Source organism: Cynocephalus volans, chromosome 13 (genome assembly GCF_027409185.1).
Source record: "Cynocephalus volans isolate mCynVol1 chromosome 13, mCynVol1.pri, whole genome shotgun sequence".
Classification (NCBI taxonomy): domain Eukaryota; kingdom Metazoa; phylum Chordata; class Mammalia; order Dermoptera; family Cynocephalidae; genus Cynocephalus; species Cynocephalus volans.
Genome location: NC_084472.1, coordinates 73,526,136 through 73,647,595, shown reverse-complemented (window position 1 = coordinate 73,647,595; position 121,460 = coordinate 73,526,136). Strand labels below are relative to the sequence as shown.

Here is a 121,460-nt window from a genome sequence, read left to right as displayed (position 1 = left end):
AACCAAACCCCGACGAGACCGCGCCTCACACCCGCGGGACGGCCAGAATCAGAGACAAAAATAAGGGCTGGAGGGGTGCGGGGACTGCAGCCGTCACACACTGCCAGGGAGATGACACTGCACGGCCACTTAGGAACACGGCCTGCTGGGTCCTCAAAAAGTTGAACTAAAATTGCCAGATGGCCCAGACATTCCTCTCCTAGGTGTGCACCCAAGAGAAACGGCAGCAGAGGTCCACACAGACACATGCACACGACGTGAGGACAGCAACGCTGACAATAGTCAAAACGTGGAGACACCCCAAATATCCACCAGCAGATGAGCGGGTAGACCCAGTGTGGTCTCCGTGTGGTGGGATATTACTCAACTGTAAAAAAGAATGAAATACTGGTGCACTGGTGCCTGCTACGACTTGGAGGGACACCGAAGACGAGCTGAGAGAATGGAGCCAGTCGCAGAAGGCCACAAACCCTGATTCCAGTTCTGTGAAACGTCCACGACGGCAGGTCCTTGGAGACAAAGTAGGTTGGTTGTTGCGGTGGCTGCAGGGACCAGGGAGAGTGGGGAGAGACAGCTTAATACGAAAGGTGTTTGTTTTGGGAGGACAACGATGTTCTTTTTGACCTTTTAGCAACTTCCTCATTCTTTCTTTCTCCAAACGGGGCTGAGGTGGGAACACTGAGTCCTGGAGGGTGGACTGTGTGGCGACTCGTGAACAGTTCAGGCTCAGCTGCTGAGCGCCTGGCCCCAGGTGATGTCTCAGGTGTGACGAGTCCCGTCCCAGGCTCTGGCTTCTCCGAAGGGACTGTACGGCCACCTGCTGAGAAGGACGGGGAGTTGCGCTGGGGAGAAGAGGCCGCCCAGCTCCCAGAAGACAGCTGGTCAGGAGGGCACCCTGAGGACATGAGGGGATGAGTCCCAGCTGGTGTTGTGTCCTTCAGAAACGCACCCTGTTTCAAGGACCAGACTCAATTACGCTAACTTAAGGAAAAAATGTGAAATTATTCAGTAGAGAGACAAGACAGCTGATCTAGCCTGGCTTCAGCCCTGCCAGGCTCTTTGGAGAATATTCTAGTCTCTGGAGAGGGGAGGTGCTGGGCATTGGAGCCCCACAGCCAGAAAACGGGAGGGGTGGTGGGACCTTCGTCAGCCCACAGGCACGAAACCAGTCAGACGGCCTGCCTGCCTTCCAGAAAGTTCTGGAACTCCACCCTTCCAGGCACAGCCCAACAGTATGCATAGGGCAGGACCCATCCTCTCTCTGCTGATGTCTGGACAGGTTCCCTCATGGCATGGGCGTGAGGATGCAGCTGGTGTCTTGCCCTTATTCACACAGGGCGGGGGCAGGGGCACAGTTTTTGATACACTCAGCTTCCAGCACTAAAGCCATTCCAACACCTCATGCTAGCAAAGGCAGACGTGAGCCAGGACTTTGGAGAACATGTGAGCACCCTGTTGGGTTATGGACCCTGTTAACTTAGAAGTTAATGAAGTTTACGAAGCTGCCCTAGGGTGTAGGTTCAAGCTAATGAATACACTTATACTCCACATGGGTTATGCTCTTTTAATTACAGACAACAGAATGGCCCCCAGGAGCCTGGGACCAGAGTGCAGGAGACCAGGAAGAACTTGTCTCTGACCTGCGTGTGCCTCTCTATTCTGCAACAGGCTGCTCACCAGGACCCACACTGGGCCAACCATCCAGCCGTAGGTTGCCTTTCAGGTCAACCTTCTAGGACAGCCAAAGCAGGCCCTGCTGGCCTCTAATGTACACGGCAGGCCCCATGGGAGAGCAGCTTGGCAGGTCTGGGTAGATGACAGGGCCTGCCTTTTGCACAAAGCCCCCCAGGTAGATCTGATGGAGATGACCCCAGGACCACCCTTCAGGAAGGAGAGCTTCAGGATGCCTGGCAGTCTCCCTAAGAAGAGAGTAGGGGTCCTGCAGAGGGTGCAGAGCAGGCTCAGGATCCCTTATTGAGCTGGGAACAGAGAAAACAGCAGGATGGGGCTGTAGGTGGCTGTCAGTTGGGGGTTCATGGGAGTAACCCAGGGAGGGAATCAGCAGGAATCTGAAGAAGGTATATGAGTGGCCCCACATGAAAAGATGCTCAGCATCATTAGTGATTAGAGAAATGCAAATCAAAACCACAGTGAGACCCCACTTGCTGTGGTTGAAATTTGTCCCCCATGGGGCCGGCCCGTGGCTCACTCGGGAGAGTGCGGTGCTGGTAACACCAAGGCCACGGGTTCGGATCCCATATAGGGATGGCCGGTTCGCTCACTGGCTGAGCGTGGTGCTGACAACACCAAGTCAAGGGTTAAGATCCCCTTACCGGTCATCTTTCAAAAAAAAAAAAAAAAGGAATTTGTCCCCCAAAGTTCATGTGCTGGAAACTTAATCTGCAAGTGTTGAGAGGTGTGACCTTTAAGAGATGACCTCATGAATAGATAGATTAGTGTCATTATAGTGGGAGTAGTTCCTGACCAAAGGACAAGTTCAGCCCCTGCTGTAGGTCAGATGTGTCCCCCAAAGGTTTATATATTGGAAACTTAACCCTCCTGTCACAGTGTTAAAAGAGTGGGAAATCTCATTATGGTCATTGAAATGTGGGGCCTTTGAGAGGTGATTAGGTTGTGAGGAATGTGCCCTCCTGAGTTGATTAATCCACTGATGGTATAATGTAGTCGTGGCATGGTTCTGAGGGCTTTGAAAGGAGAGCAAGTGAGCAGCTTAGTGCTCTCTAGCTCAGCCCATTCGCCATGTGACACCCTGCATCACTGCAGAAAATGGCACTCCCCAGATGTGTTCCCTGGACTTTGGACTTCCCAGTCTCTGAAACTGAAAGCAATAAATTTTATTTCTTTATAAATTACCCAGTCTCAGGTGTTCTGTTACAGCAACACGAAATGGACTAAGACACCACTTCACACCTGCTGGGATGCCTGGAATCTGAGACAGACATAACACGTGTTGCCCAGGATGTGAAGACACCAGAACTCACACACTGCTGGCGAGGTTGTGAAGTGGTGCAGCCACAATGCAAAAATTCTATGGTAATTCCTCAAAAAATGAAGTGTAGAATCAACATATGATCCAGCAATTCCACTTCTGGGTATATACCCCAAAGAACTGAAAGCAGATATTTGTACACCAATGTTCATAGCCACATTATTCACAGTAGGCATAAGGCATACACAATGCAAGTGTCCATCAGCAGATGAATGGACAGACGATGTGTGGCCTGAACACACAGTGGATGTTACTGAGCTTTAAAAAGGAAGGACATTCTTACACACGCCACAACATGAATAAATTTTGAAGACATTATGCTAGTGAAATAAGCCAGTCACAAAAGGGCAAACACTGTATGATTCCACCTATATGCGACACCTAGAGTAGTCAGAGTCATAGAGACAGTAGAATGGTGGGTGCCAGGGGCTGGGTTAGAGGGGTATGGGGAGTTATTGTTTAATGGGGACAGAATTTCAGTTTGGAGAAAAAAAATTTCTGGAGGTGGATGATGGTGATGTTGCACAGCAATGTGACCATCCTCAGTGACACAGAACTGCTGACTTAAAGACGGTTAACATGGTAAAATTTACATTACGGCATCTACTTTACGACACTAGTTTTTTGTTTTTTGTTTTTTGAAGTACATCTTCCTAGCTTCAAACCCTAAGCTAAGAATTCCAGGACCTATGATTCTCTTTCCCTCCCCCATTGTATTTTGGAATACACATTTTATCTTTCTCAACTATACCCTCTCTAGCCCAATGGGAACCTACTTAGAAATACAGGAGAAATAGGACCTATCAGTGCATACTTAGCACCTGGATGGTTTTTCACCTATGCTGCCTAATTAGGGATCAAATTCTTAGTCGTGCCCACATGGGAGACAAATCAGTTGATGTGGAAGTGAAAATCAAGAAACTTAGTGTGTTGGAATATTAAGTTTCGAGACCTAGGTTCAGGGGAAAATCCTCTAATACAATAGATTGAGTTTGTTGAATGACGGTCTTTATTTTCATTGTATAGAATACAAGTTAAATAAAAACTAAAGTAAAACCCATCTATAAGGTATTGTCAATCAATATTTAGACAGCTGTCTTATGTTTAATTTTAAGGAAAATTTCTATCTAAAAAGACCTTTTTGGAGAGTCTTCCTTCCACCCCTCTGATGACAATTAGTGGATAACAAGAATACAACTATATATATTACCAGATTTATTTCATAACTGTCTCCATTTCTCTAAATCCACTATTCTATAGTTGGAATAGTGTCAATTCTCACGTTTAAAGATTTCTAATCAATCTTGTCTATACCTTACTTGGAAGCTGGAGTCCAGCCCTAACGATGAGGTGGCTGGGCCAGTGAGATGGCTGCCTGTCAGCAGGCAGGGGAGCTGAGGCCCAGAGGGCAGAGGGTGTGGGGCTGTCCAGTGGCGGGGCCATCCCCCACTCTGCTCAAACTACAGTGACCATAGGGCTGCTAAGGGCTCTCCAAAGTGGTCTCCTCTGCTTTAGGAACACAGCAAGGAGACAATGATACACATTCTTGTGGCATCAGCCTCAGGGCCACCGAGCTTGCCACTGGCAGCATCTACATAACTGGTGTTGGAACCGGCCACCACCACACTGTACACTGTGACACCCAGGTGTGGCAGTGAGCTGCTGCGGATCTGAGATGTACAATGTAATGTCAAGTTGTAAAAATATAAACTGTACCTATGTAAAATGTGCATCTCAGAGTCTATGAGCTGTAGCATAGAAGATAATGAAAGTAGCATTTTAAACAAGTGAGGAAAAGATGAGTTTTGTTTTTTAGTAAATGAAATTGAGAGAAGGAGCTTTCTGTTTGGGAAAAAGTAAACAGGATTGCTATCCTGTTCTTTGGAGCAAAACACATTCCAGGTGGATCGAACATTTAAATGTAAAAACACAGAATCATAAAAATACAAGAAAACATAGGTGACTATATCTACAACTTCAGGATTTTATTAACAATTTTACAACATTACATTGCAACCTCTCAGATCCGCAGCACGGATCTAACTGCCCACACCCGGGGCTCAGAGTGTGCAGCAGGGCTGTGAGCCACAGGGCACTGTCTCAGCAAGACCACAGTCCACAACGGGGTGCTGTCAATGGAGGACAGATCAGTGTGACTTTTCTGAATGGAGTTTGCCACCCCGTGCTTGTCCTCTCACCCAGCGAGTCCGTATCCAGAGAGCTAATTGACTAGAGGGTTAAGACCAATGGCAAGGGGATATTGTTTATTATTCTGTGTGTATACTGCTTATAACAACAACAAAGTAAGAAGCAACCTATTTCCAAATAAGGTCCCATTTACATTCTAGGGCTTCAGATGCACATTAACTTCGGAGACACTATTCATCCCACTACAAGGCTTGCTGTGGGCTTGCTCCTGCAACTCCCGTCCCCAGCGTACCTGGGATTTACTGAGCTCTTCATGGTCCTGAACCAGGTGCTCACAGCCCCTTAGCGATGGAATCAGGTCCCCTGAGTGTCCAGGCTAGTCCCCCTACCTACCAGGAAAAACGCCCGAGTTTCTAAAGCCCCTCGTTGGCATTTATGAAATTCCAGCTTTATAGAATTGGTTTAGTGGAAAGATCAAGGAACCGCAGGCCTGAGTCTGGGGACTTCCCAGAGACCACAGGCAGCCACCAAGAATCTCCTCCTCTGCAGACGGCCTCCTTCTGTTGGCTTAATCCTCCCCATAGGGTCTTACACAGGACAAAACTTTAAAATTTTGATGAGGTGTGATTTATCAGTTTTACCTTTTATGCACTGCGTTTGGGATGTCAAGTCTAGGAACTCTTTGCCTATTCCTGGACCCTGAAGATTTTGTCCTTATCTTTTCTCTAGAAGTTTTATAATTGTGAATTTTACATTTAGGTCTGTGGTGCATTTTGAGTAGAAGGTGCAAGATTTAAGCTAATGTTACTTTTCTTGCCCATGAAGCTCCAGCATCATTTGTTGACGATGCCATTCTTCCTTCATTGAATTGCTTTTGCACCTTTGTAAGAAACCAGCTGGGCATTGTGAAGGTTAATTCTAGGTGTCAGCTTGATTAGATTAAGGAATTTAATTTACCGAGAAACCTGGTAAAGCTTTTTGGGTGTGTCCACAAGGGTGTTTCCAGAAGAGATTAGCACAAGGGCCTGAGCGACCAGGTGGGAAAGATCCACCCTCAATGTGGGTGGGAACCATCCAATCCCCTGGGGGCCAAGAAAGAACAAAAATGGAGAAAAAAGGCAAATTGCTCTCTCTATCTGCTGGAGCTGGGATACACTCTTCTGTCCTGTCCGTGGACATCAGAGCTCAAGACTCTTCAGTTTTTGGGTTCCAGGACTTACACCAAGGACACCATCGGCTTCCCTGGTTCTGACGCTTCAGACTTGGACTGAGCCAAGGCATCCAGTCTGCAAATGGCTTATTGTGGGACTTCTCTTTACAATCATGAGCTAATTCCCCTAGTAAAGCCCTCTCATGTATTTATAACACATCCTATTGATTCTGTCTCTCTGGAGAACCCTGACTAAGGCATATTTGTGTGGGTCTGCTAGTGAATTCTGAATTCTATCCCATGGATCCGAAGTCTGAGGAAAAAGCAAAGTTGCTTCTTTTCCAAGTGAATGATTTATTGTCTTGATCCTCTCAGGGAAAACCGAGGGAACATTGTGCAGGCCTTGGGGAGCCAAGGACCGAGGCACTGCAGAGATGGCATTAGGGGCTGAAAGTGCTCAGCCCTCTGGGAGGCAGAGGCTCTTGCTCTGGTGACAGCAAGTGTCACGTCAACCAAAGCAGGTAGGAGGGGGGCGGGAGGGAAAGAGAGAGGAAACATGCTGAAATGAAGAAAGAAGAGTCTTGGTGACTTGGTAGCGAATGCTTGTACACTCTCTATATTAGAATTCTCTTTAGTACAATTTATTTTCCTTTCACTGTGTGGTTTTTCAAATGTAAAAATTGTGTTACTTTTTGCCACTGTTTTGGCCACAGTTGTAAGATTTAAAATACTTGAAGAAGTATGAATAAAAACACAAAACTCTACGTCGCCTGAATTGTGTCTGGAACACATTAATTATAAAGCAGCCCCACCCCAGGGAAGGCCGAGGCAGAAGACAGAGGCCTGAGCTCGCTGCAACTACTGTGCAGGCAGAAATGAATGCCCTGTATGCACCTCTGCTTCCTAAGGCTTCAGTGTTAAGCTCAAGACCCCAACCAGCATGGGAGCTGCCTGGTGATGGGGCAGAAGAGCTCGGCGTCTCTGCCAGAAGAGAAGTCACAAGGGCTCTCCTTGGCAGCCCTGTCCTGACCCCTTACCATGCTGAGTGTCCCATCACCTTCCACACACCATCCCATTATTCTTAGTTCAGTCCCCTTCTCATCTGTTTGGTCAAGAGTGTACTCCAAACACCTTAAGCAGTGTCATAGCAGGTGGTCATTAAGGAAGAACAGAATGAAAGGGGATCCCTACAGCTGAGGATGTGGTAGATTGATCAGGCAGTGGGCGTCCTCCTGTCTAGAGAATCACGACAGATATTGCTGAGTGGAGCAGTGGCCTTTGGCATTAACCACAGCACCATGACTCATCAGTAAAGTGGTGTCAGGCCCCCGTTGGAGGTGAGGATTGCCCTGCCTGGAGCACCAGGAGAGGCCCCAAAGGGAAAAGGAAAGACTGAACGCTCTCCGTGCATTCAGGAACAAGACCAGGGTGCTGCCCACAGCGCTTCTGCCCAGCATAGTACTGGAAGTTTTAGCCAGGCAAGGCAAGAGAAAGAAATGAAAGGCATCCAAATAGGGAAGGAAGAAGTAATTCACAGGAGACATGATCCTATATATATAGAAAACCCCAAAGAATCCACCAGATAATGACTAGAATTAGTAAACAAATTCAGTGAAGCTGAACAACACACAAACATCAGTTGTGCCTCTACACACCAGCAGTGAACAATTCAAAAAGGAAAGTAAGAAAATAATTCCATTCAAAGAGCATCCAAAAGAATAAAATACCTAGAAATAAATGTAATCAAGAAGGTAAAAGACTTCTACAATGAAAGCTACAACATGTTGCTGAAAGAAATTGAAGATCTAAATAAATGGAGAGGGCCGGCCCGTGGCTCACTTGGGAGAGTGTGGTGCTGATAACACCAAGTCAAAGGTTAAGATCCCCTTACCGGTCATCTTCAAAAAAATAAAAAAAATAAAAAATAAATAAATAAATGGAGAGATGTCCTGTGCTTGTGGATGGGAAGACTGAATATTGTTAAGATAGCAACACTACCCAAAGCAAACTAAAGATGCAATGCAATCCTTATCAAATCTCCAATGGCATTTTTTTACTAAAATGGAAAACCTGATCCTCAAGTTTATATGGAATTTAAAGGAGCTCCAGATAGCCAAATGATCCTGATAAAAATGAACAAAGTTGGAGGGCTCACACTTCCCCATTTCAAAACTTCACACAAAGCTACAGTAATCAAAACAACATGGTACTGACATAAAGGTAGACATATTGACCAATGGAATAGAACTGAGAGTACAGAAATAAACCCTTGTATATATGACCAAATGATTTTTGATGAGGGTGCAAAGACCACTCAGTGGGGAAAAACAAATCTCTTCAACAAATACAACAACTGAATTTTCATATGCAAAGGAATGAATTTGGACCTCTACTTCAACCCATTTGCAAAAATTAACTCAAAATGGATGAAAGACCTAAATACAAGAGCTAAAACCATAAAACTATTAGAAGAAACATAGAAGCAAATCTTTATGACCTTGGACTCGGCAATGAATTTTTAGATTTTACACCAAAAGCAGGAGCATCAAAAGTAAAGATACATCAATTGGACCTCATCAAAAGTAAACACTTTTGTGCATCAAAGAACATTGTCAGGAAAGTGAATGACAGTCTACAGAATGGGAGAAAATATTTGAAAATCATATATTTGATAAGGGTCTAGTACACAGAAAAATAAGGAACATTCACAAATCAACAATGGAATGACAAACCACCACGAATACAAATTTCTCCAAAGACCATGTACAAATGGTCAATAAGCACATGAAAATGTGCTCAACACCATCTGTCATCAGGGAAAAGCAAATGAAAGAAAGCCACAGGAGGTACCACTTCACACCCGCTAGGATGGCTATGACTAAAAACCAACAAAAATCCCAAGTGTAGGTGAGGACGTGGAGGAATCGGAATACTTGTACGTTGCTGGTAGAATGTGAAATGGTGCGTCCACGGTGGAAAACAGTCTGGCAGTTCTCAAAAAAGTTGAACATGTTTGATTTATCATATAACCCAGCAGTTCCACTCCTAAAGAATTGAAAACCCAAGAGAATTGAAAATAGGTCTATTGCTATGCTAGTGCTTCTGACAAGTACTTCTGCCTTATTGTTTATAGGAGCACTATTCACAACCAAAATGTGGTGAATGCACAATGGGATAAAAAGGAAGTACTGGTACATGCTGCAACATGGATGAATCTCAGAAGCATTATTCTAATGAAAGAAGCTGGGCACAAAAGGTAACATGCTGTATGATTCCACTTATGTAAAATTTCCAGAATAGGTGAATCCATGGAGACAAAAAACAGATTAGTGGCAGTCCAAGGCTTGGGGAGTGGGGCCTGGGGAAAAACTGCTTAATAGGAATGGGGTTTTTATTTTGGGTGATGAAAATGTTCCAGAACTAGACAGGAATTGTGCTTGCACAACATCGTGAATGTACTAAATGCCACTGAGTTCACTTAAGAATAGTCAATTTTGTCTTACATGAATTTTACTTCAATTTAAAAAGAAGAAAAGGGGAAATGTCGTGGACAAAACTGCATGCTGCTGGAGGTGCAGAGCCCTGCGCGCATTGATGGGCTGCCTGGCTTGCAGTCCCTCCTGGGACCTGGGCTTAGGGACGTGGCCTTCCTCTGGTTCACTTGCACTGTTACACCCCAGCTGGCAGCTTCTCTGCAGTGAGAGTTCTTTTTGCTGAGTGAGCCATGTAGCAGTTGCCTGTCACGAGCCTTCTCGTGAACAGCAGCCTGGAGCTGACATAGATCACTCTGTTTCTGCAATTCATCCTCTGTGTCTCAAACACTCTGCTTTTACCTTCTCATGTCTTTTGTCACTGGTGGCTGCGGCTCATCCTCTTTGCCTCCTACTCTTCCCTGAGCTCACTGTTGCCTACATCCGGATGCTGCTTCCTGTAGTAATTGCTCATTCTGGAATCTTCTTAAATTTGATCAAACTCAGCCTTCGTCTTCTCATTTTGTTTATTTTTATTAGGGACTATTTTTCTCTTTGAAAGTTTTACAAAGTAATTCCTTGAAAAAATTTGTAATAGTTGCATAGATTTCTAGCTTTTCTTTAGTCCCTAAAATAATCAGATCTTCCACTAGCGTTTGTTTGGTTTCCTCAAGCTGTCACATACCCTTACCACCAGCAACTTTTGCAGAGAGAACCTTGTTTTGTACATTAGTTTCTTCAGAGCAGGTCTTTGCTACTTTGATCTTCTATTCATCATCTGCCAACTTAAAAAAAAAAACTTTACCATTTGAAATAGTTTAAAAATCACAAGAAGTTGTGAAAATAGTGGTGTTTCTGTGTATCGTTCACTCAGCTCCCCCAATGACGTCTTACTTAACCACAGCACTTTATCAAAACCAGGGACTGACAGACTGACACTGGTACACTACTATTAACTGAACTACAGACTTTGTTCAGATTTCACCAGTTTTTGCGTACACTCTTTATTGATGTATGTATGTATGTATTTTTGGTGAATGATACTATCCCTCTGACAAATTTTAAGAATTGCATTTATGTCTCTGAACACATTTTTAAACTTATGCACACTCTGCTGTCCAGTCACTGATATCTTTCACTATTTCTAGAGAGCTGAGTTCCTCGGGGATTTGTGCAGTAAAATTTGAATGCCATTAACAGTGTTAAGGTTGTGGACATTTCAGAATTTGACTGTGTGTTACGGTAAGTAATGCTCATTTGTAATAAATAATCCCAAATTTCAGTGGTGGAACCCAGTGAGATTCTCATTGATGTCACAGTCAGATGCTGGCAGGTGTGTGGGGGGGGCCCAGGTGAAATCCTCAGCCCAGGTGAAGCACAGTGTCCTCATGCCAGCTCAGCATGAGCCCTTGGTGGGTCTAGTGACTCTGATGGGAGTTTAGCTTTCTTGGTGCCATATCCATCTTCTCAACCAGTTGCACAAATAACACCTGTGAGCTGACAAAAAGGTAAAATGTCACACCTGGAGCCCATCTGTGCCCAGCGGGAGTCCGGCAGCTTTGTGCCACAGTATCCACAGAGAGATGTGTGCTGGGCTGCAAGATGGGGGAGGACACACATCTGGATGCTACTGACCTGAGCATGCAATGTGGCCTTTCATTTTGGGGAAGAAGTAGCAAAACAGAAACTCACCTTTCGTTTGTTAAAATGGAGCTCTGCATTTTTTTCAATGAAAGAAGTAATACATGCTCACTATAATAAGTTCAGACTGTACAGAAGGGCATAAAATATAAAGAGAGAGTTTCCCAGAATCACATCAGAGACTTCTCTCCAGACTTCTATGCACATATATATATTTATATTATCATATATCCAAATACATTAAAACCCACACAAAGGAAGGACAGCCTTTGTCCAGGGCTCCCTGTCCTTTTGGAGGCATGGAAGCAGCTCCTGGATCAGGAAGGGCCAGCATGGTTACCTGGGACAGTAACCTGAGACAGCCGCCCCCTGTTGCCACCTGCTAATTGGGGTCAATGGTCCCTGTGTCCCTTCTGTGCCAGACACCAAATACCCCAAGTACGGGCACTTTATCCAATCTTACAAGCTCTTTCTTTTAGATGGTGTGTTTAGACCATTTACATTTAAAGCGATTATCAGTGTAGTTAGATTAAAATTTACCACTTAAATAGTTCTTTATTCATTGCTTTTATTTTCTTTTCCTCTGTTTTCTGCCTTCTCTGATTTTAATTGTTTACTTTTTATGATTCCATTCTTTTCTCTCAGTGTGTCATTTATATTTTTTTCTAACAAAAACTTTTTTAGTGGTTTGTGCTATGGTTTACAAAATACATTTTAAAATTATCTGTCACCCTCAGCTAACACTCTACTGGTTCACGTGTGGTGTGGGTACCTTACACGGGCATGTTTTTATGACACAGTAGTATTCCATTGAATATATATACCACATTTTCCTTACCCAGTCATCTGTCAATGGACATTTAGGTTGATTCCTACTCTTGCTATTGTAAATAGAGCTGCAATGAACACGGGAGTGTAGGTACCCCTTTGACATGATGATTTCCATTCCTTTGGGTGTATGCCAAGCAGCAGGATTGCTGGATAGCATGGAAGTTCTATTTGTAGTTGTTTGAGGAACCTCCATACTGTTTTCCATAATGGCTGAACCAATTTATAGTCCCACCAACAGTGAAGGAAGTTTCCCCTTTCTCTGCATCCTTGTCAGCATTTGCTATTCTGTCTTTTTGATTATAGCCGGTCTAACTGGTGTGAGATGTTATCTCAATGTGGTTTTGATTTGCATTTCCCTGATGCTGAGTGATGCTGAGCATTTTTTCATGTCTCTGTTGGCCATTTATTGTGGGGTACTGAATAAGCAAGCTGACAAAGTCCTTGCTATTCTGGGGAAGCCAGCAAGGCTGGCATCCCTTTTGCCTACTTCCCCCTTCTTCCTCCCTTTGAGGGTCTGACCTTTGATTGAACCCAGGACCCTGGAAGCTTTGTAAATGAGAAACTTATGTTATTTTGTTGATAAGTAGTTAGCTATGAATCTTCAAGTGCTGTGACAGCTGAAAATGTTCTATAAATAGTTTGGTACCAGACATAACTGATTTAACCAGCAGGATTTGTTATCTTCACTGACTTATAAAAGGAACTAAAAATAAACTGAGATGCCTTACAGGTCAGCAGCCTGCAAGGTACTCCTGATACCATAAAATAAATTGTGTCTTTCTTCATTTCCCACCATCTCCCCTTGGGGCACTGGTCGACAACAATTTATATCTTCATATGAGAAATTTCAATTTAGCTACTTTGCCCATTTTTTAATTGGGTTAATTGTTTTCTTACTGTTGAGTTTTCAGTTCTTTGTATATTCTGGATATTAATCCATTGTCAGATGCATAGTTTGCAAATATTTTCTCCCATTCTATAGGTTGTCTTTTTGCTCTGTTGTTTCTTTTGCTGTGCAGAAGCTTTTTAGTTTGATATAATCCCATTTGCTTATTTTTTTGTTGTTGCCTGTGCTTTTGGGGTCATATTCATCCTGAAGTGTTTTCCCTGTTTTCTTTTATGAGTTTTATAGTTTCAGGTCCTATATTTGTCTTTAATCCATTTTGAGTTGATTTGCGTTTATGTTAGAATCACCCAATGCATTGTTATTTTACTGCTTTAAACAAACAATTGTCTTTAGAGCAGTTAGAGAAATAAGAGATTCTAACTCACCCTCAGCTGTTCCTTCTCTGCTGGGCTTCCTTTCCTCAAGCAGATCCGAGTTTCTGACCAATATCATTTTCCTTCTCTCTGAAGAAATTCTTTTAACATTTCATAAAGGGCAGGTCTGCTGGCAATAAATTCCCTCAGTTTGTTTTTCTGAGAAAGTCTCAATTTCTTCTTCACTTTGAGGCACTTTTGTCAACACAGAATTCTAAGTTTTTTTCCCCCAGCATTTTAAAGATGTCACTCCACCCCTTTCTGGCCTGCATGGTTTCTGATGAGATGTCCAGTGCAATTGCCACCCTCAGTCCTCTGTAGGAAGCTGTTTCTTCCCTCTAGTTTCCTTCAAGATTTTCTCTTTGTCTTTGGTTTTATTCAGCTTGAATATGATGAGCCCAGGTGTGGTTTTTGTTGTGTTTTATTTGTTTTCTGTTATTTGCCCAGCTTGGAGTTCTCTATGTTGCCTGGATCTACGGTTTGGTGTCTGTCACTCATGCTGGAAAGTTCTGTTTCAGCATCTCTTCTGCCCCTCCCCCACTTCTCCATAGTGGCTGTCCTGCCCTCTGACACCGTTTCATGTTTCCTGGATGGCTTGTTCCATTGAGGTTTCCCCATCTGTTTTTCTCCTTGCATTTCATTAGGAGTTCTATTGGCCTGCCTTCACATTCACTGACTCTCTGCTTTGCTCTGTTGAGTTGACCAATGAACCTGTGAAAGCATTCTTCATTTCTGTTACTGTGCTGCTGACTTCCAGCATTTTCTTTTGATTCTTTCAAAACGTTTCTAGCTCTCTGCTGACATTCCCATCTGTTCTTGCATGTTGTCTACTTTTTCCAGTAAAGACACTTCATCTGACAGTTTCTGCTTTGTGTAAGCAAATCTCCGGAGCCATGTCTCTCTGGCTGTGCCTGTCTCTTAAGATCTCAGGGTGCTGGTTTGTCCTGCAGCACCAGTTCTTTGCTGGGCCCAAGAAAAGCCACTGGTTTAAAGTTTACCCAGCTCTTTGTTGTGAGGAAGGGAGTGATAACTGCCAAGCGCTCTTCATATTGGAGATGACACTAGAGTCCTCTATTGCTGAACTTTAGGAGACAAGTTCCTAAAGTCAGATTTCCAATCAGTCTTCTTCATAGATTTCCTTAAGAAACAGGGTAAGGCACAGAAGCTTGAAGTCTTCCTCTGATGTCCCAGCTCTCAGGACCAAGGTCACTTCTGTTTACTTTTTGTTGTAGAATGGCTCTCGGTGTCCGGCCTCTTATGTAATACTCTCCCTGTGTGGGCGGAACCCAGTGACTTGCTTTTAATGAACAGAGTGGGGCTAAAGTGGTTGGAGTGGCTCTGCTTCCTCTGTCACAACTCGCTAATAATCTCATCAGTTATTCACTTGGGGCTTCTGTATTGGTTTCCAGTGGTGCTGTAACAAATTACCACAAACTGAGTGGCTTCAAATAGCGGAAGTTTATTCTTTTACAGTTCTGGAGGCAGAAGTCTGGGTGTTGACAGGTCTGCACTTCCTCTGGAGGCTCCTGGGGAGAATCTGCTGCTGCTTCTTCCAGCCTCTGGTGGCTGCTGGCATGCCTTGGCTTGTGGCTGTGTCAGTGCAGTTCTCAAGGCCACATCTTCGGATCTCCTCTGCTACATCTTCATACGCCTTCTCTTCTGTGAGTCTTCAAATCTCTTCTGCCTCCCTCTTGTAAAAACACATGTGATTGCATTTAGGGTCCACCTGGATAATCCAGGATAATCTCCCTATCTCAAAACTCTTAACTTAATCACATCTGCAAAAAAATTTTTTTCCATATAAGGTAACATTCACAGGTTGCAAGGATTAGGATATGACATCTTTGGGGGCCATTCTTCAGCCTTACACAGCTTGGTTGGCTTTTGTTTGGGAATGTAGGAAGCCATGTAACAGGTGCAGCATCTGTGATGAGCTATACTCCCTTCTTCCTGAGGTACTGATGTTCTAGGCTAGGGGGCATGGATCCCAGACAGGTGGTGTTCAAAAAGGCACAAGCCAAATCTACAGTCATCAGCTTGCCTTACCGGGGACCTCTGTGGGGTGAGGTCCTGGGCCAAGAATGCAAGATTGTATCCACTTAGCTGTGCGACTGGAGGTGCCACCTGTGTATAGATGCGCCACCAGGCACACTTTGAACAGCAGCAGGCTACCAGCCCAGGTGCCTCTATTGCCTCTGACATATTCAGGACAAACGAGGCAAGCAGCTGTGACTCCCCAGATGCTCCAGTGAGTCAGGAGGGGAAGCCTGTAGCCTTACTCCAACCTCCAGGGAGGATGGAACATCCTAGAGGCTTTAGGACTTGGGAGAGGCTGTGGCTAAGTAGGAACACCTTTTTCTCCCCCACCCCTGCCACAGTTTCCTTCTCTGAGCATTATTTCCCTGTACATTCCCACAAAACCAACCAGGTAGGAAGCAGGAGGCCAGGCTAGCAGACTGGGGAGTGTGTGTGCCCAGCCGCCCCAGCCCGTCCACAGCGGCCTTCCTTTTTGGTGGATTTTGTGGTGGCTGTGGGTGAGACGGGAGCTTTCTGCAGACAGACCCTGAGGGCTTGCAGTTGGCTTCTCTGCCCTGAGCCTCCCCTGCGCTTCCCGCCTGGAGTCTAGTGCTGAAGCCTTTCCCCAGGCCCCTTGGTGAGGTGACAAACTCAGGGATTTCTGCTATTGGGCACCCTAATGACTCACCTCACTGAGTCGTGCGGTTGAGATAAGTTTTATGAAACAGTTAGCAAACGGCAACAATGTATCTAATGGGCTTCCACCAGAAAAAGGCCCCTCTTGGTTGCCGCTGCTCTTGGGGTACTGGCTTGGAACCCACACTCGTGTGGGGCGGTGTATAGAGCAGGTAAAATGCAAGCACTTCAGCTAAGAAACACGACAGAGGCAGTTATGCCGGACAGGGGTGCGGAAAGGAGCTGTGTAAAGGGCATAAAAACCCAACCTTTGCTCAGTTAGTTGGATGCGGATTGCCTGGCCGAGCGCCGCTTCGCTTCTCGCCGTCTCACGGTGGCATCCGCTGCCGGAGTCGCTGCCCGGGAGACCCTTGCACCAAGACTCCCTTGCAAGACGCCGACCCTCCGCCGAGACGGGCGTGGCCCAGGCCGACCGCCCCGTGCGCCTTGGCCGCGCGTCACCCGGCGCTTGCTCTCCGCCTCCTCCCCCGCTTAGCCGCAGGGCTATAGTGTCACCAGTAACTCGTGGCGCAGTGGCGCCACTGTCACCCCCGAGGGCCGGGCAGGAGCAGGGTCGCCCGGGGCTGACACTGTGGTCTCTGTTCACGGAAGCCCGACGTCGTGCAAAGACGCAGACGTGCTCAGCCCCGGCTCCTTGCGGCCTCCGTCCGCTCCCAGAGACGAGCTCCCCGGACACTCGGGCCGCTCGTCTCAGGGGTCGGGATCCGGCGGGACACGAACGCGTAGGAGGTCCCGAGGTCCCCGCGGGAGCTTATGGTCCCTGCGCTCAGGCCTGGGCCCCGCTCCCTCCCCGCTCCGGCCGCCCTAGCACGCGTCCTGCGCTCCCGGTGGCTGCGCGCCGCGTCTACACGGCCGCACGCGCACCAGGACAGAGGGAAACGGGTCCAGCGGGCGCCTGGGCTGCAGGCGCGGCCCGGCCAGGCAGAGAGTAACTTGTGCGGGGCGAAGGAGAAGCCAGCGCGTCGCCCCCGCCGTCCCGCGCCTCTGCCCGTCCCCACACCGGCACGCTCCCGGACCCCGCGGCGCCTCCCGCCGTGTGGGCGGAGCCCGTCCGTCGCGTCACCTCCATAGGCGGAGCCCGTCCGTCGCGTCGTCTCCATGGGCGGAGCCCGGCTGTCGCGTCATCGCCGTGGGCGGAGCCCGGCCGACGTGACGTCGCCGTGGGCGGGGCTGCCTGCGCGGGCCAACCGAGGAGCCGCGCGCGCGCGCGCGCGGGCGGAGCGGCGGGTGAGGGGCGCCGGTTACGGGGCGCGCGGGGGCGCGAGGGCAGCGCCGGCCCGTCCGCCCCTCCTCGGGGATCGGCGCGAAGCGGCCCCGGGGAGGCGGAGGACGCCGGTCGCCGGCCCCGTACTGGTGGTGGGTGCCCCCGGCCGTGCCGCCGAGCCCCGTCGTGCGCCCCGCCCCGCCGGAGCCACACCCCGGGCGGTGTCGCTCGGAGCGCAGCCCCGCCCCGGCCCGGCAGCCCCCGCCTCGCCCCGGCGCTGCTGGGCCCGGGTCAGGCTCAGGTGCGCCCGGGCCGAGCGTCCGCCAGGCCGGGCTCGAGTCTCGACCTCCTTCCTCCCGGCTAGGCCCCGGGGCGGAGGACGGCACCGGACAGCGCGGCGCGGGGGACCGGGATGGACGCGGCGGGCGCGGACTGGCTCCTGGTCCCGCTGCAGCGCCTGGTGTCCTGGGGCGCCGCCGGGGCCCTGGTCTTCGGAGGGGTGGTGCCGTACATCCCGCAGTACAGGGACATCCGGAGGGCGCAGAACGCCGACGGCTTCTCCACCTACGTGTGTCTGGTGCTTCTGGTGGCCAATATCTTACGGATACTCTTCTGGTAGGTTGGAGGCTTCCCACCTGGGGATGCCCCCGGGCTGGCGGCACGGACGATCCCTTGCTCTTGGGTGGGTCAGGCGCCCAGTCTGCCCCGGGCCAGCTGTGTGGCCTCAGGCTAGTCACAGACTTCTTAGGATGAGATTATTTCCCTGGAAAAATGTGGGGTTGGAGCAGAGACTCTCAGTATGATCTCCAGATCTGCCTCTTCCTTTAACGTCCGGGTCACATTCATCAGAACCTTCCCACGCCTGGGTCCCTGCCCTCAGGGAGTTTGCGTTTCCAGCGACAGGGGTGTGGTGGGGAAACCGTGAAATGAAGGCGACAGTAAGAGGGACGTGGTGGGCTCGCAGGGCTGTCTGTGGGGAGGGGTCGTCTCGGCCAGCCCTTCTCACTGTTGTGTGGTTTGTTTTTTTTATAGTCAAACTTTCTGGAAAATACGTAAGCAGGGACTATGTTTTCCTCTTCTCAGGCCCACTTCCTCTTACTATCATTTGCATTCTGCTAAGGAAGTTGAAGTTAAACAGTTGTTGAAGCCAGTTGTAATTGGGAGAGTGAATTTCAGAGGAAATGATAGGAGATCTCACAGCTGCATTCTGAGGCCAGAAGTTGACATTTTCCTTTCCTCGGGATAATCCCAAGGCCCCGCTGTCCATGCAGTTAAGGGGTCGCGGTTCTTCTCATGAGGATGTCCTGGTGGAACAGTGTCGGGTGAAGGACTCCAGGAGGCTGGCGGCCAGAGCTCTGCTTTTGACTTTTTGGTCACGTTCTGCTCTCTTACTAGTTAGTTTTTAAATCAGCCTTATTGAGGTGTGATTTACATTAAATAAAATGCGCCCATTTTAAGTGTACAGTTTGAGGAATTTTGACTAATGTTTCCACCCTGAGTTCACGAGCCCCGAGCACTCTCTTCTCCTTTGCACTCTCTCCCAGCCCTGGTCTCAGGCAGCTGTTGATTTTTGTGTGTTCGTTTTGCCCCGCCTGGGGTTTTTGGAAGGTGGGCTGTGAGTTGGCCTCCTGCTCCCAGAATTGGACTTTGGTATGGGGTGGTTTGCTCACTGCAGCAACTTTGGGAAACTTCTGGAGTCTCATTGCAAGGTTTGTCTGTGGGCCAGGCTACTTCTGACGGGAAGGGTCAGCGGACACGCATTTTTGTTTAACAAAAATAGAAAAACCTTGTTTTGAAGACTTTGTCCTTCCTCCTCCTTTCCCTTTGGCTGAGGGTAGCGGTTGTCTGCTGCTGTGGGACAGTGGCCAGGTGCACTACTGTGGCCTTAAGTCAGTCTAAGGTTCATCCAAATCAGGTCCCTAAATATAATTGTGTCCAGTACTGTTGTTTACTTTCCACAGGGGCATGCTCATAGGCAGGCCGCCTAGCATGGCCCAGGCTCATGTTTTTAGGTTGAGATATTGTACAAAAGTACTTTTAAAAGTTCATGGAAAAATAGGATTGAAGGATAATACGAATCTTTCCACAAACTTTTTGAAGCACCCTTTTACTTATCTTTAGGATTGTGGAATAAATTTTCTCCAAATGTGGAGGAGAACTGCTTAAGTTTGGATTTTTACCATATGGGAAAAAAGTTCCACCTGAAGGTTCCTCCCCCAGTGTACTTATTGTTCATAATTGCTAAAATAAATATCTAATGTGTCTGGTTTGGAGAAGTCAGGAATCAAGCCAGTTTCCCGGTGCCATCTCTTCGCTGCCTCTGGACTTAACTGGCATTTGACACAGGTGTTTGGAGAGGGTGTTTCCGTGACACTAGTGGGTGGAGGCTGTTGACACTCTTGAGCTCTTCCTGCTCCAGCACAGGTGCTTCCATGAGGTCCTCGACTTTGTCCATTGTGGTCTCTTCCATAGAATCCACATCTGGACCTGTCCAGTGTGTGAACACACAGGGCCCTAGCTCCCCAGCACATCCCAGAAGACTGTGGGATGGAGGGTGGGCAGGCAGAAGGCACTGGTCCCTTCTGGGGTCTCTCTGGCCCGGGGATGTGCCTTCCCTGCACTTCACACAGCGAAGCCCACCCAGCAGATAGTCTGGGGCACCCTCCAGGCCCTGTAGCTACTTCATCTTCTATGCCCACCCCATCCCAAGATCCTGCTGCTCGAGGATGATGCAGTGACCCCTTTTATTTCTGTCTGTGGAACCTCTTTGGGCCCCCACTCCTGGTGTCCCTCTCTGGGCTTCATAGGTTAGCAACCTCTTTAGCAGGTTTTTGAGGGTTTCCCATGTGTCAGACACTGGGCCAGAGGCTGTGGGATTTGTGCTTTAGCAGAAGTGAGACATGGAATGTACCGCCTCCACATGCATTTGTACCCCACTCATGCACAGATGTGCACATACATGCCCTCACATGCACGCACTCTCAGTGGGTGGGTTAGGGTGGTGGAGGAGGAAGAGTGCAGACATTGGGGTGTGGCAGGCTCCAGGTGAGACTGGAACTGGGTCCACCCTAGGCAGTGGGTGGAATTAGAATCTTCACCATGTTTCCAGAGCTGGCTCCATCCCCTGGGAAGTATCCTGCCCCCTGTTGGGGATTTGGGTGCCTGGCATGTAAGCGGCCCTGCAGCCCTGCAGGAAGGGGCTGGTTTAACCTTGTCATCCCAGGAATTCTGAGGCATGTGTAACTCTCATGCCTTTGCTTCTTGCCATTCTTATTATCATTTTGTAAACTAGCATTCAGCAGACTACACTCTATGAAATGCTGATGTACAGGATTTGGCGTTTGTGGTGTTAGAAGCCAGGATTAGGGCTAAGTGATGCTGCTTTGCTAACGTTTGCAGGTTGTGATTATGTAGAGGAGAAGAGGCGAGGGGCTGGAGGGCCCCGGGGTCCGGAGCCTTCCACTGTAGCCTCGTGGCTCTCAAACCCCACCACAACCTAGCCACAGGCCTGGCGGCACCGCCTCCCTGCCATTGCTGAGAGCCTCTTAGATGTGAGAATGGAAACACCGTATCTGGGAGATAGTAACATTTTGCTACTCAGGGCAATAGCTTCAGTGTTGCAGGGGGAGTAGATTCGCAACTTCGCTTCCACCTGAGTTTTTCTGTTCTGCTGGAACCACCCTCTACAGTGTGTCTCTCCTATGGGCAGGCATAGATGTGCTGTCACCACAGAGAAGGCATATTGGAAGGGGCATCTGAGTGCTTCTCTGAGCAGCAGGCTCCCACACTGGCACTTGCCATTAGAGGAGATTGTGTGAACCCAGATTCTCAGGGGCAGGAGGAAAGTGCTCCTGTGATGTCTTTGCCAGCACAGACTGTTATTGTTAGAGGAAGAAAAAGGTAAACTGATTTGATAAGTAAAAAAATGGCATCTTTCTATTTTAATTAGCTTTTAAAAATTACTAATGATGTTGAACTTTGTTTCGTATTTATTTTGTGCCTTGTATATCTTTTGTGGAAAGCTGTGCTTTTAAAAATTTGTGTCTTATTTAATCTGTCTGTATTCTAAAATCAGTTAAATTTTCACCTCTGCCCCACTCACTTTGTCTTTCTTTTTGGCAGCTGACGGGTACAAAGATCGAATCTCACTTTGTTTCAAATGGTCTCATTCTTTACTGCACTTACTGAGTTCATCTAGATTTAATTTTTGGTCTGTAGTATAAGGGGAGGCTCAAACCTTGATTTTTTTCCCCCCTGCATAGTTTTTCTGGTTACTTACTGTTTCTGATGAAGATTTAAAAATGGAGGTAGCCTTTCACACATAATGGCCAAAGTTGCTCACATTCAGCCTGATAACCAGAAATGAGCTTGGCGTGAAGATTAGCTGTTGAGCTCTTGACAGAGTAACTTACTATATTGCAATGCCTGCCTTGGGGCCTTTGCTCTCCCCTGACCTTCTGTCATGGATGAGTTGACCAGCACCAGAGGCCAGCAGGTAGCGTGGAGAACAGTTCCTGGAAGTGACTGTAAGCTTGGTTCTGTGTCCTCCAGCAGCCTCAGGCACGAGTTGGTGGGTGGTGGTGACCATAGCAGGGCTGAGGGTAGAGCATATGAGCCCACCACGTCCCTGGCCTGAGCTACTGGCCTAGAAAACCCTGTGTCACAGCTGCCTCTTTTTGGTCGCACATTCCCCGGACCCAGGGCTGGGTTCATTAATCTTTTCTTGCTCTGACCACTTCTTAGCCCCTCACCTGGTGTGTTTCCCAGAGGCTCCATGGGGAGGGGCTCTTAGGAGACAGCAGGATCCGGGGTGACTCAGGGTGATGTCTCCTGGGGACGCAGGAAGAATCTTGCGGCCGTTACTGAGGGTGTCTGCCTGTCTGTGCCCTGGCCCCTCCGTCCACCCTGGGCCTGGACTGCTCTTCTCTCTGCCTTCCTGTCCTTCCCTGCTCGTCGGCGTGCTCAGCTCCTGTGACCTCTGCTGGGTTCACAGCTCCCAGAAGACGTGGGCCTTGGCCTCAGGAGACGGTTCCATCTTGGCTCCCTGCCCCCCGAGGAGAACATCTGTGACTTTTTTTCTGGTTGCCTTGGGAGCCTCCACCTGCAACCTGCCCTGCTCCTTCTCACCTGTGGGCAGCTACCCCAGGTGGGCACTCCTGTCCAGGGCATGTCCCATCAGAGGGTGCAGTTCCTGCTGTCCAGCAAACATTCAGAGTTCCCTGAGAGGCAGTCGAGCTGATAGAATTCACCTTGCCAGGGAATTGTGCTCATGAACACTGGCTTGAGGAAGTTGGCTTGTGGCACTGGGTTGAACCTGAGGGTTAGTTCTCTACGTTTATGGGACATTTTTCCTTATCACATAGTCACACCTTTCAAAGACATGCTCTCTGTGAACTGGGAGACCAGGCTGTGTCCAATTTTGTCATTTATGAATTGCTGGTAACAAGCATCACCACTGAGTCCTGTGAAATGCTTTTTGTGTTTTAATTTCTTGAGTGATTTTGGCTCAGTTCCTTCTCACAGTAGCCAGCTTCAACAGTCTGGTGGGATGGTGTCTCACAGGCAGACTGTGCTAGCTTCCAATCAGTGAGACCTCGGGGTACGTTTGTCCCAGTGAGTTCTGATCCTGCTCTGTGTTGATGGGGGGCACACTCCTGCCCGGCAGCAGTTAGGAGCTTCAGGAACTGCTCTTAAGAGATCCTCACCCCTAAGGTGGCCTACAGAGGTGACTGTCATGGGAGCCTGGCCTCAAGAGAAAGGCAGTTGGAGACATAGGTCTCCTGGCTTTGATGGGTTGACCACCAATTCAAGTTTTGGAAATACCCTTCAGGTCACACAAACTCTGCAGGCCAATTCTAGCTGGGATTCCTCCTCTAGAACAGTTAGATTAGGATTAGGATTGGGGCTTTTGTGGAATTACGTGCCAGGCTTAGCCTTGGAGATGGTGACTCTGCAGGTCTGCATGCCACAGCACCACGGTGGTTCTGGTGGCTGAGGTTGAAGGCCCAGGTCGTGTCAGTCACTGGATGTGGTTCTGGGTTCTGCCCCGCCCCCCCCAAGGCTTATGGCTGAATTGATGAGATGCTCAATGCTGGTTAAAAAGAAAAAAAAAAAAATCATCAAGAAGGCCTGGGAGTTTGTGGCTGGGACAGAGTGGAGATTGGTAGGAAGAGAGGCCTGGGTGAGGGTTGGGGTAGGGGAGAGACCTGGGGTGGGGGTAATGGGGAGAGAGGCCTGGGTCAGAGGCCTTAGGTTGGGGATGGGGGGCCATTCCCTCACCTGCCTTCTCTTCTTCTGTGGTGGGGGATGGGTAGAAACTTGGTGCCAGGCCCCCTGCAGTCCTGCTGGCACTTTGGGCTGCTCTGGTCAGGAGACCCCGCCTTGCCCAGGCAGGAAGCAGGCTGCTGTGGGCTTGAAACTGGGCTGCTTTCCTGGTGGCGGTAGGGACCTCTGCAGGGAGGGCCTCTGCAGGGAGGGCCTCTGCAGGGAGGGCCTCTGCAGGGAGGGCCTCTGCAGGGAGGGCCTCAGACATCTGGCTGTGCTGTGGGATGGTACCTGGGCCCTGGGTGGAGGACAGTGATGCCCCGGGAGGGGAGGATGTGGCTTTTGGAAAAGCCCCACACGTGGTGCTGGGGTCCAGGGTTAGGCAGTGCTGCGGCAGGATGGATGTCACCTTCCAGAGGCAGCTTTCCCAGATGCTACTCAGGACCTGGGTGTGCAGGGAGGGGCTGGCATCCACACCCCTCCTGACGTGGTGGCTTCTTTTCCTCCCCAGGTTTGGGAGGCATTTTGAGTCTCCTCTCCTGTGGCAGAGCATAGTTATGATTCTGACCATGCTGCTGATGTTGAAGCTCTGCACTGAACTCCGCGTGGTGAATGAACTGCACGTGAGGCGCCGCTCCTTTGCAGGTTGGTGTTTGAGAGCTTTTGGAAATAAAGTCCTGCTAAGTCAACAAACAAGACTTGTCTTTTGTTCCTTTGGTGAAATAAAAGCCACTTTATGTTATCTAAGCAGCTTTCGTTTCACCAAATGGTGCTGAAGTCTGTAATTGACAGTATTTTCAGTATGTTAAATAACTTTAATTAACCATTTTGTAAGTGAAACACTTCAGGATAATAGTTTCTTCACTGGAATCTGGTCACGGTATTAACTGGTCTTCGTGTGTTCCTCCTGGCTGTGATCCTGCATCAGAACAGGAGATGTTTTTCTGTGTCCTGGCTCCACCAGGTCCCAGAAAGACAGAGCCCAAGAAGGCAGTTTTGTCTCTGACTCTGTGTGTGGCTTGTCCGTGACACTTACTCTTTCAGTTTTACCATTATCCACGGGTTGTGTTAATTGATCTCTTGCCTTGTTAAATGTCCATCCACGGTCATGCTTTGGGGCGTTGGGTGGTGGCGTTACCTGGAGTTCACACTCAGGGGCTGCATGCTCTGCATGGTTGTAACCTGGGAGGGATCAATTACATGCTTAGTGCACACTCAGCACACACTTAGCACACACCACTCCTGGCCTTTTGGCAGCTCAGAAAATAGAAAATATTTCTTCCTGTTTTTGCCTTCTCCTTTGCAAAAGTTCCTTCCGATTTGACATTCAGAGTTTCAAAATACAGGCTGGTGGCTTCTGCTGTGCAGGAGGATTAAAGACTCCCTTAGTTTTTTTACTCATTGCTAAATCTGAGATAGCTTTCACTTTGGTTTTGTCTGAGATTGTGTGTGTGTTTTTATCTCAGCTGTCGCTTAGAGAAGCATTTTCCCCAGAGTTTGTTTAGTTTTGGGTCTGCTCCAGACTTGAGATCTTGCCAGGGATTTGCTGCCCCTATATTTTTGTTCCTTCCTTCTTTCTTTCTGTGCACTTCTGTTTTGAGAGTGAGATGAACATGTGCTAATTTCAGTTTTTGTAGAAAGTAGGTCAACCTCTACCCCTGAAGAGTAGCCTGGACTGCTTAGTGTCCTTTTAACCATGAGGGTGACCTCAATGTCTGTTTTCCGGTATGTTTTGTTCTCTCTCTCCCCTGTTAATGCTGTTTCTCCTATTTGAGTGTCTGTTCTCTTCCTTCCTGTCATGATTTGGGTTTCAGATTACACTGCCAATGGTGCTGGTTACATCCTGATCTTGCCTAGAAAGCAGGGTTTTTTAAACCTGTCAGGAGGCGGTGCTGGGTAAGGAGCCAGGGCTTTACGTTTCTGCCTGGTTAATGTGGACTTGCTTCCTGCATGGCTCCTGCCTTCCTCTGTGCCTCCACAGGGCAGGAGCTTCACAGGGCAGGCCCCAGGCCCCTCTGAGCAGAGCCTGTAGCTTGGAACAGGGTGTCATAGTGGCTGCAGAATGGGGTTATCCCTCAGTAATGTTCTCACCGTGGGAAGGATGAAGGCTGAGATAGGAGAGTTTGTGCCTGAGACACGAAATGAACTGCTAGGTGTTTCTGTTGCCCTCAGGCTGTAAGCCTGAGACCAGGGTCTGTGACCTTGTTTGAATAGTGTGTGTGTGGGATCCGATGGTAGGAATGATGTGAGGTGCCAGACACAGCAGGTTTGTGAAAGTGAGCCGAGACACCGGGTACCGATCAAGCTTTATTAAAAGGAAAAGAATCTGCCAGGTTGCACCTAAAGTGGGTGGCCCGTGGCTGTCCTCAAAATGGAGGATAGCACCAGGTGTGAGGGTGGTAGAGCTTATATAGGGCACCAAGGGTTGGCTGATACCATCAAGGAGGGGCAGTATGCTAATATGGAAACTACATGACCAGGGTGGAGAACTCGACCCTTGCGGAAGCAAAAGGGTTTCTGTTTAAGTCAGGAGGCTCCTCATAAAGGGAAAGGGGGAGGGGTTTGGTGCTGGAGTGGAAGACAAGGTGGTGGCTATTTTGTGCTTATTGTGTGCACAATGGCCCCAGTCACATCCAAAATCCATCAGTTTGTGAGACTTTAGGCCCTGCAGCAGACTGAGAGTTTAACATTTATCCAACACCGCTGAAATACAGGAGGTGCAGGTGAGCATCTCATCCAAGGAGCATCCCAGATAAGGAAGTGAGTGGGGAAGTGGGTTCCTAATGTTGCAAAGGAGTATTTCTACTCTGGCAAACTAGGGTTGAGCTAAAGTAGTGAAACCCAATTTCCAGAGTTAGGGCTGGAATCTGGTTTTTTATTTTTTATTTTTTATAATGACAACCGGTAAGAGGATCAGCACCAGGCTCAGCCAGTGAGCTAACCGGCCATCCCTATATAGGATCTGAACCTGTGGCTTTGGTGTTGGCAGCACCACAGTCTCCTGAGTGAGCCATGGGTCGGCCCTTGGAATCTGAATTTTTAACAAGTGCACCCTCTGTGGTGGGCAGAATAATGGCCCTCAAGACGTCCATGTCCTGATCCTGGGAACCTGCAGTATGTCACTTCACATGGCCAAGGGGCTCTGCAGATGTGGCTAAGAGTAGTCTGCCTCTGAGATGGGGAGAATGTCCTGGATTATCTAATCACAAGGGTCCTTGACAGTGGACAAGGAAAGCAGAAGAGTCAGTCAGGGAGATTTGACGTGAGAAGGACTCAGCTCTTTTGCTGGCTTTGAGGATGGGGAAGGGTCCACAAGCCAGAAAGTACTGTGGCCTCTGGAAGCTGGGAATGCTAACGTCTTACAGCCAGTGAGGACTTGGGACCTCAGTCCTATAGCCACAAGGAACTGGGTTCTGTCAGCGACTCGAATGAGCAGGAAACAGCCTTGATCTTAGTCCGGTGATACCCATGTTGGACCTCTGGCCTCCAGAACTGTAAGGTGCAAAGTGTGTGTTGTGTAGACCACCTCCTTTGTGGTAACTTGTTTTGGCACCAGTAGAAAGCCGACACACCCCTCTTCCTTCAGGTCTGGAGTGGTTGGGAAGCCGGTGACCTGGAGGCTGCTGTTCCTTGGGCATGCAGGCGGGATTTGCTTCTAATAGTGCAAGAGGGGCTTCTGTGTGCTGTGGCTCCTGTGCTCTGGTCTCTCGGGTGCCCTTGCTGGAGCTGCAACTTCAGGGCAATGGCTGGAGTCCTGGTGGATCAGCCTGGGTGCCCCGTTCCTGCTCCCCTCCCAAACTCCGTTTAGTGGGGGCATAGTTGCGTGTGTCTGAGAATTCTTGAGATTCACATTTTCAGTGCTTTTAACATTTGAATTCAGTTCAAATCTGCATATTTACATATTTTATGTCCACTTTGTGCATGGGCCATAGGCCTCAGCACATTCCTAAGGGAGGCTTTGATGAAATGTTCATTTGCTCTCATCACGCACGCTGCAGCGTGGCCCCTGAGCCAGGACAGTGGTGGTTTTGTTTCCCTGTGAGTGGCTCCACTTCCCAAAGAAGGTTGTCAGCTCCAAACAGGCCCTCAAGCCTTACCCCCAAGGCAGCACCACGGGCCTCAGGAGGTACACTTCCTAGCAAACTGACTATTAATGTAAAATTAGTTTGTGAAGAAACTTGAATAGCTGTATTTTAGTGTTCTCAGAGGATAGTCAGACGGCCTAAAAAATTAGAAGCTTAAATGTTTTCCTGCTACCTTTTGTAGGGATTTTTAATTTTGAGGGTCACCAACTCAATTTGAAAGTTAAGATTAAAGACAATAAATAAATAGTATTAAAGAAGAAAGAGCGGGTTATTTAAAAAATCAAATATGTAATTTGTTTTAAAGATCTGTGCATGCCCATTGCAGACTTTTTGGGGAAGATAGAGGAATATGAAGGAAAATAGCTTTCTGTCCCCCCTCCAGAGGTGACTACTTTGAACATTTTTGTACACTTTCCAAGTGTTTTCTGTTTTACAGTCAGTCTCTGTCACAAAATTGGCATAAGTTAAAAAATTAGGATCAAACCTAAAAAGAAAAACAACTCATTCCACTGAAGCTGAGGTGTTTTCCCAGGCCCCTGCTCATGTGGAGGCAGGGCCGGGGGCTGGGGCCTCTCGTGCACCAGATCCCCGGGGAGAGGTGAGGCGCCCCACCAGCACTGCGGGCCCAGCCTCCGAGGAGCAGCTGGGTGGGTGCGGGTGGGATGGCTGCGGAGTGAGTGCATGTCTGTCTCATGTGTGCTGGGCTTTTTCTTTTTACCTTTCATTTTTCATCATGGAGAATTTCAAACATTTACAAAAGTAGGGAGAGCAGTATATTGCAGCCCGTGTAAACATGTCCACCTCCAACACTTGCCCGTGTGAAGGTACTTTGTAAAGTTCATGGAGAGATTTGTATTCTCTTTTATTTCCTTTTTTCCATGAACTTTTTGAAGTACCCATGTACACCATTCATGTCCTCTTCTTGCACTATTTGAAGCAAATCCTAGACATAATTCTATTTGTATATAGTTCAAAATGTATCTCTAAAAGATAAGGACTTAAAAACAAATAACCACAATACCATTGTCTCCCATAAAAAATTAAAAATTTCTTATTATCAAATACCTGATTTGTGTGTTAATTTCCAGTTGTCTCATACATTTTCTAATTTTTTGGCTACTTTGTTTCCTTGAATCAGGATCCAGGTACAGGCCACACACTATGACAATTGAAACGTCTTTAGTTAGTTAGTTATTTTTGGTTGATAGGTCTTTTAAGTTTTCTTCTTTTTTAAAAAAACTAAGTCTTATGTAGGCTCCTCCTCTGCTTCTCCTTGAGTTTACCTGCTGTTGAGCCGGTGGATATGCTGTGGTGCTTGCAGACTACTGCATGGGGTCTGTGACCAGCAGCTGCGGTAGTACCCAGGCATGCTGGAAACGCAGGCTCTCGGGCTGAGCAAGCTGCTGAGCCAGGGTTTGTGTTATGACAAGATCCTGAGTGATTCTCCTGCGGGTTGGGTTTGGGAAGTCCTGCTGCAGGGGTAGCCCAGTCAGGACTCATCCTGTCCTTCTGTCCTTGGCATATCCTGTAAAAGAACTTTTTAAAAAGGTGATTGGGTCCAGAGGCCTGATAGGTTCAGGTTTGGTTCTTTTTGGCTCTTGCCAGACTGTCTGTTCCTCCACAGGAGGCAGCTGTCAGGCCGTCTCTGGCTGTTGGCAGCTGTGGGAGCCTGGATCTGTTAACCCTTCAGGGGCTGCAGAGTATGTGTGCATCTGTTAGCCGAGTGCCTCTGCAAAGAGAAAACCCCCCTTATCCATTACTCAGCTGTCCAGTGATATAATTTATAAAGGAAAGGAAGGTAGCAGGTTTTTTCTTTGTTTACCAGTTTTCAAAATTGATTCCCTGGCATCTTGCAATGATGACCACATTCATTTTTTGCATTATTCTGAATGTATGGATTTAAACATATTTGGTGTGTTTTATTTGGTTGCTGTTATCATACTTGCTAAAGCTCCAGTTATTCCCTCTCTGGCTGCGGAAGCCCGTCTGACTCAGCCTGAGGGGTTTCTTGGATCCCTTCCCTGAGAGTGGCATAACCAGGTGCTGCCTTCACGTCCATGTTTCCTGCCTTAGACCCAGACTGGGTTACTTCTCCAAGGAGCTCTGGTATCTGGGACATGGTATTTGGAGACCACATTCTTGTGGTTGGAGTGGCGATTGTTTGTTTTTTGGCTTTTCAGCTCATGGCGTGAGGGAGATTTGTGGCGAAGTAAAACACTCCATGAGTGCCTAGCGGGGCTTCCAGCTGACCTTCAAGCTGTGGGGCCTGACTGAGCCTCTGCAGTTTCAGCTCCGATCACCTCCACCACATCCCAAGCCCGTTTCTTGAGCCTCCCGAGAGTGACAGGATATGACATTGTTGCACGTGGGCCTGGGCCACATGCTCACAGCAGTACCAGCAGCATAGTTACTGAACAAGGTTGTTGTTGGGATGGGGTTCATGTGCCAGATCGCACATCCTGAGGGCATGCCTCGCTGGGGATGAGGCCCAGGCCACTGTGTGTCCACTAGGATAGTTCTGCTTTGTGGGTTTCCCAAACACTGTTTTAATTTAAATTTATTTTTGCTTTTTAAAAATTTAACTGTTTTCTAATGTATTTTTTCCTTTTAAATTACTTTTAGGAGTTATTTGAGAAACAGAATTGCCTGTGGCCCAGAGTCAGGTGGTTGAATTTCTCAGCACTCAGAGTTCCAATTGGCTGAAGAGGCAGCAGGGGGGCAGGGGGCGACTGCTGATGGGTAGGAGTCTTCTTCTGGGGTGATGAAAATGTTCTAAGATTAGACAGTGATGGTGGTTGCACAACTCTGTGGATATACTAAAGCCATTCAATTGTACTCTTGAAAGGGGTGTTTTTATGGTATGTCATTACATCTCAGCAAAGCTCTAAAAACGTGTTGTGTGGGGAGGGTCATGTGCTATTTCGCATGTGTTTTCAAGAGATGCATCGCCGTCCTTGGACGTCCGCTGAGACTTTGTGCACCTGTCCTATGTGCTGCCTCAACTCTGGCATTGGCTTCTTGGGCTTTGCCACTGTGACTCACTCTTCCCTGGACCCCAGGCCAGTGTCCCCTAACCCTTACCGAGGTGGTCTTGCTGGTGCAAACCTCTCCACATGCCTGCAGCTCTGGAGCTCTCAGATCAGCATGTGTTTGTTGTTCACCTCACCATCCAGGGTGATGCTCCCTGCTGTCCCCGGCTCAGCCCGAATCTTTGCCAAACTCATTTTTTGTCCCAGTCTCTGGTCATTCCACAAGTTACCCCAACACTTAGAACTTGAAGGACAGCATTTATTTTGCTCACAAGTCTGTAGTTTGGGCAGAGCTGGGCAAGGACAGCTGGTCTGTGCTGTTCTTGGCATCATCTGGGAAGGCTCTGGCTGGCCTGGACCCTGCAGCTCACTCCTTGCTCACTCACGTGGCTGGTGCCGGCGTGGGCAGGGACCCCAGTGGGCTCTGCTGGACTGGGCTCTGCTGGACTGCTCGCACCTCCCCGTGTGGCCTGGGCTTCCTCACAACATGGCAGCTGGGTTCCCAGGACGAGCTTACCGAGAGCGAGGCCCAGGCAGAAGCTGTCTTTTTTATGACCATCTGGGAAATCACACAGCAGGCGAGAGCAGTCACAAGCCCACCCATAATGAAGGGAGGGGCACAGACCCCACCTCTTGATAGGGAGTGTGCGGTTCTGAGGAAAACAGAGGCTTGGAAACGTTGCTGGGCCATTGTTGGGCCTCAGTGCCTGGAGCAAGTGTTCAGCACAGATTTGTGGAAATCTCTTGTGACCATTTTTACCTGGTCTGTCACCTTCAGAACTCTGTCCCCTCCAGTCTGCCCTGTACAGACATGTTCTTCTAATGCGTAGATCTGAGTGTCTCACTTTCCAGGCAGGAAACCTCAGGCAGCTTGAAGTTGTGCCCAGTGCAAAGTCCAGAGGCACACCGCTCTGCCTAGTATAACCCCACAACCATGGCCTCACACTCCTGGCCTTCACCCCAGCCATGCCTGCACTGCATGCCTGCCTGCTGTGCTTGGAGGTGACGGGGAGACAGCATGTTTGTGGCTGGAGTTCTCAAGCAGATAAAGGAACTGTCCTGGGTGGGTGCCCCTCCCCCAACCCCATGGATGTTGTTCTTTAGAAGGGTTGCCAGTGAGTTGTAAAATTGGTCCAAATCAAAGAACAGAAGGGCAGGGCTGCGGAAATCCAGAATCCCCCAGAACTCAAGTGATCAGGAGGGGGCAGGGGAGGGAGGTGGGTGAGGGGTAGAGCCTATGATTTGTGTGGTGCTGCTGGTTGTAAAACCGTCACAGTTGGTGGAAATGTCACCTCTGCCCTTTGAGTAGAACAGCACCGAGTCCAGGTGCAGAGGCCATCTGGTGTTTGTTTTCAGCTGTTCCCGCAGTTTCCAGTTTAACATGGAGTCTGCATTGCCTGGGGCAGGCAACTCATGACGTTTCATCCCTGGACACGTTGAAGCCACTCATTGGAGTCTCTTTTCAACCACCTCCCACCCCCAAACCCACAAGGCTTCCACGAGCTGCCTGTGGTGCCCTGGCTGTTTTCCAGGGCCTCTGGGCTGCCATCCTGGGGCAGCACACAGTAGGGCAGTGGAGTCATAGCCTGCTACTTGAGTGCTGTGTGGGCCCTGGCAGCTGTGCTGGGTTGCAGAGGAGACACCCTCCAGGCCTGTATAAATGCCATGTCCTTGCATGCCGTATGCTTGTCAGGTCCACGTGTGGAGCTAACTGTGCTTTTACAGCAAACATTTGTGGAGGGTGCTCTGAAAACAGCCTTTGGAACAGTTTTGACCGTGGACGAGTGTATTGCAACCACAGCCTGCATGCAAATGAGTTTCTACAGAAAAGAGAAGTAGGATCTATGGTATCGCTTTCCATGAACATAGCAGACCTCAGATGTGGTGACTGACTTTTTTACTTTCCGGCCCCACAGTTCCTCCTCTTACCACCATTCGCTTTCTTACGGTATTGGACGAGGGTAGGTCTGGAGAAAAATAATTCAGAAAGTGAATCTTTTAATGCACAGAAACCAAAATCTTGTATTTCTGTTCCAATTTTTTTTTTTAAAGAAATGCAAAAAGGGATGGGAAACAGTTGTTCACCAGTGTTAAAACCAGTCTGTTTTTGTCTTTTCTTCCTTTCTGTTTCTTTCTCTCTTCTTTAAAATGTAGCTGCTGATAGGAAGGATGAAGAAGTCAAAGCCCCCCCCAGGCGGTCCTATCTGGGTATGTACCTCGCATGAGGCTGCCACTGAAACATTGTTTCATTTTATCCTTTGCAGCTTTGTTTCCTCTATCATTACTTTTATCTGTGCTTGCCTCTTGACCGTGCATGTAAGTCATTTTACCAAGCGTGGCCATGTCTGTAGCGGATTAACCAACCCATAGCTCTGCTAAAATGAAGCATGAAGTAATTCTCAGAACCCTGCCCATTTTCTGTGTGTGTGTGTGTGTGTGTGTGTGTGAGAGAGAGAGAGAGAGAGAGAGAGAGAGAGAGAGAGAGAGAGAGAGAGAGAGAGAGAGAGAGAGAGAGAGAGAGAGAGAGAGAGGGGAGAGAGACAGAGAGAGAGAGAGAGAGAGAACGCACACTCAAGCTGGAGGGAGGGAGGGAGGAAAGAGGAAAATTTCAGATTATGTGTTTTGGACTTTTTAAAATTCATTCCAAAGTCTTTTATTCTTTTTCATGTAAATGAATTTTTCTTAATTTCATCTTATATTGTTCATTCCTACTTTGTAGAAATAAAATTGATTTTTCATATTGATCTTCTATTGTGCAACTTTGCCTAACTTGTTTATTAGTTCTAATAGCTGTTTAGTAGATTCCTTAGGATTTTCAATATTTGATTATGTTATCTGCAAATAGAGATAGTTTTACTTCTTTCTTTCCAACCTGGTTGCTTTTTATTTCTTTTTCTTACCTAATTACCCTGGCTAGAAGTGGTGAGAGTAGATATGCTTGTCTTGTTCTTGATTTTAGTGAAAAAGCTTTTGGTCTTTCACCATTAAGTGTGATATTAGTTACGGGGTTTTCATAGTTTTCTATTCTGAGTTTCTTGGATGTTTTTAATCATGAAAGAGTGTTGGAGTTTGCCAAAAGCTTTTCTGTGTCTGTTGAGATGAACATGTAATTTTTGTCTTTTATTATTTTGGTATTATTAACACTGATTGATTTTTGTATGTTGAACCAACCTTGCATTCTTGGGATAAATCCCATTTGATTATGCTGTATATTTTTTATATGTTGCTGATTTCTGTTTGCTTGTTGAGGATTTTTGTGTCTATATTCATAAGAGTTATTGGTCTATGGTTTACTTTCTTCATGATGACTTTGTCTGGTTTTAGTAGTAAGATAATACTGGCCTTATAAGTTGGGAAGTGTTCCCTCCTTTTCTTTTCTTTTCTTTTTTTTTTTATGAGTTTGTGGAAGATTGGTATAAATTCCTCTTTAAGTATTTTGTAGAATTATCCAGTAAAGCCATCTGGGCCTGGACTTTTCTTTGTGGGAAGTTTTAAAATACTGATTCAGGCCTGGCTGGTTAGCTCGGTTGGTTAGAGTGTGGTGCTGATAACATCAAGGTCTAGGGTTCGATCCCTGTACTTGCCAGCGGCCAAAAAGCCCCAAACAAAACAAACAAACAAAGACTTAATTCAATCTCTCAGTATAAGTCCTTTCAAATTTTCTATTTTTGCCTAAGTCAGTTTTGGAAGTTTGTACTGGAATTTGTCCATTTTATCTAAGTTATTTAATTTGTTGGCTTACAGTTTTTGGTAGTATTCCCTTATAATCCTTTTCATTTCTGTAAGGTCATTAGTAATGGTCCCTCTTTCACTCCTGACTTTAGTAATTTGAGTTCCTCCCCTTTTGTTTTGTCTGGCTAAAGGTTTGTCAATTTTATCGGTCTTTTCAGAGAACCAAGTTTTGGTTTTGTTGATTTTCTTTATTGTTTTTCTGTTCTCTAGTTTATTTAATTCCACTCTAATATTTATTATTTCTTTCCTTCTGCTTGCTTTGCATTTAGTTTTCTCTTTTTCTAATTTCTTAAGGTGGAAGGTTAGATTATTGATTTAATATTTTTTTCTTTCTTTTTTAATATACGTGTTTACAGCCATAATTTCCCTCTAAGCTGTGCTTTAGTTGCATCCTGTAAGTTTTGGTATGTTACGTTTTCATTTTCATTCTTGTTAAAGTATTTTCTAATTTCCTTAAAGATTTCTTCTTTGGCCCATTTGTTATTTATGAATGTTGTTTAACTTCTGCGTATTTGTGAATTCCCCACATTTCTTTATGTTATTGATTTCTAATTTATTTCCATTGTAGTCATAGAACATACTTTGCATCATTCCAGTACTTTTAAATGGAGGTTTGTTTTATGGCTTAGCATATTGTCTATCCTGGAGAATATTCCATGTGCACTTGAGACAAATATGTATTCTGCTGCTGTTGGGTAGAAGTAGAGGGTTGTCTTAGGTCTGAGTGGTTTATAGTGTTGTTCATCTTCTTTTATTGTTCTGCCTAGTTGTTACATCCATTACTAAAAGTGGATATCAAAGTCTCCAACTGTCTTTTCTCTTTTCACTTCTGTCAGTTTTTGCTTCATGTATTTTGGAGCACTGTTATTAGATGTATATATGTTTATATTTGTTATATCTTCCTGATAGATTGATACTTTTATCATTATAAAATGTTCCCCTTTATATCTAGTAATATTTTTTGTTTGAAAGTCAAATGTTTTTGATATTAGTATAGCTGTTGCAGATGTCCTGCAGTTGCTATTTGAATGGTATATCTTTTTCTATTCTTTTACTTTTAACTTTTTTGTCTCTTTAAATTTAAAATGTATCTTCTATAGACAACATATAGTAGGTCTTTTAAAAAATCTTTCTGGCAGTTCTGCCCTTTGATCTGATTGTTTATTTCATTCACATTTAATGTTATGATATGTTTGGATTTATGACTGCCATTTTACTTTTTGTTTTTTATGTCTCTTGGCCTTTTTCCCCCAACTATTGCTCTTTTACAGTCTTCTTTTGCATTAAGTGAATATTTTCTAGTATAGCATTTTAATTACTTTAATAATTTTTTAACTATATTTTTTGTTATTAGTAGTTGCTTTAAGGCTTACAATATGCATCTTATTATAGTCTACTTCAAATTTATACTTGGTTCCAGTGGGATATAGAAACATTACTCCTATATAATTCTATTGTCTCCCTTTTTTGTGGTATGATTATTATACATATTATATATGTATGTCTATGTATGTTATACATTTAACCATATATTGCTTTAATTGTTACTTTATGTAAATTTTATGTCTTTCAATGAAGTACATAAATTTTATGTCTTTTCAGTGAGGAGGAGAACCAGTATGTATTTATAGAGCTATCTTTTTCCAAAAAATGTTTTGCTTTGTTTTTTTATTTTTTATCATTTTGAATTTTTTCCTATTTTTAATTTTAATTTTATTTTTTTATTGTACGTTTATGGGATACAGTTTGTTTCAATATGTATTAGATCATATATTGTATAATGATCTAATCAGAATAGTTAGCATATTTGTAACCTAAACTTTTATCATTTCTTTGTTTTATAACATTCAAGATCCTCTTTTCTGGCTATCTTGAAACATACAATACAGTGTGCCAGAGTTTTTACATTAACCTATGTATTAGTCCGTTTTGTGTTGCTATAACAAATATCTTAGACTGGGTAATTTATAAACAACAGAAGTTTTTTTGGCTTATGATTCTGGGACAGCTGCATCTGGCACGGGCCTCAGGCTGCTTCTACTCATGGTGGAAAGCAGCAGGCAGCCGGTGGGTACAAGCAGATCACATGGCAAGAGGAAGCAAGAGAGAGAGAGAGAGGAGGTGCCAGTATCTTTTAAACAACCAGCTCTCGTGGGAACTAAGAGCGAGATCTCATTCAGGACCCTCACCCCCCAGGAAGAGCATTAATCCATTCATGAGGGATCTGCCCCCATGACTCAAACAGCTTCCAGCACTGCCACATTGGGGATCAGATTTCTACGTGAGTTTTGGCGGAGATAACACATCCAAACTCTATCAACCTACTTATTTACCATTTCTGGTTCTCTTCTTTTCTTCCTGTGGATTGAGTTACCATCTGCAGTCATTCTCTTACTCCAATACAGCTTTGATCCCACCCAGCTCATTTGTACTGTTATTGTCAAATGTATTATATTTCTATATGTTAAAGGCTCCCAAATAATACAATTTATATTGTTTTATGCAGTTGCTTTTTAAGTCACTTAAGAGAGGAAAGGAGAAGAAACATGCACTTATATCTTATATAACAATATAACTTTTATAATAATGTACATAATTACCTCTACCTGCATTCTTTATTTTTTTCATGTGGATTTGAGTTATGTCTGCTGTCACTTTCTTTCAGCCTGAAGGACTTATTTTAGTGTTTCCTGTCAGGTGGATCTTCTAGCAACAAATTCTTCCAATTCTCGTTTATCTAGGAGTGTCTTTATTTTGCCCTTATCTTTTTTAAAAAAAAGTTTTGTTGGATATAAAAATCTTGGTTGATGGTTTTATTTCTTTTCAACACTTTGAATATGTTATTCCACTGCCTTCTGAACTCCATTGTTTCTGATGAGAAGTCAGCTGTTAGTCTTATGGGGTTTCTTTGTAAGTGATAAATCATTTTTCTCTTGCTGCTTTCAAGATTTTGTCTTTCTTTGGCATTCAACATTTAGACTGATGTGTCAGGATCTCTTTGTATTTATCGTACTTGGAATTTGTTGAGTTTCTTGGGTGTGTAGATTAATATTTTCATCATATTTGGGACATTTTCAGCCATAATTTCTTTGAGTATTTTTTTCTGCTCCTTTCTCTCTCTCCTCTCTTTCAGTACACCCGTTATGTATATGTTGGTGCACTTAATATTGTCCCACATTTCTCAGGCTCTGTTCATTTTTCTTAATTATATTTTCTCTTTGTTCTTCAGGTTGCATATTCTTTAGTGACGTATTCTTAAGTTCACCAATTCTTTTGCCAGCTCAGATCTATTTTTGAGCCCTTATAGTGAATTTTAAATTTCACTTGTTCTTTACAGCTCCAGAACTTCCACTTTTTTTTTTTCATAATTTCCATTTATTGATATTCTCTATTTGAGGAGATGTCATTATACTTTCTTTTAATTCTTTATGCATGGTTTCCTTTAGTAGTTTGTACATATTTATAGTAGCTGTTTTGAAGTCTTTTTTTCTGCTAAGTCCAACACCTGTGCCTCTTTGAAGCAGTTTGTGTCCTCCCTTTTTTCTTTCTCTCTGTGTGGGTTCACATTTTTCTTTCTTTTTATATTTCCAAATTTTTTGTTACAAATTGGACATTTTTGGTAAAATATTGTAGCAACTATGGATACTGATCTCCACCTGGGGAGAGGGGGGCTTGGTCTTTGCTTATCTGTTTTGTGATTCGGCTGGGCTGGTGCAGTTGCTGCACCTCTCCTCCCCCAGGTGTGATGGTGATTCTGGCTGGCTTCTACTTTCCCTGATCCCTGGTAGGCTTCTGGGTGGTCTGCCTCCATTGGTTTCACACACAGCGATTGGCCACTAGTTGCTAGCAGATCACTCTGTTGGTTTTGATAATGCTCTGGGGCACACACTGCTCCTCAGTGGGCAGGGGTGGTCACTGAGGTGGCCTCTGACAATTGCTCTGCCCCAGAAGGGCTCTTCTAAGCTGCCCCTCTTTCTGGTTCTGTCTGATAAACTTTGAGTTGGTCATGGAACTGCCTACTTCCTCTTAATTGCTCACACCAAGGTCTCTGTCATTTTTGTCAGCATCCTTGAGCTTGAACTTGCCTGTGCTCTGCTCTAAGTAGTCAGTCCCTTAGGGAGAGTGATGGAGTTCTCTGTTCTTATGACCCCCTATCCCTGGGGCAGAACCTCTGAACCCCTGCTCTGGAGCTGGTGGCTGAGGCAGCAGGCAGACTCTGGGGTGATGCCGCTGCTTCACCTGCAGGCTCTGGGGGGTTGCAGCCTCTGGACTTCTCAGCTTGCGCCTCCTGCTGTGGATCCTCCACCCTGTAAGCAAGCTGAGGCAGGGACGATGGATGCCCAGTATCCCCACCCATGCCTGGGGTGGAGGAAGGTATCCCAGAGGAGACAGGAGCTGAGCCAGCAGATGGGAAAGGCTGACGGATGAGAACAGTTGGCACCTGTTGCTCCTGGAGAAGCCATGGCCCTATGCTGGTGCTACAGGGGAGGGAGCCTCATCATCCTGGCTGCCCACCTAGAGTAGGGCTTTCATCATGTGGGGAGGACTGAGGGGTGGCACAGGTCGTGGATCAGGTGCCACAGACCTGCTGTTCCTGCTGCCATTTAGGAGATTTTTTGAGATAAGTGTTTCTCCATTTGCTGTATTCCCTTCAGACACTTTCCAGAGATTTTAAATAGTTGATTTTTTTTTTTTTTTTTAAGTTATTTTTTTAATTTTTTTGTTGTTGTTGTTGTTGGTTTTTCGTGACCGGCACTCAGCCAGTGAGTGCACCGGTCATTCCTATATAGGATCCGAACCCGCGGCGGGAGCGTCGCGGCGCTCCCAGCGCAGCACCCTACCGAGTGCGCCACGGGCTCGGCCCTAAATAGTTGATTTTTATAATGTTCGCTAGTTATGGTTATTTTGCTGGAGAGGGGGTTTGGTGATGATGTGGAAGTGTCTGCTCCTCTGTTGTTTTTAACCCAGCTACTTCCTTGTGGGCGGATTACAAGGGGTGTTTCAGCCAGGAGAGGAGGGCTCATTTGTTTTTGTATTTAACAGCTTCATTAATGAATAAACTTCATGGCCTTGAGCATTCTCTGTTGATTTAGCGTGGGGGGGGGGGGGTAAGCACATGGAGCTGCCCTTAAGTTCTACTTTAGAAGTGGAGAGCCTTAAAACTTTAATTTCAAAGTGAAGGTGCTGTTTTGATTTGGGGAAAGCTCATCTGGGCTGGGGCCTTTCTGCAGTGTAGATGTTGTGGTTTTGGAAGGAATTCCGAGCAGAGGTCTGTGGTTCTGACAGACCAGTTTGCTCTGCAGAATGATGCATGAGAAGGGCCCAGGGAAGTCCACTGCAGGGCACCCCTGAGGTCGATCAGGAAAAGGGGAAAGTGAGAGGATGCAGAGAAGCAGACTAATCACCTGCAGGGTAGAAGGCGCCCCTCTCTGTGGCTTCTGGGCCCTTGCAGAGGCAGCTGCAGTGTCCTGGAGCCCCAGTGGGCTGTTGGTGTGGGCAGGACCATGAGGAGGCGTGTGTGTTTGTGGGACCTTAGATTAGGCCTAGGATGTGGGTCTCAGTCATTGCTTGTTTTGTCCTTGACAAACTGGAGGGTGTTCTGAGTTTCCCTGGGAGTTCCTCTTTGGAAGCTGGCGTGGCATCTTGAATGAGGGGCGTGTTCCCCCCTTTGGGAAAATATAGGAAAATGGTTAGGGCCCCTCAGATGTTCAGAATCTTGCTGAGCATTTGCTGTGAATAGGTTGTGTGGGGGTGGAGTTAGTGCCCCTGCATGGCTCCATCACCTTGGCTGGTCTTTCACTGCCTGGGGCTGCCGCTGCCACACAAGCAGCCATGCCTTTCCAACCTACGGCTTCCAAGGATCTGTTTGCTCGTTACCTAGCTCATAGACCTGCTTGTGAGGGGTCTGGTGACCCAGCCTGGCATGTGAAGGGTTTATGACCCAGTCTGTGCATGGGCTTGAGGGGTCTGTGAGGTCCAGACCTAGCCGTAGCTCCACAATTGGCAACGTTGGCAGGATTCCAACATTAGCCCAAGTTAGACACCCCCTCACTGGGGAGACATGCTCAGGGGAGGGCCTGCCCTGCTCACCGGGGTGCGTTCTCTGACGTCTTTGGCTGCATCTCTCTGGATGTTCCTCTGGTCCTGGCTGTCTTGCTGTCCCTGTGCTCCCGCCTGCTGTGGCGAGGGTGGTGTTGGGGGTGGGTGGAATTAAAGGTGGGTCACGAAAGCAAACCCAGGCTTCAGAAGCCAGGAAGAGGTATTTATCCTCGTTCTGCAGCAGATCATGTTGCTGTCGTTGGTGTCTGTAGGACTGAGTAAAAGCTAGGGCTGGCGGCTGCTCACCCAGCTGCTGTCCTTGGCCCTTCAGCTTCCCTCCTGGTGAGCCCCTGCAGGCTGGTGTCTTTGTTGGGGTGTGGCTCTGGGCAGGGAGCACGGTTGGCATGGTCGGGGCTGTGTCCCAGGATGGAGCTCTGCCTCGGCTTAGTCGGAGTTAAATGGAGAAGCAGACGTGGCTGGTGGGGGTTTCAGACAGAAGAGAAGGCCAGGGTTAGGTTGAACCAGGGTTTTGAAGGAAGGGGGAGGTTTATATGTTTGCTTTTTCATGGAGAGTTGATTTTTATTTTTAAAAAGATTTAAACAATCACAAAATTTTTTTGTTTGTTTGTTTGTTTTAAGAGATGACCAGTGAGCGGATCTTAACCCTTGACTTGGTGTTGTCAGCACCACACTCAGCCAGTGAGCGAACCGGCCATCCATATATGGGATCCGAACCCGTGGCCTTGGTGTTATCAGCACCACACTCTCCCAAGTGAGCCACGGGCTGGCCCAACAATCACAGACTTAAAATGGGAATATAATACGGTTTTTTCCTTGAGCTATTTGAGGTTAAGTTGCTGATTTGATGAATGATGCCACCAGATATTTTAGTTTGTATTTAGTTTGTATTTACTCTACATCCACGCTACCAAGTCCACATTGGGAGATAGGCCTCGATGTCACCATCTGTGTCCAGGTCTGCTGTTGACTTCTGTAGTCCTGACAGGCACAGAGATTGATGACAGACCAGTTTTTGTGTGGGTCCCGGGAGGGGCTGTGTGTTGGGCTGCCCGGAGGGCTCCCGCTCAGCGGGAAGTTACTCTTTTCTTTTGTGATTGACGTGCGTTTCTGGGGAGGAACGTTGAAAGGTCAAGCTTTCTTCCCAGAGTAAACCGGTCCTTCCTGGTCTGCCTTCCTGTGCTCCTTCTGGCCCATCTGGTGCTGTCTGCCTAGCCTAGGGATTTGCCACTTCCACAGAGCCCGGGCCCTTCTGGTGGAGGAGGGAGGGTGTGGTGGGCTGAGCCCTTCCCGGCCTGTCCCGGGGTCTCTGTGGGATTGAGTCTTCCCCTGGGAGCGTGTGAGGTACACGGCTTCCATCCGCCTAGAACAGCACTGCCTGCAGGAGCCCAACCACGGTGTGGGGAAGACAACCAAATGGCCTCGGCCTTCCAGGGCTGCTGACAGCCGAAGCCCCCAGGGAGATAGTAGACTTTTTAAAGAAACGTAGCTGACGTTGGGCACTCTGTGCCAGACGGTTTTACGTCTTTATGTGAAACTGCTAATTTAATTCTAACGTTGGCCTGTGCAGGTTCTGTTATCTTTCCCATCCTATAGACGAGGAAACAGGCCCTGTGAACTTCCCCAAGCACATGTTCCTTCCACGATCCCCACACCCTCCTTTGTGGTGGGCTCTCACCGCAGGCGCAGGCTGTGTCCCCCTCTCTGCCTGGATGTTGCCCCCCTGCTCACACGGGGATCCAAGGCTCAGGTCTGGGCCCTTTGGGCCTTTGCTTGGCCCCCCGCTGGCAGCTTCAGCGCCGAGCCCCTTCGTGCTCTTCACAGCCAGTCCTCGGAGCCCAGGTGGTACACACACCCACCCAGAAAAGGCCCTGTCCCCACGCTGCGTCACTGCCTCTTGTCCTACTCCTAACACAGCAGCTCCCCTCTGTGTGTGTCCCTGCCTCTGGCCTGTGAGCCTGGGAAGCACCAGGCTCCGAATTTTCCTCTGAATCTGTCCTTGGCTCACGGCCCTCAGGGGATGTGTCTGGTGGCAGTGTGTGACTGTCTGTGAATCGCTGGACAGCACTGCCTGTGGAAGAGCAAGTGTAATGCAAGCCAAAATGTGGGCCGCGTGTGTATTTTTCTAGTAGTACATTAAAAAAGTGGAAAGAAATGGGCAACATTAATGTTCCATTTTTTGTACCGGAATATTGTCTCAGCACGTAATCAATATAAAAATGTTTAATAGGATATTCCTATTCTTTTGTACTACGTCTTTGAAATCCAGGTGCAGGTCCTACAACCAGAGCACAGGCCCTCCAGACCCCGGGGCCCTCAGCCAGCTGTGGGTGCAGCCGCTGTGGGGCAAGTGGGAGGGAAGGCTGCTCTTGTTGCAGCTGCATCTGGAAGGGTCTTGGGCTTTGGAAACACTCGCATTTTTATTTGACTCAATTTCTCAGCTCTCCCTCGCTGACCCTTTGGAAAGCGATTTTTGGGTTTGTAGGGTCCCTGCAGGGAAGAGGGCTGGGCTCGCTGCACACACTCCTGTGTCCCGCACTCCAGAGTGGTCTCGCTGCACTGCGGGTCACTTGTTACAGAGGTCTGCTGATGTGCCTCTTGCTTCTGCAGCCTCATTGCCTCACCAGGAAGTTTAGGAGTTTCATCACTGTCTCTCTGAGGTCGGTTTAAAAACACAGAGGACTCTGCTGCCGTGCTGTCTGCCCAGGACAGGTGTGAGTGACTTTGGGCCTATGGTCCCCGGCGTCTGTGAGTGGCACCTCTGTTGATGGCTGCGTGTGTCCCTAGTTGCCCGCCCCCCCCCCACCGGCCTTCCCACTCCCCCTTCCCTGGGTGTGCCCCCCTAGAGTGAACCTGTCCCTGCTGCCGTGGGTCCCACGCGTGTGGCTGAGGTCTGCGGACTCTCCTCCATGGGATGCCCAGGATAAGACTCTGCGGTCAGGTAGCTCTGTGTGTGAATTTCTCTCTCGATGCTCCGGGATTCTCAGGTTAAGAAGTGGGTTCGGGGTGGCTGGCTGGGCTCCTGTCTGGCCAAGGGTCCCTCCTGTCCTGGTGTCTTGAGTCTAGTGTCGCAGCCTGCCACGAGGCACATGGTCACCATGTTGGCTACAGGAGACTCTCTCCAACCTCGGGGGCCGAGCCTCAGGTCTGCTGCGGAGGTGAGGGTGACCCTGGTGTGGGGTGGGAACGTGCCTCCTCCTCCCCTGTGGGCCTGGCCCCTGCGTTGCGGGGGAGGGGAGGGTTGCAGGCTGCTTTGTGGCTGTCGTGGCCGCTGTCAATCGGGGGTCCTGTCCTAGTCCAGAGAAGCAGCCCCAGCCCCTCTGATGGCCCCTTGGCGGTCACCCGTGTCCGGGCCCCGTGGTCGTATGGCTGGTGAGGGGCCGGGCCCCGGCTGCAGTCTAGGTTCCCACACGACCTCCACGCGGACGAGATCCGGGCTGGGCTCGCGGGGAAAGCAATCTTTTCCCTGGCAGGCCAGGGAGCCCCCGGGCTGTTGCTGTGTGGGGTCCCGGGGTCCCGCACTCCCGCGTGGACACTGCGAGGCTGCCCTGGCAGGGGCGGGGGTGAGCCCGTCCTTGCCCGCACTGGGTCGCAGGACTCTGCAGTGGACGCCTCTGGCGCTTTTGGGGGGGACCACGCCCCTTTGACCTGCGCGGGGGCCTCCTGCCTTCCGCAGCGGGTCTGAGGGACTAGGAGCCGGGAACTGTGGGGTCGGGGACTCCCGCCGGAGCTTGCTTTTCCGACTCCTGGGTGGGGCGCTCTGTCGCCGCCCCTGGGGATGGTCGTAGGGCCGAGGGACGCTGGTGCTCAGTGTGCCGGAGCCCACTGTAGGCGTCCGAGGGGCGCGAGGTGTGCCGGCCCCGGCCCCTGCCACCCCCTGTGCTGGGCGCTGCAGAACGCGGGGGCGCCAGGGCCGGGCACAGAGACGAGGGATGAGCGGGGACCTGCCCCTGGGCCGCAGAGTCGGCGGGGTCTGCCCACTGTGGTTGCCAGGAAGCCCCTGTCCCTGGGAAGCGTGATCCTCACAGCTCGAGGGCACAGATGCATCACTGCACCGTGACCGCGACTGGGAGGGTCGTGGGTTGGTTTAAGTCGGCTCTGGGAGGTGCAATTGACACTCGTGGGGGGCTCTCTAAGGACGGTCGGGGTGTGTCTTGTGTTCCCATCGGACTCACTCGGGCGGGGGTCGCTCAGCCCGCGCTGGTGAGTACTGTCCCCGCCGTGCCCACGCTGTTGTGCCCGCCGTGCCCGTGCTGCTGTCCCCGCCACGCGAGTCAGAGAGCCCGAGGCTCAGCGCACGTGCGGGGCCTCGCGGTCACTTGTTCTGCGCCAGACCCCGAGTGCGTGAGGACGGGAGCCCACCCTGTGCCGGGGCTTTTTTCTCTTACAGAAACAGTCCAAAACAGGGTTCACAGTCTGCCCCTTCCTGAAACGATGTGTCCCCCCCTTCTCTGATGTTCTTCGCCCCTAATGTTATAGCTCCTGGGGCTGAGTTGGAGACACCAGGGTGCTTTCTCCTCTCCCTGGCCCACGTTGTTGAGCCCTTGCCGTCCTGCGGTGGTGCTGCCGCTCTGGTGTATGCCCACGGCCCGCATCCGGACACCTTGTGGCGTAGCCCTTCAGCCCGGTGGGGACACCGGGATGCTCAAGACTCACAGGTCTGGGGAGGGGCTTCAGTTGTGTTCCTGGTCCCGTGGCTCTTGGAACAGCAGCATTTACCACGTTGTATCCTGTTATTTTAAAAGTTTATTTTGCGGTAATTAAGATGTAAAGATGCATAGTGAAATGAAAAATATGTATGAAATGCTTGACACACACCGTGTCCCCACCACCCTGCTCAGAGCAGTGCCCCTGGCACCGACAGGCTCCTCCCCAGGCGGCGCCCGTGCCTGGTCCCCGCAGGAGGGGCAGGAGATGTGGGAATGAGCGGAGCCCTCGGGTGAGCTGGGGGCCGGGCCCACGGAGAGCTTTGGAAGAGAGTGCCCACCTGAGGCCGGAGCCATGCGGGGCTTGGGGGTGGGGGCTGTGCCGGGTCACACCCAGGAGCTCTCGCTCCACCCAGGATGTTCCAAGCAGAGCGGCTCAGGTGAAAGCTCCCCGGAGCTCCCGGCGGTGTGCAGACGTCACTCATGCACCGCTCACGTTTGCAGTATGCAGTTGGCCGTGTCCCCGTGGGCCCAGTCCTGTGTGCGGAATTCTTAAGGCATCCCACGGCACACGGCTCCTCTGTTCCATGTCTGCACCAAGCCGCATGACATCTTCCACCCGTCTCACTCCTGACGTGTGAGCTCCTAGAGTTCTCTGCTCCCTTTATTGGAGAGGCCAGAATCTTTTACGTATTTGTGTGGAGCATAAAATTACAAAAATACAGTCGACAAGGAGTTGGCTTTCCCATACTCCCGGCATGGGTTCCCCGAGGGGTAACATCACCTAGGTCCAGCCTGCTCTCCACGGGCTCCCCGTCTGGGGCTGGTGGCAAGGACAGGTGCCAAGCTGCGAATCCAGGGAAGCCACGGCATTTTCGACAAGTGATTGTGCGTAGGGGACTCGGGGAGTGGGAGGTCAGCTGTTCTCTGCAGACCATTCAGGAGAAGGATGGGCTGAGGGCTCCTTCCCCACGGGAGATGCTGTTAGGGTTAAATAAATATTAAATACCTCAAAGTCTCACCTTGGGGGCCCTGTGGAGATGCATGTCTTAGGGAAAATACAGCCGTACTGCCCTGTTGTCCTTGTCCTTCCTCCCAGAGCCCTATCCCTCCCGCTCTGGGCACAGTGGGGGGAGGGGGGGCGGCCAGGCTGCTCTGGAGCTCCGGATGGGTGACTCCTCGTGAGAAGTGGGGGAGCCCCCTGCCCCGTGCCTCGGGAAAGGGCTAGTTTCTCTGGGAGGAAAGCCAGACTTCTTTTTTTTTTTTTTTTTTAACTTATTTTTAAAATCATTAACGAAAATCTTCTGACATAGGAATCCCTCGGAAGTGCAGATGATGTTTGGTTCCATCCGACACAGGTCAGAAATCTGGACTTTTTATCAAGCATCTCCCATGTCCCCCTGCCTTTGACTAAACTTCAAAAGTCTCAGTTCACGCCTCCTGCATCCACCCAGGGTTATCCTCAGCAAGCGTTTTTCTCTATGTCGTGCCTCCGTCTTTCTCCCTTTTGCTTGATATAACTCAGCAGCATGTACAGGCTAGCAGCTGACCAGCAGACGGGTTGCTAGGTTCATTTTAAATTGTCCAGGATACGAATGACAGCACTTGATTCCTAAACTTGGAGCTAAAAGAACTATTTTTAGCTTCAGCATAAGAAAATGTAGTTACTAAAGTGGATATTTATCTGAATCTCTGTGTAAAACAACCCATGTTAAGTTTTTAGTTTTACCATACTTTAAAATTTACTTGTTGAGATGTAATTCATGCAACATGAAATTCACTGTTTTAACTATACTGTACAATTCAGTGGTATTTTGTACATTCAGAGTTGTGTAACCATCACTGTTAACTTAGAGAACATTTTCATCACCCGAGAAAGAAACCCCACACCTCCCAGTTTCCCCTTTACCCCCGCCCTTGTGATGATTGACCTGCTTTGTCCCTGTAGATTTGCCTCTTCTGGACATTCCATGTAAATGGAATTATACAGTGTGTGCTGCCGTGTGTCTAGCCTCTTCCACTTGGGATAATTTTTTTGAGGTGGATTACCATGTTATGTTTATTCATTCATCTGCTGATGAATATCAGGGTTGTTTTTACCTTCTGGCTATTGTGAACAGTGCTGCTGTGAACATTCCAGCATGAGTTTTTACATGGGCATACGTTTTCAGTTCTTTGGGGCATATCCTAGAAGCGGAGTTGCTGGGTCATAGGGAACTCCATGTTTGACATAGAGGAACTGTGGGACCTTTCCAGGGTGGCTCAACACCTGCATGCCCTTCCACCACGTCCTCGCCAGCACTTCCTGTGGGTGTGGAGTGGTGGCTCGCTGTGGTTCTGATCTGCGTTTCCCTGTGACTGTTGAGCTTCTTCTCTTGTCTCTTGTGCTCTGGGCAATTGTGTGTGATCTTTGGAGAAATGTCTATTCAGGTCCTTTGCCTGTTTTTTAATTGGGTTATTTGTGTTGTTGTAAATCACGTATGTTCAGAAGGAATACTTGTGTCTTCAACTCTCCTGGAGGTTTTGAGTGTTTACTTCCTCTAGAGTGTTAAACCTGTGAGCTCACAGTTTTTCTTGGCCTTTCCACCTTCAGGAGGTAAACCCAGGGGTGCTGGGGCTCTCTGCAGTGGCTCTTTCCTGCTTGCTCTGCTGGCCTCTAGGATGACTGACAGCTCGGGTGATTCAGCCCTAGAGGGGTCAGACCCATGGGGACCAGGTCCTCATGACCCCTGAGGGGCTGCCCCTGGGACCTTGGGCCCCGTCCATCACACTCAGGCTGTGCTGAGCATGCACTAGGCTGCTGACCTCTCTAGCCTGGTCCAGAGGCAGAAATTCACTCTGTGAGGAATTTACTTCAATTCTGAAGGTCAGCTCTTAGCACTCTTGCCTGAAGGGGCTCGTCCGGAAGGGAGAGGCCTGGAGAAGTGGGATCAGAGGCCCAAGACAGACTCCTGTGCCCTTCTTGGTGTCCTTGAGAATGCCCCTCTTGGCCTCAGGCTCCTCTTTCAGAGCCACCTTGCCTGCCACGCTCAGGCAGGTCTGGGTGGGGCCTAACATGGGGAAAGCCATGCACAGGTTTCCTCGAGCATGAGCACAGGCTGGAGCTGAGGGACTGTGCAGGATCTTGAGGCGGTTGCCACAGAGCGCCACATTCCCAGCCCCTTCTGCATGCTCCTAGCCCTGTGGTGGGCTGAGACCTTGTCACTTTCACTGTCAGGTTGGCAACACAGGCCCCAGAGGCTGCACCTCAGGCCTACGGCTGAGGCTCAGGTGGGGTGTAAGCATCAATCCCAGGACAGACAGCAGCTCCTCACTGGGGTTTCTGCATGAGTCAGGCCAGCCTTGGGACAGGGCAAGCTCCTTCACACCTCTCAGCTGGACAGCCGGTGGGGTAGGGGGCCTTTGGATTGGGCGAGTGTGACGTGCACAGATGCCATGCGTGGTGCATGCAGTGTGTCATCTCACAGTGTATGGTGTGTGCTGTTGCCGTGACCCTCCGAGTTTGTCTTTTTTTTTTTTTTAATGACATTGAAAAATCAAACTGTAGAAGAGATTTGTCATATATTCGTGGGTAACATCACTGGCTAGGTTTAGAAACCATCCTCTGTTGTGTTGAGTCTGAGTAATTGGGTGGATGTTAGACCCTTCCCTCCCCTGAAGTGGTGGATACCAGCAAGGTGATGATCCCCGCAAGGCAAAAGTGAAATATTCTTGTTTGGGGGACACAAGAATCATTGAATTTAAAGACACAGTTTAGATGCAGAGAAGGTAGACCGAGGGCAGGCTGAAGCTATGTGAAAACCTCCAGAGCTGCAGCTTATATTTGGGACTTCGTGGAAAATCCAGTTTTAATTTGCAAACGGGAGACTGCGAGGTCATTAATGTGTTGGGTATTTTTCTTGCTAAAAATATGTCTCGTCTCAGGAGAATCCCAGAAGAGTACATAATATTTGATGTTTGAGCTGAAGTATTTTTAAGGCGCTGTTTGCAGAGACTTGTTCCTGTGGCGTGGATTGTCCTGTAGGATTCCCCGGAGCCAGCATTCATTGTAGGGAGCAAGTGGTATGTTGAGGACAGTCACTCCTGCACAGTGTAAAGGATGTGGGAGCTGCCAGTGCAGGCTAGCTGGGTGGGTGGAAGAAAGGCGGGACTGTAGGTTTACTTTCTGCTATTCTCAGTACACTGCGGTCCTCTTTGTGTCCACCTTGAGGCCAAATCCAGCTGTTCTGAAGCATCCCTGTTGGGTGTGTTCCTCAGACAGGCTCTTCTGAGGTTTTATCTCTGAACCTTCATCATCGGGCAAGGACAGGGAAGCACACCTGCCCCCAGACTCCCTATGTTTCCAGGCTTTTCCTGCAGAGGTCCATGTCCCCTGGAGGGGTCCCACCTTGTTAGTAGGTGGAGATGGGGCTGGGGGTGGCCCTGCCTCCCCTGGATTCCAAAGGTCCAAGAGAACAGATGTGGGGCCTGCCAGATGTGGATGTTCTAAGTGCCCCTGGGGTGACGGGGGACAAACGACTGACCGTGGAGTGTGGGTGTGGAGGAGCGGAAGTCTGTGGGTGTGTTCAGATGCTAGTGCCTGCTGTGGGCTGTGTCTCAGAGTGGATCAGATGAGCTGGTGCACTTAAAGCTTAGGAGCAGGCCTGGCTCATTACAAGTGCCTTGACGCGGGCTCAGCGCCTGCCAGGCCTGATAGACACAGATGTTTACTGAAGGAGGGGAGGTGAATGAATCGCGGTCGCTATCTTGAACAAGACAGGGGTGATGCTGGCGTCTCGGTGGAGTGGAGTGTGGTTTATAGTTGGAGATGTTTCCTCTAGCAAGGGGGGGCCCAGTAGGGATGTTGGCATTTATGTGCTGGGCAGTGTGCAAAGGTGGATCTTGGACTTGGACCATGGGTGGGCACGTCCCACACGTGTCTAAGCAATGCTCACGTGGTGACAGGGAAGGTTGGTCTCTGGAAACTGGAAAGGAGCCCGGGTCTTGACTGGCAGCTGCCTTGCGGATGGAAAACTCCCTTTTTCTTTTGAGGGAAGCACCAGATGATTCCACCACCACTTTGAATCGATGCAGGGCAGCTCTGGAAGTAGGTTGAACGGCACAGGTGCAGTTACCCATGGCTGGAGGTGTTGTCCTCTCAGCTCCATGAGTCCCTCCTGCCCCCAAGCCTCAAGCGGCTCAGTTTTCTTCTCCCAGGTTTATCATGGTGTAATCGGCATGAGATAAACTGCACATAGAGTTTGCGATTTTGATAAGTGTTGGTGTATGTGTATAGCTGTGAATAACCTTCGCCCAAATTAAGACAGTGCAACACCCACCACCTCCAAAAGCTTCCTGTGCCTTTGGTAATCTCTAGCCCCCACCCCACAGGCAAGCACTCATTTGCCATCTGTCACGTGTGTTCATTTGTACTTTCTAGAGCTTTACATAAATGGAATCCTATGGTGTGTACTGTTTTGTTTGGCTTCTTTTGTTTGGCCTGGGTGGTAGTGTGTACCGTAGTCCATTCCATTCTGTCATGTGGGTGTACCACAGGGTTCTTGTTTGTTCACTGGCTGATGGACATTTGGGTTGTCTTTGGCTGTTGCAGATAGAGCTGTGATGAGACTGGCTGGATCATATGGTAAGAGGATGTTTAACTTTTTAAGAAACTGCCAAGCTGTGTTCCAGAGGGCTTCACCATTTTGCAGTGTGTGAGTTCTGTTGCTCTGTGTCCTCATTTGTGTGTCCTGTAGACTGTTTTTGTTTTTGGAAGCTGGCCAGTACAGGGACCTTGTGTTACCAGCACCATGCTCTAAACTACGGAGCTAGCTGGCCAGCCCTGCGGTTTTCATTTTCAGCCTTTGAATGGTGTCCGGGCATCTCATTGTGGTTTTGATTTGCATCTCACTCATGGTGTTGAGCATCTTTTCATGTGCTTATTTGTCATTTATGTATCTTGGATGGTGAAGTGTACAAATCTTCTGCCAACTTCTAAATTGATTGTTTTCTTATTGAGTTTTGAGAATTTTTTATATTTTTGATATAGGTCCTTTATCGGATATGTGATTTGTAACATTTTCTTCCAGACTGTGATTTGTCCTTTTAATCTCTTGATAGTTTCTTTTGACAAACAGAAGTTTAAATTTTTTATAAAATCTGGTTTATCAATTTGTTCTCTTATGGATTGCACTTTTGGTGTCATACCTAAGATATCTTTGTCTACGTTTAGGCCACATGGATTTTCTCCTGTTTTCTTCAAGTATTTTTTAAGTTTTAGGTTTTACATTTAGGTCTGTGACCAACTTTGAATCAATTTTTGTTTATGCTGTGAGACATGCCTCCAACTTCATTGTTTTTGTGTGTGGAGGTTCAAATATCCCGTCACTGCAGCACTTTTTGTTGAAGAGACTGTTTTCTCCACTAAATTGTCTTTGCATCCTTGTCGAAAGTTAGCTGTCCATGTGTGCGTGGATTTGTTTCTGGACCCTGCTCTGTTGCGTGGATTTATTTATCTGTCTTTGTGAGTCTGAGTCTCCAGTGAGCTTTCCTGGCATGTCACAGCTGGCAGACGCTGCTTCACACGTGTTGTTATGGCTGGTGGACCACACTTCATACTTGTTGTCATGGCTGATGGACGGCACTTCACGTGCGTTGTCGTGGCTGGTGGTAAGCACTTCACATGTGTTGTCTTGTCGCAGCTGGCAGACAGCAGTTCACGTGTGTTGTTGAGGCCCGTCCCTGGGAGAACAGCCGTGTCCTACGTGACTCCAAGAAGTCTCTAGAAAGCCTGTGCCTGGTTTCCTCTGGACTCTGTCCGATGAGACTTTTCTCTTTGTTGGTTTTCCTTTATATCCTTTTGCCGTAATAAATTATAGCTGTGAATGTGACTAACTGTGGGTGTCCTCCTAGAAAATCACCAAGCCTGGGATAGTCTTGGGGACCCAGACACAAACAACAGTGTTGACACTTTGAACACATGGACACTGTATGTCTCTCCATTTATTACTTAGGTCTTCTTTGATTTCTCTCACCAAAGTTTTGTAGTTTTCAGTGTATAGCTCTTGCACAGTGTCACATTTATCCCTAAGCATTTCATATTTTTTAATGCTATCATATATGGGTTATTTTTTAAATTTCAATTTCTCATTATTCATTGCTAGTAATCATAAATGCAGCTTATTTTTGTATAGTGATTTTATAGCCAGCAACCTTGCTGAACTCATTTATTAATTCCAGTGTTTTTTAGGGGATTCCTTAGATATTTTATAAATAAGATCATGTCATCTGCAGATAGAGACAGTTTTTTACTTACTTCTTTTCAACCTGGATGTTTTTATTTATTTTTCTTGCCTAATTGCCACGGCCTGAACTTCCAGCACAGTGCTGAACCACAGTGGTGAGAGTGGGCATCCTGGCTTGTTCCTGACCTTGGGGGAAAAGCAGTCAGTGTTTTGCCCCTGACTGGGTATGATGTCAGCTGTAGGTTTTCTGTGTTTTTAAAATCAGATGGGGGAGGTTCTCTTTTATTCGTCAGTTGTTAAGGATTTTTTTTTTTAATATCAGGAATGCATGTTTAATTTTATCAAATGCTTTTTCTGCATCTGTTGACATGATCATGTTTTTCTTTCTAGTTTATTAATATAATTGCATTGATTGAGTTACAAATATTAAAAACATCTTGCATTCCTGGGGCAAACCCTTTTTGGTCATGGTGCACTAAATTTTTTATAAATCATTGGATTTGATTTACTAAGCTTTTGTTGAGAATTTTTGCGTTTACGTTCATGAGGGATATTGGTCTATAGTTTTCCTGTTATGCCTTTATTTGGTTTCAGTATCACAGCAATATTGTATTATGGAATGAGTAGGCAATTATTCCGATTTCCAGTTTTCTAGAGGAGTTTCTGTAGAATTTCTAACTTAAACATTTGGTAGAATTTGCTAGTGAAGCCATCTGGACCTGGAGTGAACTTTTGTGGAAAGATTTTTAGCTATAGATGCAACTTTTTTAACAGATGTGGTGTTATTCTTGTTACCTATTTAACCTTGAGTGAGCTTTGGTAGTTTGTGTCTTTCATTTGTCTGTTTTATCGAAGTTGTTGAATTTATTAGCATAAAGTTGTCCATAGTATATACTGTCTCCTCATTGTTCGTTTGCTGTCTGTAGAGTCAGCAGTGACGTCGCGTGTTTCATTCTTGTTATTGGTAATTTACATCTTTTCTTTTTTTCCTGATCATTCTGCCTAGAGGTTGATCCATTTGTTGATCTTTTCAAAGAACCAGCTTTGTATTCATTAATTTTCTCTATTTTTCTGTTTTCTATTTTATTGATCCCGCTCTGATCCTAGTTATTTCCGCTTTGGACTTAATTTGCTTCCCAAATTAAACTGCTGGCATGTTGTTTTCGTTGTTTTTTTTTTTTTTTTTTTGTGCTTGGGATCCATTGTACCTCTTACATGTGTGATTTACAGTTTTCATAAAAGCAGGAAAAATTTTAGCCCCTTTTTTCCCTTCAAAATTTTATCTGTTCTCTCCTCCCCTAATTCAGAGACTCCAGTAACATGTATATTAGGCCTCTTGCCATCATCCCACAGCTCACTGATGCTCTGTTCATTTGAAAACATTCTCTCTTCTCTCCATTTTGCATTTTGGACAGTTTCTCCTGCTGTGTCTTCAAGTTCACTAATCTTTCCCTCTGTGTTGCCTATCTACTGTTAATCACATTCAGTGTTTTTATCACATGTTGTAATTTTTATCCCTAAGTATGTTTTCTCATCTTTAAAAGTGCATATGTGTTCCCCATGTGTCTACTTAACTTTTAGAATGTGCAGCATACAGGTATAATAACTATTTTGATATCCTTGTCTGCTGATTTGAATGTCTGCGTCAGTTCTGGGTTATTTTCAGTTGTCTAATTTGTCTCTTCACTGTGGGTCACATTTCCTTGCTAATTTTTGGTCAGATGCCAGGTTTGTGATCATTCCTTGTTGGGGGATGAGTATTTTGGGGTTCCTGTATGTGCCCTTCCACTTTGTTATGGGGCATAATGAAGCTCCTTGCTCCACTTCCATCTTTTCAGGTCTTGCTTTTAAGATCAGTTGGGTGGGACCAGAGCAGAGCTCAGGCCAGGCTAATTATGCCCCACTGTGAGGCAGGACCGTGCTGTGTGATGCACCCCGTGAATTTTGAGGCTTTCTGGTTGGCTGATGGAAGTGTGCACTACCCCTGGCCCCTCTGAATGCCAGGCTTTGTTATTGCTAACCCATCCGGGTAGTTCTCTCCTTGGCCTCAAGTAGTTTCCTGACAGGTGTGCATTGAGTGGTGCCCAGCCGAGGGCTTGTGGCGGCCTCTGCAGATCTTCCTGCTCTTCCTGTGTAGCTCACTCGTTCTGGTGCCCTGTCCAGCAAACACTAGCTGCCTTGTCTCCCGGGCTGTTAGTTCCATCTCCTCTTCAGAGGGGTTTTGCCGGGTTTGGCCTGGGTTCCCACATCCCACCCCATTCCACATCCTGGGAGTGCTCTCAAGGCAGTAACCTGGGACAATTTTGGGTTCACCTTACCTGTTTCCCATCTCTCAGAGATCACTGTCCTTCATTGCTTGATGTCTGGTGCCTTGAAAACACAGATTTTGTCCATTGCTTTATATATTTTGTCCATTTTTTGGTTGTTCGAAGTGAGAGTGTAAATCTTGTTACTGTTACTGCATCTTGGCTGGAAAGGGAAACGGCAGCTCAGTTTTGACTTTCCCAGCTTTTTTGTTCCTCTGTCCTGTGGCATCTCTTGGCTGCTTGGGTGTACACACCCGTCTAATACGGGGTCTTGTTCCTCTCCTGTAGCTGGAATTTGCAGAGTGGAAGCCTTCTGCTGGTCTAGCTGGGGTGTCTGCCCTTCTTCTCAAAAGGTGGCCTCAAGGAGTGGCTCTGCTTCCTTCACACAGGGCTGCCAGGCCACCCAGCTAGGGTTTCCTGGGCACCTGCCATCCCTCTGCTGCCCTCAAGAGCGCTCATCCACTTGTGGTAAGTGCGTGAGTTGGGGCTCTTCAGCGTATGTTACTAGGTCCACCGATGCTTGTTTTTGTGAGGCTCTATGCCTTGATTTTTGGTGATAGCAGATGAAATTGTAGCCCAGGTGAGTTGACTGGCTGAGATGGAGTTGGGTGTTCTGATTTGGTTGTTAGCAGCCTGGACAGGGACAAACGACTGCATTTACCAGGGACATTGAGCCAGACCGTCGAGACACGGCTGGGCATCACTGGGCTCCTCACTGCTCGAGCCCTCAGCACCCTCTGCCCTCTTCTTTCCTCTCAGAGTGCAGTAAGTGATGTTAAAATGCACATGGGGCTCTTTTTCTTTATTCAGTGCACTGATATATCCTCTTGGAAAGGGCCAGGCGGTGTCCCTGGTTCTGGCTTGTTTCTCTGGCGTTTCAGAAGCAGTGGTAAACCGGCAGGCAGGAGACAATTTCGGGAAGGGAAGCCTCCCTCCTGCAGACCCAGCTCCAATCCCACCTCCTCCAGGTCAGGCCTCGTTCTGCCTGTTCCCACCTCGTAGGGAGCATCGTCCTCATGTCTTACAGGGTGTGCCGCATGCGAGTGGATACTCTGTTCTCTGATGCGTGGAAAGGGCTGTTGCAGACGAGGGCATTTGCCTGATGAGAGTGCCGTCACCAAGACCTCCTGAGAAGAGACCTTACCTGATTTATTATTCACTCAAAACATATTTGATCCTCCTTTTCCTAACTGTGTAACTTTGCCAAAAGTCACCTAACGTTCTTGTTTCTAAGATTCCCTCCCCACGCAGATGTGGCATGGCCTGGCTGGATTAGTGCCGTGTGTCCCATGCGTCTGCGCCTCTGCTCCTGCAGTCTGCTTCACACCCCACTTTTCCCAGATCGCTGAGTCTCTGATGTGCATTATCTACATGCAGAGGGATGGCACTTCGGCTGCAGAAGGGGGATTTTCCCGTTAGGGTAGCCTTTCTATAAGAACGCAGGTGACAGCACGTTCAGGAAGGTGTGTTGGAAGGGGGACATCTGTTACTGTGGGCTGCATCCTGAGTGGTGCTGACATGAGTGGCGAGCATGATGCGCATTTTCATTGTCATCGCTGTGTTCAGATCTTCAGGTGGTTGGACCCCGTAGGATGATGATTTAAGAACTGATTCCTGAGCTCTGTTTAGAGTTTGGACTTGGTCTCAATGGTTGAAGTTTTATAAACCTGAGCAGTAGGAATTATTTTTAATATCTAAGGTCATCATAGTGAGTGATTAAAAAAGATCTGGGATGTCCTTAAAATGAATTATTTGGATACAACCCTTAGGAGGGGACAGTTTCTTGAACGTTGGATCCTGGGACGCCCACGCATGTTGTGACTCAGCCCTGTTCCATTTTCTTTCCACACTTGGCTCTGGTCTTTATGCACGAGGGTCCCTCCTTCATGCCAGGCTGGTAGAAGTGAGGGCCAGTGTGTTTACTGCGCTGCAGACGGTCAACGGGAGGGAGGGCCAGGATTTACCTGCATGTAACGCAGCCTCTTGCTTTCAGAAGGAATTCTTGGAAAATGAAACTGTGAGGTTTTGTTTCTGCCACAGATTAGCTTTGTTATGTGACGTTCACTTTCGCAGGTGTTTTTTTGAGGGGTGGGTTTGGTAGAGTCAGGGGACGCTTTATTTTGCAAAAGACAATTGAATTGGTTCTTAGTTGGAGAATGAGCAAGAGGGGGTACCCCAGGCAGTAGACTCCCCCCAAGGGTGGGCTGAGCCTCAGGTGGGTCTCCTGTTCCCCACACTCCCCAGTGCAGGTGCCTCCTCCACAGGCTCTGGGGCAGCCACAGGAGGAGGGAGGCTGGGAAGAGCTGCAGTGGCCGTTCTCTTGGGCAGGACATCGGAGGATGCGGACACCAGCTTCCCATCGCGGGACTTGATCTTCTTCACAACCACAGCCTCGTGGAGCTGGTGCGACTGAAGGGGCTGGAGCTCCTGCCAGAGCTGGTGGCAGACTGGCAGGAGGTCAGGCTGTAGCTTGGGCTTGCGAAGCTCAGCCCACCTGAGTAGCCGCTAGTGATCTTTGTATGGATACTCATGTTATTCATCCCAGACTCCCACTGGCTCTCCTCGCCCTCCAGCAGCTTGTGGTAGGTGGCGATCTCAATGTCCAGGCCCAGCTTGACGTTCAGAAGCTCCTGGTTCTCACGTATCTGCTGCGCCGCGTCCTGCTTGGCCTGCTGCAGGGCGGCCTCCAGCTCAGCCAGCTTGGTGTTGGTGTCCTCAAGGGCCAGCTCCCCACGCTGCTCGGCATCAGCAGTGGCAGCCTCCAGGGAAGTCCTCTGGCCTTTGAGGCCCTCAGTCTCAGCTTGGAGCCAGCTGATGTTCTTGTCCATCTCGGTGATCTCCGTCTTCGAGTGATGCAGGTCATCCCCGTGCTTCCCAGCCAGGGTCTGCAGCTCATACTTTATCTGGTCCATGCTCTCAGCCCCGTCGGCCCAGCTGCGTTTGGCGAGCTCCTTGTACTGGGCCTTGACCTCAGTGATGATGCTGTCCCTGACCAGGGAGCTGCAATTGTCCATGAACAGGACCACAGATGTGTTCGAGATCTGGGACTGCAGCTCATGGATCTCCTCTTCATACAGCTGCCTGAGGAAGTTGATCTCATCCGTCAGCCCTTCCAGATGAGACTCCAGCTCCACCCTGTTCACGTAAGCTTCATCCACATCCTTCTTGATGAGGACAAATTCATTCTCCATCTCTGTATGCTTGTTGATCTCATCCTTGTACTTATTCTTGACGTCCTCCACTAGCGCCTGCGTGTTGTTAAGATCTGCCTCTGGTGTCAGCTTCTCCTGGCCCAGTAAGTCCAGCTGCCACCGAAGGTTGTTGATGTAGCTCTCGAACATGTCCATGTTGCTCTGAGCCATCTTCTGCTGCTGCAGGAGGCTTCACTTGGTCTCCAGCATCTTGTTCTGCTGCTCCAGCAACCGCACCTTGTCGATGAAGGAGGCAAACTTGTTGTTGAGGGTCTTGATCTGTTCCTTCTCCTGGGTGCCACAGCATGGAGGGGGAGCCCACCTTCCATATTAAGGGGGTTCAGCAGGCTCTGGTTCACTGTGACGGTTGTGATGCTCCCCATACCACCTACCCCAGCATAGCCCCTACCCACATTCAGGCCACCCTGGATGCTGCTGCCCACACAGGAGAAACTCGAGGAGCTGATGTGGGCACTGGGCACACTCATGTATGAAGAACTGCTGAAGGCCTGGGGTCCAGAGGTGGACACCTTGTAGGACTTCTGGGTCACCCTGATGGATGTGGTGGAGGCTGGAGTGGAGGCAGGCAGGCCAAACCAGGTAGAAATTCAAGAAGGAGCTGAGAAGCTGCTCTAGGTAGGACCTCGCGAGTGTTTTTGGTGTGTTAACTCTGATTAATTTTGCTTGCATTTCTCACTGGTGATTCTTTCATGGACTTGATATAGCCAGGTTTTGTGGCAGTGACAGACACATGGCTGCCCACCTATGGGTCTCAGTAGCTGTGCTCTGGGAGGGTCTTGAGTGTCCACAGGGGCCCTGGCAGTGTCCCGGTCTTCCTGCCCCTTCACTCCTGTCCAGTGAGACTGCGGGGCTGTGTTTTGGGAGAGGCTGGCTTAGGTGCCAACTCTCTAGTGGCCTCTCCGTTTCTTCATCTCCCTGCTGAGTCCATGACAGCGAGCTCAGCTTCACTGTGCATGGAGGAGATTGATGAGAGTGTTGACCTCACCTCTCCAGCATAGGGCTGTTTTTAACTGTGGAGTATGCATAAAGCAAATGTACTTCACAGGGCCTGGTTTTCCAAAGCCTTGCAGTTTCAAATGTTGACCTTGCAAAGGACAGAAAAATTCCCCCAGGCTATAATCTCTGTTGTAAGATAAAGAATTGTAACATAGCAAGGTTGCTGGTTCAAAGATAGACAAGTTACTGATTGATATGTAAAGATACTGGGAATTTGTGTAGGGAGAAGGAATGTTTGCTAAGATCAGCTTTTTGGTGGATCACTTAAATTGCCTTATGAAATGTCACTTTGCTTGTTTCACTGAAAGTTACCAGCCTATATTGTTAAACTATAATCCCACCTATGTTCTCTTCGTGTAACTTCCTGGTCTGGAGAATAAATGCAGGAAGAGAACCCCAATTTGGGGTTAATTTCCCAAATGCGGGGTTAATTTCCCAAATGGAAGGAATGCCTCGCTCTTGAGGGTTCCAGGAGAGTAACCCCTTTCAGGGCTTCTCACTGCTCAGAAGAGATGGACTTTGAGTAATCTTTGTGGCTCCATCACCCAGGGGGAAAGGGGTGACAAAATCCATGGGAGGCAAAGCAACATTAACTTTCAGTGTGGACAGGTTCTGGCTGTCTGTGTGGATGATTTGTTTGGCTAGAACAGCTTCGGAAAACCTGCTCATGACACAGTGGGGGTGTGTGGACCAGCAGAGCAGGGCCTGAGACAGAAGGAAACAGGAGGCTGCCCACTGGCCAGCCAGTCAGAGGCAGCCTCGGGCTCCAGCTCCCCGCAACCCCCAGGGCCACGGTGAAGCCCCAGACCCGAGGTGAACTCAGCTGTCAGTGAGTTCAGCACTCGGCACCCTGGGGGTGGGTGGAGTGAGAGTCTGTGACCCCATGTTCCCTCCGTGGGCACTGTCCAGCACATGGAAGTCCTGCTGTTCCTGCAGCCTTGGGAGGCTCTGTGCTCTTGGTCACCTTGCTACAGGGAAGCCGTTAGCACCCGGTGTGACACACGCACATTCCTGCTGGCAGAAAACGGCTTTGCCATCTCATCTGTGGGCTCGGCACCTGTGTTGCAGTTACTGGCGGCTGCATGACAGTTGTTTCTACTGGGCAGTGAGCCAGCGGCTGTGGCTGCACCAGCGTTGCTCCCCCGGTGTCTAGCAGTGCGCCTGGTCCTGCCGCGAGGCTGCGCCAGCACCCACTGCCACCCTTGCCACTGATGCCACAGGCCCTCCCTTCACTGGCCTCCCCTAGGTTCTCATCAGCTCCTGGGACACCACCGGCTCTTCACCCCACGTCCCTTAGCTTCGTTTTCCAGGTGTGAGGTGTTTTTTAGGATTCAGCCGCTCCTTAAATCTGAACACACCCCAGCCACCAAAGCCTTGGCCCCACGCTCATCCTGTCCACTGCCTTCCTGCCATGGCCTCGTTCCTCTGTGTTGAGATTGTGTCAGGGCCTGTTCAGGCCCAACTGCGCCAGGATGGCGCCTGGGACACTCAGACCCCCCTCTGCTCACCTCCGTCTTGTTGGGGAGCCTCAGGCTCAGACCTGGTCTAGGGTGTGGGGTCTCCTCCTGTGACCTCATCTCCACCCTCATGCAGATGCAGCTTGAGGCAGGCGCCTGGTTCTCACTTGGTGGGACTCAGAGTGTGCAATACCAGCTGTGCCGTGAGTGTAGACCATGCCCCAAGTATCAAGGACTTAGCACAAAAAGTAGAATGTAAGGTGGCTTAGGTTTCTTTTACACTGACTTCTTGTTGAATGATCATATTTTATTTACACTGGGTAAAATGAAATACTTGTATATGATTAACAAGACTTTCACCTGTTTCTTTCACGTGTTGTCATGGCCACCAGGAAGTTCATAGAGCGCAGCTCTGTTGTGAGTCTCTGGGCAGCACTGGCCCAGGCCCCCTCTGGTCTGCTGTGGTCGTCAGTCCCCCCACCCCCTCCATCCTGATGTCTCCTGAGGACGTGCTCGCAGCCACCTCTTCTAGGGTCTGGAGGCCCATCTGTCCCGCTGACTCCACATTCTTTTTTTTTTTTTTTTTTTTTCATTTTACAAAATCAGAAATATTTATTTTGAAACACGATATGAAGACATGGTCTACCTGTCAGAAAACTACCACTCAGAAATATTTTTCATCCACAAAGCAGGAAAAACAGAAAAACATATAAATTTCACATTCGCACCAAAAAGGTTAACTGCCCTGCCTTCTTGGATTAGAAAAACTAAAGCTGAACGATAAGTAGTTTTGCAGGTGTTTGAACATGCCTAAGCCTTTAAATCAGTAAAATACTTTCTAAAACTTCTGATTACAAAAGTAATACACACTTATAAAAAATTCAAACACACACACACAAAAGAAAGTGAAAGGTCCCTGTAAACCCCCTCAGGGACCCATCCCCCCACCCCCCTCAAGAGACACCACACTTAACAGTTTAGTGCATCTTTCCAAATCTTCTGTTCTACAGATATACAAAATGCACACACCTCAATTTGGCTCACACTATAAACAGTGATTTGCCACTTGCATTTTATACTTATATATCTTTGACACCTTTTCATATTAGTAGAAGTTGGCTAGATGGTATTCTATCATTAAATGCCATTTAAAATCATTCACATAAGTATGTATTTATAACTTTCAAAGAAAGCAGACAGAATCCTAAAACACAAACATTAAAAAATAATCTCTATCTTTCCACCAGTGTGGAACAGTTCATTCCTTTTTCACACAAACAAATTATGTGATTGGGGAGATTAACTCTAATCTCCACATTTATACAGAATGCTCCATTTGTTAAGCCTATCTGAAAAGAATGAAAAATTCAAATGATTAATTCATTTACACTTAGAAACTAAGTAAGTATACTACAAATACACATTGTGATCAGTTATAATATGATGCTTCTCAGTCTAGGGTTTCAATTAAATAACAGTAAAAAATGGATAAATAATACAGCTAATAAAATCCAGAAATTCAAATTTTAGATTGCCAACTAAAACACTGCTGTTTACATTTTTTCTACTTGGTAGCAAATGCTAATGGAATTCAGTGCTGATTACTTAAAGTCGGTTCACATCACACATTCAATCAGGGTAATAAGAATATAACATGCCTACTGTGGAGTTAGATTAAGACATAAAAATTTTTTGCTTGAACGTAATGACTGTGTAGCACATGGGACATTTGTCAACTGCTTCAGCACATTGCTTACAAGTGACCAGATGTCCACAAGGAATAAAAACTATGGCAATATTTCTATCTATACAGATTTTGCAAAGCTTCTCTTCTTGCAGGCGCCTTAGCTGCTCTTCAGTACTAATCTCTTTCTGCAATGAAGTCTGACTTGATTCATCTTGTGTACTATCTTTCTGGGCACTCACTAGATCTGCAACCAGAACCTCAAGTGATTTATAGTTGCTCCCAGATGTCTGAATTTTTTCTTCCATTATTTTCTTAATGTCCCTGAAATTGAATCCCATTCGTATAGCTTCTTGTACCATAGGATTCTGGAAAACGGTATCATCAATTCTTTTAGTTGGTGATGGTGTTTTTTCAGCAGTTGTTGCCAGAGATTCTTCAAGTGAACGGGTTAAATGAATATTGTTTATATATTCTTGTCCCTTCTCTTCTAACAGATATTTACACCCTGGATACCACTTAGCATGTTGTTCCCAAGGGTCTTCACTGGGCTTCCAATCAGTTAGCCCTCCTCCACAGTGAAAGCACTTTACTTTATCCCCTTCGCCTAAAGCATAAAATCCAGCTCTTGCAAGCTGCTCCTTGTTAACTGAGTACATCCATGTCCCAAAAGTAATGATCCGTGCTTCATAATCTGCCATGGCTGGATTTCTTGGAAGATTTGTTGAATTTGGGAAACTCCTATCAGAACTCACATCAGATTCACTTCTAATATTAATGTTCCGGCCCCAAACAAAGAAGCAATTAGGAAAGTGTCTCTTGTGTTCTGACCAGGCACGATCACAAGGTTCCCAATTTTTCAGTTTTCCACCACAACAAAAGCACTGCACTTGATCATCAATACCTGTGTAGTAGAGTCCAGCACTAGCTAACTCTCTTGGGGTTAAGTGGGCATAGTCTGGCCAGTTTTGAAATGACTTTAATCTAGCTTCTTCATTACACATGGCAGGGTTCCTCGGGTATATGGTGTCTGATATATCTACAACCTGTCCAGTTCTCAAAAGATAGTCTGCATGAGTCTCAGATGGCCTGTCTAAAGCAAAACGATTTCTGTTTCCCAGACAGTTTTCAATTTTGAACTGACCATTTTGGACACCAGGATTTGTAGGTTGTGCGGCACTATTTTCAAAATAAAAGCCGTTGATAAATCTGCAATTTGGGGATACTTTCCTGTGTCTTCCAACTGCTGAGTCTCCATACTGCCGTCTATCAACTGCTGCATGACAACTAAAGCACCGCACAGTATCTCCTTCACCAGTATAAAGAAAACCCGCTCGTGCCAGTGTTGATGCTGAAACAGGGCTACTACTTGGAAAATTAGCAAATGTTTTTAATCTATTGAACTCTTCTACAAATTCTTCATCCTTATTGATGTCTGCAGGTACACAAGTTTTAGATCCTTCAAAACTGTTAAAAGTCATCTTCTCTTGAAAATAGGACTTGTCCACCTTTTCACGCCAGAAGAGCCGGCCGCGATCAGCTTGGTCCCGAACAGAGGGTCTCGGAGGAGGGGCAGCCCGAGCCCCAATCTGGAAATGCCAATTCCGCTCCGCAGCCGGGCCCCCTCGCTGACTCCACATTCTGCCCTCAGCCTTGAGCCCTCAGCCTTGAGGTGTTAGCTGTGTGTGTCCTTCTCCCATTAAATGCTAGCTCCCAACGCCCACCTTCCTGCCCGGCAGCCTCCACCCTCCTGCTGTCTCTGTGAAACTGGCTGCTCTGGTCTGTTCTTCTGCGCTTGGCTCATTCACTCAGCCTGATGTCCTCAAGGTGCGTCCATGTTGCAGCATGTCGCATACTTTCCTTCCTTTTTAAGGCTGAATAATAGGTCTGTACCACATGTCTGTCCATTCGTCAGTTGGTGGACATCTTTGACTGCTGTGAGTAATGCTGTTGTGAACATGGGTATATAAAGATCTTTCTTGTTCAGATCCCTGCTCTCAGTTCTGTTGGTTGTATACCCAGAAGTGGGATTGCTAGGTTATGTGGTAGTTTTATCTTTAATTTTTTTGAGGAGGTGTTTTGCACAGTGGCTGTACCATTTCACATTCCAAGCAGCAGTGTGTATGGTTCCGTTTCTGTACATGCTCATCAGCACTTGTTATTCTGGTTCTTTTGATAGTAGTCATTCCCATGGGTGTGAAGTGGTGTCTCATTGTGGTTTTAATTTGCATTTCCCTGATGACCAGTGATGTTGACCATCTTTTCATATGGTTGTTATTCATTAGTATATCTTCTGTGGAGAAATATCTAGTCAAGTCTTTGCCCATTTTTGAATCAGGTTGTTTGCTTTCTTGTTGTTGAGTTGTAGGAGCTCTTTATATGTTCAGGATCCAAGTTCCTTATCAGATACATGATTTGTAAATATTTTCTTTGGTTTCATGGGCCTTTTCACTTTGTTAATTTGTGTCCACAGAAGTTTTAAATTTTGGTGAAGTCCCATTAACCTGTTTTTTCTTTTGTTGCCTGTGTTTTTGGTGATGTCAATGTCAAGAAGTCAATGACAAACAAATCCAGTGTCATGAAGATTTTCCCAATGTTTTCTTCTAAGAGTTTTGTAGTTTTAGGAATTACATTTAGGTCTTTGATCCATTTTGAGTTAAATTTTGTATATGGTGTAAGGTGTAAGGGTCCAATTTCATCTTTTTCTTAGAAACTTTTTAATGAGAACTTTCCGTTAGTCATCTGCCATCAACTCCTTCCCAGAGAATGTAAAATAGAAAGACACCTGCCAGACTGACCTCAGAGCAGTTTCCCATGTCCCTTGGACCCTCACCTGGTGTCCTGTGTCCATCTGGCCACTTGTCCAGCCTGCCCTTGCTGTAGCTGGGGCTTCCTCAGGAGCTCACACAGGCTTGCACCCTGCTGTGTTCTGAGAGGCAACGCCCACCCTGCTGTGATCTCAGACTGCACGCTGTGTTCATCCCTCCTCTGGCCCTGCCTCCACCCTCCCCATTCCTAGCTCAGATGGCAGCAGTGTTCTCAGACCTGGTGAAGGACTAGAGTGGGAATTGGGGCTTGGATCTGAGAGCAGCTTGGACACCCACCCTCACTGTGCAGCCCAGCCCCACAGGATGGCCAGCCCCAATGCCTCTCAGCCTCATCCACCAGCAGCCTTGCCCTGGACCTGCTGACCTAAGGGTGCGGTCAGGCATGAGCGTGTCACCCCTCGCAGGCTCCCTGGCAGGTTTATCCCCGTTATCTGATGTTTTCCCACAGTCCCCTTGAAGCTTCCTCTGCTATGCCTCATCTAATTTGCTAATTTGTGTGAGTGCTTGTGAATGTGGTTTCTACAGTATATATCATCACCAAAAGATATTGTTCTAGCAAATAAGTGTGTAGTAATAATAATGGCGTGCCGTAATTGAGCCCTTATTATGGGTTAGGCACATTAGAAGACTCATAAAATGAACTCACATAACCATCAGAACAGTCCTGAGAGGAGGCACTGTCACTTCCTTCTCCTCACACCAACCTTGACCTGCTTAGGCCTCTCTTCACACTGACCTTGACCTGCACAGGCACTTGAGGTTGTTTTCTCTCTCTGTCTCCCTAGACTTCGATCCCCACCACTTCTGGCACTGGAGCAGCTTCTCAGACTACGTTCAGTGTGTCCTAGCCTTCACAGGTGTGGCGGGCTACATCACGTACCTGTGCATTGACTCGGCCCTGTTTGTGGAGACCCTGGGCTTCCTGGCCGTGCTGACTGAGGCCATGCTGGGCGTGCCACAGCTGTACCGCAACCACCGCCATCGCTCCACGGAGGGCATGAGGTAGGCAGTTGTGCTGCTGAGGATGTCCCCTCAGCACCAGGGGCACCGTGCCCACAGACTTGGTAAAAATGAAACGTGTGCAAATCTAGCTGCCTTATTTTCTATTGTGGTTTGTAAAGCTGCTGGTTAAGGAGCATATTGGATTTAGAGACGCTGGTCCTTTGACCTCTCATCTCAGCAGACATTTTCATGTGTGAAGGAGGGAGGGAGCCGAGCCCCTCTGGTGATGCAGGGAACATGTCCTAGGTGGGAGGGTGGTGCCGAGCCTGGGCAGGCCAGGAGAGTAGGGGGTGGCACCAGGAGTGGTGGTGGGTAGGGATTCTCTCGGAAAGGTCTGCTCGTCCACTGTGGGTGTTGCTGGTGTCTGGACCTGCCTTTGGCTTCTGTCCTCTGTGACTCTTTCCCCAGAGGCCCATCACAGAGGATGCCCCCAGTCCCTGCCTGTCACAGAGGATGCCCCCAGTCCCCGCCTGTCACGGAGGATGCCCCCAGTCCCCGCCTGTCACGGAGGATGCCCCCAGTCCCCGTCTGTCACGGAGGATGCCCCCAGTCCCCGCCTGTCATGGAGGATGCCCCTAGTCCCACGTGTCACGCAGGATGCCCCAGTCCCCACCTGTCATGGAGGATGCCCACCCATTGTTCACATTTTGCTGAGGCGAGGTCTCCTCTCCTGGTACATGCTGTCTTATTGAGATTTTAGGGATGATTATCAAATCTCTTGTACTGGTGGGAAAACAAAGTCTGTAAAATAAAGAAAAGTAGGTGGATTTTTTCCACCATTCAGGAGTTTGTATTCTCAGTTATGAGCTGTAGGGTCTCCTTCAGTTCTCTTGACAGACTTTGGGGCATTCACAGGTGTAAGATATGTAGACACAAGTGTTAGTACAGGTATAGGATGTAAGTACAGGTACAGGGTAGGTATAGGTGTGAGGCAGAGGTACAGGTGTGAGGTTTTGGTACTGGTAAAGTTGCATAGGTGTGAGGTATTGATACAGGTGTCAGATTAGGTGTGGGTGTAAAGTAGGTCTGTGTGTGAGGTGTAGGTACAGGCTTGAGGTTTAGGTATGGGTGTAAGGTAGTACAGGTGTGAGGCATGGGTACAGGTGTGATGTGTAGGTACAGGTGTAGGTTGTAGGTACAGGTGTAAGGTGTAGGTATAGGTGTGAGGTAGGTGTAGGTTGTAGGTACAGGTGTAGGGTGTAGGTATAGGTGTGAGGCAGGTACAGTGTAGGGTGTAGGTACAGGTGTGAAGTGTAGTTCAGCTGTGGGCATGACATGTGGGCAGGGAGCAGGGAGACACTCTGGCTGGTGGGGTCACAGTGAACAGAGGTGGCTGGGTTGCTGTGGTTTCCCAGGGGCGGGTGGGCAGAGGCCTAGGCTGGGCATTGGGAGGTTCCCTTAGAATTGGAGTTGGGACAGTGACAGTCCCCAGGCTTCTGGTTTGGGGTCACGGGGGAGGTGATGCCCCCCAGGAGCCAGGCAGGAGAGGCAGCAGTCTGCAGGCAGAAGCGCCTGCTTGTGGCATGCTGGTGGGGGCTATGGAGTTGGGTTTGGGATCAGCACAGGGGCAGGGCCTTGTCTGTGAGTTGGGGTCCCCAGGTTGCCCCATGCTTGGAGATTGGGCAGAAGGCCTCTGGATACCCTGCCTGGGATGATCACAGCTGCATGGTAAGGGTCCTGTCCTCTGCCCACCTATGTGGACTTCCCAGTGTGCTACCCCCAGGAAAATGCTGAGTGCATGTGCTGTCTCTACCCAGAGAAGCCCACTGGCTGCTTCTGGGGCCCCTTGGCTTGGCAGGTGCCAATGCTCCTGACTCCCAGGGAAGTCCAGTGTTCTTTGCACAATCAGTCTCAGTATGCGGACTGCCCTTGTCAGTTGAGGAGCGTGGGAATCCCCCACAAATCCAAGTTCCCAGTTGCCAGCCTGTCTCAGGGAAGCAGCATTGGGCCTTGAGGTCAACCCTTTCTGCTCATGTGAACGCTCCAGAAACACCCAGGGTGGGGCAACTGTCCGAGTATCTCCTCACTGCCCCACTTCTGTGGGGCAGTGTGGATGCTGCGAGGTGGCAGGCTCCCAGGCAGATGAAGGGTCAGGCGGGCTCAGAACTCAGAATGTGTCCTTGGGCCTAGAGAGCAGTTCTCCACACCAGAGCACCTGGCTTTCTTCTGCTTCTGGGAGCTCAGATGTGGAATGCAGCGGGATGGCACACTCACCTGCTTCCTCAGCACGCAGTGGGGGGCTTGGCCTCTGTCCCAGCTGGAAGGGGCCTCCGAATCGGTGTGTTGTGATAAGGACTGGGACAGTGTCCTGAGGCCACTGGAGACAAAGCCAGTCTCTGTAAGGAAGCGACTTGCTAATTCAGTCAGCTCCAAGTGCAGGACCCTGTCAGGACCCTGTTTGTCCTCCCTAGGAAAGACTAACCTAATAACCCTGGTGCTGTCCTAGAAAATCCAGCTCTGAATAATGATGTAATTAGGTTAGTTGCTTGTTCCATGTTGCTGAGGGCTGAAGTGCCCTGGAGCAGCCGCTGCTGCTTGTGAGCAGGGCTGGGCTGAGCCTGCACTCTCCTCCGTCACTGCAGGGCTGTGCTGTGGTGGGGGCTTTCCGAGGACCCTGTTGCAGCCCTGTGGTGCGCTGGGGTCTCCGCCTTCACCCTCTTTGCCCTGTTGTCTCTCACAATCTCCATGTGGGGTCCACAGTCCCGTCCCCCACCTCCAGCCTGCTGAGCCCCGTCCTGCCCGTTCTCTGGATGCGGCTCAGCATCCCCTCTGTGTGCCTCCTGCTGCTCCTGTGACACCTGCCTTAGGACCGGTGTCCCAGGGTGGCCTCTGGTGTTGTGGAGGTTCTCAGGTAGCCTCAGCAAGTTACTGGCACCCCAGACACTTGCTGGACAGCCTGTCAGGAAGCCGGCGAGAGGTGCCTCAGGTTCCCTTGTGCTCTGACCTTCTCCAGAAGGAGCAACAGGGCCCCCAGACCTGGTGGGATTCATGATTCTTGAAGCTGCTATGGGTGGTGGTTTCTGAATGTGAGTTTGACAGTGTGTATGTACTTCCTGGCTTATGATCTCCAGTGTTGTTTAAAATGACACGTTTAAAATGTGTTCGTGCATGCACACAGGCTCACAGGTGCGTGAGAAACAGTTTGATGGCAAATGGTGGATGAGCCTGGGAAGTGACAGTATAGGGTTTTGTCTCCTTTCCCTGAGATTGACCTGGGCCAGGAGGCGTGGATGCTGCCCAGGAGCTGCTGTGGGACCTGTGGCCTCAGCTCCACTTTAAACAGATGGTTGTTAGGGTGTTTGTGTGTAGGAGGGGACCCATGGGTTCCTATTTGAGTTGCTAACTGGAATAGACTCGTAGCAGACCTCCTTCTAGAAAGTCCTGCCTCACATATACAGAGGGGTGTGCACACGTGCCAATGCATGCACACACGTGTACAAAGGGGTGCACTCACAAATGCACACGTGTACAAATTGTGCACATGTGCACACATGTGCACATGCTCCCCCCATGTACATAGGCTTAGGTGTGCACATTTTTTTTTTTAACCTTGGATCAACTGACAGAGATATTTTTGAATAATAATTTCCTTTTTAAAAATATTAGGTGGTGTGGCTTCTGAAGCAGTGATGGCAATGATAAAGCTTTTGAAATGGGTTTACTAATTATAATGCAACAAGCTCTGAAAGACAAATTCTGTGGGAATATTTGCATTCTTCTTCTTCCAGGTTTTACCAGATTTGAAGACTGTTCCCCAACAAGTAATTATCAGAGAGCCAGAGGTGGGTGTAAAAGTTGAGAAGGACAGGCATATAAGAAATTCTGCAGCAGGATGATTGTTACTGAGCAGTGGGAAAGGCATGTGCTGGGGCAGCCGCTGGAAATGCAGAACACGAAGGCAGAGACGTCCAGAGGAGAGTGTGGGGCAGACACGCACTTGCAGGGCCCTGGCGGCCAGTGGCTGCCGTGGCTGCCGTGGCTGCAGAGGACAGACTGACGAGGAGGAAGCCTGGGTACACAAGCAGCTGTGGTGTTGAGGAGGAGGCTGGTGAGCAGAGGGTGAACCGTGTCTGTGTGCGCCTCTCAGGGCTACCCTGGCCACTGCCAGGTCAAGCCGTGACACTGGGCTTGTGTACCATCAACAGGCAGTCCTTGCCTTGAACTCCAGAGCAGGCCATGGCAATTCTTAGCCTCCTGGGGAGTGGAGCACGTGTCCCCATTTGATGCTTGATTGGCCCGTAGTCCTGTGGGTGCAGGGTGCCATGCATGATGTTTGTGAAGCTCCCGCGCACGTGGTCCAGCAGGCCAGCGCAGCCGAATGGAAGGCTGCAGTAGTTGGAGTTCAGCAGAAGCCTTGGAACATTAAAAATAACTCTCCTGAGATGTAAATCACATACCGCACAATCACCTGTTTGAAGTGTACCACTCAGTGGCCTTTAGTCACAGAGTTGTGCACCCGTCACCACAGTCTAATTGTAGAGCATTTTCATCACCCTAAAAAGAAACCCCGTGCTCATTAGCAGTCACTCCCACTGCCTGACCTCTTCCACCACCAGCCACGACAGAGGTGCTTTCAGCCTCCATGGCTTTGCTTTTTCGGGGCATTTCACATAAATGGAATTATATGATGTGTGGTCTTCTGGGACCGAGCATGGTATCTCCCAGGTTTGTTCATGCTGTAGCAGGTGCCAGTGCTTTGTTACATTGTTGCGTTACATAGATGCCCACTCTTCAGCTGATGGACACCTGGGTTGTTCAACAACTTTTTGGCTATGATGGATGATGCAGCTGTAAACATTCATGTAGAAGTTACTGTGTGGACGTGTATGTTCCTTTCTCTTGGGTAAGACGTACCTAGGAGTGGAACTGCTGGGTCTGATGGTCCCTCCATGTTTAATCGTTTGCGGACTGCAGAACTGTCTTCCACGGCGGCTGCACCACTCATGCCCGACCGCAGTGCCTGGAGATTCTGATTCTCCACGTCCCCACCAGCGCGGCTTGTCTGGCCATCCCAGTGGGTGTGAAGTGCCATCTCACTGTGGTTTTGATGTGCATTTCCCTGATGACTAATGACGCTGAACATCTTTTCGTGTTTATTGGCCATTTGTGCATCTTCTTTGGAGAAATATCCTATTCCTTTGGCCATTTTTAAATTGGGTTATTTGTGTTTTTATTATTGAGTTGTAAGAGTTTTTATACATTCCGGATACTAGAACCTATCAAATACATGATTTACAAATACTTTCTTCCATTCCATGGGTTATATTTTTACTTTCTTGATGGTGTTCTAAGCAGCACAAAAGATTTTAATTTTGATAAAATCCAGTGTATCTCTTTTTTCTTTTACTGTTTATGCTTTTGGTGTTAGAGCTTTGCCTAACCCAAAGTCACAAAGATCACCTGTGGGATATGTTTTAGGAGGATTTGAGTCATAGAAGAGCTTTTGACAGGTGGAAAGGGGGCAGTCTTGGGTGTGGCTGGGAGGAAGTTGAGGGTTGTGGGGGAGCAGGTGGGGGGTGGGTGCCTGTGTCTGGGCTCCTGGGGGGGGGGGTCTGGGCAGATTCCATGGGAGGGCAGGGTGGACAGACATGGAGTTTGGCTCTCCTGGGCATCTGTTGGGGAGACAGGCATTCTTGACCACTGCCCAGGGCAAGGGGTATTTTAGGAACAGTGATCTGGGAGCCCAGTTTGGAGGGTAAGTGCTGCAGCCAAGAATGAGGTAATGGGAGCCAGGATTAAAATAGTGGGAAGGGGAGGGCAGGTCAGGTGCAGGAGGCCTCCTGTGGGAGATGGCAGCTGGGCTGGGGTGTGCATGAGGAGGGCAGGGGTACAGTTGATCCAGGACCCTGGAAGTGACTTCTCCCTCCCCATCTGCAAGGCTGTCCGTGCTCTGGAGGGTGTATCTTCCTCGGATCATTGGGTTTCCTCCATCCACGAGAGAGGCACTTTCTGGGGCTGGACTCAACGGATACCAGGAGAGGCCAGACTCCCCGTAGTTGGGAAACTGCAGGCCCATTGAACAGAGCTCCTGGGGCATAGGGATCCTGGGGCACAAGGCTCCTGGGGCTTGCTTTTTCTTCATTTATTCCTTCATTCAGGTGGATGTTGGGGTAAAGGGTTATGTAAAACCCAGTGTGGGGAAGAACGGGAACTCACTGTCTCAGGGAAAATAGTGCGTGGAGTTAACCCACCGGGCTCCAGCAGACACCTGGTGCTTGCCCCGTGCGGGGCCCATGGGGACCTTGGTGATGGACAGAGGGCAGCAGGCAGGGGCTGGTTGCATGGCCAGGTATGGCCTTGTGGTTTCTTTGCGCTGTTCTTCTCCTGTGCGTCTGGGACTGGGAACCTGGACTGCTGGGGCCACTGGCACAGCTGAGCTTCGTGTTTGACCTGCTGCCTGTGCCCCTCCCCACTCGACCCTGGGGTTGTGAGGCCTCAGCAAGGCTGCCTGAGATTCCTGTCCCCTGCGGTCACTGCTGAGCCATCCCATCTGAAGGGCAGAGGCAAGATGAGGAGGCTGGTAGCTAAAAATGTCCCTGAGCATCAGGCTGAGCCCTGTGCCAGCCATGACTTCATGTCTGCACCTGCCATGGTGGGAGTGTACCCGTGCCCTCAGGGGCCCAGGGACACTGAGAGTGAGGGCCCCGGAAGGCGGCCCTGGGACAGGGACAGGTGGGCCTGAGATCAGGCTTCAGTGGCATGTCCTGCCAGCCTGGACCCCATTCCTTTCTGCTGTTCCTGCCACTGCCCCCCACCCCTTGCCAGGTTTTGGAGTCGGACAGACCAGCAGCGATCCCGACATATACTTGCTGTGTGATGTTGTGTGAGTTATGAGTTAATCTCTCTGTGCCTCCCTTTCCTCATCTGTAACACAGGAGTCATGCAGGCCACCTTGTTGGTGTTTTGAGGCTGGCCCCCAGCAAATGCTCAGCACGTGTGTGTGACTGTGATGGCCCTGGCAAGTTGCCATTACCACAGGGATGGTCATGTCCAGCTTGGATTGTGAGCTTTGCAGCAGAGCTGGAGCAAACCAAGGTCAAGCCACACCTGGCTTGAATCTCTAATCAGGGCCTTGGCACATCCCATTTATGGCCCCTGGCCATCCTTCCTGTAGACCCAGGCCCACTGCCTGACCAGGGTTGTGTCCTGGCCAGCTCTAGGGGCTGGTACCAAGTGCCTGCCTTCTGTTTTGTCTACATTTGCAGACAGTATTCCCAGGTGGAATTCTTGTCAGGCTGCCTGTCCCACGTGCTTCCTCTTGTCCAGCTCTCTGTAGTTTGTGTGTTGGAGGCATCGGTGGGGAAGGGGATCGAAGGGGATTGAAAGCAGACACAAAGGCTTCTGCTGCCCCATTGGGCTGACCAGCACCTTCCAGGGTGGGCTCTTGAGGGGCCTGGGCTCTGCTTGTAGCACCCCTGCCTCCCCTTTGGGCAGCAGCAGAGCAGTTCCAGGCTCTGCCCTTCCTCCTGGGGGCCATGGCTCTGTCCCCTTCCAGTTCATCTGCCACCTCCGAGGCCCTTGTGCGGGTGATGCAGCGAGGCTGGGGCTGCCTCCCCCTCCTCCCATCTCTGCACACTTTGGGGGACTCCGAGCACATGCCGTTCGGCCTTACCCGAGTTTAAAATGGGAACTAAAAGCCTTCTTTCTATGTTTGGGAAACTTGGTTTGGCTGTGTTTCACTGAAGGTATTTTGAAAGCTGTTTCCAGTTAGTCTGTGAGGAGCGGTGCTACCTGTCAGCAGCTGGACCTGGGCTCCTGCCCCCCTGGCCCGAGGTGGGTGTGTTCACAGATGCTCTGGCCTTTCCAGCCCCAACACCTGCTGCATCACAGGGAAACATCAGCAGAGTACAGCCATGGTCCAAACTCTCCCCATAGCCCCACTCTTCCATTTCATACCTGCCTTTAGTCCTTTGTATGGAATTTGTGTGTGGTTCATATGGGTTCTTTTCGTGATTTGGTTTTCTAGTAAAGTTTTAGAACATAAGGACATTAAAGTTAAATTACAGCTTAGTTCATATGTGACAAAAGGAAATCCCCTGACATTTGGAAGAGAGTGAACTGGAAAGTCTTGTTGGTGTTGGGCCGCATAGGACATGTGGTGTGGATTGGAAATGACTGAGTGGGAGACGCATGGAGGCCTGAAAGGAAATTACGGCGTGTCATGTGTATACAGTGTCCAGAGCACCAGACTTCTCCTTGGCAACTGAGAGCCTCTGATGAAACTCAGCAACCTTATTACCTACAAACTGCACTGTTTATCATAGGAGCAAATTGCTAAGTGGATTTTGCTGACCTTTCTGCATTGTGAAGAGAGGAGTGAGTTTTCTCAGAGAACACTCCTGTGATCTCTGTTTCCAGATGGGGTGTCATCCAGTAGCTTGGAGTTTTGCAGATGGAGGAGACTGGGGATGCTGGGATGCTGTCTTGATCTTTCCGGGGTGTCTGAAACCACGAGACAGGGTTATCCAGAAGAGACAGCCTTTCTAGCTTTTGTCCCTGGGCTCTGTGCAAAGAAGAAAGGAGCTGACCTGAGGGCCTCAGGACAAGAAGGTTGGGGATGCCATGTTGAGGTGGCAGGGGAAGGTTGAGGACATTGTAGTGAGCAAGATCTTACCAAGGGATGTGCACAGCAGAGCAGGGAGACCAAAGTCCTGGATCTCCAGCCAGAGGACCGGAGAGGGGAGGGCCCTAACTGCTGTGGCGTGTTGGGGAGATTCAAGAGAGGAAACATGTCGAGAAAGGGATTCCATAAAGTTGTATGTGAACTTCTGGGCTCATCCCCAAGCTATGCTGCATGAATCTGGCACTAAACTGCACCCCAAAGGCTTTGGGAACTGAACTTCAGAGTAGACCACTGCCTGAGTCCCAGACAGGCCTCTGGGTGGTACACATGCAGGACAGATTCAAATGGTTCTGCAGAAGTTTTGAAAACTGAACTGAATTGAACCAGAGTCCATGGAAAACAGGTCAGAACTTGCAGCCTGAACTTAATCATGTCACTTCCGTACTAGAATTCAAATTAGGATTTAAGCAAGAGCCAGAGTCTCACTGAATAACATTCAAAACGTCCAGGATACAAATGAAAATTATTCAACATATGAAGAATCAGAAAAATTTCAGTTCTTAAAGGGGAAAAACAATCAACAGACACCAGCCCAAGGTAGCATAGATGTTGGAATTATCCAAGGTTTTAAAGTCACTTATCACTATGCTTCAAAGAGTAAGAGAGATAGAGAGACAGAACATCTCAGCAGAGAAATAGAAGCTATAAAAAAGAATCAAGCAGAAAACTTTAAATGGAAAAATACAATATTCTAAATTTAAAATTTACTATAGTGGCTCAGTAGTAGAATGGAGACGATAGAGGAAACAGTGAACTTGAAGATAGATCAACAAAAAGTATTCATTCAGAATAGGAAGCAACTGACAAACAAAAACAAGAAAATGAATAGGGTCGGGCAAGTCAGAAGGTCTCCTCTGAGTCTGGAGGAGAAGAGAAAGAGTGTGGCACAGAAAAAAGGAGTTGAAGAAATAAGGGACGAAAATGTCCTCAATTTGGTGAAAGAGAAACTTATAAATTTAAGAAGGTCAGCAAATCCCAAAGATGTATCACATCACAATCAAACTGGTAAAAACCAAAGTTAAATAAAAAATATTGAAAGCAGTCAGAGAAAAAGGACATATTCTATATATGGGAACAAGGACTCAAATTAATGTGGATTTCTCATCAGAAACCATGGAAGTCAGAAGGAAATGGCACAACACTTCTCAGGTACTGAAAGAAAGGAACTGTCAACCGAGAATTCTGTGTTCAGCAAAAATATCCTTCAGGAATAAAGATGAAATAAAGATCTTCTCAAATGAAAGGAAACTAGGAAAATCCATTGCCAGTGTTCCTGCTCTGAAGGAAATGCTAGAGGAAGTTCCTCACCTGGAAGGAAAATGGTACCAGAGGGAAACCTGGAACTCCAGGGGTGAGGGAAGAGCAACAAAATGGTAAATATCTGGGTAAATATAAAAGATTAATTTTTCTCCTCTTAAGTTATTTAAATTACGTGTGAAGGCTAAAAGCAAAAAATATAACTCTGGTGGGGATTTCAATGTATATAGGTATAATATGAGGCTATTTCACAAAGTTCACGGAAAGATTTGTATTATCTTTTAATTCCATTTTTCCATGAACTTTTGACGTGTCCTTGTATATGACAACTACAACATAAAGGAGACTAAAACAACCTTTCTTGTGGTAAGGTTTCCACATTCCACTGGAAATAATAAAATATTTATTCTAAGCACACTCTGAAAAGTTGAGTATATTATAGTTCCTAGAACAGGGTGTTTTGACAACAGCACTATTGACATTGTGCATTGGGGAATTCTTTACGTGGAGGACGATCCTATCCCCACATCATAGGATGTTTAAAAGCATCCATGGCCTCTACCCACTATATGCCAGATGTGTTCCTCCAGTTGTGAAATCTAAAAATGTCTCCAGAAATTGCCAGAAGTTTCCTGGGTGAGGAATACAGTGGGGCAAAATCACCCCAGCTTGGGAACCACTGCCCTAGAGCAAGCACTAAAAAACTATACAGAGAGATACATTGAAAAATCCAATAGATAAGTTAAAATGGAATACTAAAAAAAATTCAGAATCTAAGAAGGCAGGAAAGGGGAAACAGAAAAAAAGAGGGATAACCTGAGAACCAAAAAATAAAATGATAGACCTAAATTCAAACATATCTGTAATAACATTAAATGTAAATTGTACTAATTATGCCAATTACAGGTCAGAGATTGTTAAATTAAAATAACAAGACCCAGCTACCTACTGTTTACCAAAAAAACCTCTTTAAATATAATGACATAGATAGATTAAAAATAAAAGGATGGGGAAAGATACATCATGCATACACTAATCAAAGACAGCTAGAGTATCTATTACTATCAAAGTAGACTTCCAGAGTGAGGAAAAATACCTTGGATAAAAAGGGAAATTATGTAATGATAAGTGGATCAGTTCACCAAAAATATATAACAATCCTAAATGTGTATATACCAAGCAACAGGGCCTCAAAATGTGCAAAGCCAAAACTGACAGAAATGCAAAGAGAAATAGACAAATTCAGTTATAGTCAGGGACTTTAACTCTCCTCAGTAATTGATAGAAAAAGTAGATGGAAAATCTGCAAAGGTACAGAAAGTCTGAACACCACCAGCAAGCAAGTGGATCTTATTGACATTTATAGAACACATCACCCAGAATATGCATTATTTTCAAATGTTCATTGAGTGTTCACCAAAACAGACCATATCCTGGGTCCTAAAGTTTTACTTAAAAGAACTGAAATCATCCAAAGTATATTCTGTGTTTATAATGTACTTAAGCTAGAAATTAATAACGGAAAGATATCTTGAAGATCGCCAAAGATTTAGAAGCTAAACAATACTTCTAATGATCTGTGGGTCAGAGAGATTGTCTCCAAGCAAATTAGAAAACATTTTGAGCTGAACAGAAATAAAACATCATATCAAGATTTGTGGGATGCAGTTAAATCAGTGTTTAGAGGTAAATTTATAGTATTAAGGGCTGGTATCAGAAGAGAAGAAAGATCTCAAATCATCATTCTAGACTTTAACCTTAAGCTACTAAAAAATGAAATACAAGGTAAATCCAAGGCAAGCAGAGGAATCAGATGGTGAGAACAGCACAAAGCAGTGAAATCGAAAACAGAAGAGCAGCAGAGAGGAAAAATTCAGCTGAACCCAAAGCTGGTCCTTTGAATAGATCACTAAAATTGATAAACCTGTAGCCAAATGGACAAAGAAGAGAGAAAACACAAGTTACCAGTGTCACCAGTGGGAGAAGGGATGTTCTGTAGGCTCTCCAGACACTATAAAGGGGTGCTGTGAGCAGCTCTGTGCCCATGAATTCGACAGCTCAGATGGAACCAACCAATTCCTCGAAAGACACAAACTACCAGAACTGACCCGAGAAGAAATAATGTAACTATTTATAAAATAGATAATCTATATCTATTAAAGAAATTGGATTGATAGTTTAAAATCTGAAAAAGATCTTTTTCAAGGGAAGCCAGAAATCTGGATTTTTGGTTGGCTTTTTTTTTTTTTTAAACAGATAATTAATGGTGAACTAATTCAAAACAATTGTTTGAAACACTGTGAGCCAAATAAAATGTAGCTTTCAGATGTGGAGAGCCTGTCCACAGTCTCCTCCACACCTCTTCGAGCCTTGATCTATTTTCCCAAATAACAACCTTGAAAAATCTCAAACAGTTGTGTGTCAGGATCGGGAGAGCCCCTGCTTCCAGTCCTGGGATTTCGAGTGGTCAGTTTGAAGCTTCAGTGGGCAGAGGTGGCTCCTGTTCTGTCTGTGGCTAATGATGGGAGGTGCAGGGATGCTTCGGCCACCCCCAGGCAGCCTGGACAGTGGGGAGGCCGTGAAGGGGCAGTGGTCCCGCCTCCAGCCCAGGGTCAGTGTGTGCAGCCCTCCTAGGTCCTAAAGGAGTGGAGTGGGATCTCCGTGGCCTGAGCTGTCCTGCTTGTATCAGACACTGTCGTTCACCATTGCTCCTTGCTGCTCCCAACTATGAGGCCTCATCTCTCCCCTGCGGATGCAGGACTGCCTAGTAGGTGCTGGTGGGCTCTTGGAGGATATGCCGTGGGCTCCCTGGGGGGCAGCCTCAGTACTTGGAGGAAGAGATGTATCACTGCATTGTTAAGGCAGCAGGTGGTTGCAGAGGTTTATTGAACATTCCTGGGGTGTTGCTCTGTGTGTTGTGGACATCGAGACTAGGTGTGGTCAAGCCAGCCTGAGGGCAGGGGATGCCCTGCGGCGCCCTCAGTCCAGGTGCTGAGGGGCCCCTGGCACTTAAAAGCAGGTGCAGGCTCCTCACCCTGATGTTAAAAAGCGGGGCTGAGGCTCTCTGGGCTCCTTGCGTGCAGGGCATGTCCTGGCCATGTATGCGCTGCAAGTCTTAGCTCTTGATGAGCCTCCATTCCTCCAAGTCATCACTCCTTTCTCAGCCACCAGGCCACTCTTCCTCCGTGAGCCTGTGCTGTCTAGTTTAATTAGCAGTAAAGTTTCCTTCTTTTGATGGAAATGGGTCTAGTTTAAATACATGTTATGCAGGAAGACACATTTGTGTGCATGTTCATTGCATGGCAAATCAGGACATTAAATGCAGCTGCAAGATGCAAGGACAAGGACCGTGGGTGGCCAGTGCTCCTTATTTACTCACTGAGGGCCTATGTGCTCCTAGGGACTCAGCGGAGACATTGGGAGGGAAAGTTTGCACCAATTATCAGCAACGGGAGTGCCTCAGTCACTGTGCAAGGGGGCCTGTGCCCCAGGAGTGCCCTGAGAGCAGCTGCTTTGCTCTGTTTTGGGCCCAGCCTCAGCATCTGGAGCACTCGGGTCCTGGGGGAAGCCGGGATGAGGGGGCCATCCCTCCTGCTAGGCTCCTCCCATCATACACGGGGTTGACCAGCTGTGAGGACCTGTCCTCCTGGCATGTCCCCGACCCCCTGGTGTGTACCCTGACCTCTTGACATGTCCCTTGACCCTGTCTCTCTCTCCACAGTGTCAAGATGGTGCTCATGTGGACAAGCGGTGACACCTTCAAGACGGCCTACTTCCTGCTGAACGGCGCACCCCTGCAGTTCTCCGTGTGTGGCCTGCTGCAGGTGCTGGTGGACCTGGCCATCCTGGGGCAGGCCTATGCCTTCGCCCGCCACCCCCAGAAGCCTGCACCCCATGCAGTGCACCCTGCCAGTGCCAAGGCCCTCTGAAGAGGCAGGAGACAGGACGTGTGACCCTGGCCATGGGTGCCGGCCGGCCCTGGCCTCCCTGCATGGGGGTTGGGCACACGGGCCCTGCAGGGGCCAGGCGGGTGTGGAGAGATGGTATCTGGGTATTGGGTCTCCATTCATCTCTGCCTGGGGTCCTGGGGCAGGTGGGGGTGGGGATGGGGTTTGTCCCCAAGGACAGCAGAGTGCATCTCACACTCCAAGGCCATGTGTTGGGTGTTTTTAAGGTGATGGAAAAACCAAGTGTTTTCTCCCACTTCCTATCAAAAACACCTGGCTTGGACCTGAAATATGCTCATCAACCCGGGAGTTGGCAACCTTAGGGTTGCTGAAGGTGCGGGGCCCTTGGGAGCCTTCTCCGAGTCCCAGACCAGCCTCTCAGATCTGCCTCAGTGTGCAGGCTGGGGCCAACGAGGCCTGCAGCCCACAGGCAGGACTCATGTGCCGGGCAGGTGAGTCTCGAGGCTGGGGATGTGGAGGCGAGAGGAAGATGTGGCGTCAGAAGCTCACCATGTCCTGTGAACAGAGCCTGTGGACTCCATGTGACCCCGACCAGACGCCCTAGATGGACTGGGCAGCCCAAAGTCGGCCAGGGTTTCTCTTCCCTGGTACATGTGGGAATGAGGCCTTGAGGACGCAGAGAGCCGACCGCCTCCTGGGGCTGGCCCTGCCACTGTGGTGCCCCACAGGGCTGAGACATCTGGGTGCTGCCCCTTCCCGGGAGATGCTGTGTGGACTGTGTAGAGTGAGCTGTATCTACGCCTGGCCAGCCTTGCCGGAGCGAGCTCAGGCATGTTCGAGTTAGAGCCAGTTCTACTCGAGTCCAGAGGACATGGCAGGTGTGAGGAACCCCAGACCTTGTGGGCTTGTGGCAAGGCTGAGGGGGTGGGTTCAAGGCTGTGCAGATGCAGCCTGGCTACCTCCTGGAGGAGGCTCCGCTTGCGAAGATTCTCCGAATTCTGGGTGTCATGCACACAGGCCACACACAGCCCGGATCTGTTTTCCAGGACAGAGGCCAGCTTCGGGTCAGAGGTGGGGATGCTGAGAGCAGGCGTCCTGTTAGCGTGCAGGGTCCTGGCTGCTGGGACATACTCTCTGCTGCCGCTGCCCTGGGTGCCCTGCCATTCTCTGTCCACCCAGCATGCTGGGTCCACAGGTCCACGCTGGCTGCGTCTGGCTGTGGTGGAAGCCACTGACCGACATTCTCTTCCCGTATTCTGCCCCCACCCTGCCCCTTTCAGTTGAATACAAGGTCACGCCGGGCTCAGCCCTGTGCTGACTCCAGCCAGCTCCCAGGCCCAGTGTTCTAGATACTTCTGTATGCCCCCACGGGCACCCTCTTCCCTTCTGCTGGCGGAGGGGCTGTGCCGATGCTGCCCGCGCTTAGCACCAAAGCTCGACGACAGTGTTATTTACTGTGGCCGCTGGGAATCATTCAAAGCGGTTTCCTCCTCCTGAGTTTTCCTCAGAAAAACTCTTTGAATGTGGTGAGTGAGGACCTCATTTAGCTCACTCAGGCTACTTTGAAAATGTTTATTTTTTTAAAATGAAGTGAGATGTCAGTAGCAGTAATTGCCTCCAAATTAAAACACCACTGGTTGCAGGCATGGTGACTGGTGAACGAATGTACCCCCCACATGGCGGCTTTGAATCAATAAACTGTTTGAGGATACAGTGTGGCCTGTGAATGGAGTTGGGGCAGGGGCCCCAGTCTTGAGGGCCCAGGGAAGGGTGGCCCGGGTGCTGGCCTCTGCCCAGGCACACCCATGTCCCCTGGGCCACCCTGGAAGCTGGCCCCTCCCCAGGGTGTGGCTGGGGCCCTTGTGGCCTGGGTTGCTCCCCCAGACCTCCTCCAAAGGATAGTTGCTTAGGATGATGGCCGCCGCATGCCAGGGTCTGTGCTGGCTCTGAGGTTTCAGGCTCAGTGGCAGGATGGGAAGTGTCTCCTTTAAAGACCAAGAGCAGAGTTTCCAGAGACTTGTGATCACAAGATTGGGACAGGTGAGTGCAGCACAGAGGGATGGAGCAGTTTTATCTTTTCGAGCAGAGCATTTACGTTGAGGGCAATGTGTAAGCTTCTCATGCAAAAAAACATCTGAGGCTCACTTTTCCCCAGACCCAAAGTCCGTGAGTTTCTGTGGCCCTCTCAAGGAGGACAGTGCTTTGGAACACGTGGTGACGCCACCTGGGCGGGCAGCAGCTCAGAGCTGAGTCTCTCGACACTGGAGCAGACGGGAGCTGCGCGGGCTGGACAAGCGCATGGGCCGGCTACTTCTGCTTCCTGGCACCTGGCAGCACTGACAGCTGAGCACGTCCAGTCCTGGAGTTGCCCTGTTAGTCTCAGCAGACCCCAGAAGCACCTCGGGGTGGGCGGGCACGGGTCAGCGTGGATGGGGGCGTGTGGGTGCCAGTTGGGTTTGCATGAAGGGCCGTTCCAGCAGCTCTGCAGGCAGGCTTGGGGCTTGGTGGTTAAGGCCAGCAGATTCCTGGAATGTCTCACACAAATCACTCCTTAAAAATCACCCTCCGCAAATGCTGACAGATTGTTTCAGGGGAAGCAGAGATCTGAGATGAGGCATTTTTAGGATGTGAAGCCAAAAGGGTTTTGGGGTCCACTTTGGTTTTAACAGTAAGAAAACTGAGGCACAGAGACTCCCCTGGCACAGTCGTGTAGCCTCTGCTTGGATGGCCCATCTGGGGAGTTTGTTGACTGGGGCGATTGTGACCCCGGCTGCCACAGCTCTCTGTGACCACATGTTTGGGGATGAGAGGTTGGCTGGAGCCTGCTTCCTCAGCAGGAGATGGAAACAGGTCTCAGCACAGCACTTGGGTGGAGAAGGTGCTGGAGTGAGCAGGACTGAAGCCATGTTGGGACCTAAAATCGAATGGGCTATATGCAAATTTTAAAAGGACACAGCTTTTTTCTTGGCATGCGTTTCTCTGAGTTCTCTCTTTTCCCATGGTTACTTGATATTTCTAACCTTGGTTATGGGGCAAGAGGACATTATTTACATGAATGTAAAGTTGTTTTCCAGCCAGCCTGGAGCTGCAGACTCGCACCTACTACCCAGACCCTGAGATAAGGATGGGAGGAGAAACCAGGCGAGTCTTGCAAGAGACCTTGCACCTGAGACCTTGCATGAAACCCTTGCTGCTCACGGGCCCCTCCCTCCTGCTTTTCAGCTCCCACGTTCCATTTCCTCAGACCTTCTTGTAAAAGCCCCGAGTAAATCTGAGTCTGGGAGATGGCTTTAGTCTGGCCATTCTCCTTCAGGTTTATCGGAGAGATGTGTCAGCCAACATCTCTCCTCAGGTCACTGGTGTTCCTGAATAAAAGCCGACTTCCATTTTCAACATTTGACTTTTTAGCGGTTTATTTTTGAAAGGGGGCAGGCAGCCAGACCTGTGCCCGGTGACAACAGTAGCTGTATTTCTAAACCAAGCCCCTGCGATGCTCTTTGGTCATTTTCAACAATGGACACTGAGGAAGCAGCTGATTTAACGCCATGTCCTGCCAGGGTCCCATGGCAGGTGTTTCCAGTGTGGATTTCAGCCGTGTGTGAGGGAGCTGGGGGGATCCATGGGAGCTCACGTCCACCTCACCCCAATGGGGAAACAAGCCACAGTTAGCGGAGGCTGCCCTGAGCCCAGCCCGGCTCCCGTCCTGGAGGCCTGTGTGGGAGGGTGTCCCACCTGGGTCTGCAGAGGGGAAAGGGAGCCCAGGGACTGGGGGGTCTGCTCAGTAGGAAGTGTGTCCCCCACTCTCCTGATGTCAAGAGAACTGACACCCCTCATCCCAGTGACCCAATGTGGCCTCTGCTGTTCTGGTTGTCCCTGGTCCCTGGCTGGAACCACTGCAGCCCAGGATAGGGAGGGGGAGGTCCGAGACCCTCCTGTCACTCCCCACCACTTACCTGTTCTTCTCCGAGGGACAACTTGGACTTATTTCTGGGGGGTCTTCATGGTGAAGGTCAGCACCTCTCTGCTCAGGAGCCATTCTATCCCTGGAGGTCACCAGCACCGTGGGTGATCCCTGGGCTGTCCTTCAGCACAGGTCTGTTAGCCGTTACCGAACTCATTCCTGAGCAAGACCCAAGCCTGTCACTGTGGGAGGCAGCCCTCTGTGGGTGCTTGTGGTCTGAGGACCCACCCTCTGTTGAGGTGCACAAGGGGGCATCAGCTGACCCGGCACAGCAAGCGGAGGCAGGTCTGCACCCAGGCTGCTCTCAGGTGCCACCTGCTGCCACCAACCTCGAGGACGGTGCCAGAACTTTTGTGCAGGTGGACTCACCTGGCCCTTGCATTTCCCGTGCTCTTTCTCCAGACCTGTGTCCCTTACAGATCCCATCCTGTTGGTGTTGGCCTGGGATGTATGTGGGCCCAGTAGGGAAGGAGAAGGGGCCCCTGCCCCAGGGAGCACAGGAAGCAGGGGCAAGCGCTCATCCATGCCAAGGAGAGGTGGCAGGTGGAGCCCCACAGTCCTCGCCCTTCAGCCTGGCGGGGGGGGGGGCGCGGGTTTCAGGCCAGGGACAACAGGGTGGTACATCTGGCCTGGTCCATCTTGGACAGCTGGTTCCCTGTCCAAAACAAGAGCGTCCATCTGCATGAAGGGTTGATGAGGAAGTGAATGGGCTGCAGAGTGGAGTGGGGGAGGCTCCGGATGGACTGTCCTTCCGTTCACTCAGACCCGGGAGGAATGCTTCCTGGTCCCAGTGAGACCAAGTTATCTCAGTTTCCCTGCATCCCAGAGCCCTTGTCGATTGCCTGGATGGACAGACGCAGTGGTTGGAGCCCAGGAATCTATGCCCATGCTGAGGTGTTACTGGGGGGAGGGAGGAAGATGAGTGGGGAACGGAGGCTGCATCATGGTGACCCACCCCGTGCCCCTGCAGAACCCAGCTGTGGCATGAGAATCCCAGCCCATCCCAGCCCTGGATTCTGTTCTTGGCCTAGCACCGAGAACACCCAGCCCTGCCCTTGGAGGAATGGGGGCCAGTGTGAGGCTGGACTTCCTGTGCAGACGTAGATGAGGGACTCAGGCTTGCTGCTGTGCACACCAGGCTTTGGGTGCAGGACATCGTTGTGGTCAGAGGTGCCCTTGTGGGTCCTGCTCCCCCATGATCACAGACCCTGCAGACCACAGGCGACACCCGAGAGGAACTCAGCAGAGAGCTGTGTGGGAGAGGCCAGCACTTTTTATTGGGTTGCAGAAGAATCTTGGGAAATGCCTGCAGTAGCAAGGGCCCCACACGCCTCTCCCTTCTCCTGCCTCCACCCCACACTAGGGTTGTGCGGACAGTGGGACCCTGCAGGTGACGCAGGTCCTCCTCCTGCTGTGGTCTGGGGCTGTGGGCCTCAGGTGTTGTGGCTGAGCTCATCAAAATGAAAAAGTACAAAGCAGCATGATTCAGAAAGTTCCATGCCTCCGATCTCCTCCCTGAACCCCTTCCTCCTGTGGCCAGGTATGGAGGGTGGAGGGTTCTTTCTTCCATTTGAGTCTTAGGGAAATGTTCCTATAGGGAGATGAGGTGTCCCAGAGCAGGAAGGACACGTCCCACAGGCCAGCTGGAAGAGCAGGGACAAGGTTAAAATGCCCAAATGCAAACCTTGAGCTTTGCAACTGGCACTATCTGGAGTGAAGGTATCAGCAGACCTTGTCCACCTTCCCCGAAGTCAATCCATGAAAATCCCTAAGAAGCTAGTGTCAAAGAATGGAGGTCAGAGGTCAGGGCTGGAAACTCCCTCCCCCCAAGGGCAGTCCCTTGGGCAGAACTGGGGGCTCTGAGCATCAAACCTCTGTCCTTGTTGCCTGGCAGAGTCGGGTGCCTCCGGAAGGCCTCCCTCCCAGGGGGGCGTTGCCCGTCGTGGTGACACGGCTCCCCTCCCCACTCGTGCCTGGGGCTGAAGAGCAGGGCAGGGTCGGGGTGAGCCTGGGCCAAATGCGGCCTTCTGGCGTTGCTACAGCCTTGGGATTTCTCGGGCTTCCTTTTCAGACAGCCGTAGAAAATGGAAGTCCCAAGGAAAGTAACGGGCAGGAGGGGAGGACAGAGGCCTCTCGGCTCCACTGCGGGAGGCGAGGGCCGTGCTCTGGGGCTGCGCTGGTCGGAGCTACATGCACGCAGCGGACTGAGGTCGCAGCATCGGGTGCCGGGCTCCCCGCGGCGCCCTGGGAGGCTCCGACCGTCCTACAGCGCGAGGCGGGCGCTCCCGGCCAGGCCGGCGCTGGCGGGGTCCTGTGAGCTGTCGTCGGTGGCGGTGGCCGAGCGCGTGCTGTCCTCGCGCAGGGCCGGCTCGGGGCTGGCGGCGCGCCGCTGCTGCTCCTTGAGCTCCGAGTAGGAGCGCGAGAAGGTGTGGAAGATGGAAGTGACCGGGAAGGCCATGAGCAGGATGCCGCTGAGGATGCTGCTCAGCGCCACCACCTGCCCGGGCACGCTGCGCGGCACCATGTCGCCATAGCCCACGGTGGTCATGGAGATGACAGCCCACCAGTAGCTGGCGGGCACGCTGGAGAAGTCGCGGCGCGCGCCCAGCTCGCGCTCGGCCAGGTGCACCAGCGGCGCGAAGAGCGCCATGGCCACGCACAGGAACAGCAGCAGCAGCCCCAGCTCCCGCGCGCACCGCCGCGCCGTCAGCCCCAGCGAGCGCAGCCCCAGCGAGTGGCGCGCCAGGCGCATCACGTACAGCACGCGCAGCGCGCGCAGCAGCCGCAGCACCAGCCCCGCGCGCTCCAGCAGCTTCCCGCCGCCCGCGCCCGCCGCGCCCGCGCCCCCCGCGCCCGCCGCCAGCCCCACAAGCAGCGACACGTAGAAGGGCAGGATGGCCAGGATGTCGATGATGTTGAGTGGCGTCCGCAGGAAGGCGCACTTGCTCTCGGCCTGCAGGGAGCGCAGCAGGAACTCGAAGGAGAACCATGCCACGCACACCGTCTCCAGCACGAATAGGTTGCGGCACTTGGGGGAGCACTCGCCCTGCGGGGAGAGGGACGCGGGTTGGCGGGGCAGGCGGCCGCGGAGAAGGGAGGCGTCGCGCCCAGGCTGTCACCACCCCCGACCCCAGCCCACGAAATGTGCCGCTGCAGGGGGACCAGGGATGTGGATGAAAAGGCCCAATTCCTGTTTGAAAAAACGAAAACAGAAGCAAAAACAGGTTTAGTTGGATCCTCTTCTGGCAGGAGAGCCGATGGGCTCAGCTGCCCCAGGAAACTGGTAAATGTCACTTAAAAACCACTAAATACTCAAAGCCTCTGGAAATGGCCTTAAGAGCAAAGAGCAAACGAACAAACATCTATGGAAGAAAATCTATGAAAATTTAGCGAGAAAGTGAGTCTGTAATATTTGAACCAAGATTGCTCCTTCACACTCTGCCCCTGCCCCCGCCTCTCCTCCAGGCGGCAACTCCCCTTGGATGGTTACAGCAGGACACAGGCTCTGTTGTCCCCAGGAAGGGCCGAACATTCAGCATTTCCCACCCTGCCTTCAGCTACCTGTTGCTGGGACTGGGTCCAGGGTGGGGTCCCGTGGAGGGGTGGGGGCTCCCTGCTCCTGCCCAGTCCTCACTCCTGGGCAAGAGGCTGGACCTTGGGTGTGGTCTGCTGAGAAGGGCCTTGATCATCCCTGCCTCGGCTTATGAGGTGTCGGTTCCAGGCCAGGAGAGTAAGCCAGAGGACCTCAGTCTGCTGCCCCCACCAAGTGCTCAGCTCCTAGGCAGGGGTTGTCATTCGGACTGAAGCTTGCCACTGTCCCCATTCCCAGAGATTCTGCCTGGGGGAGGAGCAGGAAGAGAGGTAGCTCCTGCTCTCTTCACTGACTTCACTTAAGGGATTTACTGAAGATACAGCCTAGACATAAGCTGGCTAGTTTTCAGGAGAGAACCAGGGAATAAGACAGCTGGGAGGAGCCCTCCTGGGGTGAGACCAAATATCAGACACTGACCTTGGAAACCACTAAGAAGGAGCCACAATTTGGGTAGTTTGTAGAGGAATTTATGCTCCAGGACATTGAAAAATTTATTTTCTATTGAAAATAATAGAGTAATCATCTGGCAATTAATGAAGTTAACAGCTTGGTGTGGTCAGTGAAAAGAGAAAGAAATCTCTACCAAACTCTGTCATTCCAGGAAAACAGTGGGCATACTGCAACTGCTTCTCCTGGAGAACCAACACAGAGGCTTAACACTGTTGGAGAGGAGGAGAGGGGAGCACACACTTCATCAAAGTAATCCAGTCAGTGACTAAGAGAATAAACAAGTAAATAACAAGTCTAGGATTTGGGGGGGGGTTGTACAGACTTGCTGGAATATGTTGTCTAAAATGTCCAGTTTCCAACAAAAAGTTGTAAGGCAAGGAGAAAAACAAAAAACCCAACAACAACAACAAAGGAAAAGAAAAAGAAAGGAGGAAAGTTTGAGTATGATCCATACACTGGGAAAAAAGCAGGTGAAAGAAACTGCCTGTGAGAGTGGACAGATGTTGGACTTAACAGAAAAAGACTTTAAAGTAGCCATTATAAACATGTCACAAAACTAAAGGAAAGCATAATGAAAATCCCACAAGCAGAGACAATCAATAAAGAGATGGAAATTTTAAAAAAGAAACAATGGAAATTCTGGAGTTGAAAAGTACAATAATTGAAATTTAAAAATTTAAAAATTCACTAGAAAAACTTAATAGAAGGTGGGAAATCCAGTTACAGTATTTGGAAGGTGGGCCCTGTAAAAGGTGATTGTGAGGACTGTGCCCTTGTGAATGGACTGATCCATTCATGGAGTGATGGGTGTGGTCCTGATGGCTTTATACAGAGAGCAAGTGAGGAGTTTAGCTCTCTCTTGCTCAGCCCATTCTTGCCATGTGACACCCTGGTCACCATGGGACTCTGTAGAGTTCCTGCCCAGAAGAAGGCCCTCACCAGATGTTCTTGCTGGACTTTGGAATTCCCAGCCTCTGAAACTGTAAGAAATACATTTCATTTCTTTATAAATTACCCAGTTTCAGGTATTCTGTTTAAGTAACAGAAACAGACTAATTGACACAAATGTTGGGTCTATAACACATAAAAATATAGTATATGTGCTATGTATTTGCCAATAAGAACACAAAGGGGGTGAGTGGGAGCAAAGCTGTAATACTAGGCTAAGGAAATGACAGATCGTGATATGGTAATTATAAAAGTGTATCTTGGGTTTGTAAAATTAATAGATGTAATATGTATAACAATATCGCCAAAAAGGGGAAAAGTGAATACAGCTATATAGGTGTAACATTTCTGTATGTCGCTGGAATTAAAGTAGTATAAAGTTGAAGCAGATTCTGGTAAGTTAAATTGTATGTGGTAAACTATACAGCAACCACTGAAAAAATAACTAAAACAAATAGTGAAAAAATCATTAGTGAAATTAAAATGCTACGTTAGAAAATATTTACTCAATGCAAAGAAAGCAGTAAAGAAGGAATACAGAAACAAAAAATATGAGAGACAGGCAAAACAAAAACTAAAATGGCAGACATAAATCCAACTATATCAATAATACATTAAATGTAAATGGAATAAACAATCCAGTCAAAAGGCAGAGACTGTCAGACTAGATTTAAAAAAATGATTGAACTATATATGTTGTCTACAGGAGACAGACTTTAGATTCAAAGACACAAATAAAAACTATGTAAAAGGATGGAAAAAGATATATCACACAAACACTAACCATGGAAAGCTGGAATGGCTATACTAGTGGCAAACAAAATAGACTTTAAAACAAAAAGTGTTGTTAGAAACAATAAGGGATATTTAATAATGAAAAACAAGTCAATCTATCAGGAATATATAATAGTTTTAAACTTATAAACACCGAATACTTGCGCACAAAAATATATGAAACAATAGAGAAAGAATAGTCTTTTCAACAGCTGGTGCTGGGACACCTGGATATCCACACCCAAAGAAATGAAGTTGGCATGCTCCCTTCCCTTACCTCACACCATACACAGAGATTAACTCAAAATGCATCAAAGCTCTGAATGTAAGAACTAAAGTTACAGAACTCTTAGAAGAAAACATGGGGTAAAATCTTCATGACAAAAGATTGGCAGAGGATTATTAAGTATGACACTAAAAGCATGAGCAGCAAAAGAGAAAATAGGCAAATCAGAAATAATCAAAATTAAAGTTTTTTGCCTCAAAGGACACCATCAAGAAAGTGGACAGAACAAATGGGCGAAAATTTTTGCAAAACAGATATCTGAAAAAGGACTTACATTAGAATATATAAAAAACTTATAGCTCTATAATAAAAGGACACATTACCCAATTTAAAAAATAGGCTAAGGGTCTGAATAGATGTTTCTCCAAAGAAGATATATAAATGGCCAATGAGCACATGAAAAGGTGCTTGACATCATTAGTCATCAAAACCACAGTGAAATGCCATTTTGCACCCACTGGGATGGCTAGAACCAGTGTTGGTGAGGATGTGGAGGAGATGGAACTCTCACACACTGCTGGTGGGAATGCAAAGTGATCCAGTCACTTTGGAGAACAGTCTGGAAATCTCCAATGACTAGCAACCATCTGAACAGAGCAATTCCACTCCTAGGCCTGTGTCTAAGAGAAAGGAAAGCATATAAGTCCACACAGGAACTTGTAAATGAACTTCACAGCAGCATTACTCATAGTAGCCAAAAGGCAGAAACAACCCAAATGCGCATCAATTGGACAGATGGATAAACAGCTGTTGTGGTGCATCCATACCATGAAGTACTGACACCTGCTACCATGTGAATGGACCTTGGAAATATGTGAAGTGAAAGAGGCTGGCCACATACTTCATGAGTCCATTCATAGGAAAGCTCAAAATAAGGAAATCTATAGAGACAGAAAGTCACTTAGTGGTTGCCTGGGGATCTGAGGTGGCGAGGCTGGGGAGGGAGAGGGTTGAGTGCCCTAGGACAGGGCTTATTTTGGGACAATGAAAATGCTCTAAAATTGACTGTAGTGCTGGCCACCTGACTCTGGGAATACGCTGAAAATGACTGAATTGTATACCTTAAATGTGTGAATTGTACGGGTATGTGAATATCTCAATTAAAAAATACCTAATCTCTAGGCAAACCCCAGACTGTGTGGCTGGCGAGGCTACTGAAAGTAAATAGGGTGACTGCAGGGGCTGTGGGTGGGGATGCCATTGCGGGGCATGTTCGCTGGGCTTCTAGAGGCATCTGTGGGTGGCACAGAAGCAGTCACCTCCCTGGGGGTGGCCAGCCAGCACACAGACCCCCACGCAGTGCCTGCTTTTCCCTACCCCCCCCCACCGCGCGTCTGCTGGCCAGTCTCACCCTCTGATCCCAGCCCTGCCCAGCCTGAATCCCATGCCCACACAGCCTCCTGGGTCATCGGATGACCTCCACTGCTGTGGGGGAGACCAGGGACTCCATGCCCTGAGGCCAGGCCCCCCGTGTCTGGCACTGCTCCCAACAGAAGCCTGTCCTTCCCTGGCTGGGGTCCCTGTGAGCATCTGAAGACAGAAACCTCCATCTGAGGCCTGGGGACACAGGGCAGAGCCCCTCACCAGGGGACAGTAAAGCCTCGGGACCAGGTCACCCGAGATGAGGCTCCAGGATGATGTGGTGCTTCTGGTGGAGACTGGGTCTTGGCTCAGCAGTTTTTAAAAACCACAAACAATTGTCAGAGTCTGTGCAGCCAGCACTGACCTTGACACACCGGGGCAAGGGGGAGTGGACCCCCAGGGCTGCCTCAAGCCCGTCTCACATGTTCAGGGCCAGGCACTGACTTCTCTCCTAGTCAGCAGGAACCCAGAGCAAACGGGGCTCGGCAAACCTCTCTGCTCCAGTACATGGTTCCCACGAGCCACTGGGTCGATTTGCGGGATTGAACAGAGTTGGTCGACCTTTTCTATCAGCCTCGGTGCTGTTGAGCTGCAGAGCCCAGCGCCATGGGCTCCACACGGGTCCCATGTGGGGCTGGCAACACTGGCCATGGCAGGGGCTGGTGGCTGGACGTGGGCAGGCCCCTTGTTTCTGACTCCTTGCCTGCCATTCTCTAGAACCTTCAGAAGAGGTGGAAGGCTGTCCATGAGAGCCCCGTGGGGATGTGCTGACGCCCATGCCACCCACTGGGCACCTTCCCTAACCCGAGCCTCCTGCTGCTCGGCGCTCTTTCCCGCACCTGCATGCCTTTGAGCTCTGCTGGTTGCAGCAGCGGGTGAGCACAGCGGAGGGGCAGGGACCCCTTTGTAATGGTGGGTCGGGGGCACAAGTGGGCCTGGGAGAACAGAAAGGGCAGGTATCCCTGAGGTCACAGGGCCCCCGGTGGTGAGGGGCTGCACTGAGTGGACGGTGGGCCAGCCCCACCTGGCTCTCAGCTGACACCTCTGTCCTATGTCACTAAGAAACAGAGCCACACCTGACAGCCCCCACCCTGGTGGGCAGTCTGCCTGTCTGCCCCATGCAGTGAAGTGGACGATGGTCTCTGCATGTGCCAAGCACATCTGCTCCCAGGGGCCTAGCTCCCAGCCAGCCTCTGCACCTGAGGCTGTCCCCATTCCTGATTCTGTCACAAAGATGCTCCTGTCCTACCTGCCCAACCCAAGCTTAGTCCGGGCCCTGGCCTCCCATGGCCCTCTCTCCTTCAACTTGATGCGGGATGGCGTCCCTGGAAAGGGCTCCCTGTGTGGAGTGGCAGGCAGCGGCCCCTTGGTTCAAATCCAGGGGCAGCTGGTGACAGTCAGAGGGTCTGCAAGGAGGACCCCCAGTGGGGCATCCAGGGTCTCCCTGAGGACTCACATGCCAGAATCCTGGATGTGGAGCCTCTACGGCTAGAAGCACCCCGCCGGCCCCTGCCCCGTCCCCTGCCCCGTCCCTCATAGCCAAGGGTGGCTTCCCCTGGTGAGTTTAAAGGGTTCCCACGGCTGCATCTGCCCAGCTGGCGCTCATGATGCTGAATGGAGACCATTAGCTTTTGCTGTGTCTAGGGCCCCACTCCCAGGTGTCTAGGTCTGGGGTGGGGGTTTTATCCCAGATTTTGTTTTTTTTGTGGTAAAATACATATAACATAAAATTTACCATCTTAACCACTTTTAAGTGTAAAATTCTGTGTATTAAACACCTTCATAATGTTGTGTGGCCATCACCACTGTCCTTCTCTGGAACTCTCATCCCCTAAACCTGATGCTCTGTGCCTTCTAAACACTAAGTCCCCACCCCCACCTTGTCCCAGCTCTTTTTGAGGCTTACCCCTGACCACAGTCAAGTCTTGACAGTGCTCATGGCTGGTGGGGTGTGCTGGTGGATTAGTGTAAAGGCTCCCGTCACTCCTGAGCCTCACCAGGCAGGCGGGGATGGGGTGGGGGTAGCCTGCCTGGGGCACCCTGCTCCAAGCCCCCTGGAGGATTCTCTCCAGTCATCAGCCTGGAGGATCGGTGGGGTCTGACCTCATCCTGCAGTTTTCTTGTCCGTGTCAGCATGGGAGAGGTCAAAAGGCCTCACCAGTCAGAGCTCAAATGGCCTGGGTGTCCCAGCCGTCATCTGGGGCTCCCTGCTGGGACCCCAACCCTCGAGTCAGGAGGGTCCTCAGGACACGAGGCCCGTGGGAACCTAGATGCAGGCTGAAACCCTGATGGACATTTTTGAGCTCCCACAGCAGGCTCCACCCACCTGGCTCAGGCCAAATGCAGCTGGCCAGGTCCACCTCTACCGTCTCTGCATCCCTGTCCCTGTGTCCCCATCCCTGTGTCCCTGCATGTGTGTCTCCTTCCTGTGTCCCCTCCCCATGTCCCTATTGCTGTGTCCCTGCAGGCGTGTCTCCTTCCTACGTACCCTTCCTGCATACTCTGTGTTCTGTCCCCATGTCCACTCCTGATGGAGTCCCCTGGACAGCTGAGTCCCCTGAGATTTAAGCCGGGCTGTCTGACCCCAAGGACACTGCCCTAATCACCAGGCAATACTGCCTCTCCCCACTGGAGCCTTTCGGGGGAATAATGGCTGCCCCCCAACCCCGTGGTGGGGGAGGGGAGACAAACCGTGTGTCCTGGGGGCTTGAGGACCTGTGGGGTGGGGAGCATGGGGCTGAGCCTGTGTCTGAGCCCCACCCAGAAGGTCCTGGCACAGCTGCAGGGTTAGAGCCTGAACCGCCGGGAGCCAGGTCAGTCCCGTGGTTGGAAAGAGCCCACCCGTGGGATCCAGAGGTGGGAAGCCACCTGCGTGCTCTCAGTGAGGAGCGTGGAGGCCAGTCGGAGGGCCTGGGTCTGCAGCTTCACCCTGGAAGACAGCCCCTGTCTATCGCAATTGGACAGGTTCGGCGCATGTGGCCAGAATCAGCTTGGCAGGAAATCCACAACTGGCCTGGCTCAGCCAGTGAGGAAGAGCCTCCCCTTGCCAGTTCATCTCGTTCGGCTTCTGCTCGCGTCCTCACGGATGTCCAGGTTCCCTTTAATCAGCCCACGGGCTGCAGCTGCCCCTGGAGCCCAGCGGCCCTCAGTGGAGCCACACGGTGGGGAAGCTGTGGTCTTTTGCCTGAGGTTGGCAGAGAGGGTGGCCTGCATGGGCACAGTGGAGACATAGAGGGAGCGGGGTTTTGGAAATGGAAACGTCAGGGTGTGGGGAATGACAGTGTGTGGGTGTGTGGATGGCAGGGGGATGGAGGGTCAGAGGCCAGCAGGGCCCAGGCAGGGGCAGTCAGCAGTCCAAGCTCAGGTAACAGGTCACGGGGGGCCTGACCCACTGGTTCCACCATCAGGAATCCTGGGAGGACATCGGTGGGTTCAGGAAGTGCCAGGGCAGCTGGGGCTCATTTCCCCACCTACAGTGTGGAAGGTACCAGCTAAGGCTTCCTTGAGTGTAGGGATCTGCTCTGCGTGTAAACCCCATGGAAGAGGTACATGGGGACAGTGACTCTAGAAGCAGAAGCCAGGGGTCCTGGAGGGCCCTGTCCACTGAAGGGGCAGGGCCCCGGGAAGAGGGAGATTTCTGCTGCGGGCTCTGAGCTGTGCTTGACTGAGAGGGTGCTGAGGCTCACCCAGCCCTCGGGCGAGGCCTCCTTGCAGGCCGCAGTCCTATGCTCCCAGAGCACTAGTCCCTGCCCTGGCTCTTCCCTGGCTGCTCTGGGGCCAACACCAGTCCCCAAGGCATGGGCCTGGATGGGGCTGTCTGATGCACTCTCCCATCCTTGGCCTGTAACTCACTCTGCTTGGAACCATGTGGGCACCGTCTGTGTGACTGGTTGGTCCTACCAGCAACGTCCTGTCTTGGTGAATAGCCATAAGAAAGGACAGCGTGTGCTCTGCCCAAGTGACAACTACACTCTTAATTATTTTTCACATGCAGACGGTGCAGTTGGTGACTACAATTACATTTTTCTCATAAGATGTTTTGTTTTTCCTCAAGTTTTATGGCTTTACTATAAATTGCCTAACTTTCTATGAATGATGGCATATTTTTTCCCAATGCTCAAACATCCAAATGCTCAGATGTCAAAATCAATGAGTTTATTTTCCAGGCGACTTCCTATGCCTGGGACTCCAAACTCTTGCTCCAGGTCAGAACAGCATGTGGCCGGCACTGTCCCTTCTGATCACCGCTGTCCCAAGGTCCAGTGCATCCACCTTCTCCCTTCATGTGGAACCTCATTTCTTCCCTCTCTCCACGGAAGCTTTTGGAACATTCTTTCTTCCCTGACATTCCTCCTCCGGGCTCTGCCATTCTGGACTCCATGGGCAAGAGTGGACCTCTCGATTAACCTTCTGAGTCTCACCTTTTCTTCCTCCTCTTCATTTGTCTTCGGTTGTATCTCATCCTCCAAAATGTGCACTACTTCTTTTTCAATTAAGGTAATCCTACCTGTAATTTCTAAGGGCCCCTCTTTGTTCTCGGTTCATTTTTCACAGTGTCTTGCTCTTGTTTTGTGGACGTGCTACTTCCTCCTGGCACTCTCAGATGACTGACTATGATTCCTGAATCTTTCTTACGTTTCCTGCATAGTGTTTGTTCCCTCCAACCTCCGTGCTTTTCTTTGTTGGGGTCTGTCTTTCATGCTATGGTCTTTCCCTAAATGCCTCATTTCCTTGACACTGGGGCACTATGATGCTGCTTGGCATGCTGCAAGCCTGATGGAGCAGGCTGGATGGCTGCCGAGCTTCACAACAGGTGGCCATTGCCAGGTCCCTGAGTGCTAGTGAGTGACATTTTCCCCTTTGAAGTGTCCAGTTCCTCCAGAGAAGGCCCTCTGGCTCCTGCCAGGGTATGTCTGTCTGACTGCATCCTGGCGGAACCTGGGGGTCCACAGGCAGATACTCCCCAGCGCTTGTGGCAGCCCCAGAACATCACAGCCAATGCTGCGCCCAAACCCCAAATCTGGGGCCATCGAGTCTGGTTTATAAGCCTCAGGTCTCCTGGGAGGAGGCAGGTGGGCAGGGCTGGGCCCACCTCCAATGGTGTCACTTCCATTTTCAGCCTCAGTCTCACCTGCAGCTGTCTGAGCACCTGGAACCTCCAAGTGCCTATGGGGCCACATGGAGTCTCCTGCGGGCTTCTCTCCACAGACAGAGACACAGACACAGCCCCCAGCTTCTTTCTCAAAAATATGCCAAAAACCCACATGTGGCATTATATCCATTGATACTTGCACTGTCCTTATGGAATTACACTTTTTTCTCCCTCTATTCTCACTTCAGGTGAGTTTAGGGGGTGAGAAGAGATACACACGTGCAGTAACCATTTCCTAACCAAAAGCCCAGGTTTTATTTTTATTAGCAAAAAAAAAAAAAAAAAAAATAGGAATGTAAATGTTCACTGTTAAAGGGAGAGTGGCTGAATAGGTTAAGTGTTGCCCTGTGATGGACGGCAGCACAACTGGACGATGGACGGCAGCACAACTGGACACAGGCTGTCGCAGGGGACTCCCTGCAGCACTTGCGAGATGAAGGGCCTGAGGCAGGACCTGCAGCACAATGCCCAAGGCGAACACGGCACAAACAGGGAACGAACACAGGGATCATTGGTGGCTATCTGTGCAGAATGAGACTGATCGCACATTTCCCAGCACGTCCTCAATACACAGTAGCACCAAGGCCACCAGGAGAACCCCCACAGTTGATGACGCCATTGGGAAGAACCAGTTCCTACAGCAGTGAGGCCATGCATGGCGCACAGGGCGCCAGGTGGGGTTGGCGTGGACCAGGAGGTCCCATGGTGTGCTGGCCGCGGCCCAGAGGGGAGTCAGGACACAGCCAGGCTGCTGCAGACACCAGGTGCTGCAGCCACCCAACTTCTGCAAGTAAGCGGTTTTGGGAGCTGTCCTTAGAAGGCATGGTCTCTGTGGATGCGGTTCCCACTGGCACTGACTCTGTTTTGATTTTCTAGTGAAAATAAACAGAAGGACCAGGCCACGATTCCTCAGGGACGGGGCCGTGGGGCAGTCGGTGACAGCTGCCAGTGGTGCTCTTGAGACACGGGACACGGGCTCCCACCCCTGCTTTTCTCATTTTAGGGCATCAAAGATTCAGTGGCAGCAGCCTGCCAAGGAGCACCACTGACTCTAGGAACAGTGCCACCACTCTTGGCAGACTGAGCCACAGCACCTGAGCAGGAGGCACAGAGAAGACCTGTGCGCACTGGGCTCTGTGAGTGAGACGGCAGGCTCGGCCCACCAGCAGGCCTGAGGATCCAGTCTGGCTGTCCTGGAGTCTATGCAGCCTGCAATTAAATTCCTGAATGCTGCATGTCCCCTGGGCCTCTGTCTGGGTGTTCTCCGGACACTCATCCCAGTTCTCTGGGGCACCCATTTGCCTAAGCAGCTGCGGAACCCTCAGCCAGAGTGTCTTCCTCAGCTGCAGGGAGTCGTCCGCAGAGCCACGAGCTTCACCTCTTCAGACTGGACACTGTGAAGGTGAAATCCTACAGAGAAGACTTATCCTTATTAACTGGTTTACTCGTTCATGAACGACGGTGTGTGCAGATTTTATCTTTAGCTCCCACAAGGACCTGAAGGAAAATATTTATTAGCTCCCCTCACTATGAATTTATAACAATTTGACTATGGACTGAATTGAGGTTTATTCTTTTCAATTATCTGTGGAAAAGGGCTCATATAGTCAAACACAAGCAAAAAAGTAGGAGAGATATATTAAATCTACTTAAGAGAACCAATTGTTTAAAAATAGCACAACAGCCATTTACACAGAAATAATGAATGTGCTCATTTCAAGTTATCTGCACAGAAGCACTCTTGTCAGTCACTCCTGTGCACACTTCAGAACTGGCTCTGAGCTCTAACGTGTGAAGAAGAAAACATACCTGTGCCATCGCTGAAGCGGCCTGGTCCTTTGAAGGATCCCACCTGAAGCCTTTGCTGGTATCTAAAGACAACACAGGACCAGTGACCAGCGGCGCCATGCAGGCTGGAGCCCCGGGAGATGGTGGACGGTGTGGTACGGTGTGGTGCTTACAACGGCCAGCGTGCCCGCACTCAAGGGACCCTCCTTCATCCACTGTCCCTGCTGTGCAGCATGTGTGCTGGGGCGGGAACCTGCCCTCGGGGTGCAGGTTGACACCTCCAGGTGCAGGTAGGTGAACCAGACACTCACAGACGACCGCAACAGCCCCTGTGAGTACACAGGGAGGTGTCCTCACTGGAGAGAGCAGTTCCAAGTCATAAATCTGAATTCGATTTGGGTCAAACACTGGCACAAAGTTCGCAACCACTGTTGTCCCTTTAGCTGTCAACTGCTGCTGCTGCTCGCTCGCCTGTGCCTGGCCAGTCCTGCCTTGTCCACAGCATCTCCCTGGTGCTCGCGGACAGCGCTCGTGGACTGTCCTCGGAACCTGCTGCAGCTCTGGGGCTGGGCCTGTCTCTTTGGGTTTTAGCCCGGCTTCCTCAGGATGGTGGATGGGCAGGGCATGGGGACTCCACGCACCTTCAGGAGCTTGGGTTTCTCTTACAGTGCGATGCTGGCTGCACCCGTTGCCCGCGAACGAGCCCCCAGGCTCCTGTGGAGTCGGGGGCCTTTTCTGACTGGGCTTAGCAGGAAAGCGGCACCTGCCCCTCTGCTCAGAGCACTGGGCAGCCGGGGACGGGCAGGCCGGGCTCGCGGACACTTCTGTCCCTGATGGTGGCCTGAGCCATCTCAAGAGCAGAGCCTGGGACCCCCAGCGGGTGGGACCCATGGGGACGCGGCCCGCTCCCGTCTTTCCGAGCTGCTGGTGCTACTCACAGTGTGCACATCAGTCACCCCAGAAGTGCCATCGAGGACAAGGGATGCTGGTTTCAGGACTCTCCTGGCCACAGGACACTGATGTCACTATGACATCACCATGATGTCACTGCCAATCCTAGTGACACGTCCCTGCTCGGCCTCCACCCGTGGTGGTTGTGGGAGAGGACGTCCCACTGCAGCTCACCTCCCTCTGGCTGTCATGCGAAAGCCACCAGCGAGGTCAGTTTACGTGAAAACAGAGACTTCTCTGATACAAAGCCTAGTATTCCCCAAGTTCGAGACACGCCAAGCACATCACGATGTCATTGTCTAAAAAACTGCATGAAAAGCTCAAAGAGAAAGGAGTTTGACACGGACACCACCCTTGTGCTCACAGATGGAGTCACTGAACAGAGAGTGGCTGTGCCCCCTGCGAGCCCGGGCTCTCTCTGGGACTGGAACAAACGCGAAGAGATGCCGGCACAGCCATCAGAGCTGGAGCCATGTCCCCGTGTCTCTGTGTTGCTGCCCCACGCCCCACGACACCACCACATGCAGTCGGACCTGTGCTACCACTGGGTCGCTGACCACACCAGCAGTTGTGAACAGAAACCCAAGATCCTTCTGCCACCCACTCTAGTGCTTTGTGGGATGACTTTTAAAAGGTCAGAGGCTACTCCAGATACGACAAACCCCCAGGAGGACAGCAAACACATCCCACAGGGGGTGCCTTTGCCCTGCTAATGGCATAGGCTGGGGCCCAGGTCTGCGGCTGCTCAGTGGCCAGGGAGCTTGCGCTCCTGAGAGACGCCCCACGAGGAAAACCTGCCCAGGTCAGGGGTTGGAGGCGGACTCCTGACTCACTGCCGGGATTTCTGAGGTGCTGACTCCATAGGGTGCAGCTCCTGGAGGCCTCTGCTACCAGGGGACACCCCACTCCTGAGACCTAAAGAGGCACGAGCTGGTTGGGAAAGAAACCAGAAGTCTGGGCTGCCTCTGCCGCGCCTTCCTCCTCTCTCAGGGACACAGAGCAATGAAAAGACACCCAGAGGCTCTGTGTCCCCAAACAGGCCCAAGAGGGAACACGAGAACCCAGAGAAAAGGCCACAAACAGCCACACAGCCATGGAGGGCACACAGACATCCAGGTGGCAGCCAGAACCCTCGTGTCCTTCTGGGATGGGGCCTGAGGGTCTTCAGCCTGCTGCGGGCGAAGCCCATGCCAGGCCAGGCTGGCTCCTGCAGCGCAGCACCGCAGGAAACACAGCACACACAAGGCCTCCTGTCCTCCCTGCAACCTCATTTCTCAGGTGACAGTCTCAGGCCTGGATGCATTTTAAGCTTTTCACGTTTTTACCGCCAACATCTATGTTGGGATTCTATCTCCCAAAATGGTCCGTCCTGCCCTCCCCATCCATTCCCTACAAGCTACACCTGTGGTAACACACCCCGACCCACCGATCCCTGGACCACAGGCCACTCCAACCACACACCACGTCTGTCCTACGTTTCTGTTCGTTTTCCAGCGCCTGCTCCAGGGTTGCCTGTGAGAGGGCGGCCAGCACTGTGAGGCCAGCATCATCCTGCCCTGGCCACTTCATCCCTGAACGCAGGTCTACTGCCGAGCCCTCTGGGCAGCATTGGTCCAGGACTGGCTGGGGACTTTCAGGACCGCTGCAAACTGCAATGATCTTGTTCGATGCTCGGCGCATGTCGTTTCCCCAGCCTAACAGCAGGTGCTGAAAATACGCCTGATGACTAGGACTGTGAGAGGAGAGAAAGTTTTTGGACGCAAACACTGGGAGAGGGAGAAAGTGGGGGGGGGCTTCCATGGTATGGAACCGCTGCCCTCAACACCGTGGTTGCCAGAAATTTCCAGTTGATGATAGGCTTTAAAAGACGATATTTAATCCTTTGGCAATTTCAGTGGATGCATTCAACCGCGATCAGCAGGCTTGTAGCCATCCGGGTGCGCAGGAGGCCCTCGGGGGAGCAGCAGGCTGCATGCAAGGTCGTGCTGGGGACACACCTGAACGCCACTGCAGAGTAAGAGGAACAGAACCACCCAAGCAAAGTCAGCGAAGAAGACCAGGAAGGTCTCAGAAGCACAAATAGCAGAAAACTGAAAATATGGTTACCTCCTGGTGATGGAACAGAAACTTAAATAGCCATGAGATGGTTGTTTTAGAAAGACCGGCTGATTTTTATAAGGATCTCAGCACTGGCAGGGCAATACCACGGTCGGGGATGCGGACACGGGGATGAGCTGGCACAGAATCACATGGCCTCGAAGGCACAACATGGGCAGCCTGCCACCAGCAGCCACTAAATCCACGGAAATAATTGGTGGACAGGAACGCTCACCCCAACATCAGTTATAGCAGAAAGAACTGGAAACACGGGAACACTACAACCTCAGCCCGCTGTGCAGGCAGATATCGGGATGTTTTCAGAGGATGCTCAGGGCTACGACACTGGGAACCAGGCTGGCCGCCAGTCCATGCATGAGCCGTGGTCCCCACAGCATAGGGGGCGTCCAGATGATAGCAATGAGAAGTCACCCCAGGGTCACCGCCCCTCAGCACATCAGCTGTGTGTGGCTGTGCAGTCCCCAGCCATTCCATGACAAAAGGACTACCGCTGCGGCCGGGAAAACACATCTGGAAGGTTGGCCTGCTCTTCAGGCTGGACAGACATGGGCTGGTTGGTGCCCGTGGCCCTGGATGGCGCCTGAGGTCTGGCCGTCTCCCTGAGCCTGCCCCAAGCTTAGCCGACAAAGCGCCCCCGTGGAAGCAGCGGGCCTGGTCCTCAGGCGCTCACGTCCCCGTGTGGTGGCAGAACTGGTGACTCCGCCCCCGGGTTCACGCGGAGGCGCCTCCAGGGCCCGCGGGCTCGCGGGGGCTTCACGGTTCGCGTCCTCCGCACTCCAAGCCCGTACCCTGCTTCTCACGGGTGCCTGACAAGTGAGGATTTTTGCTCAAATAAACAGCACAAGCTTCTCATTTGGAAATAGCTACTTTGCTGAATGACAACAGATAAGATCCTCTTATTAAAAACATCCCTTCGTGTTACACTTTATTTTTATTTTCATTTGTATTTTTCCCTTCATGTTATATTTTAATATTTCAGGCTCAAGCGGAGCCTAAAGTCATCGGAATTCCAACTTTTCAGGTCTGTTTTCTCAACTGGGGGTGCCTGATGCATTTATAATTGGATGAATTTAGTTCCCTTCAAAATGCAGCTTATGGGTCAAAATTACATGATCCTATTTAGGGAAGTTCTGGGAGGCAATGAAAGTTTACTCACTTGGAGAAATCCTTCTATTTCCATGTGTTTCCGACAAGCTCTCAGCATTCCAACGCCCCTCCCAGGCTGAGCAGGACGACTCCCACCCACACTGGAAAGGAAAAGGACGTCTGTCCGTCCTTTCCTCCCTCCTGACCTGACGTGTCCTTCCCACTCCCTGTCCGCTGGAGCCTCCAGGCTGGTAGGACCCAGAAGAGGGGAAGGGGACGCTCTGCCCACAGGGGAGCTCCCGAGGGGCCCCCACTTCTCTGTTTACTTCCCCCTGGCTTTTCTTCCTCTCTCCGTCCCTCTCAGGGCCCCATGGCGGGACCAGCAGGGCTCTGAGAAGGGCCACTCACGGGGGCAGGACACGGGCCCACACCCAGTGCCATGAATCCTCAGTTCAGAGACACAGGAGAGGCCGGAGGCTTCTGCGAAGTCCAAGGCTGACCAGCAGGTCAGGGCAGCCCTCCCCTCGGGGCTGGGGTGGGGGTTGGGAGACCCTGGGGACTGAGGCAGTTCCCAGAGGACAGGGTGAGGAAGGGGCTTCTCCTTAGAGTCCTCGCCTTGGCTCCCCAGGCCCTGGCAGTGGTCTTTGCACCACTGACCACTAGGTGGGGAGAGCCGGGACACCAGACACTTCCCCCTGCTCTTGGAAATCTCAGGGAAAGCACTGTCTGGGGGTGGAGGGGGGTCCCTTCTTGGTGAGTGGGCTCTGGTGGCCTGGCTTTCCTTCTAGCTAGCCCCTTATGATTAGCTTTTCTGTTGTTTCTGTGAACCGACAGCTCCTGCTGTTTTATAGAAACCTGTGGAGAGACATGGAGGGGCTGCTCCCCCAACTCTGTGCTGTGCACAAAGGCCCCTGGCTGCTGTCCTAGGGTCCCCCGTGTTGTTCTGGTGTCCTCCTCTGCAGAAGGGTAGGAAGAGTCCCACTTACTTAATTCTGATTGCAAGCACTGCCCAGAGCAATTCACATGAATTATTCAACTTAATCTCAATGCTTTGAAGAATCTGCATTAGACTGATGAGGAAACTGAGGCTCAGGAAGGAGAAACAGATGTTTTACTGTCCTGCAGCAGCCAGAACAAGAGCTGGGGCTGGAGCCCTGTGTCTGCACCGAGTCTGCGAACTTAACTGATGCCCAATTTCCTTCTTATGGTGATAGAGAAGACAGACCAAAGATCTCAGATAGACTAGGGGAAAAATAATACCGTAGCTTCTTTCTAGGCATTTGAGCTTATCTTTTTTTTTTTTTTCCAGACTAAAGCGAAAATCGAAAACACAAATCTCCTATTTTTTCACTGCCAAATTTGTGCAGGAAGTAAAGGGGAAAGTGCCCTGAGTTCTGTCTTCATCCCTTGCCCAGTAAATTAATTCACTTCCAGCTGCTTCTAGGGACTCCACAAGTGTCCCAGCAGGGCCTCCCGTGACAACGGCAGCCATGGGCACCGATGGCCATCTGCGTCCTCTGACACCACATCTGGGCAGTGTGGTGGGGCTGGGTCCCCATGAAGGGTGTGGGGCCAGGCAGGTGCAATTGCGGAGTTCCTGAGTACAACTGGCGCTCACCTTACCTCTCAGCAACCCAGGAGGAGTCCTGCTCCTCACTGCACAGAAGAGAGATGGACAGTCAGCCCTGTGCCAGGTGCCTTGACCCCAGCATGAGGCCCTGCCACTGTGCTGTGCGAGCCCACATCAGTTGCCACTGGCCTCGCCCACTCCTGGACCAGGCCTTTGCAAACAGGAAAACGAACCAACCAAACCCATTTCATGGAGGTCCTGGGAACCTACAGCTTGGCTGGGACTCCATCTGGTCATTGGCCCTGCAGTGCCCCAAACTCCAGCCAGGCCTCCATCTGGGCAGTGGTTCTGCAGTGCCCCGAGCTCCGGCTGGGCCTCCATCTGGGCAGTGACCCTGCAGTGCCCCGAACTCCAGCCAGGCCTCCATCTGGGCAGTGGTTCTGCAGTGCCCCGAACTCTAGCCAGGCCTCCATCTGGGCAGTGGTTCTGCAGTGCCCCGAGCTCTGGCTGGGTCTCCATCTGGGCAGTGACCCTGCAGTACCCCGAACTCCAGCCAGGCCTCCATCTGTGCAGTGATACTGCAGTGCCCTGAGCTCTGGCCGAGTGGCAGACCCTGCCCCTGCTGTGCACCTTCTGCGTTTATGAGCCCTGAGCAGAGGCAGAATGAGGTGACATCTCCCACTGCAGGGCCTCAGTTTGCTGCCAATGGTGGCTGTGGTGGCAGACAGACTGCTGGCCGGTGTCGACCTCTCGGTCTTTCTTTCAGTAAACAGAGACGTAAGATGCCAGATGTTTAGCAGTGGCTCCACATGGAGCCCCACCCCCCACTTGCTTTTGCCTCAGCTGGGTGGGAACAGCAGTGGGAGCCTTTGGGGCAAGGTGGTCACCAAGGCTGACTGTACACAGCTGCTCACTGGCCCAGCACCACCCACCCTGGACACTGATGTAGGAGAAGGAGGCTTGCTCTTATTGAGACCCCAGGTTGGATCTGCCGCAGCCACCCCGACAGCACTGTCCCACCACTGTGGATGGGAAGAGCCCTGGGCCTGATGCTGGCTCCTGGGAGCTCCTCTGCCTGCTCCTTCCAGAGGAATCAGCTCTTGATGCAGACCCCCTGCCTGCCTGGTGCTCAGACCCATCAGGGCTGGCACAGGCTCCCCAGAGATTACCCAAAGGACAGGCTGTGACCAACAGAACACACATTTGTGCTGATGCTGGAAAATGTGCCTTGTCACCTCACAGGGCCCACCTCGTGATGCACCAGGAACAGACGTCCGCCACCCCACACAGGCACACAGCACACAGTGGAGTGTGACGGTGAAGTTGGAGCTTGCAAGATGGTGGGCTCCGTGTCCACTTGACCGGGCCACAGGATGCCCAGGTGCTCAGCCAGGCTTTATTCCAGGTGTTTTCGGATGAGACTGGCATTTGAACCGGCAGACCAAGGACAGCAGATGGCCCTCTCCCACAGAGGTGGGCCTGGCCCAATCAGATGAAGGCCTGAGCAGAACACACAGGTGGACCCTCTCCTGAGCAGCGGGTACCTCCTGCCTGGCTGCGGAGTGGGGACTGCTCAGCTTCTACAGCTGTGTGAGCCAACTCCTTACAGCACGTCTGTTTATGTTTCTCTGGAGAACCCTAACAGCCCAGAAGCACAGAGCTCTTGCTCCAGCAAGAAGCTGACAAAACCCCACGTCAGCAACGTGTCCCACCTGCAGACGAGACTTTGTCCCCAGCTTCTGATGCTGTTACAAAACCTTCTTGGCGAATTCAATAGCTGAAACCCCAATCATAAAATCCATAACTAATTATACTGGTCTTAATTTAATCATGTGAGTTTAAAGGAAAAATCGACTTACAGAGCCAATTATCTGCCTAAACGTAAGAGGAAGCGATGGATTTTGAAAAACACAACCTCCACCCTGCAAACCTTCAGTGGTGACAGGCTGTTCTCTGGCACAGCGTGTTCCCGCCGCCAGCCAGGCCAAGGCGGGCGCTCAGCACCGTCTCCAAGCAACATGCCGGCTGCCACCGCACAGAAGGAACCTTGCAGCTATTTGCTGGAATAAAAATTCTGTGCACCTGTCTCTCCAAACAGTTCTGAATCACTCAAAACAGACGATGTGATGCAGCACCCTCCCGGCCCAGAAGCCAGTGCCTGGGCATTTCCTGACTCCCGAGAGCGCATTTGACCCCACAGACACACACATTGTGGCCATCACCACCTAATTCCCCCCAAACACACGCCTCTCGGGAGATGCAGTGCTTTGCTCCGGAGTGTTCCACAGTTGTGAGGGCCGACAGCAGCCAGGGCCCGTGCTTGGTCCGTGTGCTCCCCAGGCGCCCCGGCGAGTCGGTGAGTGCAGCGCAGGGTGCCCTACACCGGGAAAGCCCACACCGCGTGCGGTGTGCAGGGAGCAGACAGCAGTGGGGGCTCCGGCCGGGGGCTGGGTCAGGAGGTTTGGGTCTGCGTGAGCGTGGAGAAGTCCCCTCATCACTGAACCTCCATCCACACCCACGCGCAGCCTCTGACCTCTGACCCCTCTAACCCCTGGGCTTAAATGTCTCCCTGTCTGCTGGGGGGAGACTGTCCAATTTGGGAATGGTCGGGAAGTCTACGGATCATCAGCACCGAGACCACCTCTCCCAGGAAAGATAGGGAAGCCACGAGTGCACCGGGCGGGATTTCATTCAGAATGTACTTTTTGGGGGTCAGAGGGCTCAGGATAACTTTTTGTGGCCACAGATGTTTAGGGTTTGGTTGCTAATCTCTCCCCTCAGGAGAGAGAAAACAGCGGCATGAGTCACCCTGAGGCCTGGCCACAACATGCTGTGGGTCTGGGATGTCACTGAACCTTTCCTTCTGGGAAGATACGGCAGCTGAGCAGACGACCACATCACGCCAAGGCACCAAGGAGCCCGCGAGACAGGCAGGAGCGCCCCGGGCACGACCTCCTGCCCGTCATGGCCCAGGGAGGGGGACCGACGGGGCTGGGGGTTGGCTCCTTCCTCTGTGCCCAGAGCAAGGTGCATTCTTGGTGCTGCTGAAGACACTGGTCCTGCAGGGCTGTTGGCGACATGTGGCAAATGTTTTGCTTAAAGACAATTTAGGACTGGAGTGTGCTGCATGAGTTTCCTGGGCAGCTCTGTTTTTCCACTGTCTTGTTACAGTTAGGTGTATGCACGTGACAACATGGTTTTCACTCCCCAAATATTTCATCTTCCATCTCCAAAACAGTCATCATGCCTTGCAGCAGACACTACGATAATTTTTGAAATGGCCAACCCTGACACCACAAACACCAGGTCATTGCTTCAGGTTTTCCTACCCTCAAACAGGAGGTGGAATCCCCATGAAAAAAAACTCCTACAGCTTCTGAGCCTCAGATCATGAGCACACGTAAGAAGCATGAAAAGGAGCGGGTCCTGCGCTGCTCCATGTTCTATGGCTGCACAGAGCTGTGAGGGGCCAAAAGCCCATGAGCAACCAGACACTGTAATCTCAACACGTGGAAAGGCTGCATGTGATCGCACCTGCTCTTCCAGTCCCTGCAGCCACCACCGCCTCTCCTGGCCACCATTGAGCTGCTCATGACACATGCCCTCCCTGGGCACCTGCACCCACTGGCCCCCAGGTGTCCGAGTCCTCAGGTCGGGAGCCAGGATGGCACATGCATGCCCGGCCCATCTGGAGCTGGTGGGGGAAGCACAGTTGCCACGTACACGTGAGCAAGACGGCAGCCCCCACCTCACGGCCGGAAAGCTGCCCCTGACTATTTTTATGACCGTGAAGGCTGGACAAGAGTCCCCAAAGATGTCCACATCTTGACACCTGGAACCCATGAATGTGTCACCCACATGGTAAAAGGGACCCTGCAGATGTGATCAAATCAAGGACCCTGAGGCGGAGCTTGTCCTGGGTTACCTGAGGGGCCAATTTCCTCACAGAGTCCATATGAGAGGGAGGCGGGAGGCAGAGGAGGACACGAGACAGAAGCAGAGGCCGGAGCGACACACTTTGAAGGTGAGAAAGGGGCCACACTTGAGCCACGCAGGAGCTGTTGCGGCCCCTACAAGCCTCTGTGTGAGCCAGGATTCTCCCAAGCAACAGAACCCACGGGAGGTCCACATACACACAACAGTAATTGGGTCGTGCAATTATGGAGGCGGACACATCCCATGACAGCCTCTGCAGGCTGCAGACGCCGGGGTGCTGGCAGTGGGCTCAGAACCAGGGAAGCCAATGGTGTGATTCTCAGCCCAGGCCAAAGGCCTGAGCACCAGGGCCACCAGTGCGAGTCCTGGAGTTCCAAGGCCGGAGCGTCCCAGCTCCAGCAGAGAGGGGACATCTCTCTCCTTTTTGTTCTCTCCAGGCCGATCCGACTGGATGGTGCTGACCACTCTGAGGGCAGATCCTCCCCGCTCAGGAAACACCCACAGACACACCCAGAAGTGACGTTCACCACCTCTCTAGGTGTCCCTACTCGAGTTGAATTGACACCTGAAATTAACCATCACACTCACGGAACCTCCAGCAGGAATGAGACCTGCTGACACCTTGATTTTTAGCTCAGGGGGACCCATTTTGGACTTCTGCCACCCGACCTGTGAGAGAATGGCTCTGTGTGGTTTGAGCCGGTGGTTTGTGGCAGTGTTCCAGGGACAGCAGGAAGCAAATTCTATGACCCATGACCAGCTCCCGGCAATAACGCTCACAATTAAGAGCTCCCTTTTAACTAAACCTCCCTGCTGAGCAGGCCTAATGTCACCACCACCACTGTTACTTTAGAACTGTGGGTTGGTGCCGTGGCTGAGGCCCTGCTCTGCCCACCCCCCCCCCCCACGGGCTGCAGGGGTCTTTGGCGGAAGCTGCAGGAGGGGGTGTGCAGAGCACAGTCGAGGCTCACCTGATCTTCCTACCAGCCTGCTGGTCCTCCTGGCAGGTGCAGGGTCACGAGTCTGCACCAACTGCCTACCCCAGGCCTGGGGGCCGCAAAGTCAGAGACAGCTGTGCCCAGCACTCCCCCTACAGCCTTTCCAGAGTGGCCTCACCAGCTCCGTGCCCGGAAAAGCCCCTCTGAACTCTCCCTATTTGCCGGGACTCTCCTCCTCTCAGGAGAGGGGTGGGGCAGCTGAGCTCTGGGAGGTGCGTTCTGGACGACCTCTGTGGGCCACCCATCCAGGGGGAGGGTCTCAGGAACTCTGTGCATATGGGTCCAGGAGCACCTAAGGGGTCCACAACGCTCCAGGGAGGGCAGTGGATGTTTCCAGAACCTCCCACACAGCACATGGAAATTGGGAATTGTGCCTATCCTTAGACAGGTGTCAGGTGGGCTCTGCTCAAGGCTTTACTTCGTTCTAGACCAATCTCCATCCCCTTTGTAGTAGATTGAATTATGTCCCCCCAAAACTCATCGAAGCTTGAATTGTGTCCCCCAAGTTTTATGTATTAGAAACTTAGCCCCCACTGTGACTGTTAAGAGGGTGGGAAATCCTATTATGGTAATTGAAAGGTGGAGCCCTGAAGAGGTGATTGGATTGTAGGACCATGCAGTAGTGAATGGATTAAAAATGGTGGTCAGGGGTGTGGTTCTGAGAGCTTTAAAAGAGGAGAGTCTGTCTCTCACTCTCTCTGCTTCTACCATCTTGCAATGTGAGATCCCTGAGTCATTGCCACCACCACCAGATGGACTTTGGACTTCCCAGCCTCAGAAACTTTAAGCAATAAATTTTGTTTTCTTTATAAATCACCCAGTTCCATGTATTTTGTTATGAGTGACGAAAATGGACTAATACACTCGTACATGTTGTGTGTCCGCTGCCCTCCTATAGTGACCTCCACCAGCCATCGGTAGGGCTAGGGCCTCTGCATTGTTCTGGCCAGGGCTCAGCTGGGGTAGCCCACACATCACACACATTCACACACACCAGGACCATGACCGTGCCACCATCTACTGGTGCGCCTGCCCCTGGCCTGGGGAGGACTCTGAGGGCTGTATCCGGAGCCCATGGGGATGGTGTGGCTGAGACTGCAGACCCTGCAGCCCTGTGGGCAACCCCATGGTGCACAAGACAGAGGGACGGAGCACATGGAGGGCACCTGTGAAGGGCCACGCCAGAGCTGGGGGCTGGCCATTAGTAAACCGAGAACTCCCTGCTGGAGGGCAGGCTGTGCAGATAATTAGACGTGGCCACAGGTGGAATGAATTTCCAAAGCACATCACTGTCATGCCCAACTCACATCCCACAGGCAGTGACACTGTGAGTGGAGACTAAATGCCAGGCAGAGTGCCCAGTGCTGCCCCCAACCAAACACCAAACACTCTGCTTCTGCATTTCCTCACATCCCACAGATACATGTGTTGATACTAGTGGCAAAATACACAATGTGAAACACACCCGCATAACCACTTCCAGGTGTGCAGTTCAGTGGTGCTAAGCACATTCGTGCTGTTGTGCAGCTGCTACCACTGTCCACTCCAGCACCTGTCTCCAGCTGAACTCCGTCCCACCAAGCACCACCTCCCCAGCCCCTCCCCAGCCCTGGTCCCCATCTCTCTAATTTCTGTCTCAATGACTCTGACTTCTCTAGGGGCCTCCTGTAAGTGAAATCATGTGGCATTTGTCCTTTTTGACTGGCTCAACATCCTCAAAGTTTATCTCATAAGGATTTTAAAAAATCCATTCATCCTATAAATGATGTTTAAGTTGAAGAGAAGAAAAGCAAGGAACCAGCTCTCGTTCAGCAGAAAACGTGAGTGGTGGTGTGTGCACCTACTGGGCTGCCCTGGGGGTCCTCTGCAGATGGCCTTGCTGATGCCCACGTGGGCTGCATGGACAGTGGGAATCCCACGGGCCCAACCAGATTCACAAGCTCAGACTCCAGCAGGAGAGGTGGACACTGAGGAAGCTGGTCCATAGCAGACCTCTAAGTGCGGATGGAGGGGCGAGGACCCCAAAGCCAGACACTGCTCCGCAGCTGGTGCACAGAGCTTACGACACTGGGTCATTGCTTCCCGATGACCACAGGTGGCACTGTTCCAGACATTTCCTGGACATTAACCTACCAAATCCCACAGCAGCTTGTGATTGGAAGTTGAGTCACTCCACTGGATGTGAACCTGGGCAGTGGCCAGAGCCGTCCTCAAGAACTGCACAGCCTGTCCTGGACATGGGAAGTGGTCCCCGTGTGACAACCAGAGATCCCATGACACCAGCATTGTGGCCCCCTGCCTGGCCAGGACCACCCCACGCAGGGCTGAGGCTGAACATGGGCCTTCACTGCACCCAAACCCCACTGCCTGTGCAACCCAGAAGTGAGACGGGGTCTCTGTGGGTTGAGGAGGGGCTGGGGACCACGAGGGCAAGGGGCAGGCACAGGGCTCCAGGCGCCTCCCCCACCCCCATCCCGCTTTCTGTCTCCAAGGAAAGGAAGGTCCAAGCAGCCACTTGCCGTCCCCAGCTGAGCGAGGCTTCAGAGGACGCTGCGTCCCAGTTCCTTCCAGCTCAGCAAAGGGCAGGCAGCCTGGGGAGGGGCACTCACTCAAGCAGGCGTTCAGGACCAGCGGCAGGAAACTCAGAGCCATTTTCCTTTAATTCCCTTAATAATGGGAAATCTTGAGCTTTCTTTTCTCTGTGCTTTCTTGCACCAACACATGAAAATACCCATCAACACTAACGCTGCTAGAGACAAAAGCGAATTCACCAGACACTAAGGAAGGGCCGCCGCTAGCCCACTCCTCATTTCCAGAAGAAAATTGGGTGCTTGCAATTAGAACATCGGCCTGATGTGGGGGTGTCACAGAGCCATCCGTGCTGCAGACACACGACTTCAGAGGCCACCCAGGCCTGTCAACGCTGCCTCTGAAGAGCCTGACGGGAAAAGGAATGCTTTGAAAGAACACTCAAAATTGAAGACAAGCATTTAGCCACTTATTTAACATCAGAGATCACAGACAGAATACTTTAGCCCCGTGGCTGTCAAGTTAAGTTCTCCTGGAAAAACCCAACAAACAAGAAAATAATAAAAGGTTTCCAAGTTTCTCTGCTTTCCTCTCCCATTCTTCCTTTCTGCTTTGTGCCAGGAAGCTTCCCTGGGAAGAGGTTAACGGTGCAGCTGCCATGGAAAACGGGACGAAGATTCCTCAAAACCTAAAGACAGAATTAACACATGACCTGGCCATCCCACTTCTTGGTATGTACCCAAAAGAACTGAAAGCAGGGATGCGAACAGATACCTGTGTGCCATGACTCACAACCGCCAAAAGGTGAAATCAACCCAAATGTTCAGCAAGAGATGAATCAGAAAAACAAAATGCGGTCCATCCACACAACGGAACATTGTCAAGCCCTAACAAGGAAGGAAGTTCTCACACACGCTACACATGGATGAACCTGCAGGACATGACGCCCAGTGAAATAAGCCAGTCCCAATAGCCAAATACTGAAGGATTCCACTTATGGGAGGTCCCTAGAGTCGTCAGATTCATAGAGACAGAGGTAGGAGGGTGGGTGCAGGGCTGGGGGAGGGGAACGGGGAGTCAGTGGTTGATGGGGACAGAGCTTCAGTTGTGAAGATGAAAGAGTCCTGGAGATGGACTGCGCAACAGTGCGAATGCACTTAATGCCACGGAACAGCACACTTAACGTGGTTAACACGGTAAATTTTATGTACATTTCACCAAACTAGAAAGAAAAATTTGATGGAATATATGATGTTTTCCTTCTGGGTAGTGTCAACACCTCCTGCTTGTAAGTGCCTCCTCCCCACAGTGCCCCAGGGAGCCCTCACTCCGTCCACAGGCAGAGCCAAGGACAGCCAAGTGTGGGAGGCACGATCGTGGTGGGACTGAAACCAGAGATGATGCCCCAGGTTTGCCCTCATCCTCTGGTGCACCTAAGAGACCTCACAGGCCATCTGGGCTGGACACTGGGTCAGGGTCTCCTGAGGCATCTCATGGGAGGTGCTAGAGGCCCTGCTACCCACCATGCCTGTGCCTGGCAGCACACAGGGTTTCCCACACAGCAACACCTATTACTATTTCACAAGAACTAGCATTCAGACACACTGCCAAAATGCTCACCAGGGAGCACAGACTTGTGTTCTCACCGGCAGCTTGGCATCAGGGACGGAGAGCTGGTGACATTAATTTTGGTCGGTCTGAGAGTCGAGACAGGAACCACACTGCCAGGTTAACCTGCACTTAGTTAATTATAAGAAGCGCTGAGCATCGTTTCATGTGAATCACCTACATTCCCTGGTTCCCCACTTCCTGTCGAGGGGACAGAGGATGATTTACTTCAGGAGCTCAGGTGCTCCCCAGCTTCCAGCTTTGTTACCGTACAAACATGTCCACAAGCTGACGGCTCCAGTTTGCACCACGCTTTGAAACACATCCTTGAGACAGATGCTCACAGACCTTCATCATGCTGTCTGACAGCTTTCCAGAAGAAGCTGTGCCAGCTGATGCCAGCAGCAAAATGTAGGCATGCATTTACCAGGGCCCCCTACACAGAGGGTTCTGCTGTCTAACCGGATAAGCGATTTAGTAAAACAGAACCTAGGCTGTGAGAGAGACCAGCTGACGTCCCCGAGAGGATGTGGGGCTTCAGGACAGACAGCAAGGGTGAGGGCTGGGACTCTCAGGATGACTTTGCTAGTGGAGGCAGCCTAACTTCTCCCCTTCCCTGTCTCATGTAATGATTTCCCCTCCTGAACAATGCATGGAGTTATTGCTCCTTAGAAAATCCAAACCGGTCTATCTTTGTAGAAGCAAAACCAGAAACTTGGGCCCATCTGAGACAGCTGAAAAGAACAGCTCAGTCACCAGACACTCAAACGATGAGGAAAGCCAAACCAACTTCCTAGAACATACATTAAATTTAATCTGCAGCCAGGTGCCTGCACTCGTGGTCAACTCAGCTCCTCACTGTGTCTCTGAAAAACTGGCTGAGCGGACTAGGTAAGCTCCGGGCACGGGCTCCAGACACCACAGGCTCTGAAGCCCTGACAGAGCTGCCCTGCAGAGGGAGGGAGGGAGGGAGGGTCATAGGGGGACAGCCAGTGGGTGGCCTGCGTCATGGTATTTGGTGGGTCATCAGAAGGTGTGACTTTTTCAGAGGAACACTCAGCTACGGCCCGTTCAAACAGTAGTGTCCTCTTCTCTATTAAATCCGTCCACTAAGACAGTACAAACCCCAGGCCGTGGGCCCGGGGCAAATCGTCCTTCCCCGAGCTTTTCGAGAATGTTCCCTGACGCCCAGTGTGCGCAAGCGCTGGCCTTCTGCACGGTAACACTGGTAACCAGCAGTGACATCTCTGCCCACATGTCGTATGCTGGTACTCTCGGATTAGCGCAGACAGGACAGAGGGGGCAGGGGTGGCAGGTGTCCCGGCGCCCAGCAGGGCCGGCCCTGGACCTGCAGGCCTGAAGCACGCCCGCACGTGGGGTCAAAGCACACAGCTCCCTAGATCCTTAGACACCGAACCGTTCAGCTCCACGGCGTCCAAACTTTCGGTCGTGACGGGCTGAGCTGCTGGAGAGACTCAGCGGAGAAGGCCCGACACCACGTCTGCAGCTGTCAACTCGACGGTGACCTGCAGCCTCCGCGGCTGCCCAACGAGAGCCCCGCTCCGGCCGTTCAGCCAGAGTAGGTGACGCTGGGTCCCGAGCGCGCGGAAGGCCACCACCCCCCGCGCCCCGCCGCCTTCCCCGCCGCGCCCCGGCCCCGCCGCCCCGGCCCAGCTCACCCGCTCCTCCTCGGCGCGGACATCCGGCATGGTGCTCAGGCAGAGGCCGACGGCCGTGGCGGCCACGAAGGCCACGGAGACGCAGGCGAAGAGCTTGCCCGCTGGCCCCGAGTGCGGGTTGTCCACCACGTCGCGCAGGCGCCGCCGGCCTCGCTGCAGCCGCCCGCCGGGCCCCAGGGCGCAGGCCGGGCTGCCCGGAGCCCCGCGCCCCGCCGGGCCCGCGCGCGCCTCGGCCGCCTCCTCCTCGCGGCGGCGCAGGCGGCGCAGGCAGCAGCGCTCCAGGCGCGCCTCGTCGATGCCCCAGTAGGCCAGCTCGTCGCGGAAGGCCAGCGCGCACGGGCCCCGGAGCAGCCGCAGCTTCCCGGCGCGCAGTAGCGCCACGATGGCGCGGAAGGCGCACGGGCTGCGGTCGAAGAAGAACTCGTCGCGGCTCACGTCGTAGTCGTCGCACACGCGCAGCAGCTCGTCGTGGCCCCGGCAGGCCCGCAGGCGCTCGAGGCGCGCAAGGGGACAGCGCGCCAGCGCCGCCCAGGCCAGGCGCACCCTGCAGCCGCCCACGTTGATGATGACGTGCCGGGTGCGGGCCGCGCCGCCACCACTACTGCCGCCGCCGCCGCGGCCACCGCCGCCCCCGCCCCCGAGGGGCTCCGCGTTCCCGGGGAGCAGGGCCATGGCTCCATGCGCCGGGCCGGGCTCCTGCGACTGGGCCTGCAAAAGGGAGGGAGTGCGTTAGGGGCGCGAACGCCGAAGGACACAGCCGACCACGTCCTCTTGCTGTCCTGCGCACCCCACGTCTGCAAATGACCCACGGAGCACACCCCTCAACCTTCCAGCAGACTTGAAGTGGCGTCCGGGCCTTGATTTATCACCTAGAGAGAAGCGCAAAGATGTCAAAGTCTGGGCTGTGGGAGAAGCAGCGGACGGAAACATTTACACATGGACGCCCGGGCCATCTGGAGAGGCTGCCTCCGTGGTTCTGGGCCACGGCTAAGTCCTAACATACTGAAAAACAGAACTATAGATATGTGCAATCAACTAGGTTATAATAATAATAATACATATACATACAGAGAGAAAGCACTGAGGCAAAAAAAAAAAAAAAAAAAAAAAAAAGAAAGAAAAAGAAAAAAAGAAAAAAAAAGAAAAGAAAAGAAAAGAAAAAACCCTACCTGCTTTTCAACAAATAAAGGCCAAGGCGGGGAAGGGTGTGAGGTGGGGCTGCTATAAATTAGTTAAAAATAGACTCAAGAAACATCAGCCAAATGCAATGTGTGGACATTGTTTTGTATTCGGAGTAGAAGGAACGTATTGTCAAAAGATATTTAAAAGTAAATGAGAAAACCTGAGCACTACATATGACTTAAACGAATTTTGACAATGGTTTTGTGGTATGTGAAAAATGGGAGAGTTTTTTGAATCTCAGTCCACAGTGAGGTGTCCACAGATGAAGTGGCATATCTGGGGTTGCTGGTGTGCAGACCGTTTGTCACAGCTGTTGGAGTTGGGTGGTGGGTACACCGGGGCTCATCATACTTTGCTTTTTGCTTTTATGCCTGTTTAACATTTCCATAATAAAAAAGGTGGGTTTTTTTTTTGCTTTTTAAAAAGCTTCCAGATAATTTTGCTGCATTATTGGGGATGAAAACCACTGATCTAGAAAAATCAAAACTCCCAGTGCCTGGTTGTTCAGTCTGCCTTGATTTCTCTAAATCAGAGCTTCTTTATTTGGTGTCCATGGACCTTCTACAGTTACACGCAAGCTTTTATGTACGTGCACATTTTTCTGACAGAGAGTCCACAGTCTCCCAAAGAACCACATTAAGGAGGGTGAATTAGTAGCATCAATGACTTTGACCTTCAAGGAAATTTCTATGGTCCCTTTTTCCACACTGCTGAGGGGCGATTCCATTCCTCCTGCAAATTTACTGCTCAAGATTTTTCTCTTTGGTTGCTAAAATGATGAGGTCAAGAATTTCAGGTGTAGGCACTCTGTTTTCTGTTGCAAAGGCAACAAGAGCAAAGAAAACAGGCAAATCCCAAGCTTCAGAGAACCAGGAGAGTTTTCAGGATGGGCCCCATCTACTACTGAGGACATCCTGGATATCTGCAGGGAGAGACACATCCCAGGTTAGTGTTCTCAAAGGGTGGACAATGGGCCAACTACATCAGAATCATCAAGGGAACCTGCTGGAAAGGTGTATTCTTGGCCCTACCCTTAACATTCTGAGTGACTAGAAAACTGCAGAGTAAAGAATACCAAAAGTCTATAAGCAATGAAAAAACTGGTAAAAACCGTCAGTCAACTTTTAAATTTTAATTAATATGATTAGTTTTTTACATTCTATGATGTTGTTGTGGAGCAGTTAGGGGGCAGGGGGAAAGGAGAAGGAAATGGGATGGAAGGAGGAGGAAGGAGGAGGGGTGGGATTGAGGCCTGTGGCACCCCCCCTCATTCCCGCAGTGGAGACTCGTGGACTTCCAGCGGTGGCTTGGTCATTGCTGGGCTGGGTGCAGATGTCAGGGGGATGTGGCATTAGCCCTTGCCCCCCACTACCCCAGCTCAGGAACCCAGGGCCCTTCTTGCTGCGGCTTGGTGGTTGGCACTGGGCTGGTTGTGCATGTCAGGAGGGTGTGGCCAAGGCCCTTGGCCCCCCATTGCCCTGGCTCGGGAGAGCCCAGGGTGCTTCCTGAAGTGGCTTGGTGGTCGCTGATGGGGTGGTTGTGCTTCTTGGGGCTGTGTGGCTGAGGCCATTGGCCCCCACCTTCGGCATTGGTTGTGGGTGTCGGGGGCATGGCTGAGGCCCCTGGCTCTTCCCCCTTTTTGGCTTGGCAGCCTAGGGGATTTCCAGTCCTTCTAGGTGTTACAGGTGTTCTTTGGTGAAATGAGACCCTTACTAGTTAATATGAAACTTTGTCTCTGGTAGTGGATACTTTGTTTTTTCTTTCACTTCTGTGTTGGATTATTTGCTTTCTTACCACTTAAACTCTACACTGGAACAAATTTGTTGTCCTTTGCTTACTTCTAAAATGGGTGAACTTCTAGCTTCTGGTCAAGATGGTGGAATAGACAGTCCCCAGCATCACTAATCAACCAATTTACAAGTATAAGAAAGCAACAACAGCCAAGTTGGGGCCACTTGAGCTCAGGGGAAGAGGAGGAGACACCTACGGAGCGAATGAAGGCAGGAGAAGCCAGGATGAGAGAAAGAAAAAACCATTCTGACCATTTTGTGCCATGGCCGCTTTAAGGCTGGAGCTGCTGAGTGCATGGAGCAGGAGCTGGCAGAAGCTACAGCTGTGCCCTTCAGATGGAGTTGCTTGGAGGTGGCAGGGGAGAAGAGGGCCTTGGTGGCCTCCAGGACAGCAAGACCACTAATAGGGTTCCCATGAACCCACACAGGAGCAAGGAGACACAACAACTGAAAAAAAGGAGCCACTCAGAGGCTGGTGAGTCTTTGCAAGGGACCGGCATACAGCCCATCCCATGCGACGTGTTTGCAGCACAGGCAGTGGGGAAGACGGGCCCACCAGGGGAACACCGGGCACAGCAAGTACAGCTGATCTGCCCCCAATCAGCATAGGACCACTCAGAGGAGACTGGTCAGGAATACAGAATTGCATGGTGTGCAGTGTGATGAAAAGACTCAGGTCCAGATCAGAGTTTCTACACAACCCAGGTGCACTGAGTCTCTGGAGAGCCAGAAGTACCTAAAAGATCAACCATTAAACCTGAGCAGCAGCAAAAGGCTTCTCTAGGGAAACAGCAGCAAAGCAGCAATTTAGCTCAACCACACAGCTCAAGAACTGGTTCCCACAGGAAGTTCCCCCATTTTAGAAGTAAGCAAAGGACAACAAATTAGTTCCAGCCCAGGCACACTGCCAGCGCCCTCAGGGCCTGCCCTGGGACCTGAGGCATGGTGTTGGGGGGTGGACCCCCCTCCCACAACCAGGCACACCACCAGCGCCAAGGAGCATGCCACAAACATCACCCCCATGTGGGTGTCCCACCACAGCCATCACAGTAACCATGGCTGCTGTGAAAGTGGCTATATGCCACAACCGCCATGCAGATGGTCCACCAGCCACTGGGGTGCATTGACACAAGAAGAGTCACCAGCAGAGACCAAGGAAAAGAAGAGGATGTGTCTCTCCACAAAGCCCATTCCAGAGTGACAGAAGAAGCCTCTGCTCAACGATAATATTGGGGGACCCGACCACACCTCTCAGCATTGGACAGATCATCTAGGGAACAAATCAACAGAGTAACCATTACTCTTTCAGAAGGAGGGAAGAAACCTAGGGTCATTAGAAGGGGGAAAAGGGGAGGGGAGGGAAATGGGGAGAGATTGGACAAGGGGCATAAAGAATAAGTACAATTTGTAACAATATATGTACTAGTGATATTGATTTGATCAACATATCTCAATGCTGAACCCCCAAAATATGTATAATCAATTATGATTCAATAAAAATTATAAATAAATAAATAAATAAATAAATAAAATGGGGGAACTTCCTGTGGGAACAAGTACTTGAGCTGTGTGGTTGAGCTAAATTGCTGCTTTGCTGCTGATCCCCTAGGGAAGGCTGTTTGTGCAACTCAGGTGTTAATAGTTGACTTTATAGGTACTTCCAGTGAAATCCAGTGTGCCTGAGTTGTGTAAAAACACGGGTCTGGGCCTGAGTCTTTTCATCAAGCTGCACCCCATACAATTCTATATTCTTGACCAGTCTTCTCTGAGTGGTTCTACACTGACTGGGGGGCAGATCAGCTGTCCTTGCTATGCCCCACTGTTCCCCCGGTGGGCCTGTCTCCCACACTGCCCGTGCTCCAAACACTTCCCATGGGATGGGCTGTGCTCTGGTCCCTTGCAATGACTCACTAGCCTCTGAATGGCTCCTTTTATCAGTTGTTCTGGCTCCTTGCTCCTGTGTGGGTCCATGGGAACCCTATTAGTGGTCTTGCTGTCCTGGGAGCCACCAAGGCCCTCTTCTCCCCTGCCACCTCCAAGCAACTCCATCCAAAGGGCACAGCTGTGACTTTTGCCAGTTCCTGCTCTGTGCACTCAGCAGCACCAGCCTGGAAGTGGCTGGGATTCGAAATGGTCGGAGTGGTTTTTTCTTTTTCTCATCATGACTTCTCCCACCTTCATGCACTCTGTAGGTCTCTCCTCCTCTTCCTCTGAGCTCTAGTGGCCCCAGCTTGCCCCAACAGTAGTTGCTTTTTTATAGTTGTAAATTGGTTGATTTGTGGGAGAGAGTGACGTTGGGGACCGTCTCTTTTGCCATCTTGACTGGAAGCCCCAGGGTCAACTTTTTTGAAACTCTGAAAACTAACTAAAGTCTTGCAGCAGCCATGGGAACACTTAAGAAAAAACAGCTGAATCTTGGTAACAACCATGAGCTTTGCAGCATTTTCACATACCATGCTCTCAGTTCAGTGACATCCTTGAAAATAACAGTCTGTATTACTGGCACTGGTACTGGAGGAAGAAGAAGAGACCTCATTCACTAGGAAGTGTAATTATTTTAACCTGTCTGGTGGGTCCCTAGAAGACTGGCTCAAAGACTGGCTCACTTGCCTTTATATCCCCTAACTAGAACTCTCCCAGTGCTATAGCAGCCACCTGGGGAGTGTTTGTCAAAAAACATTTATAGGAAAATGTCTTAGCTATTGCTGCCTGAGGCAATGGACTTCAGTTGGGACAAAGAGTAGGCTAATCAAAAAGCTTGGAAGGAAAGCCTGGGGAATACGATGCTTTAGGGAATAAGGGTTTGGAAAAGCTCCAACAGATTCCTGGGAATCTAGAATTCCATGCACATGCCTGGGCTGTGCACATGCCCAGGAAAGCCCTGAGAAGTCCCTGAAGCCTCTCCTCCAGCTGACCTTCAGACTCTGTGCAAGTACAAGGTGAGGATTACACAGGGGTATGAACGGCCTGGCCGAGTGTTGAAGGTGGCTCCAACACACACAAGGCGCCCATCTGCAAAAACTGGTTTTGTTTTTTGTTCCAGGAATTTAAAAATCTATGTCTAATCACTTACTGACCACTACACTAATGGAACAGAGACATCAGTGGCCACATAAAGAATACAGACTTTACAAAACTAGTTCAGAAAAGTTACTAAACAAATGAAGAACAGTAACTACAACAAATCCTGGGGGGGCGGGGAGGGGGGAAGAAACTGATTTCCAGAATTGCCACTTATACTATTAAAGATGTCCAATTTTCAACCAAAAAATTACAAAAGGCATACAAAAACGTATAAATATATGGCCCATACACAGCAGAGAGCAACTAAAACAAACTGTCCCTGAGGAAGCCCAGACACTGGACTTACTAGACAAAGACTTTACTCAAGTTGTATTAAATATGTTCAAAGAGCTAAAGGAAGTTAGGAGAATGATGTCTCACCACATAGAAAATATCAATAAAGAGACAGAAGTTATGAAAAGGAAATGATAGAAATTCTAGAGTTGAAAAGTCTAATGACTGAAGTGAAAAATTCCCTGAAAGTTCTCAACAGTAGATGTGGCAGGCTGGAGAAAGAATCAGAGAACTTGAAGATAGGTCATTTGAGGGTATCCCATCTGAGGAGCAGAAAGAAAAAAATCAAAGAAAAATGAACAGAGTCTAAGAGATCTGTGGACACCATCAAGTGTACCATCTTTGTATCATGGGAGTCCCAAAAGGAGAGGGGAGAGATTAAGAAGAAGGAAGTATATTTGAAGAAATAATGGTCAAAAAAATCCCCAAATGTGATGAAAAACATTAATCTACATATCCATGAAGCTCAATTAACTTCAAGGAAAGTAAATATAAAGAGATCCACACCAAGGCACACCATAACAAACTGTCTAAAGACAAAGACCAAAAGAGAATTTTGAAAGCAGCAAGAGAGAAGCAGCTTGTGGTGCATGAGGAATCCTCAATGA

At 50.1% G+C, this 121,460-nt stretch overlaps 3 protein-coding genes and 1 pseudogene across 6 annotated transcripts; 1 reads left to right on the top strand and 3 right to left on the bottom strand.

Annotated features, from left to right (window-relative positions):
* Positions 1–17,754: 17,754 nt before the first annotated feature.
* SLC66A2 (solute carrier family 66 member 2) lies at positions 17,755–81,446 on the top strand. 4 transcript variants are annotated; one of them, XM_063076823.1, is made up of 7 exons: positions 17,755–18,041; positions 24,202–24,335; positions 32,959–33,012; positions 55,057–55,236; positions 65,731–65,947; positions 69,676–69,729; positions 79,549–79,599. In XM_063076823.1, exons 1-6 carry the CDS (start codon positions 17,839–17,841, stop codon positions 69,689–69,691), a joined length of 804 nt encoding a protein of 267 aa, XP_062932893.1. In that variant the 5' UTR covers positions 17,755–17,838; the 3' UTR covers positions 69,692–69,729; positions 79,549–79,599. The 4 variants fall into 4 exon arrangements, with proteins under 4 accessions (XP_062932893.1, XP_062932890.1, XP_062932892.1 ...); XM_063076820.1 differs by lacking the exon at positions 69,676–69,729 and having other exon boundaries at positions 79,549–81,446; XM_063076822.1 differs by lacking the exons at positions 55,057–55,236; positions 69,676–69,729 and having other exon boundaries at positions 79,549–81,446.
* LOC134362118 (keratin, type II cytoskeletal 8-like) lies at positions 56,980–58,564 on the bottom strand (annotated as a pseudogene).
* LOC134362020 (E3 ubiquitin-protein ligase XIAP-like) lies at positions 62,077–63,624 on the bottom strand. The gene has a single exon (XM_063077320.1). The coding sequence runs from the start codon at positions 63,596–63,598 to the stop codon at positions 62,108–62,110; it is 1,491 nt and encodes a 496-aa protein (XP_062933390.1). The 5' UTR covers positions 63,599–63,624; the 3' UTR covers positions 62,077–62,107.
* A 529-nt stretch (positions 81,447–81,975) lies between the features above and the next one.
* On the bottom strand, positions 81,976–115,203 carry KCNG2 (potassium voltage-gated channel modifier subfamily G member 2). The gene is made up of 6 exons (XM_063076697.1): positions 115,175–115,203; positions 114,524–115,121; positions 85,964–86,742; positions 85,569–85,882; positions 84,066–84,178; positions 81,976–82,134 (listed from the first exon to the last, which is right to left on the bottom strand). Exons 1-6 carry the CDS (start codon positions 115,201–115,203, stop codon positions 81,976–81,978), a joined length of 1,992 nt encoding a protein of 663 aa, XP_062932767.1.
* Between the last annotated feature and the right edge of the window lie 6,257 nt (positions 115,204–121,460).

Coding starts and splice junctions, on each gene's coding strand:
- SLC66A2 (XM_063076820.1), top strand. CDS start 17,839: ATGGACGCGGCGGGCGCGGACTGGCTCCTGGTCCCGCTGCAGCGCCTG. Junction 18,042..24,201: donor ATCTTACGGATACTCTTCTG/GTAGGTTGGAGG, acceptor TTTCCTCCCCAG/GTTTGGGAGGCATTTTGAGT. Junction 33,013..55,056: donor CCCCAGGCGGTCCTATCTGG/GTATGTACCTCG, acceptor CCTCTCCTGTAG/CTGGAATTTGCAGAGTGGAA.
- LOC134362020 (XM_063077320.1), bottom strand. CDS start 63,598: ATGACTTTTAACAGTTTTGAAGGATCTAAAACTTGTGTACCTGCAGAC.
- KCNG2 (XM_063076697.1), bottom strand. CDS start 115,203: ATGGAGCCATGGCCCTGCTCCCCGGGAAC. Junction 115,122..115,174: donor TGGCCCTGCTCCCCGGGAAC/GCGGAGCCCCTC, acceptor CGGCGGCAGTAG/TGGTGGCGGCGCGGCCCGCA. Junction 85,883..85,963: donor GGGAGCGCCCGCCTCGCGCT/GTAGGACGGTCG, acceptor GCGTGCATGTAG/CTCCGACCAGCGCAGCCCCA.